Source organism: Colius striatus, chromosome 20 (assembly GCF_028858725.1).
Source record: "Colius striatus isolate bColStr4 chromosome 20, bColStr4.1.hap1, whole genome shotgun sequence".
In the NCBI taxonomy this organism is placed as follows: domain Eukaryota; kingdom Metazoa; phylum Chordata; class Aves; order Coliiformes; family Coliidae; genus Colius; species Colius striatus.
The window spans coordinates 4,484,403-4,588,777 of record NC_084778.1 but is presented as its reverse complement, the minus strand read 5'-3'; the positions used below and the strand labels follow the sequence as shown (position 1 = coordinate 4,588,777).

Genomic DNA, 104,375 nt, shown 5'->3' with positions numbered 1-104,375 from the left:
GTAGCAAATCATGCTACAGGCCATTGCTGTTTCTTACATCTTTGGGACAGTCTGTTCATTTGTTTCCATGTACCTGCACCACGCTGGGGGTCTCTCATATATAGACCTTGCTACTTTGGGAATACAAATAGTAAAACCTATATGACTGTGGTCTCTAACAGCCTGGATCTTACTCAGGAGTCAATAACAATGTCCAAAATATGTCAGGAGTCAAAGGTGCCTTTGTACAGAAACATATTACAGGCTGAAAAATCACATATTGTGAACACTGCCATTAGCATTGGTAAAGAATTATAGAATATTATTTCAAACAAATAATTAAACATCTTAGATGAACTTGCAAAATAAGCAACACAAATACTAACCACTAAGGGTTCAAGAATGAATGGTGGGGGAGTCAATTACAGACTTGTATTTCCCTCTGTCTTGTTTTTAATGGGAAAACAAGTGGCTGCATGCACAGGTAAAATTTGCTGCAGATTTGGATGTGTCTGACCTCAGCCCATTAGCTTTAATGAGAACAGGAGGCTTCTCAGGTGTGGGGAGGATTTCAAAGAAGGGAATTATCACACCTCCCAGCCTGGCAAAAATGAACTGATTTTACTAAAACATTGCAATCCCTCCTCAGCTCCTTTCACTCAGCATGTGCTCAGGGAGTAAAGTTTGCTCCTCTGTGCCTGGGAGCTGAGCACAAGTAAGGGGACAGGAGTTTCTGTCTGACTCTTAACAGGTAAGTGGATGGGTAAAAAACCTGAACCTTGAAGTGTAATACCTAAAAAAAAAGGCAGGAAGGACCCAGCAGAAAGAGTTGCATCAGTGACCTGCTGCTGGTGGTCTGTGATGCTCTGGGGAAGGAGCATGGAGCCGGAGCATAGACGTGCTAAACAGAAAAGCCCTTTGAGCAGCTTCTGCAGTTTTTCCCCAGCCCCAACCCTGCTGAATGCTGTTTCTCAGGGCCTTTTCTGCAACACTTCCATGCCTCTCTGGAGTTATTCTGATTGACTGGACACAAACTGGATTGTTCCTACCTCCTGCCTGTCCAGGTGGTATTGCCAATGCTGTGTGCAACTCACCTCAGGTGACCTTCCTCCAGTTCTCTGTTTTTCTCAAATTCTCGGCCATTTCTGGGTCAGAAATATTTGAATAAAACCAAAATCTAGTCTAAAACCATTTCCCGTGTTTCTTCATTTGTACGTTTCCCCTCTTTTGTTTTTCTAAATGCCTCCGAGTATGAGAAGTGATGCAGCACGTGGCAGCTGGGAGGTGTTTCTGCAAACTAGGGGTACCAAGGAAACGACAGTTGGGTGTGGTTTTGTCCCTTCACAACTCTTCTGGAAGTTACAGGACAAAAAGCCCGCACCACGTTTTTAAATGCGAGAAAAACACACACTTTCCACGAAGCTCAGATGCTGTGCTCGGACAGAACTGCAGCGTTTTCCCACGGACGGTTTTTTCCCCCCCGTGAATTCACGTGTAAAGTGGGAATTCTTTGCCCATCGCTCTCGTCGGGGAGCTGAGCAGCCAGGTCCCGGTGGCAGTGTAGGCGCACACCAGGAGAGGGTGCCAAGCCCCCGGCTTCTGCGCTCCCAGGCTCTGCACGGATTTCACCGGGAAAACTGCTCCGGCAGCCTCTGAGCCATCCCTCTGCACGGGCTGCGACTGAACACCAGCCAACACACCCCGATCTGAAAGGAAAGCTCCTTCTTTTTTGACCAACAGCTGCTCAGATACCTTTAACTCTCTTTCAGCGGTATCGGCAGCAAGTGCCTGAAACCCGCCTGAGGATGCTAAAGACTTTTTCTTGGCTGTTTCAGAAAGGATCTGGTTCCTTTGGCGCGCGGCTGGTGGGCGCGGGTACCGCTCGGGGGGACAGCTGAGCTTCTGGAGACGGAGAAAACCCCCCTAAGATGTGCGAGGCACAGCCAGAAATTATCAATTCAATGCTGCAAAGCGACCGGGAGGTTTAGCAGGAATAAAAACTGGCTGATCCCTGAAGTTTCGGAATGACTGTTACAAAAATCCATCTGCGCTGGGAGGCGCAGCTTTTACACCTAAAGTAAGCCCAAATTCCCGGGCAGCCGTTCTGCCTTTAACACTTTGGAGAAACCTACAGGATGACGGGATAAAATCGATATTGCTCAAGCGAGCAGACCCCAGTGAGAAATCTCCCAGACAGGGATCACGGACCCCGTCCAGCCTTCCCGGTCTGCGCGTTTGAAAATCCCCCTCCACGGTGACATTCGCGCTTCAAGGAATTGCGTGTCCGTGTGCGTGTCCGGGAAAGCTGCAGCCGCAGAGCCGCAGCCCCGCCGGCACCTGGGGCGGGGGCGTTCAAAATATCAACGCTAACGGCAGGGATAACCCGGCTCCTCGGGGTCCGCTCCGCAGGGGCAGGGAAAACGGCGTAAAGGACCCCAAAACGTGCGCGCGGGTGAGGGGGGCCCCGCTCCGCCCCTCCCGGGACTTCCCCCCGTCCCCTCCCCGCCCCGCCGCGGGTGTCGCAACCGCGCCCGGCCTCAGCCGCGCCCCGCGGGGGAACGGGGGGCGGCGCGGGGGTGCGCGCGGGGTGCGCGGGCAGCGCTGCCGGCCCCGCGCCCGGCCGCCCCGCGCCCCGGCGGCTGCGCTGCGGCGCCGCCGATGCTGTCGGTGCCGGTGGCGGGCGCGGGGGCGGCGGCGCGGGGCGCGGGCTCCCTGCCCCGCCGGCGAACCATGTGCAGCGGCGTCGGCTGCTTCTGGGCTCTGCTTTCCGCCGGCCTTTTGGTCGCCTGCGCCGCCGCCTTCCTCTCGCCGGCCTGGCTGCTGCCGCCCGGCCGTGCCTCCGCCGGCTTCGGCTTGCTCTGGCGCTGCGCCGGCCCCCCCCGCGCCTGCCACGGCTCAGCCGGCCCCGGCGGCTTCGGAGACATCCCCTCCGGCTCCTGGCAGGTGAGTGCCTCGCCCTCCCGCGGCGCCCCCTCCCCATGCCCCAAGCTCCCCGGCGTCCCCCATCACCTCCCAGGCATTCCGCCTGCCCTTCCCCGTGCTTGTCCGCATCCCCCATCGCCTCCCCGGCACTCCCCCTGCCCTTCCCCTGCCTTGCCGGCACCCCCCATCACCTCCCCGGCATACTCCCTACTTGCCTTAGGCTCCTCGGTGTCCCCTCATCACCTCCGGGCATGTCCCCGACGTGCCCCGGGCTCTCTGGCACCCTTCTCCCTCATCATCCCTCCCACATCCCCCCAGACTTACTCCAGGCTCTCCAGTACCTCTCTGTCCTCCTTACATCCCAAAGGTCCCCATGTCATCAACCCGGGATCCCCCGTTCTGACTCAGGTTCCCCAGCATCCCCTCATCCCGTCCCCCAGACCTACCCCAGCATCCCTGTCCTGCCCTGAACATCCCTGGCATCCCGTGTACCACCCCCGAGCATCCTCTGCATCCCTCCACGCTGCTCTCAGGCATCGCTTTCATCATCTCCTGCATCACCTCCTGTCCTGCCCTGCCCCTGAGCGTCCCCTCAGCACCCCGGGGGGCAGCAGCCCGAGCCGCTGTGTGGGTGTGCGGGAGGGAGTTGGGAAGCAGTGGAAGGGGTTCGGCGCTCCCGGCGGGGCGCTGACATCGCGTCCCGGCTGAGTTTGCCGAGCAGGAGGGAGCAGGGAGGTGGCAGAAGCTGCTGCCCCAGGACATGTGGATCCAGAGATGAAGCCCGGACGAGGGGACTGTGGCCATTCCCCTGCCCAGCCAGCCCGGGATGATGCCTTCTGCGGTTCAGGGTGGGAGGAGGCTGAGGTCTCCCTGCTTGCCTCATTGCTGTGGGGTCCCAAGGTGACAAAGAGCTGCCTGTTCCCACTGCCTGTGTGTGGACGCCACACAAAGCCCGGCCCTGGCATCCCACCACCTGCTTGCCCCTGCCCTTTCCTTCTCCTCTGCTCCTCCCAGCTCCTCTCCTTTCTTAGCTTCTTCCCCTGAGGCTGTGAGGGTGGCTCCAGCACCGATGCTCAGCACACACAGGCTTTGACTGGTGCTGGGTTGCTGCGGTGTGGAAGCCGCAATACGAGGGTTAAGTCCCGGAGAGGTCGCAGCGGGTCCTGGCACAGTGGGTGTCAGCTGAATTCCTCAGCCTGTCCTGAAGCTGCCCTGTTATCTCTCCCAAGACACCAGGTCTGTGTGGGATTGCTTAAATCCTGCCAGGGTCCTTAAAATTGGCATTAAAGACAAACACTGTGAATTGCAAAGAAAAGAACCAGCTTCATCAAATCCTTCCTATTTATGTCAAAAGGTACAAAAATGCTGTTGCTCCCATCACTGGGCCTTTGTTCAGATATTCTTGCAAATGTCATTCAGATAAACACTTCCTAGTAATAACAAACTTTAAAGATAAGAACGAAGCTCAGCAGTGACTCGCTGAAGCAAGCTGCAGCCACACACAGCCTCAGCCATCCAATGGCCTCTGAAAACACTTGAGATGTGGAACAGAACATTCTGCAAAGCCTCTGAGCTCCTGAGCTCGGGCTGTGGTAGGGATGAACAATATCATGGTACTGAGAGGGGTTTACAGGGGATTTTGGTGACACAGCCTTTACTAACAGCACCCAAATAATTAATAAACAACAAACAGTGCAGACTCTTTCAGAGGAAAGTGCTCCCCTACCGGCTTTCTGCCAGGATAAGGATGAGAATACCTGTTGTGATGGTTATTTGATGGGGTGGAATATAACACAATACCCCTGACAGCTTTGCTAAGGCAGGTGACAGCTTTGGCTTTCGTGCATGAGCAGCACCCGCACGCCTCGGTGCTCAGGACGGGGGGAGCTGAGTGCTGTGAGCCCTGGCTGCAACTTCCAAAAGAGATCCTCTTTTCTGGAGAGATGGGGAAATTGTGGCCTTTTCTTTTATCCTTTGCTTTCAGAACTTGTGACATTCATTTCCAATCTTTCAAACAATCTTGTGGGCAGCTCCTTTAAATGCAAGCCAAGAGCCTAATGCAGACAGGAGTCCAGGAGCTGCTGAAAACAGCCACCAGCTTTTTGTTCAAGTGGTGGAGGGTGGTGAGGAGAGGGTGAAGCTGTGGCTGTGGAGGGGGGCAAAGGAAGCCAAAGCCAACGTGGGGATCAGGAGCTCTTCTAGTGTTGAAGCTGGTGGCACATCTGGGAGGATCACAGAATAGAATCAGAGAATGGTGGGGGTTGGAAGGGACCTCCAGAGCTCCTCCAGCCCAACCCCCTGCTGAAGCAGGTTCCCCTTGATCAGGGAGCACAGGAACATGTCCAGGGGGGTTTGGAAACCTCCAGAGAAGGAGCCTCCACACCCTCCCTGGGCAGCCTGGGCCAGATGCTGAAGGCACATCTGGGGAGGATGCCCACCTGCAGCCCCCAGCCGGGATTTCCATCCTCAGGAAGCTGTTGTTCCTTTTGTTTCCTGGGAGGTGCACATTTACCTTGTTTCGAATGTTTCCCTGTTTGCAGGAAGGGCTGAGGGAGTGTTCAGCCCTGCAAATGATCCATAATGCCATTTGTGTGTTTGCACTTGGGGGATTATGTTAATCATGCTACAAATGATGCTTTGAGTCATGTCCAGAGGTTAATTAACATGTCTTTCTTCTCTTAAGAGGGCCTTCAAGTCTGCTTAGAGTTGCTGGCTTTTTTCTGCTTCCTTTCATAATTACTTTGCAGATCTCTAATATCAGGGGTACCTTTAATTTAACCCCATCAGTGCTCAGGCTGCTGGGACTTCAGAGCGTGCTCAGCATCAGGATGGTGATTTGATGAGGTGGAATATAATAAGATATCCCTGATGCCATGAGGCTGAGACCTCACAGGAGCTGCTGGAAACTGGAGAGGGGCTGGCTGGAGCCAGGTGAGGAAAGATGATGATGACAATGATCTTTCTCAGGGGCCACAACTGACTGATGAGTGAGGCCCTTACGAGGACAGCTAATGGAGAAGAGGGTGTGTTGTAGGAGGACCTGGAGCTGTCAGGCTGGAGAGGGGCATCCTGAAAGATGCAGGTGCTATGGGGAGAGGGGATTCCTCTTGGGAGGCCAACAGGTAGAGCTAGGACAAAACAGGTGAGCTGTTGAGCTCTGAGCTGCTTCATCACATCTCATTCCCTTTCCTTTTGGTTCCAGATCACTGTGTGTGTATGTGTGCATGCTAAACAGTGCTTTATCCTGAGCTAATTTATCTTGCTTTTCAGTGGGAGCATTTGGCTCCTGGGTTCCTGTCTCAGTGCTGCACTTCAGAAGCCAGTGCTGCTTCCTTTCAAATGTCTATTTTTATTTTTCCAGATAGTCTCCAACGATTTTCAGGCTTTGCCAAGCATGTAATCTAAAATAACAAAGCAGCTGATCAGCCCATGCTATTCAGGTTAAAACCACATGGACCCCTTGCCTATGAAGCCAGTGATGGCCTCTTGCAGCAGAGCACAAAACAACCTGCTCAGGACAGAGTGAAGGCTTTGTGCAGCCCCAGAAGTTCCCTGGGTGGATCTTTCCTGGGTTTTTGCCCATAGCAGGTTTGAAAAGATTCAGCCAAGTGCAAATGCAGAGTCAACCTGCTTACCCTGTCATTAGAAACACTGAAGGGTTTCAGAAAGCTTCGTTGCCCCTTTCTCACCACATCAGTTCAGCACTAGGCTCCTCATGTAATGTGAGGTTTGTGGAGCAACCCCACTGCCAGTGGAAAAGCATGTGGGGTGCTTGTGGGGATGGGAAGATATTTGGCAAATCCCTTGTTCTCCTTCTAGCCCAGGCACAAGGGTGAGTTTGGGCAGCGTGACCCAGGCAGGGAGCCCTGTGCAGGGCTGACTCTTGGGCAGAGTCTGCTCTGCCCCTGGGGACCCTGTATCAGGTCAGCACGTTAATTTGGGATTATCAGGAAATCAACTTTTAGCTCCTCATCCTAAAAGCTTCCCAAGAGAGCAATTCCTTCCCAGCTCACTCTGCCTACCTGTCAGTTTGATTTTTAATTGTACTTACACAACCTTGGCAAGAGGTGCAAGTGCTCAGCAATTCTTGAAGTCACTGCCTTCCTCTCTATGCATATTACCTTGCAGCAGACTTTATCTCCTTTCATTAGCCACCCAGAGGTTTTTTGACCTACATGAATAGAACAGAAAACACCTGGTGTTGGAGAAATCTGTGCTTCCTGAGCTCTGGCCTCATGATTCAATAGCAAACCACAACCAGGACTCACTGACCAGTGAATCACTCCCCACTGAGCTGAGCTGAAATGGGTGCTGAGACAGGACCAGCTTATGGGTGTTTGTATTTGGAAATACAAACAGGCTGCTTTGGGCTTAATTCTATCAACTCTCAGCTTTGCTTAAACGTTGCTGGAGGCTGGGCAGCAGCTGGGGCTTACAGCAGTGACCAGTTCATGCTGGGTCACCTGCCCATTAACTTGGCTCAACAAACAGGGAGTCCTGAACCCTGTGCCTTGGGAAGAGCATCTCCTGGGAGTGTCAGAGACATCTGGGGCTGAATGTAGCATTTCCCTGTTGTAGGACCCAGAGCAGAGCCTGGCACAAGGTGGTGGGGACATGGCAGGGACATTTTGGTAGTGGGGCATTCTCTCCATCCTCTTGAGGCTGCAAATCCCACTCCACTCCTCCTTTGTGAGGAAAAGCCAGATGGGAGAGCTTTGTGACCCACAGGGGGTTTCCTAGCTCAGGATGATGAGCCCAGCTCTGCCATGGGTGCTGGGAAGGGGCTTATCCCAGGGCAGGATAAACAGAGGGTGGGTAGGAAGGTCTGATGTGGTAGCCAGCAACAGCACACTGCTTGCTGCCTAATTAAAATTTCATTAACTTGGTTGGAATCCCTCCATGGGGGTCACAGACACACCATTGATGTGCTAATGTCTTACTTTTCCCTTTTTTTTCCCCCTCTTTCACCACTATCCATCAACCTCTTAGATAAAGCAGTGCCAATAGGAGCTGCTTTCCATCCTCCCCAGATGCAATGGCACTGGAAGACAGCCAGCCATCATTCATCAGACATATTAGCTGTCTCTTATTTTCTCCCCAGTTAAAAAAAAACCCCACACTTTTTTTCCCCCTTGAATGGGTTTGGGCATTAATCCCTCTGGAGTTTGGGTTGGAGAGCCCTGATTAGCTTGAAAGTGGGAAAGTTACCTGGAAGGCCAAGACTGGCTGAGCTGTGTCTGGGTTGGTTTTAATGCTGAGTTTTGTGAGAGCAGTTTAATCTGGGCTGGGGAGAAGTACCTCTCTGTGCATGCTGCAGTGCTGGCATGTCTCCAGCAACCAAATCCTTCATTTGGAGAGGAAGAAATGGGGACAGGAGCCTTTGTTGCATCCTCTGTATCCCTAAGCTCCAGCCCAAAAGGCTCAAGGGACTCAGACATCAGCCACTTCCCTGGCAGCACCATGCCTGGGGCTCTGCATTACTGCTGGGCTGGTTTGGGGAGGTTGGACCCACTCCCACCCTTCCCATCAGGTGACACTGGGCACTTCCCAGCGCTGCTGGGCAGGGGAGAGCATCTGCATGGGAGCAGGGTGGGGAGGGAAGATCAAATAGGAAGGAGAAAGCCCTCAGATGGTGCTGAGAGGAAGGTAATTGCCAGGGAGGAGAGGAGGAGGAGGAGGAGGATGTGTGGGATCCTCTGCCTGGCCATAGATTTAATGCCAAGCAGATGGTGGATGTTTGTGTCTGTGACTTGTGTGAGGGAAATCTGCACAACTGTGGGGCTCCATCACCCCTCTGAAGAGCAGGCACCTCTGTTGTGCCCTGAGGGGTATTCCTGCTTTTACCCAGGGTCTGTTGTGCCTTTGCCCCAGGAGAAGGCAGTGCTGGTTTGGTGCAGGGCAGTCCCTCCTGGAGAGGTGTGGGTGAAACAGGGGTTTGGGGGCTGGTGCAAAACTCACATGAAGGTTTGGGAGGAGCAAAGGGCCTGGGAGCCACGTGGTGCTGATGGCAGCATCTCCTGGGGTGCAGGAGCAGCCAGAGTCCCGGTGCTGGGGTGCAGGGAAGGCAGCTTTGCAGCTACAGCACCCTGCAAGTAGATAGCAGTGTGAGTATTTGCACTGAACCTTTCCAGCCCCCTTTATTTGCCCTCCAGCTGGTGGTGACCACTCCTCCTCTTCCAGGAGCCTGGCCAAGGGCATCTCAAGCCACGCAGCAGAGCCAGACCCAGCTGCCAACATCTGCATCCACTTCCCAGCATCAGCCCCTGGTGTGGCCTCCTGGGTCCTTGCCAGCACTTCTGCAAATCCCAAACCCCAGGTCCCCACTCAGCACCTCCCTCCAGCACTGATTGATTTTTTTAACAGGGTTAAAAAGCTCTGCTGTCCCTTCAGTTCCTGCCTCTCCAGGTACAGCTATCCAGTTTAACCCCAAACATCCTCCCAATGACTATTTAGTCACACAGAGCTCTGGTGGGAGGAGACTGCATATGAAAAAAGAAAATGTTTGATTCATTTTGCCCCCTCTTCTCTTACAGTTGATTTTACAGCCACTTTTTCCCCAGCTGGTCTAGGCTCTCTCAGACCTTTTCTGCCTCAACAAACACCCCCAGCAAACCAGGCAGCCTGGGACCTTCACTCCTTTTCCCACTTAGCCCATGGCTTTCTTTCCTAATTATTTAGGGTATTTGTTCTCTGCCACCAGTGCAAAGATGCTTAAGCATCTGAGCAGGGCTGAAATACCCAAGCAGTCTGTAACCTTGCCTTCAGCCTGCTGCTCTGGGTACCATGGGGCCCGTGGGGGGTGGTTGAGTTCCAATTAATAAATTGCATTAATAAACCAATGTGCATCCTGGTGTGACCAAGTGCACGGGGTGCAATGGCAGGAACTTTGCCAACTTGGTTTATCTCTGCCAAGCCAAACACTGGGTACCATTTCTCAGCACTAACTCATTGGACTGGACAGCTTTTTCTCCCTTTGCCCTTTTGATTTGCAACTGTAAAGATCACAGATGCTGGTTTCAAAAGATGGGTTAACTTCTGAGACATTTCCATTAGGGACAGGAAATGACCCTTCCCTAGGTGGTCACTGTGTGACATTTTGATTGTTTGCTTTTTGGTGAATGAAACAGCATCCTCATCACATTGATGGCTTAGTGAAAGGCACAGTCACGGTCTGGGTCAGACCTGCAAGATACACAGTCATGGGCAGGGGATTGTTGTTGATGGGAATTTATTATGCTACATAAAGGCATATTTACAGTCCCCACCAGGGGACTATTAATTTGTTTGGGGGATAAACAATTAATCTCCCTGGGAGTGGGAGCAGAAAATCTGCCACAGTTTGATGTGTTTTTCCCAGTGTGGCAGAGGCAGGAGAGCCCACAGCCCCGGCTGCCCCAGGGCTCCCCTGATGCCCTGGGAGAGGCAGCCCACCGGGACACGAGGTCCTGCTTCTCCCTGGCTGCTTTTGCACTGGCAGCTGTGCTCTCTCCTGTGATGAATGGGTTTTTTCCTGCCCCTGCTGAGCTGGGTTTTCACAGACAGCCTTGATACATCCCATTGGTTCCTTCCCCCCCACCCTTGGTCTATTTTTGGGTTTCAGCCTTTGCATCCTGTTTCCTGCATCCTCTCCTTCGTTCAAGATGCAACAGGCACAATCAGGGAAGAAGGAAGGGAGGTGCTGCACAGTTGGAAGGAGAGGGGTTTTAGCTGCTACTGTTTGGTACCTTTGCTCTGTTGACTTCTTCAGACTTAAGCCTTATTTTTCTAGAGAAGTGGCTGTCTGATGTGCAGGTGTGACTCCAGGACAGGGCAGCAGCTTTTGGGGTAATTCCCAGTCAAGGTGCTGGAAAAGTTATGACAAAAGCAAAATTTGTGGTTTAGAAGAGCACAATCTGTGCTTTGGCAGGTGATGCCAATGTGTTAGGGAAAGAAGTTTGCACCTTATGTTCAAGCAGCCCTGGCCACGAGATCCCAGCATAGTGTGGGAGTCAGACTACAGCATTGCCTTTCCCTATTGCCACCTGTTTTGGGGCAGCTGTGCCACTGCCATCCCTTGTACCCCACTGCAAAACCACTCAGCTGCATTAACCCTTCTGCCCCCAGAGGCTCCACATCACTGACCCACACAGCAGAAAATAAACCTCCCCATTGACCTTCACCTCCTACCTACGTGATTTTTAACATATTTATTCAAAATGAACCCTTAGGTCCTGTTCCAGAGGCCTGGTTGGATTTGCTCTCTATTGGCCACCAATGTGCACACCCAGGTGCTGGTGGCCCTGGGACCCCAAAGTCTTTCTGCTGCTTGTTTGAGCCCAAACCAGACCCAGCACCTCTTTCAGTGTAACACTCACAGGATCCCAGAATCCCAGACTGGTGGGGGTTGGAAGGGACCTCTAGAGATCATCCAATCCAATCCAACCCAACTCCCTGCTAAAGCAGGTTCCCCTTGATCAGGTTGCTCACCTGCACTTATCCTGTCTGTGCCCCTTTTCCTGGCACCATGTCCTGGAAAGCATCTTTGCCCCTTTTGGGCTCAGCAGTCTGAGTGGCTCAGAGGCTGTTTACAGCAGGAGCTGTGAGTTTTTAGGGGATTCTCACTACTGTAATTAAGGAGAACCTAGATCATTAAAAATAACATGCTTCACATGAGAGAGGAACAAGCTTGCTTCACATGACCCCCTTTCTGCTGAAAAATTCATCACTCTAAATAATTAATGACCTTGCAAAGGAGGGTGGTTTTGCATGTTGCTGGGTGGAAGGTGAAATTCAGGCACTGGGCAGAGAAATCCTTTCTCTTTTTTCTGTATCTCCTCACCCTGCTGCTGCCCTGAGGGGAGCAGGGGCTGTGACTGCTCTCCTTGGAGGACCCTGTGCTGGGAGGGTTCTGTGTGACCAGGTCACCCACCCCAGAGCCCAGGGGTCCTTCCTGGGGTATGGATGGGGTGAGGGACTGGCGTTTGCTGGGGATGTCCTGGCCCCTGAAGCAGCACTTGTCTCTTTGGGTCTTGGTGGCTTGGAAGGCACTGGAGAGGAGCAGCCACCCCTGCTGCCACAGGCCCTGCTGAAGCAGCCTCTCCGTTTCTCTCAGTAGCTGTTTGCACAGTTGTGCCTTTTGCATTGCAGTCAGGAGTTAATTTATTGCCAGGACAGCGTTTGTGTTGCTTGTATGCTGCATAAACAGGCTGTAAATAAGGTGCTGATTTCTAATCACTGCACAGCATGGGGGAAGGGCTCATGCCAGGGTGCTGGGGCTCCCCTGGTCTGTCCTTTGCCAGTACCAGCATGTCCCATGCCACCAGCCAGTCAACCAGCTCAGCAACAAGTAACACAGGTAGGTGTAGGGCAGTGCCAGGGCTGTGGGGCAGCACTGCTGGTACTGGAGGGTTTTCTTAGTGTGGTTGGACCCCTGTAGCTATCACAGGCTAAACCCAATTCCCTTTCCTGCCCTCCAGCCTGCCTGTGGCTCCTGCAGCATAACTTGCACTTAGCTGATGCTTTACTCCTGCTTTGTAACCTCTTTGGTGAGGGGGAGCAAATGGAAACAGTATTGGGTTTGTTCCTATAGTAACCATGGCTGCCCAAAAGCTCAACTGTAGGGGGGAAGTGAAAGAGGAAAATTGTGCATTTCTAACCAGAACATCTCAACAGGAGCAGAGGGCTGGACAGGCACAGGTGGGACCTGAGCTCCTCATGGCAGCCCCCATGCAGGTTATTAGGAAAATGAGGTCAAGCCCTACCTTAGAGCTGCTGTGCTTTGGGGAGCCAGGAGGCTGATGGCACTGCAGGGTGACTCACCAAAGCCAGGAGGGGTTTGCAGAATTTGCTGTGAAATGACAGGACTCGTCCTGGCTGCTGCAGGGACTGATGTGCCCTCGTGCTGTTGGAAGTGGCACCCATCATGGGTCCCCTCACTGCAATGGCACATCCAGAGACCACCTCACTGCCAGTGCCATCCCCTTGGCAGAGCTGGAAATGTCACCTGCAATGGGAACAGAAACAACAGTGCAGCAATCAGGTGCCCACACCCAAGAGCCAGCTGTTTTTGCCCTAAATTAGTGCTTTTGCCAGTTTTAGATGCTGATGCAGTTTGCATCTTCCTGCCAGAATGTTAAATAGCAAACTGCTCCCACCCTGGCCAGGTGATGGTGAGGGGACGTGCTGTGCTGGCCTCCCCTTTCACTGCCCCTCCACACTGTGCCAGTCTCCCAGGAAAACATTGCCCAGGCATTCCTACAGCTCCTGGCACCCCAAAGCATCATCCCAGTGTGTGCTGGGTTTGAGCAACAACCCCAGATGACCCAGTTTTGTTGCACAAGAGGTTAAATCAAAGCCATGGCCACTGTGGGGAAAGGCCATGGAGGTGAGCTGGGATGGGAGGTGGGAGCAGAGCCTGGCTGCAATGAAACCTTTGCAGCAGTGGGTTCCCTGCCATGCAGCATCGTTGGCAGAACACCATCTGGCTGCCAGGCGTGGGGTGGGCACCCTCACCAGATGTGGTTTCATCTCTCTGTGGAGACACTGACATCTAATGGCACTGTGTTACTGACACAGCCCTTGGTGCACGTACTGCATTTGGTGTTATCACTGTAGCCCCTGGGACAGCGGGCTCAAGGCTTCACTGGGAACTTAAGCAAGAGAAGGTGGAAGAAGCCACCCATGACAGGGCCCCACTCCTCAGCGTGAGGGGGGGTTGGTGGGGAGGTGTGTGGGGCTGGAGGGGCTGCCCTGGCTGACAGCTCTGTCCTTGCAGACCAGCGCCGTGCTGTGTGCGGGCGGCTGTGCCCTCCTGGCCCTCAGCTCCCTGCTGGCCGTCGTCACCGTCCTGCTGCCCGGCGGGCCCTGCGAGAGGAGGCTCTGCACCCTGGCTGGATACATGCAGACAGCAGCAGGCAAGTGCTGGGGGCTTTGCTCTTTGGGATGGGGTTGAGGGGGAAGATGAGGGTCCCCTGGAGTGCTGCCTGGTCATTCCCAGCATCCCACATCTCAGCAGCAACCCTAACCACTGCTGGGAGAGGAGAGGAGAGGAGAGGAGAGGAGAGGAGAGGAGAGGAGAGGAGAGGAGAGGAGAGGAGAGGAGAGGAGAGGAGAGGAGAGGAGAGGAGAGGAGAGGAGAGGAGAGGAGAGGAGAGCCCATTGCTTTAGCAATTGCCTCTGCACTCACACTTACAAAATCTATTGAAAAAAATCACTGCTGCCCAAATAGATCCCAGCCCCTGCCCAGGCTGTCAGCTGGCAGGATGCTGCTGCACCTCCTGGCATCTAGAAGATACTTTCTGTGAAGTTTACAGTCCTCTTTGGGCCATCTTGACACTTAAGCCTCTGGAGGGATTTCCCTCTCTGAGCCTTACATGCAAAATGGGCTGTTGCCCACCCTGTCCCACATCTGCCCCCACCTCTCTGCTCCTTGTGCAGCCCACATTGCTGCATCCACTTATATTTCCACTATAATTGCTCATACTTCTGCCTTTGAGAAGTGCTGATGCAGAGGGGAGGAGGCAGGCAGCTGGGGAAGGTTGGTCCCCATCCTGTGCTCTCTGTGGAGGGACAAACCCCACACAAGACTGGTCTCCACTGCTGGGAGCCACATCTCTGTGAGCTGACGGGTTGGACTAAACAGCTACAACTGGACACAAGCCACTACAGGAGATTAAACTGCCTGGTTGTGTCTGTGCTCGAGAATAAACTCTGTTCCTTGGAGAAATCCTCAGGGACAGCCAGGCTGTTATCTGCCCAGCAGCATTCAAGCAGCTTTTTGGGGAAATCCTGTTACATGCTCTCCTTGCCAGGGCTCATCCTGCAGGAGCCGATTTGGGAGCAGATGGAGGGGCCGTGAGCCACGGCTGCTCCAGCTCAGCCAGGCCGTGGGGCCAGAGAGGCAGCTGCTCCTGCCCCAGCCCCATTCATTGGGACCAACACATCTCTTAGAGGCCACAATTTGGGGATTCCCATCACTCCTCTCCACTGGCTGGTGGCCACAGCCAACAGGTCTCCTGGGTGCAGGGCAGAGGCTGGAGGAGTCCCATGCCAGCAGGTCTCAGCCCCAGCCTGAGTCACTGAAAGGTGGCTCATGGGGGCTCTGAAGGTGTTCTGTGCAGGGGATAAGCAGGATAGAAATGGGTAACCCTGTGGGGCCTTTACCCAGGTGTAGGACAAGGGATGAGGAAAGGAACCCAACTGTGGCAGAGAAATACAGATGAGGCGCTCTGAGGGGTTTTGGTGATGTTGAACAGGCTGTAAATAAACTGTAGGCTCTAAGCAGTATTGACAAATGAAGATTTACTGGGTGTGTTCAAGCACACTAATGGGATGCTCTGAACCCTGGCAGGGCCTTGGGAGGCATTTGGGATGGCACTTTTTAGTTTTGGCTCGCTGTGGATTAATTCCCATTCAGAGCCAGGCAGCCCTGAGTCAACAGAATTAAATGGTTTGATGTATTTGGATTCAGAAATGCTGCCCCTCTCCCCACCCCCTTTCTCTCCCTGTTTCCCCCTCCTCGGTCTGCAGAAGGAAGCTGTTCATTAGAAACCAGCTGCAGCCAGCTGACAGTGCAAAACTCCTCCCCAAAAATCACATTATCTCAGAGAGAAAAAGCAGGGATTTTGGGGTAGGTGAATCTATATGGGAGAGAAGAAGGGCAGAGCAGGCCCAGGAGGTTTGCTAGAAGAGCTTTGTGATGGGGGCAGCTCTGCCACGGGAACCTCTATAAAACCACCACGAGATGCCAGTGGTGCAGCGGGAGGGATGAGGGGGACCATGTTTTTCCCAAAGCACAGCAGGTCCCACAGGCACCTTCCCTCTGCCTCCCTTGGCATTTTCTTCCAAGTTTTGCTCCCATTTTCTCATCCCACACAAACCAACCTGAGGTATTTTGCAGATCACTAAAGACACAGGTAAATAAGCTTAATACTCTAACACACGGAATCAGGCAGGCTAATTTCCTGTTAGAGAGCCAGGAGCATTCAGCCAGGAGCATGAAACATGCTCTAAAGTGCATGAGCAGAGGCACTGGCAGAGCCAGAATCAGTCCCCACAAGCTCTGTGCTCTATCACACAGATGCCCTGAGCCACACTTACATAAATCCAAGTACAGAGGTCAAGCTGAACCAAACAAAACTCAGCTGGAGAGCAGCCCCACAGCAAAGGGCTGTCAGACTCAAACCATGTCTTCCAACACTTTCCTGCTGTAACTTTTTAGAGATCCAAGTTGTGCCTTTTCCAGCCCCTGAAGGAGGGAAGACAGAAAGCTGATTCAGAGAGAGCAGAGCATTAATTGCAGATGCAGACACACCATCAGGGTTCAGAGCCAGGCTAATTGCCACCATACATTGAACACATGATTCCTGATGCCTGGCATCCACTCCTTAGAAAAGCCATAATATCCACACAAATGAGATTGGTCCCTAATGAAAGGGTAAAGAAAGAGCAGAGCAACATGAAGAATGGAAAGGATGAAAACCAGAGCATCTACTCAGCTCTCACATCCTGCAAACAAAGTCAAAGCTTCCCCCAAGAAATCAGAGATAAGGATTAGTTCCTAAGAGCAGTACCAGCTCACCAAAATGACATTTCTGCTACAACACCTCCTCCCAAACCTGCAGAGCAGCATCTCCAGAGAGAGGGGGGAACCCAAGTTGGCCCCATTTATGTGTGGGTCAGCAGAGTGGCCTCAAGTCCCAGCTGCAGCCCATTGCTGCTGATGGAGAAGGGCCCTGGGGCTAACCACAGGGACAGGGAGGGCAAATGGGTGCACAGCTGAAATCTTGCCACAGTTGTTTTTCAGTAAAAGCCTCTTTGCTGGTATTTTAAAAACAGGAGTTAATTGCAGGGAGAAATGTCCCCTGCCATACAGGGCTGTAGGGGAAGGGGATGTTCTCCAGGGCTGGTGATGCCTGTACAGTGTCTTGGTGGCTTCCAGCTGTTGTGACAGGGACCTGAGGTTTATGGCTGGCTGTAACAGTTTGTCTGCAAAGCTCTCAGATCAGTTTTTGAGCAACTGTCAGTGGTGATGCTGCTGGAAGGAGCACAGGGCTCCTGTCACTGGACACTACAGAAGAAAGTGTCACCCCATCCTCCTGACACCCACCCTTTAGGTACTTAGAAGTGTTAAAGAGGTCCCTAAGCAGCCGAGAGCCGCCTTTTCTCTGGACAAAACAGTCCCAGGTCCTGCACCCTTTCCTCCTCAGAGAGATGTTTCAGTCCCCTGGTCATCTTGGTAGCCCTGTGCTGGACTCCCTCCAGTAGTTCCCTGTCCCTCTTGAGCTGGGGAGAGCCTGAGGGTGCCAGAGCAGCTTCTGGTGGGTTTCTGTTGGGGGGCACATGTGCTCCCCAGCCCAGGAGCATCTGCACTCCCATGAAAACAGCTTTTCCAGTGGCATGAGGCTCCCTGTGGGTGGCAACTGAGATTGTAAACCCCATCAAACAGCAAACTGGGGCAGCTTTCTGTGTTTTAGGCTTGTGAGACTAAGGGAAGGGATTATGTGTCTGCTGTTGGATTAAGCTGCTGGTGAGCGGGCTCTGGCACCAAAGCGGATTGCATCCGCTGCTTAGGAGAAGGACGAGGCTTCCTAGGTGAGCAGCAGGGACTAGCAGCCTCCCTCCACACCTTTTACTACCTTAAAAGCCTCAACAAAAAAAAAACCCAACAGGGTTGTGTTGCTCTTGGGGAGCTTTTCACTGTGTGCTTTTCAGGCAAAGGACTCTAGCTTTGCTGGCAAGTGGTGCAGCAGCCTGACAGGAGGCTGCAGAGCTTTGCACCTTGTCGAGGGCACAGGCACAGTCCAGCCTGAGGGAAGCCTTTGAGGAGAGTTTTGCTTTCACCCCCATGCTTCTCTCTGTCTAATCCTACCACTGTCAACTCACTGTTGAAGACAACCCAGTGCTGAGGGCAGATGATCCTGCCTGTGCCTTTCTGAGGCTCTTTGAAATCACAAGAACAATTTCCCAGCATCGCTACGACAGAATCAGAACAGCCCCAAGACTCCAGCAAGACAGGCAGAAAGCCTGAGTTATACAATTCCCTTCCTTAGCCATGCTTTAATCCTGAGTTTGTGGTTGTCCTAAGGGCTTCTTCCTGCAAAATCTGATTGCATCCTGCAGCTGGCAGAAGCACGGTGGCACTACAGAGGTGGCCTCAGCTTTTGGTTAGTTAAGCAGCAAAGCAAAATGGAGGAGATTTTGTGCTTTTTGAAGTAGCCTGAGATTAATTAAGACCCTGGGGTAAGATGAGGTTCTTACCCTATCAGGTAAGAACACATGAAGAAGGAGAATAGTTCATTTTCAGGTCAGTGTGAATCTTTTGAATGTGGAACATGAAATATGTGCTCAGGCCTGATGCCCTGACATCGCTGGCTGTGTTTGATCACCAGAGCAGCATCACAAACATGTTGCCACAAAGCTGTTTCCAGCCATTCACAAAAGTTCCCCTAAAACTGCAAAGCAAGTTGGCTAAGCAAGAGGAGAAGCACCAGAACTAAAGCTAAAGACCAGCCTTGATGGAAGGTTTTGGGGCATGTAAGTGAAAACCAGCAGCATAAAACCTGAACCTGGAGTCACAAGGGCAGCTCTTCTGTGTTCCCCTTGTCTTTCTCTGAAAAGAGCAATATTCCCATCACAGCTGGGAGTATTTGCATGATCTTTATCACTTCTTGGGTCCTCACCTCCATCTTCACTCTCTCCTCTCCACGTCCCATCTCATCCTTGCAATACCGACAGCAGCCAACAGCATTGCAAGCCCTGCTTCCTTCCCTGGTGCAAGGCTTCTTTCCCTCTCTGCTTTCCTTAATTACATCAGAAAAGTCAAAAAACTGCCTTTGGCACATTATTATCCAGTCAGTGAACTCTCACTGATTCCTGACACAGCTAATGAATGTGGGATGGCAGGAGCCTGCTGCTGGGTGCTGGAGAGGGGCTGTGCCGTGGTGCAGCCCCAGAGGTGCTTTGCTCCAGCACCAATATTGCTTATACCTCATTTACATGTGCCCTCAGTTCCCCTTTCCACTCCTGCTGATGCAGATGTTCCTCTGCTGCATTTTGTGCCATTTGCTGCAGAATTCTGCTCAGTAGGGTTGTCACCACTCTGGGCCTCGGGCTGGAGCATCCTGGGGAAGAGACTGCTCTGAACCCTGCAGGGATGATGGGCACCAGTGTCAATGCCCAGATGATGTTGTTTCACCAGTCTCTGCATGGTTAAGAATTTGATGAACTCCCATGTTAAAAGCAACAATTGACTTTTTTTCCCCCATCTACTTTCCCCAACTGGGAGCTGTTTCTGGGAGCAAAAGGAACTTGCCAGACCCATAGATTGACAGGCATGAAAGTGGAACCACGAGCACCAACCCAACCCCAGCCTTTCACTGGAGGGATTTTTTACTTCTGCTGAAACAGTAATTTCTCTGTGCTCCCTTCAGTGCATCCATCTGAGTGACAGATCATCTTGGTGTGAGAGCCATTTCATGATTTTGCTTTCAAAACCTCAAGTCTTCAGCAGAGAGGCAGACCATTAAACAGCAGCAAAAGGGAGAGGGGCTGGCAGCTTTCCTAACAGCCAGGCTCCCTGCCACAGGTTAAGTGTAGATTAGCCTTCCCCGAGGTTGAAACTCAGTTCACACGAGGTGCAGAGCTGCTGAAGGAGAAAGGGCCACATCCTGGGGCACTGTGCAGCAGCTGAACCCCCCTTCACCTTCGGTGAGAGAAGCTTGAGATTCATTTCCATCTGATATTTGGACACTTTTCTTTCTTCTGCTTAGTTCTCAAACTATGCTTTGATTTTCTCCAGGTAGAGTTTTGCTATTTGGCACCACCTTGCTGACTCAGTGCCTCTGCCCTCCCTTTGGGCAGGGGCCATGGCAGTGGCAGTGTGCCTGGGCTAATGCTGGGAGCAAAGTATTTCTCAGTAACCTCATTTAGAGAATAAACCAGCCGTGTCCTTTCACTGGTTTCTTGGAGAAGGGCAATACATTTCCAGTGGCATCAGTGACAGAAGCAATATCCTTTCATTGCTATCACTGGAGAAGAGCAGCTCTGTGCTGCAAGAAAGAACTAGTTCACTTGTACAAAACATATTTTCTATTCCCCTAAACCTGGGGAAATCCTTGTCACATTAATGTGTGGCTGAATTGCTTTTCTTCCAAGGGTTCTCCTAGGGATTGGAGTTTAGGCCAGTTATTGCATTGGGATGCAGTAGCAGTCCATAGCAAGTATATACTGTAAATAATAACAGTGCTTTGTAATAAATGGGAACGACAATACCAAGTGCCACTCGGGCTACAAAGCTGCTGCCCCTGAGGAAACACAAGCCAGCCCCAAGCACCCCAGCACTGTGCCAAAGCCACGTGTTTCCCAGGGGAAAACCCATCCTTCAGTTTTAGAGGGACTTTGCTTCCCTCTGTCTGTGACTCTCCTTTCAGTTTACAGACAGTTGTTCATTCTGCAACACAGGACGTTCACTCTCATTCTAACCTGAATATCCTCCCTTGCTGTGGGGCTCCTAGCTCAGTTTCCTGCATCCTGGAGCAGTTGTGTAGAGGTCACATCATAGTGGCTCATCCATCTGCACTGGACAGTGTAGCACAGACCAAAAAAACCCCAAACCTCTCCATCCTCTCTGATGCTAGCAGGGAGCTCAGGGCTGGCAGTTTGCAGTTGGGTCTGCTGAGGGGAAGGATGCATGCATTGCAGGGAGCTCCAGTGTCCAGCCCTCTCTGCCTATAAATGCTGGATGTTTTTGGCCTGTTATGATGTGCTAAACCAATGTTAGCAGTATGGGAAGACAGTCTCTGGTCTTGAGTCACCATTTCTGGAAGTGTTTAAAAGCCATGTAGCTGTGGGGCTGACACATGGTGTAGTGGTGGATGTGGCAGTGCTGGGTTAATGGTTGGACTCAATCATTTTAAAGGCCTTTTCCAATGACTCTGTGATTCTAAAAGTGTTTGCTGGGCTGGATGGGTCCTGGCTGCAATTTAACAGGTATCTGAAGGTGAGGACAAGGATCTGTCAGGACACAGAGCAGGGCAGTGTAGAGTGATGGGAGCAGCACGTACACCCATCTGCCAGCAGCAACATGCTTCCCAGAAATCTGAAGGTTGAAATCAGTTTAGGGTGAAGCAGTGAGCCCCCAAATGCCTCAAAAGCTGTTTTGCTGAGATTAGATGAAGCTCAGGCTATCTGTAGATGCACCTGTGAAGTCATTATGGGGCCTCGCTGCTGCTGTACGATGGGATGCGTTGGGCTTGGTGAGCACAGTGATAAATCTGCTGCAGCTGCTCGTGGTCCTTGGTGCCACAAATTGTCCAGGCAGTTGAGAAGGGCTGCATCCATGCATCAGGCAGTCCTGCTTTAGGGGAAGGCTTGCACAGAGAGAGGATTTCCTTAAAAAAGGGGCTGTGACACCCTGAGAAAATGACTCCTTCCACCCCCTACAGCCCTGACTGACTGGCAGGGTCAGGGCTGCCCAGGGCAGACCCTGCGGTGGGATGTGGGGGGTTTCAGTCCTGCTTTGCTTTAGAGGAGCATTTGGCTTCAGTTTCCTGAATGGCTGGCAGGCAGTGCTGGGTGAGCTGGGGAGGCAACCCTGAGACCAGATGTGGCTCTGGGCCAGATCCCACTTGCTTTGTGCCCAGCCTGATCATGCAGGTGGTCTGGCAGAGGTCTCAGTCCTCGCATAGGCACAGGGACACACAGGCCACAGCTCCCAAGCAAGTTCTGCATTGGAAATGTTTTGCTCTGCCTTCCTGCCTGAATCTATGCTGAGCTGTATTTCTTTCCTGGTAAGGAACAGATCTGCTGGAGGAGAAATTTACCCCACGCCGACTGTAAACACAGATGGAAGGATGGTGAAGCCCTTTTCAAAGTCAAGGGGATAAATCAGTTTAAAAGGCTGAACATCTGGGGCAGTGAAAGAGAAGGTGGAGAACTAACCCAGGAAAGGACCATGGTGCTAAGCAGTGGCTGTCTGGGCACAAACTGTAGGATAGTGGAAGTGTCTGAAGCTGTGAAATGACTTAGATCAGCCTCATTTTTTTTTGAGTCCTGTCAGTTGAACCCCAGACATTTTAGATGGAGCAAGTCAGTGGGCTTTTGCCTGAACTAATCTCACCTGCCCTTTCTAAGGCAGCACATGAGGGACACAGCCAGCTGCTGGGATAAGCAGGATTCTACTCCTTGGTTAGGCAGCACTGTGCTGCAGAAGCTGCTCTGTGCACTGCCCTGGAAGGGCAGACCTGGCGTGTTCACACCACTGGGAATCAGCTTCATGCTGATGGTTTGGTCAGCATTTCTGATGCAAGCCAATGCATTTTCTATGCTCCACAATAAGAGCACTCCTGAACAAAGGCCTTGGTGCTGTGGGGCTTTGTTCACTTGCCTAACCCAAAAGCTAAAAACATGGATAAGCCTTGGATGGCTGAGGAAATGTTAAATTGTGTTCTCCTCCCAGCCGTAACCTTGGCAGAAACACAGCTCTGGCTGCTAAAGCCCATGAAATGAACAGCCCCTGTTGCTCCTGATAGGGGTATAAAAATATAATTGCTTGAAGAGTGACTTATGAGTGACTGAAACAAGGATCTGCTCCTTTGAGACTGAATTACTCAGTGGTATTCCTAGAAGACTGGAAGCAGATGGTGAGCTCTGGCCAGGTGTTTAACAGCCTGAGTTACTGTGTGGAGGGGATGGAGCCCAGCAAGGCTGCAACATGCTGCCCCTGCCCTTCTGCTTGCCTTGGGTCACCATCCTGGTGTAATCCCTGGGAAAGGAGAGGCTGGGAGGATGGGACCTGTGTTTGTGGTAGCGGCTGGAGGTGAGGAACACGTCCAGTAGCAGAGGGCTGCTTTGGCAGCTGCAGCTCAGGTGGCAGCAAAGGAAGGCAAAAATGTTGTTTCTGCAATCCCAGTGCTGCTTTGGTCCCAGGCAGGTGCATTGTGATAGCAACCCCAGTGTGTGTTGTCAGGATCCCACGGACCTGGGAGCTGGCAACTGCCCTCCTGTCATGCAGGAGAGCTTGGGAGGAGGCAGACACTCCCCTGGGCTGTATCATTTCTGCCTCACTGCTCCTCCTGCCCCGTATATCTTCAGCACATCAATAAAATCAAACAGACTATTAGCAGCGTGTCCTGTTATCAGCTGTGGCTGCATGTGCTGTGCATTGGGCAGCTATGCAGCCTGCATTTTATGAAGTGAGCTGCTCATACCACTGCTGGGTTTGCAGCAATTATCACATCCCCTCACAGCTGGCTGACACTACAGCTTTTATGAGCTACCCTAAAGCAAAGGCCCTTTATTTTAAACATAAATTAACACTTCTTTCCCAGTTGATTATTAGGTGAGACACAAATCTTGCTGCCAAGTTGTGCCTACTGCATTGTCTTTTTGATTATTTTTATCAAATAAGCAAGTGTTCTTTCAGAGCTCTGAAGTCCTTTCAAGGGAGACTCATTTTCTGCTACCATGATCTCTTTGTCGAGGGTGGGTGATGTATGAAAAGGAATTGCAAATAGCTGTTTACAGCAAGCAAAGTCATGGAACAGCCCACTTTAATTTCTGCTATCTGTTGGAGACTGTTGGTGGTGATGGTCAAAATTAATTAAGCAGGAAGGAAGAGAGCAGAGAGGCAGTATGCATCCAGTTCTGACATTGAAATATTAATGGTGAGCTAATCAAGAAAGACTATCTGTGAATATCTAATCAGCTTACAGTTTGCATTTTTACTGATGTGGTGAACTTCTGGGCAAGAGCCTTTTCCAGGAGGTGTCAGGAGCAGAGGTGGGCTGCCTGCTGCCTGATTGCTCTATCTGGGAAGAAACAAAGAGCTCATGCTTGTGTCAGGGGTTGAAGCACGCTTGCCTTTTGCACCTCACAACCCTGCTGACACTGGATGCTGCTGCATCCTTCCTGCCATCCCCTACAGCAGCTGGCTGGAGGGTCCAGCCCATGGTATCCCTGGTGCCATGTTCCTTCCTCCCCAGTGCTAGAGGGCACTTGGAGGGCTGAGCTCCTCCAGGACTGAGCTGCAGCATCTGTCCATGTGCAGGCCTTTGGCAAAAGCTCAAAACAGTATGGCTTTGGACACAGGACCTTTCCTCTTCTCTCCATGCCCGGTGCAGGGCACCCGTGGGAGGCAGCAGATTGTGGTCCTGTCTGCCCTGCCAGTGTGTGACTGATGTTTCCAAGGTGTTTGGGGGGAAACTGAAGGTGATGGTTGTGCCACTGGCCCTGCAGACCCCTCTGCCCAGCCCCTGCTCTGGGCATAGTGGCTGCAGTGGAGGCTGAGCCACTTTGCCAATCCCCTGCAGAGGCAGGGCAAAAGAGGAGGAAACAATCTCGTGGTGAAGCTGGGCTGATTCTAATCAGTCACGAAAGCAGCTGACACCTTTGGGTGCCAGGAGGAGTCAAGCAGCATTTCTGTCTCTCAGCATCAGCATAACGAGGGCTGTGGCTTTGGGGTTTGCATGGCTGTGTTTCTGCAAGTACTTCCCTCCTCTAACCTCGTGGAAATTGGATTTTGTGGGGCTGAGCAGTTTGTGTGCAGCAGATAGCAGTGGCACTGATAAGCAGAAACCTGTTTACACACTCACTCATATCTAATGCTACAACTGGGCAGGGGACTGCCTGGATTATTGTTTAATTTTGTTTTGTGAACACTATCAAGTGTAATCCTCACAGCTGAATGCTTTGTTGCTACTCAACGTGAGAAATCTGAACTGGACAGCTTTAATGGGTGACAAATGTGAAAATAACTTCATGTGAAGCAAAAGGATAAAGGTAATAAGTAAATCTTAAATGATAATAAAGAAGAACTGAGTGGTGCTCAGTAGGGAACAGCATACCTGCACTCTCCTGGGCAAGGTGGTATTTCACACGTTGCTGACTCACTAAGAACTGGACATGAGCCCAAATGCAGAATGGAGAGAGTCCTGGCACGTCCCTCTGACAGCAACAGGGGCTTTCTGGGAAAGGAAAATGGAAAGCAGATGGTATCAGTTAAGAATAGCAGGAAGGTACCAGGGCTGTCCAGGAAGGTGGAGGAGCTCAGTGGCTTCATCCACCCCCCACGGGTGCGTGGGCATTGCAGGGCCCAGCTCCAGGCCTGGGGGCTGACAGTGGAGTGAGCAGCAGGGATTTCTCCAGGAGGAGCACTCTGAAACGTGCTTCTCTCTGTTGCTCCAATGTAACCCAAATCTGTCAGCCTTTAGGGCTTGCTGTGAAGGTCATCTGTGAGCAAGGCTAATGATTTCAAGCAAAGCATCAGGCTAATGCCACTAACCTGCTCCTGGGAACGGGGCTCTGCCCTGTGCCTTGGCTGTGTAGCTGCACACAAGCTGCAACAGGAGGGAGTTATGGATGCACGAGGGTACGTGTTAAACCCACAGATATAAACAGATCCCACTGGCATGAACCTTGAGCAAACACACTTTTTTTTTCATATCTGATTCATTCAGTTGTCATGAAAATACTGCTCAAGCCAAAAGGTGGTTTCACTCCTTTCTGCCATTTAATTTCTTTAATCTACTCTTGACATTTGTTGAAGTGGTTTGTGCACGTCAAAGCCAAAGGTTGCAAAACATCACACACAAAAAGACTGAAGGTCAGCCCAAGAGAAGATATGGTAGCAAACATGAGATGAAAGCCTCTGGTTTCTACAAGGAAGGTCTGTGCAAAACAAGAGATCACACTGATCTGTGGTCCGAGGGCACTTCATTGGCACCTTTGACAGGAGCTGCAAGTGGTGGGTACTGTGTGAGAGCTGCAGCCATTGAAGCAAGGCTGTCCTTAATAACAACAGCTTTAAAAGTCAAAGATGCCTTGGTAACATGACTCTTCAGGAGCCTCTGCACATGGGTGAAGAGTTTCCTCATGGCCCAGTGTTGGACTGTCTGTTGACTGTCTCTGCTCACAAGGCTGCAGGGAGAGCTAGACAAATGTAAAGGATCCTCAGAAAGCTTCTGCATTTAGTTCACTTTACACAGGTAGAGGTACTGTGATCTGATCTAGGTGGTCGTGCTTTAGCAGCAGGGTTGGACTAGATGATCTCTAAAGGTCCCTTCCAGCCCCTACCATTCTCTGATTGTAAGAAGCAGACAGGTTAATTTATAGCTTGGTTGTATGCTGATTGCAAAGTACACATTTCCAGCCAGCAATCATTAGTAAATCACTTTCCCACCGGTTCTCTTGGCATAGAAAAGAAATTTCTCCCTTCCTGACATTTAAAATAAAATATCCTAATATGTTATAGACTGCATGACTTTATAGCATGTTTAATATTTAAAAGAAGGCTGAATCTCTAACCCCAACCTTTAACAAACGTACAGTAACGCCATAACAAATTTGCCTCCAGCAGCTGCTGTCTTGGTACCAACTGGCACGAAGAGGAGGGAAGTAATTGGCTTGTTTTCAGATAATTACCATAATTGTAGTGACACCATTTGGATCACATCTAACTGAGTCCCTGCTGCAAGTTGGGTAATTTAATAATTGGCAGAATTTAGACTGACAGTAAAGGTAAAGTCAGCGTATGGTGGGGAAATGAGGAGGCACCACCCTGAGCTGCTGCTACAGGCTCTGCTGCTCTTGCTGTGAGGTTTAGCAAGCTTTGGATTTTGCTGTTCCTCTTAAGCCCTGCAGCTTGTTCACATCTTTGCTCCTTTGCTGATGCTTGACCTGATGAGACCACGTTTTGCACTTTTTGAACCTTTTGATTTGAGATAAATCACACTTGGTCCTGTCCTACCCAAATTACTACTTTCTTTGTGCACTGAGTATTTTTAGCTGTCCTAGTTCTGCCAGGGGCTTGTTAGAGCTCTGCACTCAATGTGGATTAAACCCCAGTCAGGTGCTTACAGGCAGCAGCCAAATGCCTTTCCCAGAGGTTGAACCCAGGTCCTTTGGAGCAGGGCTCATTCCCCTGACTAAGCCCTGCCAAGCTGCAGGGGCAGTGGGGAGCAGAGTGTCTTGGGCTTGGCTTCATGCACTGGAGAGAACTTGTCAGCTTTGTGTCTTCTTGTGCTTGTTGCTCGTGGCCAGTGTGAAAGGGACTCGGCATCTCCTGTGCTTCCAGTCCTGAAAGCTGCCCGGCCAGAGTCCCAGGAACAGGGAAGCTGCAAGGTAAGGTTGGAGGTGGCTGAGGGGAAAGACAAGATCAGATGGGTATTTTTGCCAAGGAGTTGTAAAATGGAGCAGAGTGCTGAGCTTGGTGCCTCACAGGGTTTGTAGGAGGACTGAGAGCCTTTCTGCAGTGCCTGTCCACAGCCTTGTACCATCTCCACATCTGCTCTGCAGTGCAGAGGTAAAGACACCTGACAGCAATACCAACAGTGCCCAAGGAGAGCAGTCTGATGGAGCTTTTCCAAATGAGACAGACTCTTAGGGCACATTTGCTTATTTTGCTTCATGCCCTGATGCTCCCTGGGGCTCTTCTGCTTTCCCTATGCTGAACCCAGACACCTCTGTCAGATGATAGAGGTGGAGGAAACTGTGCCAGAGCTGCTGGGTGAGAAGAGTTAATGCCCATCAGGGCAAAGCAGAGCGCTTCCCACTCATACCAGCTACCACCACGATTTGGGCTGAACCAGCCCCTCCATCCCATATTTTGATGGCTCCCAGTGGGTGAGGCAACCACTGGTGCAGTAGCTGTAGCAGCTCTGCAATGCAGCCCACGCCTGGAGGTCTGGGGGCTGCCCAGCTCTGCACATGCTGGGGAGGATAAAGCACTCATCTAATAAACCTATCTGCCAAGGTGAGGTTGAGGGCTCTGTTCCTGCCTCTGCTACTTGTGCACACATGCAGCACTGGCACAGGAGGGAAGACAGATGACTAAAAAGCAAGTCCCATTGCTATTTCCTGAGGCTCTGGGGGGTGGGCTGTGGTGTAGTGGTGGGAAGGAGTGGGAGTGTGTGCTGGACCAGGTTTGTGATGCTGGGGCTACGTGCCTGGGAGCAGCTGGCTGATCCCCACACATCCCATCTCCCTGCCTCTCACACAAACTGCAGGGTAACTGTTTCTTGCAGCATTCCCTCTCCCTCTGCGATTTATTGCTGCCAGGAGGCTGTGCATGTGGAGGTGGCATAAATCTCACCCAAAAGAGAGAGAAGGAGGAAATTTGCATTTGCTCCCTCTCTGGCATATTGAGTGCAGCTTTCCAGTTCAGTGCTGAAACTCTGAGCAGATCCCAGGCAGAAGGCTGAGGCACTTCCCTCAGTGTAAAACAGGGCTGGCACTGGGGACTTCCATCCCTGTCAGCCAACAAGGAGCAGCTCCCTGACTCAGCCCAATTATCCCTAGATTAATTTCAATCCATTCCTATTTATATTCTGTGGTATCAGTCTGCATAATTCTGTAGTGTTTGCAGGTGTCAAACATTCATTGTGCTCTCCTCCACTGATCTGCCAACAACCACAAACCCTTTTAATAGCTTTTCCTCATTCAGACCTTCCAGTTCTCCTCATCATTTCTGCTATGTCTCACCCACCTCCCTCCAAGTTGCTTACATCCTCCTCCTCCTATGCAGTGCCTCCAAAGCACTCCTTGAGCTAACAATGTGCTGGAGTGAAAATCCTGTAAGCTGCTACAGAATAGGAGACTACAGAAAGCAACCAGGGAGATTATAGTCAGACCATGGTCATGCTGCTGCAGTGGGTCTGGATATCCTGTCATGAGCAGCCAGTCTGGACTGAGAGGCTTTCAAATAACAGAGCATGAGCAAAGATGAGCCTGTGAACTCTTGTCTCTGAGATTACATTTAACTGCAAGTCCATTGGTGTTTCATATGTGGACAGTAAATGTGACAAAGCAAACCAAGAAATGCAAGAGAACAGGTGGATACAACACATTCATCAGAGGTAAAAGTTGGAAGCAGCCTGCAAATCTGCTTCTGCAGGGGCTGATGGCTGGAAATAGCATATTGAAGCAATGGAGGAAGTAGAGAATTAATTACAATTGCACTTCCAGCCACAGGCAGCATTTATTAAGATCTCACTGAGGCGGGAAAGATTGAACAAGAGGCTCGTGGGACTACGAAGGGGAAAAGAATTAATCAGTTTGTCTCAGGAGACTGGAGGAGTCAGATTAAATAAAAACTGGAAGTGAAATGAAAGGGGGAACAAGGTGGTTGGTAACCTGGACCTCTTTGAAGGAGAAACTCTGGAGTCACAGCTGGGAGCAGTCCCAGGGTCTCCAGTCCACTACAGAAGCTAGGGCACTACAGAAGCTTTGCCTTGACTTCTTTCATAGGTTCTTTAATAGGTTTAGAAATGTCACATTTAGGCCTCTTGCTTCTTTGCCTGGCAGGAGATGGCCACACAAGGTGTTTCCAGCTCTCCCACCTCTGGTCCTTGCTCCAGTGCATCACAAGATGCTCAGATCCCTCATACCACAGCATCCCTGGGACCCTAAGAGCTGTTCCTCAGCCTCCTGAAACTCCCTGTTAGCCAAGGAGGGGTGGGAAGGGAAGCTGAACCCAGCTGAATTAGTAGATGTCCAAATCCCACAACCAACACCCTACAAGGAAAATCTTTGTCCCTGCCTGTTGCCAGCCTAGTGTTTTCCATCACAATAACATTCAATTATTTCTCTGTACAACATTTTCTTCCCTCTGTTGTGTTTTTGCTTTTCTGCCTATCCCTCTGGGAAAGGTCACTGTGCTTCCACATTCCTCCTGTGTAATGAGCTGTGATAAACTCTGCCAATGGTGAGCAGCACCAAAGGGGCAGAGTTTCAGTTGGGGTTGAACACCAACATCACAGGGAGGGAGCCTGTCCCCAGCTTCTGATCAAGTCTCCCATTGCCAAGCTCCTTCCCTTCCACTCAGCTCAGCAGCAGAAACTTAATGGGAATCACATTAGAGACTTTCATCATATTCTCCCCCCTCAAAATCCCAAGCCTGGGATAAAGAAATAGAAACTTCTCATGTAACTGAAGTAAACAGTGAATGTGGGAACACACTTTCTCCTCCTTGGTGAGTTTTCAGGAGACAGGGAAGCATTCCTATTTTTCTGGCATATTCAGAAACAGGCTTTATTGAGAAAACCCTTCTGGAAATGCAAAGTGCATATGCAGAGGAATGCATCTTCAAACCCCAACAGCATCGATTCAGAAGTCACCAGAGCCCTCCTTGTTGCTGGCTGCAACAGAAACACTGTCCAATAAAACAGCTCGTTAGAAAGTTCCTGACTTTATCACATCAGAAGCTCTGTGCCTCTTTTTTTAGCAACATTCCAGGCTACTGGAAATTACTGGTTGTAGTAAAGCCCAGAAAATAGCAAAGCAGCTTGCAAGGAAAAGAGGCTTTATTAACAGCTGTGTTGGGTAATAACCAAGGATGTCAGAAAGCTTCATAGCAAAATGGGATTTTATTCCCTGTGTTATGCCAAAGAACAGTCAAAAAGGGAAAAAAAAGTATGTTCTACCGATTCTGTGGTGGTATTTCCTAGCAAAACCACCAAATGCTGTTTGGTATGTTAGCTGGAGTTTAACATAGGCAAATGACAGTGGGGAGGGACATGCACAGTACTACAGCTGGTGGTTTGTGAAGCCTGGCACTGGCAAGCTGTGGCATGTTGTGCCTCTCTACCACCCTCACGCCCCAGTGCCCGGCAGTGACACAGCAGTGACTGACCCTGGTCACCCCGAGGCCGAGCGAGCGCTGGCACCTGGCTGTGTGCTGTCAGCCCCTTCCCCTAGAGGCAGAACTGACCTCAGATTTAAGGTGAATGAACCACCAAACCACAGCTGCAGGCAAGGCTTCAGAAAAGTGCTACAAATGAGAAGGTATATTTCCCAACACATGCATTAGTTTTCAGACAGAAACCAGCCAAAGAACTGAATGTGAAACTGGCACAGAAATGCATTTTCCTTCAGAAAACCAACAAAAAACAGTGTTTGCTTGGGGATACAGATAGGAAATTATTTCTGCTTTCCTTACTACTAGATTGGAAGTAGAACCTGAAAGCTGAAGGTGGAAGATCCTCCCTGAGCCACTACTGCCTCTCAGGGTCCTGTGAGGCCTCAGTCTTTGGGATGCACAGATCTGATGGCACCCACCTGCCTGGGGGTGTTTTGCTGTTGGTGCTGCCCAGGGATAACTCACACGTACACTGCAATGGCCGTTCACTAACCAAGACAAAAACCTTCCTGTCCCTTTCCAGTCAGGCTTTTGAAAGGTGGTGAAAGACATGATGCATCTCACTTTAATACCCCTAAGGTTTATTGATGGATCCCTGAATTAGATCAGCAGCCCTGGGCAGGCTCAGAAGTCTAGCGAGGCTTGTTACTTTAATGAAACGCTAATTGCTGCTTCTGCAGTCTGAAAAAGTGCCTTTGGTCCTGCAGCAGCTTCAGCTAAGCAGTGTTAATTGCCAAAGCTAATTATGTTGCTGTTGCTCCTAGATACTGGTTCAGGTTAGGGTCTACAAACAACAAAACAAGTAGCCAAATGGCTGAGGCTTGGGTGACGTGACCTGTGCAAGGCTGTGGCTCTGGTCTGCTTGCTGTGAGCAGCAAGGCACAGGCCAGGAGCTTTGGGGGAACAGGGGCTATGTTCTGAGCTGATGGCACCTGCTCTGCCCAGGACAGGACCAGAGAGGTGACAATTTCTAGATGAAAGACCTTGCAGCAAACCTAGCCAAACTTATTAGGATTTCAGTGTGGAGAGAAAATACTGAACAAAAACTCTTGCCTTTCCTGAGCTGCATGGTGCAGGTTTTCCTCATCTCTTTGAACAGTGTCCTAAACAGGCCAGAAATTTCTTCTGTGTTGCAATTAGTGGAAAGCAAGAAGCAAACAGAAGATTTTGGGTTCGCTTTCCCCAAGGAAAAAAATAACCCTCCAAAAGCCTTTTTGGTTCAGTGCTGAAATTCCCAGCTGAAAAGGTGTACAACACCAATTAAACCACCAGAACTTTCTAAGGTCTTTATGAAAAACAACCTTACTGTTGGTGTATGACATTTGCTGGTTAGAAACAGCCTCATCTAATTGCTCCAAAGGGGTTATGCTTTGCCAGGCCCCATGGAAACCACTGCTCTGGGACCAGAGGCAGAAGCAGCCCCATGGCAGCTGGGCCAGCATTGCAAAACCCTGTGTGAATCTTCACCAGGACACCAGCAGGTGGGAGCTGATGTCCAAAGGGGAGCAGTGAGGAAGGGAACAGCTCTTGAGCTTGGCCCTGTTACCTTCCTGCTCTCTTTGGTGCCAGAGAGGAGCAAAACAAAGAGGGCAATGCTATAGGTTATTATTCTGGAGAGGACTTTACAGAATCCTGCTTAGGGAACATGCAGTAAAATAGATTTTATCTCAGATCCAATTAACAGCTGAGTTACGGGACTCAAGTGAAATAAAGGGCAGTGAATCTCTGAGACTCTATTTACATGATTTATTAGAGGAGGCTGGCTGCAGGAGCGGCAGCCGGGATGGTTAATTTATGAGGACACGAGGGGGAAAGGGCTCAGCTACCAAGATGCTGGGGGGTTCCTACCCCAGCACTGAGAAAATTGTCTGACAACAAAGGCATTAACAGCCCCCTTTGCACCAGTGTTGTTGGCTGTTCGTGGGACTAGATGGGACGTCAGCCGTGGCTTGGCAGAACTGCTGGGGAAAAGCACTAGTCATTTCCTCTGACTGGTTTCAAGGTTTATGCAGAGGGAAGAGCCAAAGCTGAGAGATCCAGAGGGAAAAGAACCCAGATGAATTCCCAGCCTTGCAGCTGAACTACCAGCAAGGTCAATGCACGTAGTGGGAGTTTGTGCAGCAAGCTCAAGGAAGGTGAAATGTGTCCTCTCATCTCTGTTTCTGAAACTTCCCATTTTAAGCATCTTCTAGGCCAGAAAAGGATATTTCAGCTGACAGCCTTGGAAGAACTCCACCATTTGATGTTTGTGTGTTTGTAGAGGAAGCACAGAAGGATTTTCAGTGACAGATGAAATCTGCAGTCCTTCTAACACAGCAAAGTGATTTTGCCTCTTGAAAGCCAACCTATAAGGTTTCTATCAGATATATTTGATACAAGGAAACTAAGTATTGTGAGAAAAATAAAGGGTGCCTGTAGTTTTCTCACATTGCAATCAGTATTCACACAAAAGAGCTGCTCTCCCTGCCTTGCAGAGCAATGCACAGTAGTCAGACCAGCTGCTGATTGATTTCTTTTTTATTCTATGTTTTTTCAGCAGCAGTTGATGCACAGTGGTAGGAAAATACAACCACAAATAATGAGACTGTCTGTAACTATCTGTTCTCAAGAAAAAGGTGAGGTTTTGTTGTTTTGGGTGTATCTGTGTTTTGGGTTTAAATGTTTTTAACCACTTCAGTGGTGTTCATAATATCCGTTAAGAAGAGAAGCTCTGGTGCCCTGTTGTATCACTGTCACAAAATTGGATGCTCCAGAGAGAAGGAGCCTAATGGTGTTTATTATTTATTGCTAGAGCAGCTTTAGATTTGGCAAATCCCCTCCCAGCAAGACTGTGTTCATTTCCAGCATATGTTGTTTGGATCCATAATTTGAACTTAAAAGCTAAAAGTACTTTTTTGTAATGGGTAGATGTGAGCTTCCTTCCAAATCTCTGCAGGAGGTGGAAGGCTGTCCCAAGAGGGGGTTGCCTTTTTCTGTTAAGTGTTTCTCTAATGGGTTTGGTGAGAAGCAGGACTGACACACAGCAGAAGGATCAGAAATCAGCCTTACAGCAACAACTTAAAGCTTCTGTTCCCAACCACTCTCTTAGTTTCTCTGTTCACTTTAGTCACTCGGTCTGATCTCATAAGAAAACCAGGGACCTCTCCTGCTTGTTTCCAAAAGCTGACTTAAATAACTTTTTTTAATGTCTATAAATGCAGTTAAAATACAACTTGCAGAGTAAGAGCCATCCATTAGAAATCAGGTTGCTACACGTAGCATTGTGCTGCCAGGCAGAGCACCGGGGATGCCAACAGACTGCTTGTAAGGTGAACTTCAAATGGGACCAAGTTGCAACAAAGTCATTTGTGCCTCTTGCTACCCAAGATGCAGCCACACAAGGATCTCCAGGCTTTGTTATTCCCCAGTGACCGCTAAACAGCTCTCAGAGGCACCTGAAACACAAGGCACTGAGACAGCTGAGCTGTGTGGGGAGTTCTAGGCCATTCTCTCACTGTCCAAGATGTTATTATCTTTCATGTCCCAGTTTAGGGGGCAAGAGAAATAGCAGAAAAAGTGGTTTTAAGTGAAGGAGGAAAAAAACCATTAGATAAATGCATCAGTAGTTAAATCTCTGTAACAGAAAGCTGCTATATGTTGTCCAGCAATTTTTGATCCCATTCCTAGGTTTAAGACAACTCTACAGCTGATAACATGCATGTCCATTTTAGTAAGGGATGTGTCTTCCTCAGTGCTGCTTTGGCATAGAGAACACTTACAGCTCCACTCTGCTGAAGTTGCACATGCTTATTGTTTTGCTTTTGAGAAGACACGAGCACACAGTGTTACCCCCAAAACAGAGCAGAGATGGGTATGGTCTTCTCTTGTGGAAAGGGTAATGCTTGAGTTCCACTAGCAAACAGAACACAATTCAGTCTATCAGGAACACAGGATTATACTAAGTATTATAACCAGGTCTCCTGAGCCACAGACAACACTAACCCAACCACTCCTCCTTATTAGAAAGGGTTATTATTCTCATTTCCCTCAACCAGATTCACCATGGCGAGGGAGATGATGCTTGCAGATTTAGCTAAAAGCTTTCAACCACACTCCCATGAGCACCAGTGCAATGGCTGTTGTGCACAGGTGCCAAAAAACCCCATTATTTGAAATACAGAAGACTTTGAGTGTACAGGACAGAAGTGGTTTTAATTCCTTCCCCTTACTAGCCTTTCCAGCACAGCTCACAGGTGATGTTGGAGCCTCGTAGGACAGAAGTCTCCAAGCACAACTCCCTGGGGTGCAAGTAGCAGCACTGTTGCTGCAAAGTGAGGGCTGAGCAATGAGCTCTCCTTCCATTCTACCTGACCAAGGCTGGCAGCAGGGAAGCATTAGAAACAAATGGTTCCTCTGGCTCCTTTTCAAGACCTTGATTTGGACACAGAGCCCATTTTATCATACCACTTTAGGAGGAAGTCAGTAGCCAACACAGCCCAAATTCCAAAAGCATCAGTGAAGTTTCAGGGTCTCAATTTTATCAAGTTATTCTCAGCTCATCAGCCAAGTAGCGACTGAACAAACAGCCATCAGCACTGTTATTATTATTTACTCTTCTCAGGAGTCCAGGACTATATGGTGCATAGCAGAGAGAATGAAGAGGCAGGTACTTGCTCTCAGAAACCTACATCTCAGATTTAGTCACAGCAAAACACCAGTTTTTTCTATATCTGCCACCTCACCATCAAAGTCACTTATTAGTTTGAGGACAGTGTTACTGATAGATATAAAACCATAACAAGAGCCATAGTCTTTGCTAGGCACACAGCAGCAGAGAACCTGGCTCAGCCCCTCCAGGCAGTTTAAACTCCCAAGTATTTTATGTCTGAGTGGTACCTGAATAGTGCTGTTACTGTAGCTCACACGACAAGAAGTACCATGGTCTGGTCTGGTGATCTGCCATCACTGCTCCATACTTCAGTGGTCACATACAACTTTAATAACCAGCAGGCACTTGGCTCAGCTTCTCTTTCCTTCCCCACTCAGCTCCCAGGCACTCACAGCTTGCTCCTGGGATGCTCCACACCCCCCGGGAAACCACCTTGCAAAGCCCATAGCTCTTCTACTCCACCAAAGCTCGCTCCTGCTGAAAAACTCATCTTTAAAAACTGTGTCAGCTGTGAGGATGCAGATGGTTGCATTTGCATCAAACAACTTTTAAATTATCATTCAAATTAAATTAAATTGAAAATGCAATGAGCTGTTCCTGTAGATCTAGATGCACAAAGATGAGTTAATGAAGGTCACATTTGTAACCAGTGAAGAACATTTAAACTGTATCATGCCTAGCATGGCATGCCATTAGAATAACATGCCTTTCTAAGTAAGGATAAATTACTCTTGAAGACCTTGTGCAGGAGCACTCCCAGGAAAAGCTGGTCTCTCAGACCTTGAGAGAGGGAGGAATTGTGCTGGGTCCAGCAGACTCATTGGGCATGCAGTGCAAGGCCTTGGGCAGCAGTTTGGGCTGTGCAGGTCCTGCCTGCTCTCCTTGCCCTTGTGCAAAGCCTGGAGAGCCCTGCTAACCTGGCTGAGGGGCACTTGTGAAACAAGATGCATGCTCTGGCTGTAACTGCCTCATTCACACAGCCCAAGCTGGGTGTCTTCTGCCTTGCACTGTGTTTGCAGTCACCTCTGAAAAACTGCCTTGTAATGGCTTTTGTGACATCTGTCATCTTCATGGCTCCGTGTTGTCACAACAATGTCATACAAATTAACCATACCTACTTCCACGTGCTGAGATGAAAAATGTCACCCCTTTGGCTAGCAAGTGGCAGAGCACAGGCTGCCTCGTTGTGAGGCTTCCCCTGGGCCAGCTCCCCCTCAGCCACCAGCCTGGGCTCTGACAAAGCACTGGGCACTTGACCGAGTGACCTGAGTCTGGGCAATCACAGAGCAATAAGCTGAGCAAGGCAATGCGAAGCAGAGGTTTGTAGTTACTGTCCTCTCTCTCCTTTGCGTGATACTGTGCCTTATCTGCAGCTGCTTCAGGCCACAGCACAGACATCATCCTGAGAAATGAACTACCATTTTGCATAGGGAAATAAATAGCAAAAATACCTACCAAATGCTCCTTAGCAACACAGCTCTTGTTTTCACAGGTTCCCTGTTCCACACTCAGGTGTGAAGTCAGATGCTGAGAGATCAGAGAAACCTGTGAAATGGAGAGTAATAACTGGCAAGATTTTTGGCATCTGGAGATAGTTTTTGCATGCAAAGGCTTAAGAGCTGTTGGTTTGCTACAGTAGTAGCCTGCTCTCTGGCAGAAAAGAGCTAACACCTGCCATCAAAAGGGGAATCATGTGCTTGTTTTAATTAGCCACCGAGGTTTTAGTTGCTCGAAAGTGACTGCATTCAGAGTCTTAGAAAGCAAACATTCTAAAATCCACCCAGCCGTGTTTCTGACGTATTCTAACAAAAGCAATCAAGTCACAGCTGAACACAGTTGATAATTCCTTGTGTGAGGAATCCCCAGGTCCAGTTACTGAGCTGAGGACACAGGATAAGTTGGTTAACTCCACATGTGAAATGTGCTGCTGAGAGGTAGTAAAGTGCCTTTGCTTACTTGGATTTTTTTCCTAAACGTTCATAACAGTTGTAAATCTGAGGAAAGCCCTTTTGATCTCAGTGGATGATGGTCTCATTTGTATCAGCATAACTGAGACTAAAACCTGGACCCGAGTGTTCTGCTTGAAGCAAGCTTTTGTGTGATGGCATCTGAGAAATTGCAACAACTGGAATTAAACTATTTTACATAATCCATTCAAAAGATACAGCTCATAAATAATAGTAGGAAAACAAAATGTCAAGCCAAACTGATTAAAAAACAAGCTTGAAAGATGCCTTACAAATAAAAGGCACAATAGTAGCTCAGCAGTGAATGGTGATTTACTCTCTGGTTTGTAAACCAATTTATCTATCAATAGTTGAAGATTATGCAAAAAATAACAAAGTCAAGGATATGTGACTGGGAGGAATGTATTACCACTGCTGTCTATCTGGATTCAACAAGGGAACTTTGGGCTTTGTCTTCTTTTTGATAAGAGCAGAACAGCTGCCTGTCTAAAAGCACTGCCTCCCTGACTTCTAGCCTCAGTTTCTGTGTCTCTGCTTCACCAGCTCTGGGGAGTTGGGTTCAGTGGCCTGATCAAGGAGGTCACAGTCTTCATTGGGTTTACTGGTGCCTTTTGCCACTACTGACTGCTGAGGTACAAGGCAAAGCTTATGGCATGGACACAGCTCAGTTACTGAGCTGAAAACTCAATGACTTTTCAGAAGAGACAAAGACTTTGAGTCTTGCCACTGAGCTCCCTTGCACAGCATCAAAGCCTGGCAAGAGGAGCCTTTACACTCTCAGTTCACATTCTCCCAGGAATCTCTCTGGGAAGGACATTTTCCCTCTTTAGCTGTTCCATTAGAAACTGCTGATGTAGAATCCATCAAATCCATTAAAAGTCCATTAAGTCTGTAAGGCTTATGTTTGTTTTCCTGTGTTGTCTGAAGAATTTGGAAGGCCACAAGCTGTACGTTGCTTGTGGCAGATTATCCAGCTATGGCTTCTGGCTGCAATATCCTTTGTGCAATATGGGTATGTGGTTTTGAAAGAAGAGAGGCTACAAGGGGCTTTTAATATGCCTGGATGGCTGGGCCAGTACCTTTGAATTATATTACACAAAAAGGACAGCAGTGGAAGACAGCAAATGAAGCCCGAGCAGTTTAGCCCAAAATACTTGATGCCCTTTTGCATCAGAACAATTCTGAGTCTGAGACATTTGCTCTTTAGACAGTTTTGAACTGGACATTCTTCCCTAATAGGTATATTAACAGGTGACACCAATTATAACTAGATGTACATTGAAATGAGTTGAAGATCAATGGCACTATGACAACTGCCTTGTATATTGGCCTGAATGACAAATCACATAGGATTACTGTCCCAGAGCTTTTTACAGACTTGTATTAAGACATCAATTTTAACATATAAGCAAAGGATAACTTGAAGTAACACCCTGAAACAGCTGTTCCTAAGATAAAACATGGCACATCAATTCTGTGCAACCCAGAATGATCAGAGACTTTAGGCAAGGCAGACTGGCTGGGACATAGGATTCATCTTTGTAGTGTCAAGTGGAGAGTCTAAGCCAGGGTTGTCCCAACAAGCAACTTGCAGTGATGATACTTTGATGAAACCTCATGACACCCTGTTGTGAACTGGGGATACTGAATAAACATGCAGCATCTCAGTGTTGCAGACAGCAGGCAGATCCACCTGGTAGGGCACAGAGGTCAGAGCCGAGCGTGCAAGACGCTTGTCTGGATGGTTACAGCCCCCTGGGAAATTTGTTTGGGTTTGGTTAACTTGACTTTTAAATGCAGGCATCCTACGGAAGGAAACTTCCCTGAATGACAGGTCTGATGTGGTTAAACAAAACCATTTTTGAAGTGCAGAACTCCAAGCATGATTAAAATGCAGGTTTTCCAATGTATATTTCATCAAGGCTAACCATGAGCAATCCTTTCAGAAGATTTCCTTTGATGGCTGGCTGTTTGTTTGCATTCAGTGAATGCAGGTTTGGTGAAAGAGGGTGTCAAACAGGTCAAGAGGCAAGACGGACACTGTGCCCTGGAAATTCAAGCCTTTATTATCTGGTCTCCATGGGATTTCCTTTCCTACATGAAAAAATGTGTGGTAATGCCATAGCAACAACAAAGGAACAAACATAGGAGGACATGTATCTGCTGTTTAAGGCTTAGTAGGGTGGGTTTTGTAAATGACTGCATTTCCAAAACAGTTATTTTGCTTAGAGTAGTATAAACAATGAGGAGCTGAACTAAAGGCACAAGGAATAAAGATGAGCAGCTTTCCATCTTCTCTTTGAGGATTTGTCTGTAAGCAAAAGGAACCTTATAAATATTAAGGATGAGTTGAAAAATCCTCATTTTCATTTTAAACTGATTCCTCTGCCTTGTCTCATACCAAACTTATAAAAGCAGCATCCTTAAGCCCCACGATAAACCCCTCACCCTGGGTGGGTAAGCACAGCTGTCTGTAACTGTATTTATTCTTCCCCAGCTAGTTCCCACCGAAAAAAATCTGCTGCCTACTTGTTAGGCAAAGGGGCTTTGCTTAAGGATTCAGGGGCTAAGTGGCCCTTGGGGAGCTGGGATGTCTATGGAGATTCACAAAACTGGAAGAGGCTCCCCTGTGAACGCTGGGGGAGTTCTAGTTTAAAGGCTGGGCAGCTCCCTGGGGTGGAGGTCCTGCTCTTGGATGGCACAGGCCAGCTACCATGCAGTATGGATGCCAGCAGCACATGCAGGAAGGCATAAGCTGCTCTTTTTCCTATGGATTTGATCTGGTATTTCACAGGAAGGCATGACTCGCCAACAGTGCTCTCAAAGACTTTTGCAAATGGTAGATCAACATGATTTATCAAATGCAGGTTATAACCATGACACTGATCTGTCAGACAGCAGCCCCAGTGGAAAGTTTTTGCAGCCCTCTTATAACCCTTAAGATCCTTGACATGAAATGCAAGGCTTCCCTGAGCTGCTCCATGACCTTACGTGTAACCTTCCTTTCACAAGCTATTATTCTTCACACAGTGAGCCCAGATAGCAGAGCCCATCAGCACCTGTCACGGAAGAGGTGAGGCTTAACACTCTCCATCTAGCTGTTGTATTTCAAACCAGCTCTTTATCAGAGGAGACCAAAGTCGTGCCAAGAAAAGATGTAAGAGAGATGTGTGTAAGAAGGCAAAAAAAAATATATCTCACCAGTTTCCAGGTCAAAATGGCCAAGTAGAATTGTGTTTCATACTTACCCAGTTTGTGCTGGAGTAAATCTCAGAGACTGCATTCCAGTGCCTTCATTTGCAAACCTCTTCTATGTACCCATCACAGCCCCTGCAAAACAGTACCTCTGTCCAGGAACGTCAGCCAGTCATCGGGTACAACTGTAGTAACTGCTTTGTAGTTTAACCATTCTGCTCAGGTTGCCTCTCAAGGGAGGGTGCCCAGGGTCAGAAATTTCCTGCCCTTGTGCAGAGGGAACAAGTGCTCCCTGTCTTCTCTAGACCAAACCCTTCAATTGTCGTCTTTGAAGCCTAAATCTTAGTTTATTCAGGCTCTTATCACAGAATACCAACATTTAATTTATGACCTCCCTACTATTACACTGCCTCTGATTTCACTGGGAGTTTCTGTGCCAAAGTTGGGCAGCACCCAGAGCACATCAAAAAACCCGATGGAAATTGGTCCTAACATGCCTTGATAATTAGTGGGAGCACATGACTGACAAAGAGGGTTTCATTCAAAAGGTCCCTCCATAAAGAGTAATAACGGCCTTAATTATATGAATTCTCTAATAGTTAATACATGTTGAAATCATTTCTCTAGGTATAAGAAGTATGGTGAGATTAACACTTAAACAGATTGAAAACATCTGGGTTTAGAAAATGGATTGGTTAGACAGGCAGCTTTTGCAGGGCTTTGCAGGGTTATTTCCCCCTTCGGATTAATCTACTCAGCTACAGAATAAGTATTTTTCTGACCTGCCAGCAGAGACAATATTAATAGTTTCTAATTCTGTAGTCAGCAGAACAATAAGGCGAATGCATGCTTGGGATTGGATAGAGTGGAGCCTTTGTGATCCTCCAGCATCCCTTTAAATTCTCCTTCTGTCACTTGCAACAAAACAGACACTTCTTGGTATGGAAAACACATGGCACACAAAGAAAAAGGGAAAAATAAGGCTGCCACCTTTAAATGCAGCACTGCACTCGGATTTATGGGGTTGTGGCTGAGGAACAGAATAACAGCTGATATCTTGTTATGGGTGATTGAGAAAAAGTAAATGTATTTCATATGCCATGATGTACTGTCATACAATGGTTAGTGATCCCAATGAGATAATAGATGGACTTTTTTCTTTTATTTCATTAAACTGCCATTAACAAATGGAATGGGTGGGAGGAGCCATTGACTTGATAACAGTAAATGACCTGATCACAGGTGAATGATAATAATTGTGTGTCAGCAATGATCGGTGCCAACTTGACAGTTCAGATTTAACCTGTAATATTTGGCATCAAACCTCATTTCCACGCATCCAGCTTCGTGCCTTTTATCTTTATTACCCAGTGCATTTTCTTTTCTGAGAGCAGTGATTGCTACTAATCTTCCAGCCTGTAACCTAATGCTCTCTCTTTAAATGAAGTCCCCATATTGTTGATAAAGAGTCATTGTGTTCGCTTATCTCCCTCCTCTCCAGCAGTGATAGCTGGAAATCTGACTTCTCAATTAACCTGTGCTGAATTAGAATCTTTATGATCAACTTGGTCAATGTGATTTGGTTGTTTTTTAATCTGGGCTGCTTGAAATTCGGTGGGAATTAGGATTTGTGGATCTCACCAGAGCCTCTTTCTGTGTGTCAGTTTGCTGTGGTGTACACAAATGAGAAGCCATTTTCTTGTCATTCTTACAAATTGCTTCTCTTTCTGAAATTTTCGAAGGAGGAATGAGCATGGATGGCACTGTGTGCTGGGAAAGCAACACAAATGAGGTTATTTACAAGATGGAAAAATAATGGACATTTCACAGCCGTAGCAAACAAAGGCGAGTATGGCATAGCTCTGTCTTTAAGACAGGAGCCAGAAACCTCTGCAAAGTAATTAAAATGATTACTTAAAGTGTGTTGTCTGGGATGCAATGTAACACATTGGCATGTGACAATGGAGACATTCAAAACTCAGTACACTTGTATCTTCTGCTTGTTTTCTCAAATGTTCTTTTTGGATTAACCTACAGCTCACAAATGCCACATCCCATAAAAGCAGGTGAATAAATTAAGGGAGTCAAGAGTTTCCAACTGTGCCAGACCAAGAGGAACATGGGCTGCTGGCTGGGAGCACATCCAGCCCACCAGCCTTGACACAGCCCAAATAACCTGGGCCTTCCTTTGCTCTCCTCTGGACGGGCTCCCTGGTACAAGAATATCCTCCTCCTCTCATGACTGCTTTGTAAAACCCAGGGTTAGACACTGTCTTCCCTGCTTATCTTTGAGCTAAAGTAGGGCTTAACCTGGAGGAATAAAGCTTGTTCTAATTCCTCTGCATTTTACATATATAAACCCAGAGGTTTTGTTACAGAATGTTTAGAGACTGTGTTTAAGATAATAAAAGTGTCTCCCTACATTAAAAAACAAATAAACTTCATTAAAATACAGATACCCAAGGAAAAAAAATAGAAGCTAAATGGAAGCCTTGTAATTACCATTTCATTTCCTTGCTACTGTTTGAGTTCTGATGGGAAGGGCATTGGCAGCACATCCTGCTCTGATTAATACATTTCCGTAGAAGATTCCACCTGTAATTATCCACTGTATGAACATGAGGAGCTGGCAGGTTTAAATCAGCACACCAATGGTATCACCAGATAGGTACTTCAAATATTTCTCTTGTTCAAACAGGGATGTGTAGCTATAGTTCATGGAGGGCTCATGTAGGCTGTGTTTATCTGGCAAGAGAAAGCCTGTGCTAACACACACAGAGGCTGGAACAAATCAAATTTTCCATCTCTCCAGTACAGACTGGAGTGCAAACTAAAACTGATGCCATAAAACAAGAGACACAATACAAAGGTTTAGTCTATATTTTACAAAACACTGAGCATGTCCTTGAAACCTGGTGGAAAGGATAGAAGGAGTTTGATGTGCCAATAGAAGGCAGAGATAATTTTGGGTACGTTGTGGGATTGGAGGTGTAAATCTCAGAGCAGAGGGGAAACATTTGAAACTCAGTAAGAAGAAAAACTTCAGAGTCAGGCAGCATAGGTGAATGATTAAATTGTCAGGGTTATGTAAAGCTTTGAAGAGGAATGGACATCAATCCATAGTTTTGACATTCTCTTTGAAAGCTGAGACACTACCTGGGAAAAGTAACTTGCTTTGTGAATATCAGGGGTGAAAAATAGCATTGCTTTGTAATGTTGCTTTCTAGGTAGTTTAACTGGTAGGAGAAAGCTCTTAATTAATGAATCTTTACACTTCACACAGAGCTCAGGAATTTGCCAGATTACACACTTACCCTGACTCCCATGTGCAAGATCTGCTGTAAAACTCCAGCTCAGAGTGCATACTTTTCATAAAAATACTCCAGCGCTCAACACTTCAGCAAATTTCCACAAGTGCTTTCTCTTCCATCCAACATTTATGTTTTCCTTGTTAGAGTCTGTTTAAATTCACATTATTTCAGGGCTATCTTGTAATATTTGCACAGTATTTCAAAGCACCTCCCAGTAAAAGACATTAAGGTAATCTATGATTCTTAAAAAAGCCTCTTATTTATAGTAAGTCCTCGAGTCATTTTGCTGTAATGACAGCAGGCCTCATTAAACAGCTGCATATACAGCAGGGATTGGGGACATTTGCAATGCTGGCGTGCCTGCATTTCATAACAGCCCCAAACGTGGCCCCTGGGAACACAGTGCTAACAGAGATGTGGGACTGAAATTGGATGGCAACAGGAGCAGGAGGGTCCAAGTTGGCTTCCCCCGTGCTGAGGGAGCAGCCAGGGCAGAGGCTGGGATGCTGCCTCCCTTCACCTCTGTGTGATGCTTTGTTGCCCTGCTCCTGAGCGTGGCCTGCTGTGCTCAGTGGGGTCACATTGTCCTGTGCACCACAGCCACACGTGCAGCACATCTCTTCCTAAAGGAAACCCCATCGTTGTTTTGTCCAGAGTCTCCCAAATGGTGCTTTTGTGTCAGAGCCTTGCAAACAGGCACGTGTAGCTCTGTGTGTTTCACTGGTGCTGTTTTTGTAGAAGAGATTGTGACTCCCAGAGAAAACAAGCCACAGTCAGAGAACCATAGAAACATAATGCCCAGCCTACCACTAACCCATGGCCCTCAGCACCTCAGCTACACAGATTTGCAGTATATCCAGGAATAAGGACTCCACCACCATCCTGGGCAGCCTAGGACAGCATCTAACAACTCAGTGGGAAAAGTTCTTCCTAGTCTCCAATGTAAACCTCCCCTGGTGCAACTTCAGGCCATTTCCTCTTGTCCTATCACTTGTTACGTGGGAGAAGAGACTAACCTCTATCTCACCACAATTTTCTGTCAGGTAGTTGTAGAGAGGGATAAGGTCTCCTCTGAGCCTCCTTTTTCTACAGGCTGAACACTCCCCATTCTCTCAGCTGCTCCTCATCAGACTTGTTCTCCAGACCCTTCCCCAGCTCCATTACCCTTTGGACACACTGCTACACCTCAGTGTCTTTCTTGTAGCGAGGGGCTTAAAACTAAACACTGTATTCAAGGTGCAAAGACACTGCAGGTCTGCCTTCACCATCTGTGTATTGAACTGCCTGGCTCACCTGGGTAGCAGGAAGATCTCACTTGCTCTGAAGGACACTTTCCTCCTCCTGTTGCAGATGCTCACAGCATGTTCCCCCTTTCTACTCGTTCCTTGCTGGTCAAAGTGTGCAGGCTGAGCTGTGACCTCTCCGACTTGCCCCATGCTAAAAAAAAAAAAGCCATGTTGAGCCATTAAAGTCAGTTGAGGCTTTAATGAAGATATCAAATACAGCTGGAGCTGTGGCAGACCCTCAGCCCACAGCATACAAGCATTTGGCACAGGTGTAGGTGCCCCCTGCACCACCCTTAACTCATGACCATGGAAGAGCCTCATCTTGCTCTGAGGTTGCCCAAAAAGCAGCCAGAGCAGTTCAGGTGCTGAATTTAGTGATAATTATTCATGTAGTTCAGCTACTCCATCCCTCAGCAAAATAATTCTGTTAGGAAAACAGTTGTAGAAATGTAAGAACAGGAAACAATTTTGAAATGTAGCTTGTTGTATACACAATGAAGAAATCAAGCTCGAGATGATCTTATAAAAGGCTGAGAGAACCCAGTTGAGTACTTGTTCAATTACACTGCTGAAAGTTCAACTGTATTGTACAGAGGCAAAACATCCAAGTCAGTACATCCAGGCACACAGGGGTTTAACTAGGACTTTGTAATTTGCCACCGGACAATGTGGACTATGAATTTGTCTGCAAGTCATTTCACAGGGTCTGAGGGGTTACATCCTCCATGGGTCACTGAACACAGGTGAATGTTTTATGAAATATTGTTCCTTCAGCTGGTCACTAAGTGTATACAGAATACCAGGCTTCCAGACTCCTGAATTAAAGCTGTAAATCTGAACTGCCAAAGCCAAAAGATGTTGGACCAGGCAGCAGGTACCTTTATGACATTTTCTTATTACAAGCACTGAGATGCAATTGCTCATGGAGGGCATTAAATCAGATCGTGGATGGAAGCTGTGACAGAAACACTCTGGGTTCCTGCCTTACCGCAGGCACTGGCAAAATGCTTGCAATTAACCTGCGTGGCTGGGGAGCTGGGAAGGGGAGGTGCTTTTCTTTTGGATGGCTTTTGCTATTCCAAATTTAACTGTGCATCTGTTACTCTGATCAGTCTCATTATCTGAATGAACTTAAGACTAGGGAGCAACTATTCCATCAGGCTTGCAGGGCAGCCTCTGCTGGGCTGCCTGGCTGGGCTCGTAGTGCTCCAGAGAGTGTATCCAGAGGTAACCCAGAGTATCCTCCCAAAACAGCATCAGCCATGGAGGAGCAACCACCTCAGGTGACTGTTATCCATGACCAGAAACACAGGAGAAGGAATGATTTGACAAAATTAGTGATGCTAGAAGACTACTGCAGTGCTGAATTTGCTCTATGGTTCTTGGTTTGTACCTTGACAGAAGCTTGTTTGCATTGAGTTAAAGGTTTGGTACAGACAGGTCTCCTGGGACAGGAGAAGTGGATATCAGCATCATTCAGGCAGGCCACAGTCCCAATCAGAGGAGTTTACTTGGGCTTTGTTGTTAATTGCTCCACTCATTGCTTTTTTTGTAGTCAATCAAATCTAATCCTGTCTGTGGATCCAGTAATTACATGTTCTTGTTTTTATGCAGGGCTAATAGACCACCTAAGGCTTTGTGTAAATTAGTTAATGTTTTCTGCTGCAAAGCTGGCATTTCTCCTTGTTACAGTGGCAGGTGCAAAATGTTCCTTGTAAACGCATATGGTCAGTTGCTGAAGTACAGCAAATGCTTCTGGCTTTCCAAAGGGCAGGGTTAAGGGATTATGTTCTGGATGACATGGATAAGCAGAGTGTTAATTTTATAGTTCTTCTGTAGCCTGAAACACCTTAAAGTTGCTGCTGAGAAAGCAGATACCTCATAGAAAAAAACGTTCTTATAAGGGATGCTCATAAGGCAAAATAATGATTTCAGAAGGTGCTTAAGGCAAGTTGGAATGGTGATGTTGGGCAAACAGCCTGAAAGGGAGCAAGGATCATTGTCGGTCCTGCACTGAAATGCAGACTTGCAGTGCAATGTTTTTAGGCCAGCTGAATAAAAATGAAGGATTCTGTAGGGAAAGATAAACTGGTGGTGTCAAGCATTAATCTGCTAGTCATGCTGCAAGAGAATTGTGGTTCTTTGTAGATATCTGGTGGCAAAACCTGGCCTAATGAGGTCGGTGGCAAAGCTGCTGTTGACTCAATATGGACAAGATTTCATTCTAATTCTGTAACTGTTTTTATTTCCTGTAAATAATCCCAGCTAGAGCTGAAGAACATTTTTAAGTGAGGGTTTATTCCTAAGTGTGTAACTGTAATACATAATAAGTAAGCCAAAGTAAATAACTACTGTTTTCCAATCATGCCTCAGCCGTCCCATTAATTTCTGGTTTTCCTTTTTCTCATGTTATGTTGAAAACAAGTCAATTTGGGATGCCCATAAGAGGGGTAACACTTAATCCTTTCTCCACGGAGTGATCCCTGCCGTGTGTTCAGGCAGTGGTGGAGTCAAAAGCACAGCATTAGTTCAGCTTTGATTCCCCTCACTTTCTGCTGATCCCATGGAATTGAAAAAGCAAGTGGAAAAAAAAATCAAAAGATCCCATCCCATTCGCTCCAATTTAAGGTACTAACTATCATCTTCTGCAAAAGCCTGAGGTAAGCCTCAAAGCTGGATCCCTAACACAGCAATTTCCTTGAAGAGTTGCTGGATCACATTTTTGTATGGGTTTCTTCTACATGCAAGTACTTCATTGCATCTGTTTATCCCAGTGACCTGGAATTCGTTTATCTGACAAAGGCATTTCCATGACTGAGCTTCCAAATGTACAGAGAAACGTATGATACATCTGGTTTTAGTTTGTCTATTCTGTGGCTAATTTGAAAATGAACACTTGAGAAATCCGTGTACAGCACAGAGGCTGCACGTCGTTACTAGCAAACACTGGGCTGCAAACTTCTAGGTTGCAACAACTGTGCCAAACCACAAAATTAACCTGACTATGATGGAGTGTGGGAAGGACTGCAATCAGTGAGCATGCAGTGTTTCTCAGGTATTAAAAAACCCAGGCAGGATTTAGATCAGCTGATGAAAAAGCCTTTAAATCTTCTAATTTGTTGCCAAGTCCCTTGCACAGTAATCAGAGACTGCAGCTGAAACCTTACGTCCTGCCCTGAGCAGTGAGCAAGCAGCAGGGATGTCTTGGTTTGGAAGCTGCCTCTTAAGCATTTATAGTCTCTAAAATGAATGTGGGCCCTCTTTAAGTCAGACAAAAACCTAAAGGAATTAGGACAGAGAACAAGTGCTGTTGTGTCCTGGTGCTGTGCTGAAACGTGTTTTTTGTCTTTTAGATGGAAAATTACTTAGATGAATGGAAACTTTCGGCCTCTGATGACTGTTGTATGCACTTAGGGTTCATCATTTGCCCTGGCTAGGTGCACATCACTTGTGCCAGAACAAATGAGTATTTCCCAGACTAATCTGTAGTCCTCAGGGAACATCTCTTTCTGCACATATGATCATTAAGAAGCCTCACTATCTCATGCTTGCTGCAAGATATGGAAAATGCAAAGTAAACTGTGCAAAATACAGTGTTTGTTAGACTCATTTCTCTGTCTCTCTTTCAGTAATGCTGTCATTTGGTATCCTGAGATGACAAATGATGTATTTAACTTTATTTTCCTGTGCTGCCCCATAAATGCTATTAACTCAGAGATTTAAATGCAGGAAGATGGAAATGCTGTGGGGTTATTTTTGTCATCCCTGAAGGAAGGCCCCATCATGGACTAACCAGCCCTAACGCAGCACCTGCCTGGGGCATCTCTCACTGCTGTGTTGTGGGGCTGACAGTCCCAGTGCCAGTGTCTGCAGCAAAGAGGGGGTCCCAGCTCTCAGTAGGGTGGTGGGGAGCTGGGCAGGCACAGCTGAGCAGGAGTGCCTAAGGCTGTGCTCTGCTCACACCTCTGGAGTCAGAGAAGCCCAGCTGCATGGCCGGTGTTCCTCCCAGCAGCATCCTTACACCCCTGCTGAAACACACAGATCCGCTGGGTCACTGTAACCTGCCAAACCAGCACAGATTCACTGCAGGGTTTCCCAGGCTCCCTCTGCTCTCCTGGCTCAGCCAACCCTGCCCACACTTGACGTCTCACACAGGGCAGTTGTGCATCCCTGGAAGGACCAGCATAGTCTGGAGCCGTCAGTGGCACAGGAGCAGGACAGAGCATAGAGTCCTTTCCTATGACTGACTGGGAGAAACTTTCACAAATTGCAGCTTGTGGATGTTTTTCTCCCATGAAAAACATGCTCTCACATGTGCTTTTCTCACATGAAAAGGAATTAGGCACACTGACGTTGTCTCCTGCTGGGCCTATATTGATGTCTCTTTTAAAGATGAAAATATATGATGCAGTGCTCTTGAAAAATTAAATAAACAAATCAGCCTGGGGCTTGATATAATATGTAATTTAAAAAATGCTAGCTAAAGACTGTATGAAAGGGAAGAGAAATCTGCATTTTTTATTACAAGATGTGAGCTTAGAAATTGGCTTCACTTCCCTGACCCCTGGAGTGGAGGGCACTGCTTTTCTGGCACTCTCACATGTTAACAAGGTCATCTGCATTCCCAGGAGAAACTCTGAATTCTTAACTAGAGTTTCAGCAGATAAAAAAGAGAAGAAAGTGAGACTGTTTCACAGTTTCCTTACATAAACATATATTCAGAGAAATATCTAATGCACATGTCCCTTGTTATGGTTGGGGTCTTAAGTAGATTTTATTAAGAAAGATCAATGTTTATTCTATTCAAGCATTTCAGCTCCCCTTAAAAAAGAAAATCTAGTAAATAAATAAAGTTCAGTGTCAAAAGATCCATAGCAGTGCTATCCTTTGTATTAATAAAACAAAGGGAATAATACAGATGTCCTTGAGAGTAACTGTTTCTTACAGAGATAAGATGGTGATTAATGGGAAATTTGTTCTTGCCAGAGGTGGCTATCAAGTATAAGTAAATAAATGGCATGGTTCCATTCTTGCAGTCTGCCTACCGTAAATACTATTACTCTGGTAATAGGAAGCTGTAATACTGCTGGCCATTCAAAGGTTAAGATTCTGAAAACACCCTTGCCCCTAAGGTTATTCTGTTGATGATGTCATTTACTATGATGCTACAGCAAAAACAAATGGCATGGCAACCGATTCAATTTCGGTTTAGAATAATTTCCAGAATATAATGTTATTTTCTGATGGTGTCACTGCACCTTGTCAAAATCAGCCAGAGATCTTAACCTCAAGAAACAAAACAGCCGTTAAGAAGCTGGATTTTAAACCTGATAAAGTGCTGGAACAAATAAATGTGGGTTACGTCCCTTCTGATGCATTTTAAGACATCTCCCTGTGGTAAATCTCCAGTGGTACATGTCCTGCAGCAGCCCACTGCCTGCCTAAGCACTCAGTGAGAAGCAGCACATTGCTAGGAGGCACCAACCTTCTGTAGTTCTCTGCACTTGATTGAAGTTGGTTGCACAAGAGGCAGAGGGTTTCCAATGCCACTTTAACTGGAGATAGGAAAAAACCCACTCCACAAAGACATTCAGTTGTCCTCATAGTTTATTTATGGGTTTTGGATTTCATGGTCCAAATATATTAACTAAGTTACTCTGTCAAGAGATATAAATGATGATCATTTGTTAGCTGCACCACTTGAATAATTGTATCAAAGTGTAATAAAGTTATTGGAGGGATTTATTAACCTGATGAAGAAACTCATTAAATCCTTCAAATGCATTAATGAAGGAGGCAGTGTGGGCCTTTTGGTATAATTGGAGATGGGAAACTGTGCAGCTGGCCCAACCTGATAAAAATGATCAGATATCCCAAATCACTTTATTCAGCTACTAATTTGGGGCATTTCTATCACTACTCTGGATTTCTACATTATTTTTCCAACCTAAGTAGCTCTGCCTCAGAACTCAATTACTTCCTTTCTTTGGCTTTACTATGGCCTGAAGTTACAATTGTAAGTTTATGAGTTGGGAGGTGAAGAGCCCATCAGTCAATGAGGAGCTTCTTGTCCCACGCAGCAGAGAAGGAACCTGAGCCAAAACCTGCCTTTTGAAGGAAATTGTTGCAGTTGACATGGGCCATTGCAGGTGATGACTTGCTCGGGTACCTACACAGTGTATGCAGTGGGAGGTGAAGAGCATATCAGGTCCTCCCCACTGACAGGCTGACGGTGTGTAAGATACCAGGTGTATTTCATCTCTTTTCTTCCAGCAGCCTTGGACTAAATCAGCCTCTTCTGTGAGATGTGGCTGGTGGTTCTTGAAAGTAGACTTATCTGCTGCTAATCAAGTGTGTGGCTTGACCAGCATGATCCTGGTTCTGTTTTGATCACGTGCTTTAACAGGATGCGTTGCTGAAAGCTGCTGTGTAAGACTTGGCTATGAAACACAGAGGTTAAACAGGGCTGAAGTCAAAATGCTGCACTAAATCATTTGCTCAGACAGTAAGCAGTACAGGCAACCTCTGCTCAGGAGGGAAAAAAAAATGCTGGATGGTAGGAAAAGGGTGCACTGAAAGAGGGAGGACAGGTCAGAGAACAGCAGGTTTGTCTGAGGATCAGCCCTGGCATCGCCCACTGCATTTTCAGGCAGATTGCACTGAATTAGCCATTTCTGTCATATTTCCTATTGGCAAGCATCTGGTTTAAGCCAGATTTGATTCCTTTTATAAGCTTTTAAAGATTAAGAAGACCACTGCATGAGTACAAGCTGCACTCTTCCAGTTTGTAGCATTAAAAAGCTTCCAAGTACTCAAATAGTATTGCTGGTGGAGATGCTGCTCTAACCCACTTCAGTAGGATGTAGTCTACCATATGGCTACAGCTGTGTGGCACCTGGACTGTAAAAGGAAGGGAGCTCAGGAAGAGACAATTATTTCCAACATTACTTGTGGTGTTGCTGATTTATGGTGGGCTGGAATCAGCAGCATGAAATGAGGGTTGTTACAGAACTGGTTTTTATGATCAGGTGGCAGTATGTGTGCTTCTGCTGAGTGATGACATTCACAGGACTAGGACATCTGAGAAACAGAAAACTCTACTTTCAACCCCCTGTCAAGGAGTTTTTATTAGGAGATATGAAAACATGCAATTTGCATCTTCCTGGTAGTTCCGGTGTGCTGGGAAAAGTGAAGCTGGTCTTTGTAGCTTAAATCAATTAAGAGAAGAATGTAGGATTCCTTTTTTGTTTCAGGCACATATTTTTCATGGTTGCATTCCAGATAAAATGCTGTTCTGTCAGGGATTCTAATCACCTTTCAGCCATTTATGTAAAATACATGTCTCTGAAAGAGGTAATGAATGCGATATCCCTGAGGCTTGAAGACTGCTGGGATGTGAAGTGCAACTGTAACGAAGTGAGACATGGGCATTATTCTCAGGCATCAGCCTCCTGCCACCACTCGCTCGGTTGCCACAGCCTGTATCTCAGTGATGTGAGACAGGTATAGAGTGTGCAAAGTCAAAATAAATTCACTGTACAGTGCTTTACAATAAGGTCACCTCTGATGTAAGGCTGGCACTTAATGGCCACCAGCTTCATTATAAATCTGTTTTCATGAGTGTGTGCTCTGCTTAAGTTGTGAGTGTTGAGAGAGGTGAAAAGATGGATTTCAGACCTGTGAGGTGAGCAGGTGGAGAGGAGAAAGGAGCAAGTGTGTCATGTCGAATTGTGACATTTCAGGTGATCTACACATCACTGCCTGTCTTTTGGACCTCAGCCCCCACTCTAAATAGCTATTTAGGAACTTGGAACTGACAGCCAGAGCAGGAGCCAAGACCTACTGCAGGCTGGGCAGCATCTCCCCTTCCCAGGCAAGCTGGCTCCACAGGAGAGACAATATGCTGCAAGGAAATGTGTCTGCTCCCTCACTCCTTCCAGCTGCATATGCACCCAGGATGATATTGCTCCTTCTAGGGAATGCATCAGATGGTGAGCTGAAGCTACACTTGTTCTTAGCCAAAAGATCACCAAAAGAAGTATTAATTTAAAATTTCAATCATCAATTTAATTCCCTGCTTATGTTGGGGAACATGCTGGGTTTGGCATGGATAAGTTAAGCAGCAGAGCATTTGCTACCTTTGTTTTGCTTCCATTTGTAGAAATGGAGTTGAGCAGTTCACCAAAGTGCATTGCTTAGAAATTGTGTACCACATTAAGCTTACCTCAACTAGGCCAACTGAAATATGCACTCTTTATAAGGACTTCTCAGGTGTTGAATAAAATGTCAAATAAAGTAACCCAGAGATAAGGGAATACTGGCACAAAGCATTCTGAACATGCTGCTCTCATCTAAAGAATCCAACTCTTAAATATGTCAATATTATATTATTAGTCTGCTTCTTCGTTTGCTGTTCTGAAAGTGATGCAGTGAGCATAATTTCCAAAAAACTAAATAGAAAATCCATATAATTATTGAAGCAACACAAGAAAGGAAAATCCTAACCACTTCCAAATTTGAGTGCATCTGACAGTCCTCATTTCTTAGCTCTCTGAGTCTTGTAAAATTTTGTGTAACAGTCTGCTATTTTGAGAAACATTAGCTCTTGTCTCTCCCTTTTACAGTCTGCTAAATAGGCTGTATATCTTCTAACCTTGCAGATGACAAAATGCACTCCTTCACTGTAGTCCACACAGCACTAGATCATTTCAGCCTTTTTGAGTAAATGACACGCAACTCTATAACTGCATGATTAGGCCCATAGATTACCAGATTACGTCCATAAATCTTCACCGTAGCTACCACTCACTTGGCAGAAACAGTGAAGTTTCATCTTTGTTCTCTTGTAGAAAACATGCTGTGAAATGCAACCTCAAAGGTCACTGGGATGGCATTTCCTTTTGTAGCCCTTAATAAACTTGCAGCTAATGCAGCAATTACCAAGCTCAATAACCTCTATGTTGGCTTCAGAGAATTTCTTTTCCAAAGTCTGGATAGCTGGATTCCATTCTCTTCAGTTAAGAAGTGAGGCAGGTTCAGCTATTTGTACAATTGTCAGCCATTTCTGAAACAGGCTGTTTATGTAATAAGGGCCTGGCTGAATGAGGAAGTTGTGCCAACAGAACTTGAATGGGGTATTTCAGTGGTACTCAAAGGATGTGTGCAAGAAAGGTGCATGGGAACTCTGATTTCACTGCCAGTTTCACTTAAAAGAACCTGTTCCTTTTCCACCTCAGCTAAATGCAAATAAACTAAGATGGAAAACATTGTCCAGCTTTTCCTATCCATGTATTTCCCAGTAGTTTTGCATATATATGCATACATAAAAAGACAATTTACTATATCTGATGCAGTTCCTTATCTTGTGAGCTGTATTCAGATACTCCTCAGCATTTATTTGAACACAGAGTTTGAAGACCTTGTACGAACTGATCCGTTTCCTTTGTTAGCTAACAAAGGGGTTTGACAAGCTGCATAGCTTTCGTTATCACCACATTTATGTTATAGCTGCTAAATGCTAACTTGTGAGCTACACCATTTAGAAAAGCTAGAAAAGGAACTGGTATCATCTACTTCTTTGGCAACAGTCCAGCACTGGTACGTGCTCTTCAAATCACAACATGTTTGACTGAAATGAAGCCAATAGAATAATTCTTCACAAAGGAGATGAGCTAAACTGTAGCATGTTAGAAGTGGCAGTATGATCATTACGAGTTCCAGCTCTTTGTTCAGTTACAAAGGAAGATTGCTACATTTTGACACCCAAGTACATGGGCATTACTGTCCCTTTTCCCTGTTCTCCATTTTGCTTTCCTTGGAGAGAGTAATTGCTAGGGCTGCTTTCCAGAGTTTGAACTCTAGCTACCTGACACACACCTGCCAGGAGTTCAGCAGGGTAGAATGGCATTGAACAGTGGTCCCTGCTTGCCTTGCCCCTCAGAAGTTTTGCTTCCATAACAGTAGGTTTTGGTCTGGTTTGTTTTAGCTTTGACACAACACTTTCCTGTTCATTCTATTTACACTTAATTGGCATTTTAAATTATGCCTGATGATTTCAGGTGTATTTCATCTCTCACCAAAACTACTCTAGGAAATTCCTTCTTTTTCTGAAGTAGCTAAAAGAAAATCACTGATTTATAGATAGCCCAAAATTCCATCTTGTTTCTGTTTCTACACTCATGCACAGCTACCACCAACCAGAACTGGACCTCAGAGTTGATTTACCATTAGGTTTTCAGTTGTTGGAAGTGATATACAGGTATTTCCTTTTTTGCACAAGGGAACTGGCACTACCTATGTCCAAGATATCCTAACTGTAGTGACCCTGCAGACATCCTACAAAAATATTTGCTTGGGAAGACTGCTGGAAAGTATTGGGTGTAGACCAGCCAGTGAAGTAGGACAAGAGATGAAGTGTTTGAAGATTACTGGGTAAAAGGTTTTCTCATTGTTGCTTGGATGTTAGCTGTATTTCAGACTTAGGGTGTCTGTGGCTTTGGATCTGTATCTGCTTTCTCATTTAAAATGATGTAAGTAAAATCACATAAACAAGAAAAGCTTAAGAAGAGCTAACAACATTACTAGGTTAATAAAACATAAACTCAAGAGGAAATGTGTTATTCAAAGTCAACTGAATGTTCATAAGAAGAACTGGCAGCTTTAAGAAGGAAGGTAATGGATTATATGTGAGAGGAAATCTGTTGATGAGTGAAATCTCCTTTGGTAGATTAAGCTCTGTCAATAAAAATGTTCCAAGATGAGATATGTCATGGCTTTGGCCCAGCCAGCAATGAAGCACCACGACAGTCTCTTGCTCACTGCCTCCCACCTATCTCTGCCTCCCTTAGGATGCAGAGGCTCCACACAAACCCATGACAAGATAAAACTGTGATAATCAGTAATAGGGTTGGAATAATACTCCTGCTCACATACAATTCAGTCCTAATTCTAATGACTGTCTGATACATCCCACAGTCTGGCAATTAATCCATCATTGTCACAAGTATCAGGAATATAGCATCCTCCTAAAATACGCAAATTAAACTTCTAAGACAAACTAATCTTCTTACAGCAGGTAATTTCAGGAAGATAATTCACTCACACAGCACATTTTACTGCTAGTGACCAGTACTACTGCTACACATCATCTAACCATACTAACAAATACCAGAAAATAAAATAGCCTTTTCTGATTTGGGTAATAGTTGTGGTCCACCTCTAAATTTCCATCCGTTTCAACATTCAGATGGAAGGATACACATAAGTTAGCCAAGTTTTCACATTCCTGCTTCACAATACAGGAAACTGTTCCATTATTTTCTTTCATACATTGAAAACTCCACCAGTCTTGCCAGAGAATTTGGGAGTGGAAATAGCCACTTTTTTGCATGTTATTTAAGAGAGCTGTACATTGGTGCCCTCTACACACGCTCCAGAGAACTGCATTGCTTTGATTTGTCCAGTTTAAAATAAACTTGAAAATGGTATGTGAGAGATTTAAATAATTAAACAGTATTTCAGGAGCTTAATGAACTGAATGAACCATTGCAATGACAAAGAGTCACAGTGTATTAGTTTCAAAAGTAGCAGAACATGCTATTGTCCCTGAGCAGAGGTGTCATTGATTCAATATTATTATTACCACCAATTTACAGCTTTTCCTACAGAATTCCCCGTTTTCCCTAAAATGAAATGTCCTCCTTTCTAATAATAGCCTGCTCCTGGTAATTAAAATAGTTTTACTTAGAAATTCACAAATTCAGGAATCTACTTTTTTGGGTTTTTTTAAAAGAAAGGTAAACAGTATTTTTTCAGCATTGGGCCAGCACAGGGAACAGAAGCACAGTGCAGAGCTCCTGCCTTGGCTACCAAACCCTTCAGAGGAGAAACTGCCATTTACCATCTGGCTGTAGGACACCAGTGAAGTGAAGAGGATGTGAGAGGATGAGGGTGACACTATAACTGTTTGGGAAGATAGAAGATTAAAAAGTAGGGGGAACAAAAGGTGACTTACAATTGAACCAACACATGTGGACTTTAAACCACCTTGCAGTCAGCAGGGGCTGTGACTTCCTAGTGAGAGCCCAGGGGATGAGGACCTAGCAATAGCAAACACTGTGTGTCAGATAATAAACACCAAAACTGCACGGTTTTAATGAGATACAATAACTGATGGGAGATGAATCAAATGATCAGCCAAGCCATGTTAAAAAAAGAACTCCAACTGTCTATTTTACCAGCAAGTCCCCTCGACACTCCATATGCTTCATGCTATAGAACAGACCAAATTTGCTGTCTAGCCTTCCCATCATCTTGTAGGACAGCAGGATTAGACTACACATAATGGTAGAATGCCCTCACAACTGTATTCTGACACCTTTTAAAGCGATGTTTGTTGTTGGAAAACCATGCAGAGGCGTAAGTGCTATATGAGGAGGCTCAACGGAGCCCCACTGTTTCTTTGTGCACTCTCCCAGCTAACTGCGCTGCTGATAGACAGCACTATTAAGCAGTCATTAGCACCATGCCTGAAAGCTTGGCTTCTGCTGATAATAACAGGCTATTCAATATTTTGAGCCTTTGTAAGAAAGAGGGCACCTAAATGAGAATAATGAGGTCATTCTATGACATGCCTGAGGATATGAAACCATGGGTAACTTTTTAGCCCGTTTGATATGTGAACACATTACACTCCACTGTGACAGATTATTTCTAGCCTTCAAAAAAAAAGGCTTCTTCCATTAAATTACACCATACAACATCAGCACCAAGTGGGAATCAAAACACTGGTGTCACTGTGAAGCACAGCCTTGAAAATAATTCAGTGTAACCTGATCAAAAAGAAAATGTATATATGGGCAGATACATGAAGCAGAGCAAGAGGCTGAGATAGTGTAAGAAACCCAGCGAATTTTAGCAGCAGAGTTTAAAAGGATTTTGTGATAAAAAGATTGCTTCCAAGTCTGCATTTTGCCTAACGAGATGCATGGACTATTTTGGCTTTAAAAAGATGAAGGAATTGAAAATGTAATTTTAGACCTGCTTCTTGCTTAGAGCAGTTGCTGCCTCTCTCCAAACTGGCTCGTTTTCCTTTGCAAATGGCCCCAACGTTTTACAGGTTTTGCACCACGGGGCTATATTCAAGATCCACTTCACATCCCACTCTTGGTAACACATTGTTCCACTTCCTAGCTGTGTTAGCCCACGAGCAAATGCTGCAACTGACACAGGTCTATGGATTAACATGGTTTAGCTTGTTGATCAGCTTAGTGGTTTAACACTCTCAAAATTTACGATAGCAGGACAAGTCTCTTTTTTCTCTGGTTGCTTAATATGTTTCTGCCTACAGAGGTGGTGCTCTGAAGAATTTTCCTGAGTGTACAAGAGTCACACAACTTTTGGGCTGTGCTGCTAAACAAAGGAAGTGTGCTGTCCTTTAGATCTTTTGCTTATTTTGGGAAAGCTCATTGACCTTTGCTAGATGAGATGTTTGTGTGCATGTCTAGTTTAGCTTCTTTTTTATTGTATTGTTAGTTTGTCTTGGTTTTAGTCATATGGGGATAGTTAATAATGTCATAATAATGTAGCTAATAATGTCGTATGGGTGCATAACACAACTCACTTCTGTAGGTCTGCTTCATTTTAGAGACTAAATGCACAAGTACAGCTGTTAAGAACTCAGTGCTGAGGTTTGGGCACCTGTCTTGCTTAAATCCAGCTGACAGTAACCAAATCACCATTTGCTCAGTACTCCCCACCTCGGCAGGACGGGGAGGAGAATCAGGAGGAAAAGGTAAAGCTGTGTAGGTGGAATTAAGGAGAGTTCAATAGAACAACATGAAGAGAGAACAAACAGCCACAACGACAGCAAAGGAATGCAGACAGCGACCGATGCCCCGTATCCCCGCCCAGGGACCGCGGACAGGAGCAGCCGCGGGTCCCCTTATATACTGAGCGTGACGTCACCGCGGCCTGGCCACGCCCCCGCGCGGAGCCTGGGGACAGTTAACCCTATCGCGCCCACAGCCCGGCCAGCACCCTCAGCAGCTGCAGCTGGTTGAACGTCAGGTGTGAGAGGCGCTCAGGGTGCTGCCTGCACTTCGGAGGAGCCGGCCCTTAACTGGCTCCTGCAGCATCACCTCTGTACGCTTTGAGCCTGGGACGTGGGGAAGGTCACTGTGTCCTTTCCCGCAGAACCACTGAAAACTTAGAGAGGTTTAAAGGAGAGTGGCTGTGGCAGCCAGGACAGGTAAAGGCACCTTTCCCTCAGCGAGCTCCTCTTACTGGAAGGCAGCTTCTCTTTGCATGCATACATGAGTTACCCTAGAGGGACACAGCCTGACAATCTTGCTTCCCTTCCAGATTCTCTCCTTTTAGTTTTTCTTGTTTCTACTGATTTTTTTACAAGGGATTCACTCAGCAGTTCAATTGTGACTGGAATGAAAAGTTTATTTAAATTATTCAGGGACTTCACAGGCTGAGTGTGTTAAACTTTGTGATTTTATCTAACTCTCAAACTTATTAGAGTGTTTGTTTTGTGGTTTTGTTTTAATTAAAAAAATTAATGAGCCCATTTTTTAGTGGACATTTTGAAGATTAAGCCTCTCCAATATTATAGTGGGAGCAATGTGCTCATGCCCTACCTGAAAGGCAATTACAAGCACAGAGAGTAGCATGTAGTGTTTGTTCTGTAATCCTAAAGCTTCATTAGATGTTTGCAGGTTATGAATTATCCATAAGCTCAGTTAATTCTGATTGCCACCATTTTCAAATCACTAACAATCCACCCTGCATTTGAAGAGAACACTACCCTGGAAGAAAAGGAAGGTAGGAAATAGGAGTGTTTGCAGTGTCTTTTTGGTACATAAAATAAAGTCTTCTAAAATACACTATAGGTTTTAAATATAGTGATAATTCATTAGTAAAAAGGAAAGAAAAAGGAGCAAAAGATGAGATTTCCTGCTGCTTTAGCCCTGTGCCTTTACCTACTGAACCTGGAGACCTCTGCAACAGGCCTTGTTATATTTAGTTTGTGACAGCCCAAGCTGTCAATATCGAGTAATATGAGAACTTCAGGTCTCAGCAATTTAGCTCTCAACCTCACATCAAACATTGTTTAAAGCCTGAAGTTTACAGAGAGAATTCAAAGGCAGATTGTATTGGCTTTCTTCTCACAATCTTTGAGTAAAATGCAGGATTTTTTAATCAATTTGGGCTTGTAATGATGAGACTAATGAGAAAGTACTTATTTTATCAGAACTGAATCCACAGAGTCTGAAAAACTACATTTAGTCTTTCATGGAAAGTTTCAATTTGGCAGAACAAGGTAACTGTTTGTCTCAAGTACAAAAGTGTTATTGAGAAGGAAAAGCAGCTGGTTTGGAATCTGCAAACTCAGGAATTCTTTTCCTCTGGATTCCCTTGTATCTGAATCATCTTTTAAAATGGATACATAAGTTGGATTACTTTTCTGAAAGTATCCAATGGGTGAGAGCTCTCATGAACCAACTCCCTGTGCCGCCTTGCTGCCACATTAGGACTGCATGAGGTAATTATGAACGGGAATCTGATTATCACAAGCTCCAAGCTCTGACTTTCCCCATTGGTTTTACTGTAACATACATATTTGCCTTTCTAAAAGAAGGATTTTTTTAAAAAGCAATTAAGCACCTGATAATCATTGTTTTTTGTTTTGTTTTTCTCTTCTCCTCTCTAGTGTTCATAATGGCTTCTGGGCTTTTGGTTTACCCTTTTGGTTTCAACTCTGCTACTGTGAAGAGATTCTGTGAGAATTCAGACATCTACTATGCAGGAGACTGCCAGATTGGCTGGGGGTATATGCTGGCAATTGTGGGGGTCATGTTGTCTGTCTTTTTACCATTCTTTGCAAAATATGCACCAAAAGAGCACATCTCTCCAACTCCAATACCTACTATTTTATAGTAGTTTACTCGTGTTTAAGAACAGAACATTCCTGTCTACAGGCGATGGGCAGAAATTAGGATAGCACTTCCACTTAGCTGTATTGCTACAGAGAGAGAAAGACATGGGGAGGAGAAGGTGAGATTCACAAAGACCGGAAGTGCATCGATAGTCTTCCGCGAGCAGCGAACGCGCTGGGATTGAATGCAGATTAATCAGCAGCCTCGACACTGCTCCAAACGTACACTGGCATAATGCCTTAGACAAAACAAATCTGCTTATCCTCAGAACATCTGTCTACCTCCCAGTTTCTTTTGTGTCTCAGAATTGTTAAGTCTTTGAAAAGCTTCAGTTCACTTGTTCTATATTGTTAGATGTCAAAACTTTTATGAACCCCCTAATTTTTAAATCAATGATGCTATTTTGTTACAATTCTTTTGATTAGTGAAAAAGCACTTATTAGTAGCCACGGCCTAAATTTCAGCTGGAGACCTAAAAAGAATTGCATACAAGAGAAAAGGTTCTAATCTATACATATTAGTAGGACCTACACATTGGAAGTTGTTGGCACACGTTTTAATACTGGTCTAATCTTTAAGATTCAGAGTCATCCTACTGAAGACTTGCATAAAATTTAGATTACTTTTTTTTCCAGAGAGAGCAATCTAACCCCTTCCAAAGGCTTCCTGATGACAGTTTCACAGCAGGAATAAAAGGCTAAGAATTTGGTTTTGATATTTCTTAAATTATAATTTTAGGTGAACTTTGACAAAATTATTTGAACAATTACAATTGTAGGATTTGAGGGTTTATTGTATCTTTTTAAAGCCAAGAAGAAAAATCTCTGTTTACAGAAATGTATATGCCCAATGGCTCTTGGATGTAGTGATAATATAAGGCAGAATGAACTAGATTCTGGTAGTTCCATTACTTTAAGAGTCTATTACTGTAAAAAAACCCCAACAGTAGTGAAGTTGAAATGCTACTGAATGTGACTAATGAACACTCTCTGATGCCATGTCACAACGAGCAAGTGGCCGTATTTCCTGGGTTTGCCTGTGAAATCCAGTTTCCACAAGAGCACCCAGTTCATTACTCAAGCATTGAAATAAGTGCACTTGATTGCCTTAAGCAAAGAAAGCATTGGGTTCTAACCTCACCCCACTGTTATGCTTTTTACTTAAAATAGTAATTAAATTCTAATTCTAGTCTCATCTTTTATTTTTTGTTATTTATTAAAAAAGAAAGAATCACCTAGACTGTATGTAATTCAGAGATGAACTTAGTTTTCTATTTTGGTGCAAATCAAGTGATCAAATTTATTGTTCTTCACTTAGCTGAGTCCAACTGATCACAGAATCGTTGAGGTTAGAAAAGACCTTCAAGTCCAGCTGTTACCCCAGCACTGCCACACCCACTCCTAAACCATGTAGCTCAGTGCCACATCTGTATGGTTTTTAAATCTCTCCAGATATGGTGATTCCACCACAGCCCTGGGCAGCCTGTGCCAGGGCCCACCGATCCTTTTGGTGAAGAAATTGTTCCTAATCTCTAATTTAAGCCTCTCCTGGCACAACTTGAGGCTGTTCCCTCTTGTCCTGTCACTTGTAAGTTGATTCCTGAATACTTTTTTTTTAATGGAAAGTGTACATGAAGGGACAGACAGGGACATGTTGAGGATAAGAAAATGCAAACAGATAGAACAATCACTGTGTTGTTTTAATAAATGTCAAAGACTTTGGCAGTCTTGTTTACATTCTTCACCCTTCTAAACTTCAAGGGAACATTGCATTGTTTTCCAAAATAATTGTCTGTCTTTACATTTTCATGCACTCTAAAAGCAAATCCAGCACATAAATGTTGCAAGTTCCATTAGAAATCCTTGACAATACAGACTTCAAGGTAGAAAGAAGTACATTAAACAAGAGAGAGCAGCACTTGTGCTCACAGTGACTAAGGAATTAAATTGTCCAAATATTTAACAAACTAGGTTGAAGGAATGCCTCAAAAGTATGAAGATGACATTTTAGTCACTTCTGTATAGTAATGTACTTTTCAGTAACATCTTACACTTTTTTTTTAATGAATGGCTGAAATTGATAACTTCCATGTAAGGGTCAGAAAAGTGAGGAATAACAAACATCGTGTCAGAAGAGAATCACTCCTGTGAAGCAGAAAAGACAGAGATGCAGGCTTTTCTTTCCTAACCAACCTGTGCCTTTACACTAGAACCATGACACAAGACAGGATCAATATGGTTAAAAAAACCCAACAGAACAAAACAAGCAACAACTGAAAAATGTTGAGTAATGTGTATAAACTGTGTTGCGTAGGGTTTTTTCTGTTTTGTGTACTGTTTATGACTGTTCACTTAATGTTTCACTAGAAAAAGTGATTTGTTAGTATACAGTAGAAAACTTTTTTTACAAAGATCTAAACACTTACTGCAAGTAAAACAAATCTGGATTTTTATTAACATACCTGTCAGACACAAATGACCAATTCCTGTCATTACGTAGCGATGTAACTTTCATGTGTGCAGAAGTGGAACTGTTGATCATTCAGCTGAAACGAGCAGGGCCACACCGGTTGTGTGGTGTTGGGGACACACTCAGATGTGTGCAGTCTGGGCCCACAGTTCAAGCTCTTACAATGGAGTCTTAGAATTTACAACCCCACTCTACCAAACCCTTCACTTCTTACAACTCCACTTCTGCTGTGAATATCACCAAGCTCTGCGTTCTGTAATATTCTGCATCTTTTGAGTTCATCTAAAGCTTCCCTTTTGGGACTTTCTTTAGTATTTTATAATATATAAAGGAAATCAAATATATGTAAATGAGCTCTACAGCCAGACAAACTCCCCTTGCAACACCCATGCTCAGAACCACCTTAGCACAGAAGGCAGAGATGACAATGCAAGTATAACAGTTAGTAAAGCATATACTTTCTAATCTCACCTGGAACATGAGGGGGTTGTTGCTAACACCACATATACTAACACTGACAGATCACTTTTTTAAATAAAGACTGTCTGCACGTTAAACTGTGTGAAAGCGTTTTCCTGTTACAAGTCAAACAATTTACTGGACCAGGTTCAGGTTTTATTCTAAATATATAATTTTTTAAGTGTAACTAAAAGCTGTATTTTCCATTAATGTGTTTCTGCGTTGACTAGCTGGATCCTTTTTAGAATATTAACTGTTTTCTGTATTTGACTTGTTGGATACAATATTTCAATTATTTTAAATGTGAAATTTCCAATTGCCAACACTGTATAATAAAATGAAAAAAAAAGTCACACTGTTCACTGCTTTCTTGACATCTCTTTTGTTTTACAATTCCTGACAGATGTGGTACAAAGCTTTTGAAGTAGGGGAACTAGCTAAGGGGAAAAGGAAATCAAAACAACAGGAATGATCTAGGAAAGTTTATGTCTGAAGGCAAAGACACATAAACATGTCCATGGTCCATCTCTCATGAAAGATGTTTCCGTGGCTAAGGCACGGAAGTTCTGTATTCAAATAATTATTTCTCTCCAGCTTCCTCTGTGCCCTCGAGCAATCTGCCTACAGCTTCAGAGTCTGTTGCTATTTCATACAGGTGTTATACTGATTATTTATTTTTTAAAACACATGAATCAGATCACATATCAACAGGAACCATATGAATACCTAATCTATACAGCTGCATCCTGAGAAATCTTGCTGCAGTACCTATTATGTCCATTTCCATAAAAGCTTTTACACGTATTCTTGTAATCCAGCAAAGGAAAGTGAACCTGCTAGCTGGAACTGAAGTGGAATAAAGGCTACAACCTCCTTACTTTACCACAGAGCAGTTTTGATGCAATACGCAGAGCCTATTAAGAAAGAACTATAAGAGAACCTTCTTGACATTTGCTAGCTCTTAAGCTTTGACCAAATACTCCTCAAAAGAAGAATATAGGCAACATTTTGAAACAGATATTGAAGGAATCTCTAAGAAACTGAAGATAATGAAAATCAATGTCAATCTGAATTAGCATTGATGATCTTTTTCTAAGACACTTGCACTATTGCAAACCCCAACATTTTAATTCCAAATTTCTCCAGTAAAATCTAATGTACTGGGTAACAAAAGCCTGTTATTTGGTATAGAACTAGGAAATATAAGCTATGAAAAGGAATAACAGAACCAAAACTTTGTTGCTAACATTGTTAGATAACACAGCATAGTGATATTTTCAATTATTTAATCAGATTTGCAGCATTTGTTTTGGTTAAATGCTTTAGGATGTCCAGCCTTTATGGGCAATGATGAGTGAAAGTTGGTTTCAGACAACCCTTTTGACCATTTTAAGTTTCATTCAGAGTTTTCACATATGCTGTCATCTCAGCATCTGCAATTTTAACAAAATCTTGGAAAGTGTTTTGTTCTTGAATAGTTGCTGGTCTTACAGAGACACACTTGAAAATGTTCTTTTCTGCATTGTAGTTTCCCATGCACCTGTGCACCCGACCTCTAATTAGTCTTGGAAGCTCCCGATCCTTCATCAAAAGCATAAAAACCATTAGAAATTACATCACTTACATAAAAGCTTCCAAAATGTTTGGTTTCTGAAGACTATATCAAACACAGAAGGAATTTACATCAGCTTTTTTGCTATTATCAGCTACTTAGAAGGTACACTGAAAGCCCCACCATTTTTTTTCTGAATTAGAGGCTTAGGATGCCCAACTAGTCACTGGATTATTGCTCTAGACCAGTTTAGGAACAACATGGTATAAGCACCCAGCTTTCCTTCTACACAATAGTTTTTATCTTCGTAAGAGGGATTACAGCCAGTGATGTGTGTTATATGTGGACAGTGAATACTTACAATTTCATAAAATACACAAGGCAGACTCTCTTTTCCATCTCTCAGGAGAAAATTCTTTGCTCCATATGCTCCAGTGGTGACTGCAGAATCAAGTGTGCCTGTATCATTTAGCAAAAGTAAATCATGACGTGAACAACACAGCAGTACCAAGTATGACACACAAAGACACCATGACAGCGTTTACTGCACAAAAGCACAAAAATATAAAGTCAGCATCAGCTTTCTGTGAGAACTTGTGCTGACAGTACTGAAACTTCCAATACAAATTATGGTCTTTACATAGTCTTTCAACAGTGCAGTTGTACATGATGTCTCCCCTAAATGGAGTGACCAAATGGAGTTTTCCAAACCAACACTGTAAACACGTTATTCCCTTGCAAAGCAGAGCACAAGACACTCATTTTGTAAGTTTTATCAATCTTCATTTGCAAACCAACTTTAAATATGTGCAACCTTGTCAAAATGTTTTCTGAGATGCCATTACATTGCATATTCTTATACACCTTGATTTAAAGTTCAGTCATTTCAGTTTTTTATCATGTACATTTCTCAGATAACATCCATCAAAACACAAAGTGAAACACACTAGAAGTCATCTATGTTTAGAAGTACTCCACACTTGAATTTATTCCTAGATTAACTATTTAAAAATCATTGTAAAACTGCACGTCTCTGCAGCAGGATCCTAATAAACATGAAAATTTACTGTAACATATTACCAAAAAAGAGAATAAAAGAAACAGGACAGAAAGAGATTGAATGTTAGAGGATGACTGTATTATTTATTTCGTAGCTATTTTAGTCTGCTTTGATGTATGGATCTCCCAGTAGAAAAATTAGATGGTGCTTATGTCACTATTTTGTAGTTTTAACTATTTTAGCTATTTTTCCTTCAGTTAAGAACATATTCTCTTGGCTGTTGCCCCACCATTATTTGCAGTTACAGTACAGTCTACCATGCTTACCTAAAACTTCAAACAATAGTGGAGTTTTATCAGTATAGTGACTCCAGTGTCTCATACTTGCAATGACTGCAGATATGATCCGCAAGGAATTCTGCTTTTCTTTACTTTTTAATTGAGCTGATGAAACTTCCTTTCAGAAAAAGATGAAAACACAAGTTAGAGATATACAGTCAAACAAAGGCTCATAAGACATTTATGTATTATGTGAAATAGCCATTATATACATTAAAATTAGAATATTTGTTCATACTAGGCAAACAACTCTGTCAATTTAAATGATCATGCTGAGGACTGTAGGTTATTATAGTATGAGAATCTCAAGTCTAAGTTTTCAGGAACTTAAGCGTGAACTAAGGCATCTAGGACTGGTGAAAGCCTTGTCTTTACTTAATTTTCTTTTTCTTTACTGTTTTCTCCACTGTATGTTCCTCTTACCTGTATTCATAAGTTTACCTGACTTTTGTCTTCTGGAAAATGATCAGATTGTTTTTCACTCATTTTGTTTTGCTGAATATTGTTCCTAAATTTATATGCCAGACTCTGATCCTGCTGACTTCTTGAAACAGTGTTAGTTTTCACTGGCCATTGACCTTTAGATGAATAAATCTGGTTGGTTTCTGTCATTTTGATAAGCTGAGATGAGTTATGGTTTTCAGGGTTTTTTAACTGCTGAACAGTTTTCAAACTATTTGAAAGGCTCTCAAACTTTCGAGTGATTCCACTATCAGATCTTGAATCTGTTGTGTGACTTAAAGGAATATACTCATTTCTGTTCCAGACTTTAGCAGTGGGAGCCTTCTCTTCTGCCCTGCAGTACAACGTTAGACATAGTTCAGTATTGTAATATCTATACTCAGATATGTAATTAAAGTATATAAAAGCAATCTATGGATTGTTGTTTTAGCTTTAAAAGCACCTGTTAAGTATTCAGACTCAAAACACTTGTGTATACACTTGAGTTTATCCATGTATGGGACAGTGATCACATCTGTGCTTAAAACCCATTGAACTCAAGCAACTTTTATAGTGAAACTGAATTTTAGGCCTGATAATAAGGCTAGATATTAGATTTAGTTAATAGGTCTTATTAAGTACACTGGCAAGATATCTTATTTCAGTTGAGTTTGGCTCATAAGCACAACGTAATTATTGGGGACTACAGTGAAGATCTGAGAATTAAAAGAGTGTCTGAATGCTACAAGACTATGAAAAAATGTAAGATATATTTTCCACATGAGAATAATTTTAGTTAAGGAAGGACAATAAAAAATAAAGACTACTAACCTGTAAGTATACAAGTTTTTCCCAGTATTTGCTAAATTAGGCTTTGATGCATTTAGTGGTTTCATAAGGGAAGGAGTCTTCTGATGTTCTGTTTGGCTTTCAAAGATAAAAGTATCAGTGACACAGTACCATGTTTATTGCAAGACAGTTGTGAAACAGTTAGTACCCAAATAACAGTCAATAAGCAACGAATAGTCTGCTTTTACATACCCATTGTTTGCTGCTTTCTGTAGTTCAGCCACTTTTGGGTTTGCAGTTTCCCAGTCTAATTCTCAAAAGACAAAGGATTAAATATGGGTACAATTGAAAAGACTGCAAGGTCTACTTAGGGCTCCTACTCTTTATCTGCTTAATGTTCCACAAATAGTCTCAAGCAGAAAGGAGAAAGAAAATAGGAAAAAAAAGGGAATGTGATCCTTCAATATCTGTAATTATAAGGCAACTTCTAATAAGTAGGTTGCTTCTCTGGATAACGGTTAAGTTACAGGCATCAGACCTATCAGCACAAAGACTTTATTACAAGTATTTTTCCACTTTAATAATGCATAAAGAAAGTACTAAAGACAGCATTCTGCATTATTCTTTCCAAGCAGAATTTGAAGAACAAATACTCTTCTGAGTTACAAGAAAGACATCTTATAAATGTTTCCTCCTGTAACACTGGACTTGAATGTTGATTGAAATCAACTGAAAACAAAAGGTCAGTTTCAAGAGACTCTATTTAAATGCTGGTGCTACTTCATTCTCTAACACACAGAGTCAAACTCCCTCTAGGCACAAACTACGAGAAACTCAATTGTATAGAGGAGAAAGAAATTTCCTGGAGGACATTTTTAACATAATGAACTTTTCAGAAATAAATATAAAGGATGTATATAATTCTTGATGCAGACAGTATTTACTGTAATAAAATACAATAATCATACTAAGGTTTCTTTGGATTTAGAACCATTCAAAACAAAAACCACCTTATTTACCAGAAGATGTGGGAGAGAAGTTGTAAGCACAAGTCCTAGAACTGGTATCTTTCTCATTTTCAAGTGGATTTGAAGTAAGGGGCTGTCTAGTTCTTTTTTTCTGATTGAACAGAGGTACAGGCAGAAAACCTAAAATTAAAGTTCAAATAATAACACTCTACCAATACCAAAGGGATACACAACCTCCACTTAAAATACAAAAATAAAATTGCTTAACAATTATTTTACCTCACCCAGAGAAATTACATTTCATAAACATTTAACAGACCAGCCATTGCCTCACAGAAATTATATTTCGAGCCCTCTGTCCTGCACATAATCCTGCAAATGACACATTTCCCTCACTGACCAGTCTCCTGTCTCCATTCAAAATCTTGTGCTGTGCTGCAATACAAGAGATAACCCATGCAAGTTCCCTAAGGAAATGGAAGTCTGGGACTGTGATTCTGTGACTGAATACTGTATCTCCTGTACAAATACTGCATCTGTGTGTGTGTGTGTATATCTATATCTTTTATATATATATATCCATAAGTGTAATGAGGTACAAGTGGAAAAGCACAAAAGGATGGACAGTACCTGCTATGCTGCGAGTTGAAATATCAGCCGGACTCCTTTTCATTTCTTTACAGTATCTTCAAAGGCAGCAATATATTGCTTACTCCAAATTTGCTGTATGGAAATTAGATAAGCAAAGTAAATAAATTAATGTTGGTACACATCTAAATTTTATATGATTTTTATGTCAGTTTCTCTTAACTCTCTGTATACCCAGTGACAGGCACCATTTCAGACACAAGCCTACAACGTAGGCCTGTATGATTCCATTTTTGAAGTAAAAGTTATATTCTCTACCCTTTTTAAAATGCTGAAAAAATACAGAATTCACTTCCAAATTTTAAAAGTACAAATACATTTAATTCAAAAAAGGAATATTTTTTTATTCCTGAAGAGTGAATACTAGTAGAAAATGCATACTTTTACAATGCTGCAAAATGCAATGGCAAGCTACACAGCTATGAAAAATCCCAACTTAACTATTCTGTGAAAAACAGAGTGAACAAATTAACTTCTGTACTTTGTGGCAGAGACCTAGAACCTTTGGTGAATTTCCTAAAGGATAAAATAATTCACAAGTCAAAACCCACATTATTATCAGTCAAATATTATGAATAGAGAAGGTATAGTAGGGTATGAGGTAGAAGTAGTTTGCCATATTTGTTTTCCGATTAATCTACTTTTATACTAAGTATTTATGTATTACTGTATACATCAAGGATATTTCAGAGACTGCTGTGTAGCATTAGTTTCTGTTGTATCAGTTAGCTACTGATGCATATTGCCTAAGCGGCATATAAATAATACTACATACTTGTGTGTGTAGAAATAATGTAAGACATTACCTCTACATTCATTTTGATCTGGCAGTTAACCACATGCAGCTATTAAAGGTGTTGATAAGAATGAAGCACAAGTATCTACCACAGCTAGATCATTTTACCCCTTATTTCTGTGAGATACATCAATTTGTGTGACAAGTTGTAGTTCATTGCTGTTACACAATTTAAACTGCATTGCTAGGTGCTGTGAAGCCTAATGGCCACCAGTGTATGCTTGTAAAATAAAACCCCATAAACCTGACAGTTTATGAAGTTAGCTTTGGTGTTACACAGGACTTTACACCGTCTTGTTTTGCTTTAAGCCCTTTCTTCAAGCAACCAAAACACAAATATAAGGTGTAGGGAAAAAAAGTAAGCTAAGAATGGAGGAGATACCACGGTAAGGCTCTGCAGCGCTTCACACAGCAGCAGTACCAGTCAGACGCTAAAGGAGCCGCGAGTCCTGGCTGGAGTCTGAAGCATGAGGCTGAAGTAAAGCCCGCCAAAAATAACGGTCCCCGCTGCCACGCGCTCGCTGCTGAGGGAGCGGGAAAAGGGCGGGAAGGGGCTGACCGCGCCCTCCCGTCACAAGCGGCAGCGCAGCGCCGCCCCGGCCGGGGGGCAGCGTCCGTGCGGAACCCGCTTATCCCAGGCTGGGGAGGGGGTAGCGAGGAGGGCAGCTCGCAGGAACGGTGGGATGTAACTCATTATCTCCTTACCCGTGGAAGTGGACCACACAGTGTCACGTTCATGCACTTAGAGAACCTCGGGCGAGAGCTGAATACCCACAAAGGTGTGAACACAACATGGATGTAAATAAAACTATCTGCATTCTTCATGCTAGTTTTTACCTCTTCAACCAGTAGTCTGGGTTTTAGACTGGCTGTCTTCAACTGCAACTTCTGATAGGTGTAAAATCTTAGTGCTGGGCTGGATTTGGAACCTGCCTTTTGTAACCCTTTTTCTCCAGCCTTGGAATGCTTTAGTGATTCACGTTACATTTTTTTATACCTTAGTGGCTCATAGCTGGACATCATTTCACTTACATTTTATTCCTGCATGTTTTTCAGCTCATGGTACACACTATAAGCTTTCAGATGCACTACTGCATACTTGTACATTAAAACAATTTGAATCCTTAACTAAATATGATCCTACACAATTTTTCAAAGTGTAAGTATTCACAAAGCACAGGCAAAAGGGGTTGTTTCCAGTGGTTAATTTGGAAGAGTGAAAGCTTTTCAAATGTCTGCATTTATGCCACAAAGTCGTGGGTGCTTGTAATGTCCTGGGAGATCAGGAGTTAAAAGCTGTTTGGAAGTTAAATGTGCTCTAAGGGTATAAAAGAAGCCTCAGTGGCTTTAGTTCCTAAACTCATGTTTGGAAATGCACTGTCTGTCCTAAGAAAGCTCTTCTTAGGAGACAAACTTCTTGCATGTTAAATGAGGTAAGTGCACAAACAATCTTAGTATTTCATTCATCATTTTGCAAGGAATTAACACCATTACAGTACCACTAACAAGAAAAGATGAACTCTAAGTACCAGCACTGCAAGTTCATATTTTGCTATTTACTCTTCAAACTGCTGTGGTGTTAAAATGCAGCAAACCAAGACTCAGAGCATGAGTCATTTTTTCAGGCAGCGTGTAAAAGTAGCCATTTTGGCACCACAGCTAAAGAGACCAGGGTCAAAGGACAGTACAGACTGTCCAGTGCTCTAAAATACAACTTTACTGCTTTGTTTAATAAATTACTTGTTATGATTAAATATCTGGCAGCTTCTACGTACAGCAATAATACAGTTGAGTGTTTAAGTAGACACTCTTTCAGTATTAACTTGCTGTAAGGTTCAGCAAATCTGTCTGCATAAACTGAAACACAAAGAGCAACTTTTGTAGGAAATATATTCCTGGCAGAACCTGTCTAGATAAAACCTATGTTTAGTTTTCTTTTTGTAGACCCACAGCCTATCATTCTGAGTTATAAAGCCTCTTCCATAATGGAGTATAATCTTAACAGAAATTAATTGTTTAATAAACATTTCTTATTCCCTTGCAATGTAATATTTTCTTTGTGTTTATATTGTGTCAGATGGTAATTGCAAATACCTGTCATTTACAGAGGTTAAACTTATTTTCTGTTATTAAGACCTTTTCTTCTAAGTGTTTTGATCCTCATGCTGGAGGTTAAGGCTGCTCTTTGGCTTAATTTTCAGGACCCTATACGAATGCTTTTGGAAACAGAAAAAAATTGAGTTGTTGACTAAGGTTTTTTTGGGAACTGTTGTCCCATTGTGGTCTATATCTGTTTCTGTTTGAGAGAAAGAGATTGCAGAAGTTAGAAAGGTAGTCACTGGCAAAGCTGATCCAATGTGTTAGACATCTGTGTTAGCAGATCCTGAGAGTGAACTGGAGCCAGAAATACTAGGTAAGTCAGTTGTGGATAAATTACACTTTAATTTCAGCTAGTGTTCCTTCTAACCACTGTTCTTCAGATATCATAAAATAAAAAGGGTCATACAAGCAACAACATGCTTTGAGGAACTCATTAGTTTTTTGCTTTTTTTTTAGATGAGAGTTCTTGATGTTTCAGCATTATGTGTTGATCTAGAGCCAAGATACTATTCGCATTTTACTGGTCTCAGTTTAAAACATTCTGCCCTTGTATACTGTAATGTCTATGTAACTTCAAACATACATGAGTATACTTGTTGCACCCAGTTTGCAATGCAAAAACGTCATCGATATTTAAATGCATTGTTTAAGTTTATTATTAAAAAGTCTCTTAATGCTGTTATTAGCACAAGATTTACCTATATATATCATACATTAATAGAAATTGCCTGGAGAAGTTAACTTTTGAACTGTGTAACAGTACCATTAACAGCCTTGGAGATATTACTAAATATGGTAAGTGAAGGGGAGGGCTCCTCAAGAGGGAGGAGTGTCAGGTTAGCAACTCCCTGTCTTGCAACAGGACTCAAAAACTGTTAGAGAAGTGTTCATTGACTTTCATTCACATCTGACCTAAATAGGCATAACGAATTTCCTGTTAAAAAGAGGGGTTTTTTTTCTCCTCAGTAGAAAGTTTTACTTTATCATTATTTTCTGTTTTGCTTTCAGCAATTCTTAGAGCTGCTGAATAGCATGACTTCCTCTGCTGTTGTTGATAAACCTCCGGTAAGACGGGTTGCAATCTTCGGGGGAACTCATGGCAATGAGTTATCAGGGGTATTTTTGGTCAAGCACTGGCAAGAGAACGGAGCTGAGATTCAAAGAACAGGAATGGAAGTGAAACCATTTCTTACCAATCCAAGAGCTGTGAAGATGTGTACTAGATACATTGACTGTGATCTGAACCGTGTTTTTGACCCTGATAATCTTGGGTAAGAATAGCTGTACTTTCTGTTGTTTTACTTCTCTGTTTTTTTTTAAATTGTAAGGAGCTTCCTTCCCAGATTAAAATGTTACCAAGTTCCACTACTATTTTAACTGTGCAGTCATGTAGTTGAAATTACTGACCTTTAACCCAAAAAAGAACAAATTGTGTGTTAACAGATTCATATAAAAACTATTGCTAGTAGGATGTGTCTGAAACCAACACATAAACACAGCATTTTTAATTAGTATTAGATTAGCTCTATTTGTGTAAACTTAAGAATTGCTGTTCTGAGTTGGAAAGTCATTATTTCTCACATGTCGTCTTGTGTAATTCAGCTTTGGAACTCAGAAGAGTACAATTTTATTTGCAGGAAGATAGCAGATAAAAGCAATTTAAGGGTAGGCATCTGAGTAGCTGAAATAACAGCATACAAATCAGGGAAGTGTATTTCATTTCAGTTATATCCAGTAAAAGACAAAACCTTTAAATTCGCCAAGTTAGAAATAATGTATTCTATGGCAAAATGATAGCCAAGAAGTCTCCATACTGAAATACATCTATAATTACTGTGAAACAGTAGTTGATTTTACATTTTTAATGGGATTTGATGTTTCTCTGATTTTGAGACATCTATTCCAGAGGCACATTTTGCTGTAGAAAGTCTTATGCTTGGTATAGTTGCATACTAAATAGGTAATAATTATGTTTCAGGAAGGTCTTAATAGTAAAGGTGAATATCACAGCAAGAAACCTATACCACATATATTTTGTAAGCATGGTTATTCTTACCTTGCATGTCTTTTATCTGGATTTTCATCTCAGAATTTTGTTGTTGGCTATTCTGGATAAGATAAACAGACTTTTTAGCACGTAAGTGTTGAGGCCATTCTTTTCATTGTTTACTTAGAACAAATGTATGAAAAGAAAAGTAGTTTTGTTTGTTTTCAGCTGCTTTGAACACAGGACATTTGAAAAAATAGCAGATTAAGACACCTGCAGGTTGTTTTAATTTTTTAACTAATATTACTCAGTAAATCCTATTAAGTTGCCCAGTCCTATTGCAACATTACTGACTGGAAAGCCTTCACCTAATCACTTTAAGTTTTGACCTTTCAAGGTTACAGATAATTTTACAAAATAAGAAAGAGGAGGATGAAATCCCAACATTACAGAAAGCCATGGTGGGAGTACCATTAACCTCGATTAACAGTCCTTTGTGAAGAAACCTTAAATTTCAAAGACAGACATAAAGAATATAAAGGTAGATTATATGAAATAGAGAATCTTAAAAATAGGAGCTTGACAGACACACATGTAAATTCTGGTCTGTCTCATGTCCCACCAGCAGAACAATTGCAGGTAGACATTCCTAATAGATAATATCTTGCCATTTCTAATACTCCAGCAGTGGTGATCCCATATTTTTTCTCAGCAACATTTTCTGATGCTTAAACATCCATGCAGTTAGTAGAGTGTTTTGTTAGTATTTAACAAAACTTTCTTTATGCAACTTGACTATTTCTTACAAAATTAGAATATTAGAAAGCTTGAGCTGTGTTGAGCAAAACTGAATTTAGCACAAAAGGTATTAAGTGTGTCAGTCCTGTCCTTGTGTAGGATCCCAAGCCTGTCATCAAAACTAGATTTCATTTGTGGAACAAGTCTAAACCACAAGAGCTTTGTGCATTGTTAATATGCAGGATGGATGTCTTTGTCATACATCAGTTTCCCATTGAGCCCTTATACAGACAGGAAGCAGATCTCAGACATTTTCTTAGGTTAGGACCATTTTTTCAAAGTGTAGTACAAACTTAGGCACCTGAAGTTACAAATATTAAAACCTTACAGGAATAAATTTGAGATAGCAAAATGTTCTGTGAGCTTTGGGGGCCAGGAGGGCTCAAAACAATAGACTGTAAAAGTCTGATCAGAATAGAAGAAGCCAAAAAATGCAGCAAGTTACAAAAGACCATGTGAAAGATGTCCAAGATAAGAGGGCATGGACCAATACCCAAACACCATCTTCAGTAGTAGGTGGATCCAGTCTTGGAAGGGGTTTAAGTTGCTGATAAATTCTGAATTAGCCTTCTGCATAGGGGGAAATTTGGAGATGTAAAAAAATAAGATAAAGGGTCTTCAGCTAAAATGAGAGTGAAAAATTCTTACTAGTCTTCTGCACAAGATACATAATAGTAAGATGGGTTTAACAGTCATACTTGCATTTTCTCAAGCACAAATTCACCAAGTTTTAAGAGTCTGGTAATTAAACAGGTGATTTCACCTTCAGCCAATGATAGAATTAAAGTAAAAAGAAAGGGTATACATATTTTGTTGACTGTAAAGCCATGGAATGAGTTTACTAATTTCTTTGTACTGATATTAACAGCAGGACAGAGGTGGAAGATATTCCATATGAAGTGAGAAGGGCTCAGGAAATCAATCATATATTTGGTCCAAAAGGTAGTGATGATGCCTATGACCTTATTTTTGACCTTCACAACACCACTTCTAACATGGGTGGTACCCTTATTCTTGAAAACTCCAGGGATGACTTTACAATTCAAATGTTTCATTATATCAAGGTAAAACTAATTTAAATGAACTATTAAAATAGATTATTAGTTGTAATGTATTACTATATATTATATTGTAGTTTCTTGAAATATACTATTTTCTTCTGCAAAAATGTTTAAAATATTTAATCATGCTTAGGATGGTGGTTTTTTTCAATCAGAGTTAATTAATAATTTGATTATAATACCAGGTAATTCAGATGTGAACTCATCATAATCTTCATGTATTAAAATGAGTGTTAGACTGATGGGCAAAGAGGAATGATTAGAATAACATTTATAAAAGCGAATGTAATTTAACCTGCTTTCACAGTGATCTGTCAGGAACTTGGATAAATTCGGATCACGTGCTAAATAGTTAAACATTAATTTTATGGAATGAAGACACATTAAAAAAATGGAACAAGGTATAATTTAACATCTAATTTTATCTTATAACATGTATTCCATCTAAGTGTTTATGAAATATTTGAAGATATATAAATCTTATGTCTAAAACTATATGAAGAGCAATAGTGGGCACATATCAGGAGAGAGGCCTGAAATAGGTTTCTGTATAAAAAAGAAGGTTAAATAAGGATTAATTTGCAATCTGTGTTCCCACAGGAGAATCTAACATAAAAGAATCCTTGAAATCTGCTTTACAGAATTTTGATTCTAAGTTTTGGAACACCAATGAGTGCATTTTTCTTCCTGTTAGCAAGTTAAGACTAGAACTGAGTTCAGTGATATCAGGAGACAGCAAAGTTCAGTGGAGCATGTCTGGCACAAGTTAATGAAAAGGAGACCAACAAATACAGCTTTGTACGTTTTCTAAAGATGTCCTACTTTGAGGGCCAGGAAATAAAGGCAACACGTTGAAGACATTGTGTAAATCACTTCTGCATCAGTAATCTTTTGTGGCACAACATTTTAAAATGTTTGCGTAACAAAGACATTTTTGAACCATCTCCACAGAGCACTTTGGCTCCAGAACACTGTCCTGTTTTGCTGATTGAACATCCTAGCCTGAAATATGCAACAACTCGATCTGTAGCGAAACATCCTGTTGGTAAATATGAGAAATAAAGACTATTTTAACCCATCCTAAATTACTTTTAAACATGTCTGTTTCCAGATCTGTTCATTTCATTATGTTATATAGTGCTCTGATCACCAGTAGCTGTTGGTTTGACAATATATTTGCTGAATCAAATGTATACAATTACCTCCTCTTCTGAAGGGCTCTGATTTATACTTGGCTTATGAAATACAGAAGCCAGATGGAAATTCTTAAAGTCAGTTAACCCACTGCTTGCAGAAAACATTTATGAGGATAAGGAGGAAGTAACAGCTTCAGAAAAGAAATGTTTCTGTCCTCTAAAGAAGCCTTGGCTGAAACACTGGTTGTTAGCCAAGAAGGAAAGAGAAGATCTAACAAAGACAGGGAGAAATGATGTTCTGTGTGGAAGTGGTTAACTTTTCCAATTATGGAATCAAAATCATAACCACAGAAAAACCCCATTAGATTGCTCTTGATATGAAACAATGAATTCCCTAAACTGCATCATGGAAAGTTAGGACAAGAATAAGATAAATGAATATACATAGTGACAATTTCTCTTACCCCAGTAGCATGCCCAGAAGCGTACATAGAGTTCTTTAAACTGATCCTGACTGGTGTGCTACATTTTCTATTTGCCTTAAGGGTCATGTAACTCAGTACTTCACAATTCCTCTTAAACATAAACCACAGACCCAATCAGACATCTATTTTTGCTCTAATGTAAGCATGTGATACATTATGGCTCTATTAATAATCTCCCTCATCTGCAAACAGGTGTGGAGGTGGGTCCCCAGCCACAAGGTGTTGTTAGAGCTGACACTTTGGACAAAATGAGGAAGATTGTCAAACATGGCCTGGATTTTGTGCAACTTTTTAATGAAGGTAGAGTAAGTAATGACAGAATACAGCTTCCTGGGATCCTGTCAGTGGACTGTTCCAGGGGAATATGTTTTCAAAAGATAGATTGGGCTACAACATTTTGCAGTTAAACAGGTAAAAGGGTGCCAGGGGTAAGAGGATTGGTCTCTAGACCACTTAAGTGTGGCTTTAGAAAGTCACAATTCCTGTATAGCTCCTTTGGGTAGCTTTAAGGATATTTCTACCTTCTGAAGATTGAATAAGTATACTTGATCTTCATCTTACAGTTGCTTTGAGAATCTGAAATGGTAGCTAACAATATTTGTATAATAGTAAGTACATGGAGAACATAAATCAATTAATGCTAAGAAAGAAGTGTTTAATTCACATGCCTTCTGTGCACTGAGATCTAAAATCGAAGTCGAATTTTGTTATAACTGCTTGCTATCCAAAACACATACTGACAAAACCAGCTATTTAAAATTCTTGGAGAGAACATTCTGTCTGTTGGCTTTTTTTGGAAGCAGAAAGAAAAGAATATAGTTGTGGGTGTCAGAATTTCCATTATTGTGCTGGAATGCTAAAGATTAAATACCACTGATACCATTCTGTGTTGTGCAGCACTATCAAACACAGGCCTTTCATTGATTTCTTCATCTACAAAATACATCATTTTAAGTATACAGTGAAAAAGTCACATTTCAGCAGCAAATTTAGATCTGGGCTTCAGATGCTACAATGTATGAGTGGACAATCTTTCTGCCACTTGCCAGAAAAATCTGGAGCTAGACAGTTTTATGACAGATGAGCTAATCACTGCTGTGTAAACTTTGATGGGGTACAACCTAACGATTGAAGCCATTGCAAAGGGAATAAATAATACATTGTTCTGTTTAACAGCCAGTTGGTTATTTTGCCATTAAATTACTTTCATTCTTTCTAGGAAAGGAATTTCCACCATGTACAATTGAGGTTTTTAAAATAATGGAGAAAGTAGATTATCCCAGGAATAAGAACGATGAAGTTATTGCTATTATTCACCCTAAACTGCAGGTAAACTTGAAAATAGTTTCCATTTGTGACATAAGTATTCCTGTGTTGCTTCTACTACATTGTAATATATTTTTAGTAGTAAATAATTAAAATAACAATATTGCCAATGGGTTTATTGAATACTTTAGACCTTCCATATAGTAAGTTCAGTCACTAAAGTCATACAGTATTTCAGTAAGTGATTTGGGAATCACTGGATCTAACATCACTTCTGAACCCAAAACCAAAAAGAGAAAAGCAATAGGATAGCTTAGATTCTAAAGTAGAAATCTCATTTTGGATTCTAAACTGAGGGCCTGTTTTTAGGGGTTACAAGCACGTGCAGTTTCCTTTCAGTTCACCTTTATCAGTGAATTCCGTACAAGCCTGAAAATGAAGGCCAGAAACCTGAAATTATGTACTGAAGATTAAAAGGGATTATTTTAGAAGCTTTTTCCATAAAGAGAGAAAAATTCCTGAGCATAAACTCAGAAATCACATGAAATATACTTGAAAGTAAATATATTCTACTTCTTTTCTTTCTCTAAGGATCAAGACTGGCAGCCACTGAACAATGGCGATCCTCTATTTTTGACTCTTGATGGAGAAGTAATTTCCTATGCAGGGGACTGTACAGTCTATCCAACATTTATTAATGAAGCTGCATATTATGAAAAGAAACAAGCTTTTGTAAAGACAGTAAAAATGAAACTTACTGCAAAGCAAATCAGATCCTCAGTCTTAGATCAGAACACTTAAAAGCTTATCACGGATTTTGCATAGAAAAAACTGATTTCTCTGTGAAACCCAGTGTCATTCAATAGTGATTCATGGAATAAATAAATAAATGCAGAATCTAACTTAAAATGACAATTTAATTAACATCGCTGAGCACTTCTATGATGAAATGGTAAATGGACCTGCTTTGGCAGAGGGGTTGGACTAGATGATCTCTAAAGGTCCCTTTGAATCCCTGCCATTCTGTGATTCTATGAAATATACTGCCATGATGCTAATTACGATTGTTTACTTTTCTGATATGTTACTACAGAAGCAAAGAATAAATATTTTTATCAAATGTGTCAGGTCACATGACAAAAAATGATTAAAGTGTGCAACATCTGGCATTCCACTTACAGCCAGCATCACACAGAAAGGTGCTTGTCCACAAAAATTCCAGCATTTCTACTTTATAACACCAAGCCTCCAATAACCAACACTTTTAAAAACTGAGTGATCCTTCACACTAATTTCTTGAAAGAACATACAACATATGAGAAAAGAAAACCCAGGGTGAGAGAAACAGAGTGAGGGTATGTATACTTTCTATTATATGCATTTGTGACTAATCCCTACTTTACTGATGTGGGAGCCTTAAGGGTTTGTTCCGTTTTCCTTTTATACTTCTGAAGATATAAAATAAGCCAAAACATGATTTCTGGGAAAAATAAACTAAAATTAAATTTAAAGCTTTTTACATGTAAAGTATTACAGGATTAATTCAAGCTGTTTCTCATTTAACATTAATTTAAAGACAAAATTGTCAATTTGGAAAGTATCTAGTAGCTGGAAATGTACTGGAACAACACTGAAATGCAAGAAAAAGATGTGCTCATCCCATGGAAACTTTCCCATGGAAAGTTTCTGTTGCAATGGAGAAAAGAGAAGTTTATAGCTTTATAACTTTCTAGGTGTATCCACCTACTGCTTATAACATTTTCCATATCAAGTTTTAATCACTGCTATACCTCCCAAAAGCTTTCAATGAAGAAAGCAAAATGAGGTAATTACTCAGGTTTTGATAAGAGCAATGTACAAACCATACCTGAGCATTTCAGAAAGGAAATTAACAATTCCATATGGGGACACTTCTCAGAATTTTAAGACTGGCTTGCTCTGTATTTGTAGGGAGAAAGCCTGTCAGAGCAGCTGAAAAAAAGAGAAGAAAATGGAGATTTAATTCATTTTCTAAAGATGTTTTTAACATATTTGACAGTAATTTGAGACAGAGAAATCAAACAGCTTTCCATAAAGATCCAATTATTGCATCCTTATGCAAAGATTCATTGTCTAGATAACCCACAAATTACATATTTTGAAAAGTGATGTTTTCCTTATTTACTACTAAGCCAAAATCCTTTTTTCCTTGCTTTCTGTAACTCCTATGGCAATAAAATAAAAACACAGGACGATGTTTATTGAATTGTAAGCTTTATTTATTTAAGTAAACACTGTATAAAAAGTAGAGAATTATCTGTTGTGGTCATTATTCATAGTGTTCCTGATAAGAGCCTTGAGATAGGAGACAGTAGGTGTGATCTGGTGCAGCTCTGTGGCCACAAAGGGAAGGTATTTTTTCTCAGCAAAGAACTTTTAGAAACAACCCTTCAGCCTCTTCCTCAGTTCTCTCACACAGTTTTGTACCTGGGCATTGGCACAGCACGTTCCTTACATGTTTTGGGGGTTTTTTTCGTGATTTCCCGTTTTATGGCTACACCTACAGCATGACCTCAGTCCAGTGCAGAGAGGCTGAACTTGTTTTCAGTGACAAGACCACCTGCAGCAACACAGAGTACAGCACAGAGGGGTTTGATTCTGATCCCTGAGTATATGTTAAGAGGTATTTTTTTGTACAAAAACTGGCACTCAAAAGAATCCAAACAGAACTGCACAGACCTTAAGGCATTATTCTTTGTTGGCAGTTTCAGTGCAAAATTAACCAGCGAAGATGAAAGATTCCAAGACCACGGGAATTTTTCTCCTCAAACTCACATATCCTACTAAGAAAGTCAAACAATGCTCAGATATTACATTGGTCTATTGAGATGCATAAACATCCTTCCCTTTAAATTCCTATGCCCTGTGAAAACGTAACTGGATTGAAGATTTCAGTTTGATCCCATCCATCCAGGCCATGCGTGGTAGGAAACACAGGATATGGCATCTATAGAAGAGCAGTTGTGTAGCGAGGACCACGTTCAGCATCCCTGCAAAATGCTTTGCACTATCCTTTCCTTCCGCTGGAGAGTTCCCTCATGCTCTCTTCTGTGTTAAGAAAATCTTTGGGATCATTTTGCCCACAGCAGGCTTAGCTGTAAGAATCCAATGCAATTCATATTATCATCCAAACGCAGAACAGAATTCACCCGAGTCTTTCCTAAATAGCACCTTTAAAACAGGCACCAAATGCATAAATATGGTGAAACCCCATGACACTGAAGACATGTGAAATTCAGAAATACACAGAACAAATATCTCTTTTTATGCACACACACATAAAATAGAAAATTAAAAATATAATTCATAGCACTAGGTCATCACAGGTAGTGAAATAAAGGCTACAGAAATGCATTACATCATTCTCTGTATAACAACATAAAAAGGTTTTAGAAAACTGCAATTACATTGAATTTATTTTGTTCATTTTGGGTAGAAATACTGACTTCTTATTGTCCTGAACTGGTTCAATAAAGAAGGCAATTACCAGAAGAACTTCCAATGTGATAACTTATTTTAGGCAGCAAGACATAAGAACATGGCAAAGCTGAGTAAGAAAAGTAAAAACGTGGCTAAACAAACCCAAGGTATTCTCCATCACAAATTATATCCCTGCCCTGTTGTTTTATGAGAAGGCACATATAGACAGTAATAAATAAAAAGCAGTAACCACCACAGTATGCCCTAGTGATTACACACAGGAAAACAGATCAGGCAAAGCTAATGAGACCTGAAGCAGCTTTCTCCAACTTGTGGGATCAAGCCTCCAGTAACACTGACAGTCAATACAAGACTTTTAAATGTATCCAGAATGCTGTTATTTCAAAAGAACATACTTCATCTAGTAGTCTTCAGAACTGAAATGCCTTTCTTTTCTCCACGACAAGAACTTAACTTTTTTCAGCATACAAAATGTTTCTCATGAGTTAGAGATTCCAAAAGACAGCAGATTGGGGTCACGATGGCCTTAATTTTCCACAAAAGGAAGAAATATCTCGCATTTGACCTTATTTATGCAGTAAAAGGTCTAGAGCCAAGTTTGAGCAGTGTCATGCAAACTTGGATAGCAATAGTTTTCAGGAGGCTGAAAACTGAACCAGTGAAATAGTCCATTTTATTTTAGCTTAGCTGCCCTGATTAAACTGGTTAAAGCCATCAGACCATGTCACTGAAAGTTTCTGTTCCAGCTGCCTACAGCTGCCCCAAATACCAACCAAGCTTTCAGCAGCTACTGCTGATGCTTTTAACCTTCAGAACAACCACATACCCCAACAGCACAACTAAACAGAAGTTTCAGGCAAATCATCCATATCTTCATATGTATTCAGGGTGGTTTTGCTATTAGTTCTTGAATTATCTTGAACTTTGCTTGGATCTGAAAAAAAATGCATTATAAACAAAAGAGGATATGGTAGAAACTGTATATGCAAGAGCAAAGTTTTGCACATCTATTTTTTCCAGTTAAAAACCAAGCATTTATTTAAGCAGCAAGTTGTCAGTTTACTACCATATCTGAGACAGAATTTTCCCTGCCTGCCCCTTGCCATTATTACTGAGCTCACTCTACTGAGCAATACAAATGCTAATTGACTCCAGCAAACTTCACAGCGAGTCTCCCAGGTCCTCACATGCCCCCGTGGTAAACTGCTGCCTGCTGCCAGAGGAACAGCTGACACCTCACAGTTGGGCCATTTCTCTGTTACTCTTCCAACACTGTCAGCAGATGGGTATCTTGAATTTCCTCATCGACATTCACGAGGGGTAATTTGTCATCCAGTATTTATCACAAAACACAAACATGAATGTTCTAGGGTTAAAAATAGCAGACTTTGTGACAACTTCAAAAAAAAAAAACCCTATTTTCTATCTATTACAAAGTTCTCCAGCCTTATACCAATCAAATGCCATAAGAAAAAGTTAAGCTTAGATCAAGCATAACTGCTTGGAGAAAAATAAAAGGTAAAACCACTGTAATTTGGTGCCAAGGTGTAAATAAGGAGAGTTTGTAACCAACCCTCTCTCCAAATCTTTAAAAATCATTTAACACCCCTGCCATACTGGCCATGCCATGACTTTCCCTAGCAGTAGAGTGGTTGAATATCTAGATTATGAGTTTGTATTTTTAAAGGTATAAAAATATATTGAAGCATTTCTTAGAAGAACACCAATTTGACAAAGACGATGATGTGAAATTCTGCGGTACCTGTCGGCCCTGGATCTTCATTAATAAACGAAACGTGTGTTTTCCACTCGGTCCATTTCACTTCATTAATCCTGTTTATATTGTATGAAGTTGTGTTATTAGCATGCATAGCTTCCCAGCAATATAGCTCCACTTCACCTTTACTTCTTTGTTCCTTCTTGGGATTGTCATATGTTACCATCCTCACCTGCTTTGCTAGTACTAAAAAGGCTGAATGTAATGTACTACACGAAGGTGAGAATGACACTAGGACTACTTAGTAATTGCCCACATTATGAGTAAGGTCCTGAAACTCACCTTAAACATTTGTTTTCACAAAATAGCATAGCAATATATTCTTTAGTATGGTAAACATCAATTAGCAATCAATTTAATTACTTTTAAGCTAACATTCAAATGAGATTATGACAAAGTACTGCAAGCTGACTTGATACTTGTACATTAAAAGCATAATGAAGCTGACAGTTATTTTTCTTACCACAAAACTGTCTGCATAAAAAGCCCAGAAGGTTTTCTCTTGTTTAAAAAAAAGTGGTCTCAACTGAAAAAAACCCAAATCTGATTTTTGTACACCTAATATAACTTGTAGAAATAAAAGGAGAAATATATACTGAGTGGATAGCACAGTATTGTAGCTTTGCTTTACCTTAAACACACCCTGGTGTCATTTTCAGCCACTTTACACCGTTCTCCCAGTTGGAATCTTTTCCTCAAACATTTTGGCAAGAATTTTTCAAACTCCAAAATAGTTCTGGCTCTCTATTAACAATAAATAGTGACATGAGTGTGGTTAGCCATATTCAAAACTGTCTGATTTCACGGGATCGACACTTTGAAGGCTCCACGTTTCACCATGACACGTCACACCTCCATCCACAACCAACTCCTATTCCAACAGCAGCACATGCCACTTAGTAATTGCATGTGCAAAAAGGGAGCCCACAGCCTTCTGTCATTAGCCCCACCACAAAAGGCCTTTTCAGAGCAGAGTCAGGAAATCTCACACCTTCAATGCCACATGCTGCCACAGCCATAGATATAAGTAAACTTCAGTGGGATGCTGCCCACCACACAAAGCATCTCCAATCCTGATCACGACTGTGCTCTCCAAGGCACTCAGAACTCAGAGCTGTCCAATCTTGGTAAAAGGCCACGCTCAGATAAGGTCTATGAAATTGGAATGAGCTCATGCACTGCTGAGACTGAAGGGATGGACTGGCAGAGCGTGCTGCTCTACGGATCTCTGGGCAGGTGATGAAACAGGTAATGAAAGTCATAACGGTATGTGACAGTGCATGAGGCTGAAAATCCAAGCCATAAGATTATCTTTAGGATAGCTGTTAATTCTCAAGTTATTACAATATCCTAACACTAAAATTGCTTATTTCCATTATTTTTTACACATACACAAATGGAGTCTAGCACTGTTCATACTTAACTCCTTCTGTCAGGCTGGTAATTTACTGTAGGTACAGCTCAGATTTTAGCCAATGCATCTAAACTTCACTAAGCAAACTAACTCACAAACAAACCTGCAGTTTCCAGATGTGCTCACTCTCTTTAGAAATATCTTCCACTGTTTCTCCCATTAATGCAATCAGCATGTTCAAGAGAAGAACAAAAGTCAACACGACATAAGTTATGAGAAGCAGAAGAAATAGCACAGGATACTTGGAATTTTGCTGGATCTCCAGGTCACCCAGTCCTAGGGTGAGCTTAAAAAGATCCATCAGAACAGGCCCCAGACTGCTGTTGGAATGGCATTCACTGCCATCCTGGCAAGTTTCAATCAATGCAGCGAGAGCTGAGAAGAAAGCACGAGAAAATTTTCATCACAATAATGCTTTATGCATACGTGGCATGTTATCCTAAAGAACTCAACATGCACTCCTTAGGAGGCAGAGCTGCAGGTATGTGACAGATTACTGGGAAGCAGCAAGAGCCCACCTCCAAATGAAATTGAAGGCCATTGAGCAAGAGCCAAATTACTTATCTGTTCAGATAGACAGTTTAAATCTCAAAACCTGGCTTTTTAATATCCAGAAGAAACTGCAACATGAGCTCTCATCATGATAACAGAGTTCTTAGTCATAATAATGCTGAAACTTTTACTCACACAGAGCCTCAGTGCTTTTCTCCAGTAATATTTACCTACGCCAAATCCCAGCAAAAACACGATATAGACAACTAAAAATTTTATCACATCTTGCAGGATGACCTAAAAAACAAATGAAGTATTTATCAGACATGAAAATGGAAAGCCAGTTTTATGCTTATGAACTGTGCAGGAATATATGTAATGTGTGGCACACCCTAAAGGGTCAGATTGCTTTCATTAAGCAAATTGGTTGTAGTCGCAAGGAGCAACTCAGGGAAGATTTAGGTTTATTTTCTTATCTCATGACTGAGAGCCTGGTGTGCTGTCCACAGAAGACTAACTCTGTACAATATAGGCATTGAAGCATATGATGCAGTTAAATAACACAACTACATGAGCTGAAAAACCACAATGCTTACATGCTTAATATAATAAAATGTTAATTTGAAGATATCAACCAGTTTGTGCCCTTGAAGTGATTTAGTGTGTTCTGCTGAAATAGTATGTAGCAAATGACAATAAGAAATTTCAATATCTGAATAACTGAATATGCTTGATTGGGCCTGTATCATATCAAACAAGCATCATAAGTCAGGAAAACAAGAGAAAACAAACTTGCCTTTTGAATCATAACACTGTAAATGCCCATGGACTGGAAACCTCTGGTGAAATAGAGCATATTAGCCCATCCCAGGGCCATTGCCAAAACAAGACACACGAGGTGTTCTTTGTAGGAAAACAAGTACAAAAAGACAGAGAAGATCACAAGCAAAGCTTGTATAAAACTGTTAAAAAACAAACACATGTATTGAAAAGAGAAATTACTAGCACAAAACCACAACATAATGGAAAAATATGAAAACAAGACTTGTTTGCTTCTTATGCTTAAATTCTATCCTCCCCTATGAACATCACCATTACAGTCTGACAATAAAATAGATGGGTACAGGTAGTACATTCACATATTAGGATTATTTTTATTAAAGCTCACTTTAAGTAAACTGTACTCCCCAAAATAGCTGGTCAATGCAGATTTGGCTGAGAAAGACATGATGCATCTCTGAAGCCATTTATTGAAGTTTTATCTTAATAAATTGTTAGAATTGTTACACATTTTTCACAATCAAGTAAGACATTAGGAGAAGGTGTGTCATCATCCTGCTGTGAGAGGATGTAGATCAGATTTTCAGTAGCACAAGACTGATATCAGTGTGGTTGTAGGAGAAGGAAGAAGGGTAGAGTTAAGCCACCTCTCTTTTTATTGATCCAACAGTCATATGCTGGAAATGAGAGGGAATAATCTGTGCTTTATCTAGGCCAGCTATGAGACCGTCCCATCAGCCAGCTGAACCTGCTCCGTGCTTTTTTTCCTTCCTAATGGAGTCCAGAGGAGTGGAAAATGACATCTGGTTTATTAACCAGGTTTCTTAAACATATTTCTTTACATACAGCTCTAAAGAGTTGCAGCATCAGGAGAAGCTAAAGACAGTACTGCTCTTTGGAAAAACAATCCAGCCTGTAGCATTAGCCCCAGTATTGTTACTGACCTGTCCAACCATTACTGTGTGCTATTGAAAAGCTGCATGTAAGATCACACCCATCCCTCTGAAAACTAATAATCTAGAGAATAAGTGAGCATCTGCTACAGGAGCACATTCTCTGTGACCATGAGATAGACAAGCATTTCATATATAGCACAAAATATATACGTGACAGACTTACAATGCAAAGTGGAACCATGCATCAGAGAGAATTGACTGCAGGTCTGAGGGCCTGAGCAGAAAGATGGCTACACTCTGTGTGGACAGACAGATAAAAGATAGAAATGGCAGTAAGACAAGGCCAGCCTCAAAATAGATTTTTCAAAACAATTTAATTGAAGTTGGTCTTCTGAATAAAACCCAAACCATCTGTCTCCTGATAAGACACAACTTCCCAAATTAAGCCCATTTTTATAGGGCTGTGATGTTTAAGTTAAAATTTCTGTTGTGTCTGGCACAGTTAACTGTTAGTTACTGGTTTTGATTACAGTGTACAGTAAAAGCTGTACTCTGGGGTTTTTTTTCCTATTACAGGTCCTAATTCAAAAGTGTCCTTAAAGCCAGTAATTTGACAATATCAATGTTATACAAATACACAATATCTCTCTTGAGAATTTGACAGGAAAATCTGTTGTATTTGCTTCCCAGAGCAATACAGTTCTATTCAAATACATATTCCCTGTCATTTGAATAAGTGATGTGTTGTGTCAAACACTTTTAGACATGACACATATAAAGATATTCCAAATATATTTCATCATCAATGTGTTCATAAGACTAAAGAAGGGGTTTTTTACCTATTTTGCTGTGTATTTGTTATTAAAAAGAAGAAATCTTACCTCTTTTATGGCTAAAAATATTGCTCCTAACATAACCATCACCTGTCCTGATAACTGCAGCCATCCTACACCACGTGTCAGGGCTAGTGGGTAAGGTGGAGCCTGTAAGACAGGTCCAAAATGAAAGACTGAGTTCATATCCAAAGAGTAAAAGGCCAAGTAACAGCAAGCCTCACACACACAGCATTCTGAGTACACAACTTCCTCCCATTCACTGCTTTTTCTTCATGGTGGATTTACAGAATTGACCCCCTAAGACCTACATTTGAAATGCCAGAAGTTTCTTTCTTAAAACAAAAAAACCTCCTCCCCACACTGGTAGAAATTTCCCTACTTGTCTTTGTATTCTGTATTTGTATTTCACAAAGTGCAAAACCCTCTTAGAGCTGCTCTTCCTTTCAGGTACAAAGATTTGATGTGGGAGAACCTGTTCTCAGACATTCTGACACCTGAATGGTTCAGCATTTTAAATACAATTTAGGAAATACTATTGCACTTTAAACCCCTGAAATGTGCTGAGATGAAGCTGCTGTACTCACTTCATTTTCATTAGGCCTGTGGTAGGAAACTAACGTCAGTGTTATGTTGTACAGGAAATAAAAGCAACATGATATAAAAAACATGTGTCGTGCAAACTTCTTCCATTTCATGCGCAGGAGCGAGTTGAGAGGCTCCAAAGTCAGCATTTCATGGCGGTTCTGTAGGAAAAACAATAATTAAGAAAGAAACTATAAAGAGCTGAGATAATTTCAGGCATGGATTTTCCATATTTTGTTCAGTATCTATCCTTGATGACCCAGAAACACATCTGTGCTCAGACCCAAACCTGACTAGATACAATGGGACAGCTCCAACTCCTGCTGCAGTAACCTGCCATACTCTGGTGAATTATTATTGAGCCAAACCTGTGATGTGAACTTTGGGTCTTGTTTCCTACAGAAGTTTTATGGTAGTATTTTAATTTACCAAAGGTAAAATTCTGTCTTTGAAAACCTCACTTTCTGTGATAATGTCCTTCCCAGATGCCTAAAATACACACCTGCTAATATAACTTTAGACAGAGTAGTCTCATAAAGTATTTCCATTTGCTTTGTCCCCTTCTCATGCACTGTCTCAGGCAGCTGTTAGTGGCCACTCCATGGACACAAGACACTAGTTTAGTTTGACTACCTGGGCAATATTTATGTTCCTATGCAAGGCAAATTAATGCTTCATTTGTTGAAAAACCAATCCCAAAATGCCTAGCCAGTGTTTCAGGAGATGAATGCATGTTCTCTGACCGTTGGCAACCTACAGAGATATAAAATGAGGTATAAAGAGTTGGGGGGTTGGACTAGATGATCTCTAAAGGTCCCTTTCAACCCCTACCATTCTATGATTCTGTGAAAATCCATCTTGCATTTTTGATACAAAACTGAGAACCAAAAATTACTCTTCAGTGGTTTACAAGTAATTCAGTTAAATGTTAGGCTAACACATCTGAAACGAGTGTACTGCTGGAAAAAAAACAAATATAGAAATAGGTAACTTACACCAATATTTGTATTATAGACAATTATTTCCAATACTGAATTGTCTGCAGTGGTGTCTAATTCTGTCAGATCATAAAGAGAAGACTGAACAGGTCCATAAGCCCAGTCTGTGAATTTTCTTGACAGGCTCCTATTAGGCTTATCTCTTATTTCTCTGCTCAGGATGTATTTCAGAATCTAAAACATTAACAGAATCATTTGTAAGCAGATGATTTCTTCATGGGAAAGGAGAAAGCACACATAGATACTTGCCCAAGCCCCTTTTAACTATCACATTTGCTACAGCAGTGCAATCCAATATATTTGTAATTGTTATTCAGTAAGCAACGTCAACAGATGACAGACTTCTAGGAAATAAATACAGTATTTCTAATGCCTCCAGATTTTCTGACAGAGACATTTTTCTAAAGGAAGAGAGTACAATTTTCCATGCATTCACATTTATAACTTAATCAATTGCTTTCTAAATTATGCCACTGTCAATTCTTTACAGTTGATTTATGAAAGTCAAATTCTACAGTACCATAACAGAGCAGTTCTAGTGAGTTACTGGAATTACCCAAAGACTATATCTTGTGTAAGTGTACTATTGTAATAAATGCAGTATTTCTGAAGTTCTGTACAACAGCAGGTGTATTTTGTACAGTGATAGGCTGTTAGAGGGGAACCTTGAAGGGCAGAAGCAACATTGCAATAAAAATACTTGCTTGTATTTTGAACAAAATCAGCTCACTAAATTCTACTGATGTGTAGTGTAGTATAACCAGCATGGAAAACTACCTGCCAGAGCACTAACGTCTGAGTGCGTGGTTGCCCTTGACCCTTTCTCCATACTTAGTTTCTCTTAGATGCTACTGAAATAATACCTACCTCTAACTTCCCAGTTTTTGCAGCTAATTGTAGTGGTGTCAAACCCTCCTTATTCTTTGTTGTTTCCAAATTTCTGTCTTTACTTTTCAACAGAATCATATCGTACATCCGGATGACAAAGTCGTTCTGGGTTTTGGAGTCCTCTGCCACGGTAACTAATGCATGGAGGATGTTGTTTCCTCTGGAATCCTGAGAAGTAATATTAGTCCTGGTATTGTCCATTAACAGTTGAATGATGTCTGGTTGATTGGTACATGCAGCTAATGCCAGTGCAGTTTCACCTACAAAATTGTAACATGTGTATGTTCAGGTTTTATTACAAGCATTCAAATCATATTAGAAAAGAGTGACTGCATCAAGCATCTTGAGATATGAAACCATATTTGCATATTGATTGGACTGAACTTAGCTCTTGTTTTGGAAAAGCCTAAATTGCATTAAAACATTAGTTGGAGAAAATGTTGAAAGTCAGCTTCACTGCATTTTATTTGCCACTCAGCGTTTACAATTTCTTTTTTATAAATGTACAACCATTTTATAATTAGTTTATAATAGATTGCACTCTGCCCAGATGCTTCTGCAGAAGGTACTATGCCATTTTTATATCTTGTGATGTGAGTTTCCCAATCTAGGTTTAGCTACAGCAATGATTCACACTTGCTGTCTACCATACTGCCTTAATTGTCTGGTTATTGCTTCCCAACTTTTCCAGAGAGATTGCATTTCCACTTACCAAAATAAAAGCCTTCATGCTTATGTTTGGGATTAAAGAAAATACCCTGGGCATGAGCATTGACATCAGCTCCTTTTTCTATGAGGCTCTGAGTTATTTCATATTGTCTTCTTTCAATGGCAATGTTTAGAGCTGTCTGGCCTGGAACAACAGACACAAGAATTTAGCATTGAATCCCTTCAGTATATTATAAAACATTAATGATGCTTCACAATGGATAGCAGCAGTGGTAACAAATCAAAGTTGGTTTAGGAATTTAAGCCATCATTAGAATGTTTGAAGAAAGCATTACTTTTATGGGGGATATTTAACCATATCTCTGAAAGAGGTATCAGACAGCAATACCTTTATATGCATTTTCTGTGTATGCAGCGTTGATAAATCTCTCCAAAATACCATTTTCTTCTGCAAAGGATAGTAGTGTGTTCACTATGTCATTTGTGTTTTGGTTGATGTTCAGCAGAGCTTTCATCAAACAAGTTTTGCCAGTATCCGAAGCTGTGAATTTTTTCATCAGATAATCTACAAGAGTGAATTGAGATTAGATCATAATTATCTGTTGAAGGGGATGGAAAAGAATTCGAATCTTTTGATAACCAGGGGTGGAACCTGAGGGATATGTAAGAACATACATTATTTGCCAGTTACTCCATCCTATTCACTTTGTGTTTGAGCTATGTATACTTAGTGAGATGATGCACTCAGAGTTGTGGTACTAATTACTAAGGTAGACAATGCACTTGGTTTCTCTTTCACACATCCCACTGCCATGGTAACTCCAGACAGACACAGAACTCTTTCCTAACTTCTCTGCCCATTCTGCCACATTGCACACATCACAAGCCCTGTCTATGCTGCAATGTGACTGCAGTTTGGGTAGAGACATCAGCTTTGAGTCTTGTGCTACAAAGACTATCTTGGGTATGGCTGTGGACAGACCCTCTGTGGAACACAAGGAGGAGACAAATTCTCCAGCGTTGCCTCAGAGGCAGCAAGGAGTTGGCTGATGGAACACCTTAAGCTTTCATTTAAAAACGTAACATACATGACACTGCAAATTCACAGGCAAGTAGCTGTTGCATGAGAGGTATTTCCCTCAGTTTTAGGCTACACATATGGTGCCAGAAGAGCTGACAATTTCCTTCGGGTGACTGCACAGCTTACCTGGCACGCTCATGGTCCTACAGGCGTCTGAGCGTTCCTTCAGCTCTGCCAGCAGACACTGCAGCTCCTCCAGATTCCCCTCAGATACTGCCCGAAAGAGGTACTTTTTCAAATTCTTCCTGGCATTAGTCTGCTCTGCTCCTTGTGATATGGTAGCACTGAATTACAACAAATAATAATGAAATGGCTCATCCAGTTTTCTGTGGTTTATTTTCTACATAAGAGGAAAAAGAAATAGAGCTGCTTGCCCCAGACTACACAAACCTGCTGTGCTTCCATATCTATTTTGGCATGGATATCAGAATGATTCTGCAGATTGCTTGTTTGCAGTTAAGTGGCCATTGAGAAGGTACACTTTTCAATGTACATTTGTCAAGTATTTAATTGGGGTTTTTTTTCCAGTTTTTCCATTCTTCTAAAACAAAGACTAAAAAATGCTTCTTTGATCTGTCCACAACTCACTGACTTCACTGTCTTAAATTACCTGATGCTGCACTCCAGTTGCACCCATCCCAATCATAGCAGAAGATAGCTTTTAACCTCACATAACTTTCCTCATCATACATTGTTCTGGAATGAGAATGACTTAATATTTTCCCTCCAAATTAGAAACACTCCTAGCTCATGCCTAGTTGTTCATAGTGTTTATGTCCTGTGTTGTCATTTAGGAAACCAAGAGTTTATGAAAGTAATCCTCAGACTAATTAAGAGATTTGAAAAACCTTATTTCTAAAATATGGCAGGCAAAATAGGCAGTAGCTAAACTATCATAGACTTAAATCAGTTGAAAATGTACTAAGAAATGCTTCATGTCTCCACTCACCAGCAACTGCCTACATTAGGGCTATATTCAGTGGCATCATCCTGAAGAGACTGTGGGGAATCCATATCTTCTCCGTTCCCAGATGCACTACAGAAAACAGAAAAGCATAAGTGTCAAGTCAGAAAGATGTTGGAAGATATTTTGGCAAACTGCATGAAGAATCAGTCAATACTGGGAAGCAGCAGCTATAGAGGAGATAAAATTAGTCTAATTTGACATGGTGCTTTTTAGTTCAGTCATTTTATCTGCCCCTTGAATTTTCAAGTAGTAGGAAAAATGAAGAGGCCCACAGGATTTTATTATATTTAAAAAGTCATTAGGGAAGCAACTTGGTTTGTGTTTCACTATGTTACTTCAATACAGATCCTGAAACTGTGGGAATTTTTGTTTTAACAATCACTGCTTCTTATGCATCATCCTGAATGCTTGAAGCTTACATTTTCCCTTTTCATGTGCTTAATTTGTCATCTGCCATAAAACAAGTGCTACATCAGTAACCATGCATGTGTTGCAAGGACACAATGAAAGTGATTTACCTGAAGATTTACTACACAGTACACTGTAGGCAAATCAAGAGCATTTTGCAGCTGACTCAAATCGAGGCATCAGCTAAAAGAAATTGAGGACTGAGCCCTAAATGTGTATTTAGGTAATACATTTAAAGGACTTCAATGACATTGGTATTTTGTAATTGCTGTACAGACAATTCTGTACAGCATCATTCCCAGACATTCTTAGAAGCAGGTTTGACTTTAAAAGTAATTTATTTTTTCTTACTTGTATTTGTGCTTTGTATAGGGTTCAGGTTTGGTGAACTACCTCAGGTTAATAACTTAGAGAGCCTGTACTATTAGTTATTGACAAAACAGATGTATGGGCAGTAATACAAGGATTCAGCATTGCTCTACAGATGTTCTCTTCCCTTTAAAATAAAGCTGGTAGTTCAGGGTCCATTTTCATTCACTATATCTTTTCTCTGCATAAAATAGTGAGGAATCTGATGACAAAGTAAGTGGGTCTTCTGCAGGTCAGTCCCTGAATGAGGCAGAGAAACTGAGATACCTCTCTTTTGAAACCAAACTAAGAGTGTCAGCTAATTCCAAAAAGCTAACCAGACATTCATCAGGCACAAAAACATTTGGTCATTCTGGTCCTATGTTAGATCTGATGCAGATATCCCTTATTCATAATTATTGGCTGTTAATAGCCAATAATAGCTATTTTTTAATAACCATTTAAAAAAAATTAAGTGCATTCCTTCCAATCATATTTTTTTTCTCAATCCATTCAGGAAAAATGTCTGTTTTTAAATATTTCAGGCTCAGCATCTTCATGTAGTTTGACTGCTAATGAGCAATAGAGGGAGGATGGCAGCACACAGCTGGGGTTTGCTAAATTAAGCTGTGGTCTTCATGTAGTAGAAAATACTCCAATAAGTGTGTGTAGTTGGTCCTAAAATGTCATAAATAAGAGGTCAAGATTATAAAAGAAAAGAGAAAGACTGAATTGATTTTCAGTTTATTAAAAGCTTAAGCCTGATTTACTCACTGTAAATGCCAGCACAACATAAACTCAAAGATATGTCATCTAGCAGCAGCTGAATGCCAATGGATACGTCTTCCAAGTGACCAAAAGCTAAGAAAAGACACGTGAAATTTTAGCTCTGAAGTCTAAGGAGAAATAAGGAGTAGCTACTGAAAACAAGAGAGAGATATTTGCAGTAGGACTATTGCATGTGCACCTGCAACTTACCATGGACGAATATTTGAATCCATTGGTTTTGAAAACACAGGGGGAGATGTATTATTTGGAGTTGCATTGCTTTCAAAACCATCAATCTCCAGAAAAAAGTGTGAACTGTTGAACAGAGTGCAGTTAAGAAAATATTAGCAAACAAAAAGCCAAGCTCAACCATACAATAAGCAAAGCACTCCACCTTTGTGCCTAGGATAAGTTTGACAATTTATCTTTTCTGGCATTATACCTAATAGGACGCTGGAACAGAAGCTTATCTACCTGCCCCTGGGGCAATCCCAACCTCCAACACTCTGCCCAACACTTTCATGCTGCCAGATGGGCAAAAGATCCTGAGATATTTTTGGGACATGAGGCATCAGATCCTGACATGTCTAAGCAGTTACCCCAGCAGCCTAAAAACAGCCTTGTGCCCAACCTCTGTGCTAAGTGCAACACCAGATATTTATGGGACAGCCCTGCATGCAAATACACACAAGCACATGCTGCTTTTTAGTCCCTATTTCTTCAGCCAGGAGATATCAGAATGGATCATTTAAATCCCATCAGCAGTGATAATCATCACTTCAGAAAGTTTGAAAGGTGTCCTGTTAAATGACATCAGGCATTTCCACCACCCAGGACTGAATGTGCAATCCTGCCTGTCAGTGCAGGACAATTAGCTATTTATTTTTCCTATCATTTTTAATAGGTATTTATAACCATTAATTTTGAAACAACACAGAAAAGGGAACATGAGAAGAATAGGAAGATTTTGTCTTTTAAAAGCTTGCAGAGTTGAGAGTTAAAATCAGTGGCTTAGTATTAGTAGATCTCATTAAAAGATTGCTACATCTCATCAAAGCCAGGGGCTGCAGTGGTGGATGTTGGGACTCCCACATGGCCTATTGTTCAGAAACTGCCTTACATTTCTAAGATGCCTCAGTAGTCACCTGGAAAATGTTTGCAATTCACCTAATAGTTATGATTTAGTCTATAGGGTATTTCTTTCTCCTTTTTTAACTGCATCTTCCCCAAAGAATCCTGCTGAATTAAAGTACATGTGCTGATGCTAAAATGCACTATATTATTAGGACACTACTGAACAACCTGTTGATAGCTGATAAAAATAGTATCTCATTTACCAATGGCTTGGTGATCCAAGTGTTAATTCACTGTGTGTAGTTGTTTAAACTTGCATGACCTTCTAACATTTTAGATGTGCCTGTGAATGTGTTCTAAGCAGGCAGCAAGTAAAATGTCACTTCTGGTTAGCAGGACCATGTCCCTGAAATTACCTAGGCAAAGGAACCTCTTCAGAGTGCAGGAAAAACCTAGAGAGAAACAGGACCATTGCCAGAATTTCTGCCAGCTGCTGTTAATCTCTGTTATTTCACTGGGGTCTGGACTTGGCAGAGAGACTGAAGACGAGTGGAAAAAAAACATAGGTTCATTCTGCTTTCTTGCATTCCCTGATCATAAAGTGCAGGATTTCTCTTAATAGGTAAATACCAGCTGCAGACCACAGTGAACCTTCATAAATCCCAGAAGTGCCAAGATCTAGGCTATGCCCTGGCCTTGGTCACAGGTCGATGTCTCCCAGAGCAGCTCCTGCTCTCCCAACAGAGTGTTCATGCTAAAGAGTTTGGATTCTCATAGATATACAAGAGCTATGAAGTAGACCCTATTTTGGACCCTGACATACTCAACTTATCCTGACATGTGGGTTATCTGGGGATATCACTGGGGTAAAAAAAACCTGCCACCATGCAAAGCCAGTGGGCAGCTGCCAACAAATATCCAGGTGCTTACGTGGCCATGGTGCACGCTCTCAGGAGCACTACCCACAAACATAATCAGGCTCTGACAACACTGGCAGCACTCCTCCCAGCCTGCCTGTTGGTTTTCCTGTACTTAATTATATACTGTTAGTCCACCCAAATACCTTCAAGAAGGGGAAGTCATTATCTTTTCAGAAAGTACGTATTGCCAGTACATTTTGTCGAGTGAGAGCTGTCACCCCTGGAAGCACGCTAGCTGCTCAGTGGCACAGCAGAAGGAAGCATTTGGAGGCAACAGAAGTACAGCAGCACAGAAACATATAATTAATGGAACACGTTAAACCTCTGCATTAAATTTCACGTGATCTTTGTTCCTTATATTGCAGGAATGTTGGCAGCCACACCCTGAGTTCTTGGTTGAGAGGTGGGAAAAACCTCAAGATTACTGTTACTGGTGCCACAAAACAATGTGAGATACGAGTTTAGATAATTGAGGGGTAGTGGTTGCCAGTATTTGTTATAACTACACAATCTTCCCTGGAATTGCCCCTTTTTGAAGTACTGAGTGTATTATGAGCTGTTCAGGCACCTCATCTCACCCTTATGCTGCCAAAGAGCTTCTATTTTTGAATTTAACGACAGAAAGACAAATTGGGCCACCCAGGAAGTGGGTCTCAAATAATTGATGACACCATTTCTGTGGAAAGTGATTCCTATGATTATTAAGAATTAGAAATATCAGAAGAGCCACAATTGCCTAAGCCTTCAAAGTTTCAAAAGTTGCCACAATAGCTAGTAATTAGCCACAGAGTGCAGAGTTTATGAATGAAAACTCATGCTCACTCTACAGTAACTTAGTTGACTTCAATGGCATTGTATCAGGGATGAAGTACTACTTGTATTTCCCCATTCATATTAAATACAAACCCTTAATCCTTGTATTAATTCTCCAGCATAAATTATGAATGAAAGTTAATATTTTATAAAATAAAATAGTGAAGTCTTATGAAAAACAGAGTGAATTCAGGTTTCTGCCTGTGAGAGGAATTTTCAAACCTCCTGCTCAGCCAGCCCTCATTTTTTAATTCACCTCTGCCTCTCCAGAACCTGCCACATTCCCATGTGGGACTCAATTTGAAATGCTCCCTTTTTTCAGGCCAGTACCTCTTACATAAAAATCTCGGGTACCCTGCTATGTGATGTCTTAAAGAAGATCACTCTACCTTCTCCTGTTGAAATACCAACCATCATTAGACCACACTCTCGTACACTTATAGAGGTGTACAGAGTAGATGTAGAAAGCCCAGCTGAAATGAGATACAAGCTTAAAAGACTGGTGCATGAGTCTGATGTTTCTAGGATAAGGGTTAAATATTTGTCCCATTGGAGTACACACACCATATGTTTACCTAACCAGGATACTCTTCTATGCTCATATATTCAGCACAAAGAAAGATGTTAGTGATATTTCAGTGCAAATAGCTACACATAAAGAGGAAGTTTTAGTGGTTAAGACTGAGCTGGAGTCCTACCTTTTCTTTGTGGGAGTGCTTTCAGTTGGCTGGTTTGAAGGGGGAATACCAGACGGGTTTGTTTTCTTGCCCATTAGTGGAATAATTTCGGTGTTATCTTTAATCATGTTTCTGCAGGAGACAGATTCACAGTTACTTAATTCCTGTTCATTTGAGGAAAGTACAGTGACCAGATTGTCTGTTTACAGTCTCTTCACATGTAAGGACACAAATCTTGGTCTTTTTCTCAAAGATTTTCATTTTTTTTTCAGTTCATAAGCACTTACAGGCCATTTTGTGTGTCAAGGCTGGAGGGTTATATTCATGACGGATTAAATTACGTTCCAAGAAGAAGGCCATTAAAAGTGATAGCATAAATCCTCAAGAACTATAAATTCCAGCATGCACCTAAATTAAACTGAAGGGTGTCTGTCAAATCACAATGATGGTATATGTCATTTAGAGAAACCAAAAGAGCACAATGACTTTTCTGAGTAGCCCTAAAGTTTGTGCATATTTACAGTTAATCGAAGTAGTCGGCTCTTATCCAGGGTAACTTCAGAGAAGTGGAAGATTCCAGGAAGATCTGTGCAACAGATACAACATGTGAAGGAAGGTTCCAGGTGTGAAAGGGAGTGAGTATAGAAGAAACACTGTGAAACTTTTTCACTGCATTCAAACAGCAGAAACAACAGACTCCAAATCTGATGCCCAGACTGAGTTCAGCTAAACAAAAAGTCCTATAGATAACATCAAAGATTTACTTCTGTGTCCTGATGACATTTCACAGTGTTTCTTCAGAGGAAAAAAAACCAACCCATAACACTGCTAGATGGGAACAAACACCACCACAAGACAGAAAACAATCTTAATGCATGTTATCTGCTTACAAACACCCACAACATGAATTCTGCAAGTAATAACGAATAACTTATCGTCCTGTTTCTCAATATAACACTCAAGGACACAAGGTAAAATCACCAAGGATAATTTGAAAGCGAGAGTGTGAATTTAAGATACTTAAATTCACTGAATTTAAGAAGTAGTACGTTTTATGAGGTCATGGACCCATTCCCAAGGAAATCAGGGCAGTGCCCTCCATACCCAAGGACAAATAATAAAATTCACTTGCCTGAAAGCTGGAACAAAATGAACTACCCATTTTTCCTGCTACCTCCACTTTCCTTGATGTGACAAATGTATGCACAAAACTCTCTACTCTTGCCACAGTGTTCTCAATGTGTCTTAGCAATAGAATTTCTTCATTATGGGAATACCAAGATATAGAAACCAGACTGTGAAGCTTGTTTGAAAAGACATGATACCTGGTATGAGAGAAGAGACAAGCATTTCAAATACATTGATAGTTGAGTAAGAATCTATTAATGCACAAACAGCAAATGTTTTAAGTGTGGGACATTTTCAATCCCACATACAGAGAACTGAGAATTTACAGGGCCCAAACACATGTAAGTGCAACTGGAACAGAAATGTGAACTAGTGGAAAGTACACCTTACTTTGAAAAGAGTGGCCTGAGAAACAGGCTTGAAAATAACTCTTTATTGTGTTTTCCACCATTGGTAGGCATGTTCACAGTAGTTATCTCAGAATCATGCCTAGTTTGGATGCATTGCCTGAGAATTCATATCACAGCTTTAACAGAAATAATTTATAAAGGGCAAATATGCTTTACTTAGTATATTTGCACCCAAAGTACACCACAGCTTTCACTGCAGTAAATGCACAAAAACACTGAACTTATTCACAGTAGGAAAAAGGGTTTTGTTTATGCCTTTGAAAATGCCATTAACAAAGCCTTCAGGCATGTTTTATCAGTGAATACACTGATAAACATTTAATCTTAACACAGCTAAAACAAATGACTGTTGTTTTGCTTAGTGCATAAATAATTCTGCTACTTACTTCTTACCCAGTCCATTAAGAACATGCAGCACTTTATGAGCAAAGGCATTTCCCATCCCGAGGAAGGGGCAAATGTGATATTTGGCATAAATCAAACATAAGGGGACTAAAATAAGATGGAGATGGACATGAAATAGCTTCATAAAAGAAGTGACTTTAAAGGAAGAGACTAGTTGGAAACAGACTAATAGGTCAAAAGGTGTGTCAGCAAAAGGAGTTGCCGAGTTGAGTGGGGCACAGCTGGTTTGTGTGGGAAGTTGGAGGGGTCAGAGGGGGGGATAGGAAGAACTGACAAAAAAAAGACCAAGGTTAAAACCTCTAAAGCACACAATGGACATAGGGAAGAGCTTCTCACTTGTGAGCAATGCTGGAACTGCTCAGACACAGAAATGTGTTGCTATAATGACCATGTGCAGGGAGCAGCAAATCCAAGCTCCATCTGTAGCCAGTTTTCACTACACAGGTTTTAGCAATAACTTGAGTGCAGGCTACATCATTTAGGAGAGGTGAAAACAGTCAAAGACAGCACTGAAGTTGTATTGGATGATGGACTACTCAACCAGTAATGATTTAAGGAAACAATTTGGGAAGGAAAAAGAGGGAAGATTTGACTTTTGTATAGATGGACTACAGCTTTCAAAAGCACATAAGAGATTTGACACTGTGGTCTCAGCTACAAAGACTATTTTAAATGAGATCTCAGAGTGTGCCAAGTGAAGAACTGCAGGCACAACAACAGTACTTTGCTACAGTGCTGAGGTAGCGTCTGCTTCTCATTTTCAATCACAATTAATTGCATGCTTAGACAAAACCTAAGCTAAGGCTTTCATCATCATCTTCCAGTGCACTATCATTTTCTGTAATCTATGACATATAGAGAAAAATAGTGCTACAGTCTGAAGAATGTCAAATCACAAGTAGTGTAGCTTATGTAAGCTGATATGGAGTGTCTGCTTTTGTTGTAACTATTTTCTGCTCCCATTATCTAGTTAATTGTTACTTACAGGGCACTGGAGAAGTGACTTATTTGAAATGGGCGGTGAGACAAAAGTACTGCACTGATTTATAGTATTAAGGATTACTTGAAGGGGATTCTGAGGATATTGAGGACTTAGCATCTCACCTCCAGTGCGCTGGGGATAAGAAAAGAGCATTTATCTGTAATAGTGAATGGGACTCTGCTCATCCTACATGCTTATCTGAGAAGAAAACTGATACATCTCTACATCTCCATAGCTCAGTAATTGTATCAAGAAAGTGGCTAAAGACAAAATTCTAGAAATCAAAAGAAACACTCAGCTGTAATATTCCAGGACAACGATTTTCTCAACTTCTTTGTGAGCAGAGGAGTAGAAGTGACTACCAACAGCCGTTTCATTCACAGGATCCTTCAAACATCCACAGCACAGACTACCATGCTTTCCAGCACCTACAACCTAATTCTTACTGCCTCATAAAGAAAAATCCCCTCCCTCAGGGGAAAGATGATAAAACTTCATTTTGACTGTTGTGAATTATTTATGGTATATGAATCTTACCAGCAGAAAGTTACTCTTGATAAAAGGAGCTTTGTCTTTCTGTAAGACTTTTAAACTTCTGAGAGGCATTAGTAGACAAAAAGTCATTTTCTTGCTGAGAAATTGGTCCTTTCCTATGAAGGCTTTTCCTCACAGTAATTTTAAAATACTATGTGAAAAGCACTTTTTTTTTTCCTCTGAAGAAAATGCTTTTAAGATTATTTACCTGCCCATCTCTGAATGAAATAAAGAGTTTTTCCTGAATTGAAATAAAAAATATTCCAGTAGACTGGCTATTTTCCTTTCAACAGCCACTACAGTAAGTGGAACTTTCAGTAGAAGATGAATGTATTGTTTAAGTTTAGTTTGTGTGATACTATATTCTGAACCCCTATGGCACAGAAATTAGGAAGAGTAACAGTGCACCAGGCTGACAAACAGGAACAAAATTAGGTCTTTCTTCACTTCTGAGTGCCCAGCGAGTCAGTGTGGCACAGCTCAGGGGAAAGGCAGAGTTATAAATTAGAAAAACAGAAACACAACAGAACAGCGCTCTCCAGTTGAAAGATAGGCTTAGGCTTTGTCTCTTAAGGTTTCACTCTCTATAAAAGCATCTCACCTACAGCAAACACCCACAGAAGCTCCCAGAGAACTTACCCTGCTTATGAAACTTGCATCTCGCTATAGAAAAGGTGCCTCAGAATCAGACAATGAAGCTCAAAGTAGGGGCCTTCTGATGCCAACATCCACAGAAGCTCACATGCCAAAGGAGCAAAACTAGATTCCAGCTCAAAACTATCCTAAAAACACAAACCCACCCTTTCTTCAGTCATCCAGTTTGCTCAGCACGGTGCTAGAGTACTGCAGCCTTACAGGGTTTGCTACATCTGAAATTAAGGAGCAGAGAGAAACTTGCTAGACAACAAGCTCTTAACTTCACAGCTGCCAAAGTGGGATGACACATACGCACGCAATAATTATACACTGAAATGTTACCGAAGCTGAGTCGCTCATGGATGACTTAATGGCAGCAGTAGAATATCTAAAATGATCACTGCTCTGCAGTTTACATACTGCTCTCAAAAGAAATGGTTAGGCACATGCATTTGGGTTGTAAATGACATCCCTTTATGCCGTGCTTAGTTTATGATATATTATAGAACTGTTCAGAGAGCACAAGGTAAAAATGAGGCAACAATCATCCTAAGTGCTACAAAAAGCAAAACATTTTGCTATTATGTTGAAAAAGGAGAAATGGCCTTAGAAAAATCTTACCCTTTCAGAGTGATAATGTCAGTGAAAACACAGTGGGCGTGTTTAGATCTTTCCCTGTGTATAATCGCTTTTGATGAATGCCTCCCCTTAGGGTCTGCCAGAATACAAACAGGTATGTTCCGCATAAACAGTGCTGCTGCTGCTTCTCGCCCTGCCAGTTACTGGGGATGCCATCTTTCAGCTTTGCTAGTTTTGAGTTGAGCAATAGTTAATGCAGACTTCTGTTTTGGCACATGCTAGAAGACTGACCACAAGTTCTGCTGCTCTTTTTGGAGAGCCTTTCCACTGTCACCAGAAATACTATGTTTAAAAATTCTATGCCTTTACAGTGAGGCCTGAGATATAGCTGCTGGTCGTTCCTTTGCTTCATTAATAGATGGAAGTTTAAGGGGAACTATGTAGGCCAGCAAAACAGGAATCTTTCTCCAGCTGTAGACAAGGGAAGAAAAGGTCAAGTTTTTCTGGTAAAAGGTAGAAAATGTGGGAAAAAAATCCAAAACCTCTAAAAAAAACCCCCCTTAGGATACCAAGTTGCAGAACAAGACATTTAGACTTACAAGTTCTAAGTCCTTGAAGTAGACATTTTCATCTCAAGAAAGAGGATTTTAAATCTATCCACAAATTGCAGGAAATCTCTTT

At 42.9% G+C, this 104,375-nt stretch overlaps 4 protein-coding genes across 4 annotated transcripts; 2 read left to right on the top strand and 2 right to left on the bottom strand.

Moving 5' to 3' along the window:
- The first annotated feature begins 2,637 nt into the window (after window positions 1-2,637).
- LHFPL7 (LHFPL tetraspan subfamily member 7) lies at window positions 2,638-64,077 on the top strand. The gene is made up of 3 exons (XM_062012594.1): window positions 2,638-2,922; window positions 13,655-13,793; window positions 60,634-64,077. The coding sequence occupies exons 1-3, from the start codon at window positions 2,638-2,640 to the stop codon at window positions 60,858-60,860; spliced, it is 651 nt and encodes a 216-aa protein (XP_061868578.1). The 3' UTR covers window positions 60,861-64,077.
- Window positions 64,078-65,176: 1,099 nt separating this feature from the next.
- Window positions 65,177-69,548, bottom strand: SPATA22 (spermatogenesis associated 22). The gene is made up of 8 exons (XM_062012601.1): window positions 69,506-69,548; window positions 68,927-69,055; window positions 68,160-68,220; window positions 67,950-68,045; window positions 67,119-67,473; window positions 66,666-66,795; window positions 65,701-65,798; window positions 65,177-65,368 (listed from the first exon to the last, which is right to left on the bottom strand). The coding sequence occupies exons 1-8, from the start codon at window positions 69,546-69,548 to the stop codon at window positions 65,177-65,179; spliced, it is 1,104 nt and encodes a 367-aa protein (XP_061868585.1).
- A 3,761-nt stretch (window positions 69,549-73,309) lies between these two features.
- On the top strand, window positions 73,310-81,392 carry ASPA (aspartoacylase). The gene is made up of 6 exons (XM_010202357.2): window positions 73,310-73,690; window positions 76,073-76,268; window positions 77,217-77,310; window positions 78,079-78,186; window positions 79,106-79,215; window positions 79,744-81,392. Exons 1-6 carry the CDS (start codon window positions 73,452-73,454, stop codon window positions 79,951-79,953), a joined length of 957 nt encoding a protein of 318 aa, XP_010200659.1. The 5' UTR covers window positions 73,310-73,451; the 3' UTR covers window positions 79,954-81,392.
- A 2,079-nt stretch (window positions 81,393-83,471) lies between these two features.
- TRPV3 (transient receptor potential cation channel subfamily V member 3) lies at window positions 83,472-99,148 on the bottom strand. Its single transcript, XM_010202358.2, has 17 exons — window positions 99,042-99,148; window positions 95,747-95,851; window positions 93,995-94,081; window positions 93,172-93,329; window positions 92,353-92,529; window positions 92,008-92,148; window positions 91,275-91,555; window positions 90,405-90,581; window positions 89,412-89,570; window positions 88,873-88,974; window positions 88,215-88,288; window positions 87,112-87,277; window positions 86,546-86,612; window positions 85,927-86,198; window positions 85,041-85,153; window positions 84,395-84,465; window positions 83,472-83,566 (listed from the first exon to the last, which is right to left on the bottom strand). The coding sequence occupies exons 1-17, from the start codon at window positions 99,146-99,148 to the stop codon at window positions 83,472-83,474; spliced, it is 2,352 nt and encodes a 783-aa protein (XP_010200660.1).
- Window positions 99,149-104,375: the final 5,227 nt, after the last annotated feature.

Coding starts and splice junctions, on each gene's coding strand:
- LHFPL7 (XM_062012594.1), top strand. CDS start 2,638: ATGCTGTCGGTGCCGGTGGCGGGCGCGGGGGCGGCGGCGCGGGGCGCG. Junction 2,923..13,654: donor TCCCCTCCGGCTCCTGGCAG/GTGAGTGCCTCG, acceptor CTGTCCTTGCAG/ACCAGCGCCGTGCTGTGTGC. Junction 13,794..60,633: donor ATACATGCAGACAGCAGCAG/GCAAGTGCTGGG, acceptor TCTCCTCTCTAG/TGTTCATAATGGCTTCTGGG.
- SPATA22 (XM_062012601.1), bottom strand. CDS start 69,548: ATGAAAAGGAGTCCGGCTGATATTTCAACTCGCAGCATAGCAG. Junction 69,056..69,505: donor TTCAACTCGCAGCATAGCAG/GTACTGTCCATC, acceptor CTTTAATTTTAG/GTTTTCTGCCTGTACCTCTG. Junction 68,046..68,159: donor CAGAAAGCAGCAAACAATGG/GTATGTAAAAGC, acceptor TATCTTTGAAAG/CCAAACAGAACATCAGAAGA.
- ASPA (XM_010202357.2), top strand. CDS start 73,452: ATGACTTCCTCTGCTGTTGTTGATAAACCTCCGGTAAGACGGGTTGCA. Junction 77,311..78,078: donor TGTAGCGAAACATCCTGTTG/GTAAATATGAGA, acceptor ATCTGCAAACAG/GTGTGGAGGTGGGTCCCCAG. Junction 79,216..79,743: donor TTATTCACCCTAAACTGCAG/GTAAACTTGAAA, acceptor TCTTTCTCTAAG/GATCAAGACTGGCAGCCACT.
- TRPV3 (XM_010202358.2), bottom strand. CDS start 99,148: ATGATTAAAGATAACACCGAAATTATTCCACTAATGGGCAAGAAAACA. Junction 88,975..89,411: donor ACAGGCCTAATGAAAATGAA/GTGAGTACAGCA, acceptor CCTGTCTTACAG/GCTCCACCTTACCCACTAGC. Junction 86,613..87,111: donor ACAGTGTTATGATTCAAAAG/GCAAGTTTGTTT, acceptor TTTGTTTTTTAG/GTCATCCTGCAAGATGTGAT.